Below are 144,179 nucleotides of genomic sequence, written 5' to 3'. Positions count from 1 at the left end.
CACAGACAGGGGGCAGTACTGAACATTTACTACAGATTGCAGCTCCTCCTGGCACAGACAGGGGGCAGTACAGAGCATTTAGTACAGATTGCAGCTCATCCTGGCACAGACAGGGGGCAGTACAGAACGTTTAGTACAGATTGCAGCTCATCCTGGCACAGACAGGGGGCAGTACTGAACATTTAGTACAGATTGCAGCTCCTCCTGGCACAGACAGGGGGCAGTACAGAGCATTTAGTACAGATTGCAGCTCCTCCTGGCACAGACAGGGGGCAGTACAGAACATTTAGTACAGATTGCAGCTCCTCCTGGCACAGACAGGGGGCAGTACAGAACATTTAGTACAGATTGCAGCTCATCCTGGCACAGACAGGGGGCAGTACAGAGCATTCACTACAGATTGCAGCTCCTCCTGGCACAGACAGGGGGCAGTACAGAACATTTAGTACAGATTGCAGCTCATCCTGGCACAGACAGGGAGCAGTACGGAACATTTAGTACAGATTGCAGCTCATCCTGGCACAGACAGGGGGCAGTACGGAACATTTAGTACAGATTGCAGCTCCTCTTGGCACAGACAGGGGGCAGTATAGAGCATTTAGTACAGATTGCAGCTCCTCCTGGCACAGACAGGGGGCAGTACAGAACATTTAGTACAGATTGCAGCTCATCCTGGCACAGACAGGGGGCAGTACAGAGCATTCACTACAGATTGCAGCTCCTCCTGGCACAGACAGGGGGCAGTACAGAACATTTAGTACAGATTGCAGCTCATCCTGGCACAGACAGGGAGCAGTACGGAACATTTAGTACAGATTGCAGCTCATCCTGGCACAGACAGGGGGCAGTACAGAGCATTTAGTACAGACTGCAGCTCCTCTTGGCACAGACAGGGGGCAGTATAGAGCATTTAGTACAGATTGCAGCTCCTCCTGGCACAGACAGGGGGCAGTACAGAACATTTAATACAGATTGCAGCTCCTTCTGGCACAGACAGGGAGCAGTACGGAACATTTAGTACAGATTGCAGCTCATCCTGACACAGACAGGGGGCAGTACAGAACATTTAGTACAGATTGCAGCTCATCCTGGCACAGACAGGGAGCAGTACGGAACATTTAGTACAGATTGCAGCTCATCCTGGCACAGACAGGGGGCAGTACGGAACATTTAGTACAGATTGCAGCTCATCCTGGCACAGACAGGGGGCAGTACAGAACATTTATTACAGATTGCAGCTCCTCCTGGCACAGACAGGGGGCAGTACGGAACATTTAGTACAGATTGCAGCTCATCCTGGCACAGACAGGGGGCAGTACAGAGCATTTAGTACAGATTGCAGCTCCTCCTGGCACAGACAGGGGGCAGTACGTTTAGTACAGATTGCAGCTCCTCCTGGCACAGACAGGGGGCAGTACTGAACATTTACTACAGATTGCAGCTCCTCCTGGCACAGACAGGGGGCAGTACAGAACATTTAGTACAGATTGCAGCTCCTCCTGGCACAGACAGGGGGCAGTACAGAGCATTTAGTACAGATTGCAGCTCATCCTGGCACAGACAGGGGGCAGTACGGAATATTTAGTACAGATTGCAGCTCATCCTGGCACAGACAGGGGGCAGTACAGAATGTTTAGTACAGATTGCAGCTCCTCCTGGCACAGACAGGGGGCAGAAGTGAACATTTAGTACAGATTGCAGCTCCTCCTGGCACAGACAGGGGGCAGTACAGAATATTTAGTACAGATTGCAGCTCCTCCTGGCACAGACAGGGGGCAGTAGTGAACATTTACTACAGATTGCAGCTCCTCCTGGCACAGACAGGGGGCAGTACAGAAAGTTTAGTACAGATTGCAGCTCCTCCTGACACAGACAGGGGGCAGTACAGAGCATTTAGTACAGATTGCAGCTCCTCCTGGCACAGACAGGGGGCAGTACAGAACATTTAGTACAGATTGCAGCTCCTCCTGACACAGACAGGGGGCAGTACAGAGCATTTAGTACAGATTGCAGCTCCTCCTGGCACAGACAGGGGGCAGTACAGAACATTTAGTACAGATTGCAGCTCATCCTGGCACAGACAAGGGGCAGTACAGAACGTTTAGTACAGATTGCAGCTCATCCTGGCACAGACAGGGGGCAGTACAGAGCATTTAGTACAGACTGCAGCTCCTCTTGGCACAGACAGGGGGCAGTATAGAGCATTTAGTACAGATTGCAGCTCCTCCTGGCACAGACAGGGGGCAGTACAGAACATTTAATACAGATTGCAGCTCCTTCTGGCACAGACAGGGGGCAGTACAGAACATTTAGTACAGATTGCAGCTCATCCTGGCACAGACAGGGGGCAGTACGGAACATTTAGTACAGATTGCAGCTCATCCTGGCACAGACAGGGGGCAGTACGGAACATTTAGTACAGATTGCAGCTCATCCTGGCACAGACAGGGGGCAGTACAGAACATTTATTACAGATTGCAGCTCCTCCTGGCACAGACAGGGGGCAGTACGGAACATTTAGTACAGATTGCAGCTCATCCTGGCACAGACAGGGGGCAGTACAGAGCATTTAGTACAGATTGCAGCTCCTCCTGGCACAGACAGGGGGCAGTACGTTTAGTACAGATTGCAGCTCCTCCTGGCACAGACAGGGGGCAGTACTGAACATTTACTACAGATTGCAGCTCCTCCTGGCACAGACAGGGGGCAGTACAGAACATTTAGTACAGATTGCAGCTCCTCCTGGCACAGACAGGGGGCAGTACAGAGCATTTAGTACAGATTGCAGCTCATCCTGGCACAGACAGGGGGCAGTACGGAATATTTAGTACAGATTGCAGCTCATCCTGGCACAGACAGGGGGCAGTACAGAATGTTTAGTACAGATTGCAGCTCCTCCTGGCACAGACAGGGGGCAGAAGTGAACATTTAGTACAGATTGCAGCTCCTCCTGGCACAGACAGGGGGCAGTACAGAACATTTAGTACAGATTGCAGCTCCTCCTGGCACAGACAGGGGGCAGTAGTGAACATTTACTACAGATTGCAGCTCCTCCTGGCACAGACAGGGGGCAGTACAGAAAGTTTAGTACAGATTGCAGCTCCTCCTGACACAGACAGGGGGCAGTACAGAGCATTTAGTACAGATTGCAGCTCCTCCTGGCACAGACAGGGGGCAGTACAGAACATTTAGTACAGATTGCAGCTCCTCCTGACACAGACAGGGGGCAGTACAGAGCATTTAGTACAGATTGCAGCTCCTCCTGGCACAGACAGGGGGCAGTACAGAACATTTAGTACAGATTGCAGCTCATCCTGGCACAGAGAAGGGGCAGTACAGAACGTTTAGTACAGATTGCAGCTCATCCTGGCACAGACAGGGGGCAGTACAGAGCATTTAGTACAGATTGCAGCTCCTCCTGACACAGACAGGGGGCAGTACAACGTTTAGTACAGATTGCAGCTCCTCCTGGCACAGACAAGGGGCAGTACAGAACGTTTAGTACAGATTGCAGTTCATCCTGACACAGACAGGGGGCAGTACTGAACATTTACTACAGATTGCAGCTCATCCTGGCACAGACAGGGAAAAGTACTGAACATTTAGTACAGATTGCAGTTCCTCCTGGCACAGACAGGGGGCAGTACAGAGCATTTAGTACAGATTGCAGCTCATCCTGGCACAGACAGGGGGCAGTACAGAGCATTTAATACAGATTGCAGCTCCTCCTGGCACAGACAGGGGGCAGTACAGAACATTTACTACAGATTGCAGCTCCTCCTGGCACAGATAGGGGGCAGTACAGAGCATTTAGTACAGATTGCAGCTCCTCCTGGCACAGATAGGGGGCAGTACGGAATATTTAGTACAGATTGCAGCTCCTCCTGGCACAGACAGGGGGCAGTACAGAACATTTAGTACAGATTGCAGCTCCTCCTGGCACAGATAGGGGGCAGTACGGAATATTTAGTACAGATTGCAGCTCCTCCTGGCACAGACAGGGGGCAGTACAGAACGTTTAGTACAGATTGCAGCTCATCCTGGCACAGACAGGGGGCAGTACAGAGCATTTAGTACAGATTGCAGCTCCTCCTGGCACAGACAGGGGGCAGTACAGAACATTTAGTACAGATTGCAGCTCCTCCTGGCACAGACAGGGGGCAGTACAGAGCATTTAGTACAGATTGCAGCTCATCCTGGCACAGACAGGGGGCAGTACAGAGCATTTAGTACAGATTGCAGCTCCTCCTGGCACAGACAGGGGGCAGTACGGAACATTTAGTCCAGATTGCAGCTCCTCCTGACACAGACAGGGGGCAGTACAGAACATTTAGTACAGATTGCAGCTCCTCCTGGCACAGACAGAGGGCAGTACAGAATATTTACTACAGATTGCAGCTACTCCTGGCACAGACAGGGGGCAGTACAGAACGTTTAGTACAGATTGCAGCTCCTCCTGGCACAGACAGGGGGCAGTACAGAGCATTTACTACAGATTGCAGCTCCTCCTGGCACAGACAGGGGGCAGTACAGAACATTTAGTACAGATTGCAGCTCATCCTGGCACAGACAGAGGGCAGTACAGAACATTTAGTACAGATTGCAGCTCCTCCTGGCACAGACAGGGGGCAGCACAGAGCATTTAGTACAGATTGCAGCTCATCCTGGAACAGACAGGGGGCAGTACAGAGCATTTACTACAGATTGCAGCTCATCCTGACACAGACAGGGGGCAGTACAGAACATTTAGTACAGATTGCAGCTCCTCCTGACACAGACAGGGGGCAGTACAGAACATTTAGTACAGATTGCAGCTCCTCCTGACACAGACAGGGGGCAGTACAGAACGTTTAGTACAGATTGCAGCTCATCCTGGCACAGACAGGGGGCAGTACAGAACATTTTGTACAGATTGCAGCTCATCCTGGCACAGACAGGGGGCAGTACGGAATATTTAGTACAGATTGCAGCTCATCCTGGCACAGACAGGGGGCAGTACAGAACGTTTAGTACAGATTGCAGCTCCTCCTGGCACAGACAGGGGGCAGTACAGAACATTTAGTACAGATTGCAGCTCCTCCTGGCACAGACAGGGGGCAGTACAGAGCATTTAGTACAGACTGCAGCTCATCCTGGCACAGACAGGGGGCAGTACAGAACGTTTAGTACAGATTGCAGCTCCTCCTGGCACAGATAGGGGGCAGTACGGAATATTTAGTACAGATTGCAGCTAGTCCTGGCACAGACAGGGGGCAGTACAGAACGTTTAGTACAGATTGCAGCTCATCCTGGCACAGACAGGGGGCAGTACAGAGCATTTAGTACAGATTGCAGCTCCTCCTGGCACAGACAGGGTGCAGTACTGAACATTTAGTACAGATTGCAGCTCATCCTGGCACAGACAGGGGGCAGTACTGAACATTTAGTACAGATTGCAGCTCCTCCTGACACAGACAGGGGCCAGTACTGAACATTTAGTACAGATTGCAGCTCATCCTGGCACAGACAGAGGGCAGTACAGAACATTTAGTACAGATTGCAGCTCCTCCTGGCACAGACAGGGGGCAGCACAGAGCATTTAGTACAGATTGCAGCTCATCCTGGAACAGACAGGGGGCAGTACAGAGCATTTACTACAGATTGCAGCTCATCCTGACACAGACAGGGGGCAGTACAGAACATTTAGTACAGATTGCAGCTCCTCCTGACACAGACAGGGGGCAGTACAGAACATTTAGTACAGATTGCAGCTCCTCCTGACACAGACAGGGGGCAGTACAGAACGTTTAGTACAGATTGCAGCTCATCCTGGCACAGACAGGGGGCAGTACAGAACATTTTGTACAGATTGCAGCTCATCCTGGCACAGACAGGGGGCAGTACGGAATATTTAGTACAGATTGCAGCTCATCCTGGCACAGACAGGGGGCAGTACAGAACGTTTAGTACAGATTGCAGCTCCTCCTGGCACAGACAGGGGGCAGTACAGAACATTTAGTACAGATTGCAGCTCCTCCTGGCACAGACAGGGGGCAGTACAGAGCATTTAGTACAGACTGCAGCTCATCCTGGCACAGACAGGGGGCAGTACAGAACGTTTAGTACAGATTGCAGCTCCTCCTGGCACAGATAGGGGGCAGTACGGAATATTTAGTACAGATTGCAGCTAGTCCTGGCACAGACAGGGGGCAGTACAGAACGTTTAGTACAGATTGCAGCTCATCCTGGCACAGACAGGGGGCAGTACAGAGCATTTAGTACAGATTGCAGCTCCTCCTGGCACAGACAGGGTGCAGTACTGAACATTTAGTACAGATTGCAGCTCATCCTGGCACAGACAGGGGGCAGTACTGAACATTTAGTACAGATTGCAGCTCCTCCTGACACAGACAGGGGCCAGTACTGAACATTTAGTACAGATTGCAGCTCATCCTGGCACAGACAGGGGGCAGTACAGAACATTTAGTACAGATTGCAGCTCCTCCTGGCACAGACAGGGGGCAGTACAGAACGTTTAGTACAGATTGCAGCTCATCCTGGCACAGACAGGGGGCAGTACAGAGCATTTAGTACAGATTACAGCTCCTCCTGACACAGACAGGGGGCAGTACAGAGCATTTAGTACAGATTGCAGCTCCTCCTGACACAGACAGGGGGCAGTACAGAACGTTTAGTACAGATTGCAGCTCCTCCTGGCACAGACAGGGGGCAGTACAGAGCATTTAGTACAGATTGCAGCTCCTTCTGACACAGACAGGGGGCAGTACTGAACATTTAGTACAGATTGCAGCTCATCCTGGCACAGACAGGGGGCAGTACATAATATTTAATACAGATTGCAGCTCATCCTGGAACAGACAGGGGGCAGTACAGAACGTTTACTACAGATTGCAGCTCCTCCTGGCACAGACAGGGGGCAGTACAGAGCATTTAGTACAGATTGCAGCTCCTCCTGGCACAGACAGGGGGCAGTACAGAACATTTAGTACAGATTGCAGCTCCTCCTGGCACAGACAGGGGGCAGTACAGAGTATTTAGTACAGATTGCAGCTCATCCTGACACAGACAGGGGGCAGTACTGAACATTTAGTACAGATTGCAGCTCATCCTGGCACAGACAGGGGGCAGTACATAATATTTAATACAGATTGCAGCTTATCCTGGAACAGACAGGGGGCAGTACAGAGCATTTACTACAGATTGCAGCTCCTCCTGGCACAGACAGGGGGCAGTACTGAACATTTAGTACAGATTGCAGCTCCTCCTGACACAGACAGGGGGCAGTACAGAGCATTTACTACAGATTGCAGCTCCTCCTGGCACAGACAGAGGGCAGTACAGAACATTTAGTACAGATTGCAGCTCCTCCTGGCACAGACAGGGGGCAGCACAGAACATTTAGTACAGATTGCAGCTCATCCTGGCACAGACAGGGGGCAGTACAGAACATTTAGTACAGACTGCAGCTCATCCTGGCACAGACAGGGGGCAGTACAGAACGTTTACTACAGATTGCAGTTCATCCTGGCACAGACAGGGGGCAGTACAGAGCATTTAGTACAGATTGCAGCTCCTCCTGGCACAGACAGGGAGCAGTACAGAACATTTAGTACAGACTGCAGCTCCTCCTGGCACAGACAGGGGGCAGTACAGAACATTTATTACAGATTGCAGTTCATCCTGGCACAGACAAGGGGCAGTATAGAGCATTTACTACAGATTGCAGCTCCTCCTGGCACAGACAGGGGGCAGTACAGAGCATTTACTACAGATTGCAGCTCCTCCTGGCACAGACAGGGGGCAGTACAGAACATTTATTACAGATTGCAGTTCATCCTGGCACAGACAGGGGGCAGTACAGAACGTTTAGTACAGATTGCAGCTCCTCCTGGCACAGACAGGGGGCAGTACAGAACGTTTAGTACAGATTGCAGCTCCTCCTGGCACAGACAGGGGGCAGTACAGAACGTTTAGTACAGATTGCAGCTCCTCCTGACACAGACAAGGGGCAGTACAGAACATTTACTACAGATTGCAGCTCCTCCTGGCACAGACAGGGGGCAGTACAGAACGTTTAGTACAGATTGCAGTTCATCCTGGCACAGTCAGGGGGCAGTACTGTCACGTCTGCAATTTTTTCAACAGTGGATCTCAACTGCGGGATAATAGGATCAATCAGATATGAATCTCAGGCGTCACTCACAACCTCAACGGTGAGTTTGAGATTCTACCATCACGTGATCAGGAGAAAATAATTCAGGTCGGCACAGTACTATTGCTTCATAGACTGCGGTTAGGTGTTTAGAATATTAGAATGCGGTAGCTGCCGCAGGTTAACAGGGGCCACTCAGTAAGAGTCCTACACAGTTATCTCAGCCTGCATGTAAGTAAAGGAGAGAAGCTCTCTCACATAAAGGGTACTTGCGATTGGCAGCGCTATGCGATGGTGGAAACTCCCAAGGAGACTGCAGTATCAGGCCAGAGTGGATCCGCCTTCCAGTTGGTAGTGAGGAAATGAGAAGGGTCCGGTTACTGAGCAGATCTGTCCTCCGGATGGCAGCGGGGTAACTGGAGCGGGTCCGGTTGCGGTGCGGATCCGTCTCCCAGATGACAGCAGGGGAGAGGTGAAAGGGTCGGTTTCTGGAGATCCCATACACAGGTGGTGAGGCAGCAGGCGTACCGACAACAATTACAGCACGCCATGCCGTCTCACCAGCCCCCTTAAATGGAACCAGGAAGTGCAGTAGGGACCTCTGATTGGTCCGAATGACTTCCGCGTTCCACCGTGGAACGCAGCCGGCGCGTCACAACCCGGAGTTCGCGCATCTTCCGCGTTCCACGGCGGAACGCAAGGACCGCGGCAGACGAACAAAAGGCCGTCGCGTCGGCGGCATTACAGTATCCCCCCCTCAAAGGAACGCCTCCGGAGTTCCCCCTGGGAGTAGGCCGATCAGGATACCTACGATGGAACAAACGGGTCAATCTAGGAGCATGTACGTCCCGCGAGTCTTCCCAAGAATCATCCGCAGGAGTATAACCCTTCCATCGTATGAGATACTGTATAGATGATCCCCTTTTACGGGAGTCGAGTATCTTGTCTACTTCGTACTCAACTTCACCCTGGACCTGAATTGGGGGACCAGGGGGGAAGGCTCTAAGGGGGAGTCGGTTAGGTTTGTACGGTTTAAGCAAGGAGACATGGAGGGATGGATCTTCCAGTCGGGAGGGAGAGTTAGGCGTACCGCATTTTGATTCAGGACTTTCTCGATGGGAAATGGTCCGATGTATTGGCGACCGAGTTTCCTAGCGGGCACGTTAAGGCGGAGATTTCTCGTAGACAACCATACCTTGTCTCCCACACAGTATGCGGGGGGATTAGAGTGTCGAGTGTCATAATGTCTTTTTTGTCGCTCTTTTGCGGTCTTCAGATTACCTTGTATTGCAAGGGAAGTCTCTCTTAGACATTCGAGATAGTCCTGAACTGCAGGAACGTTCCCGGGTAAGTAATCAGGGGGCAGGTTGGTGGGGTGGAAACCGTAGTTTGCATAGAAAGGAGAGTATTGAGTGGAGGAGTTCATTGAATTGTTGTATGCAAACTCGGCCAGAGGTAGTAGATCGAACCAGTCATCTTGGAGATGGCTGCAATAGCATCGAATGTATTGTTCTAGACACTGGTTTACTCGCTCTGTTTGGCCGTTAGTTTGTGGGTGGTATGCGGTCGACATCCTGTGATCAACTTGGAGGGCTGTGCATAGTGCCTTCCAAAATTTTGATACAAATTGACTGCCCCTGTCGGAAATAATCGCGGAGGGTAAACCGTGCAATCGAAGGACTTGGCTGAGGAAAGTTTGGACGGTTTCTTTTGATGATGGTAATTTTTTAAGTGGGGAAAAGTGAGCCATTTTGGTTAATAGATCGACAGTAACCATGATGGTGTTGCAACCCTCTGAGCGAGGGAGGTCGACTATAAAATCGACAGAGACAATCTCCCAAGGTCTGGTGGGTGTTTCCAGTGACATTAGTAACCCGTAGGGAGGCTTTCTGTCGGTTTTGGTAGAGGCACAGACATCACAGGTGGAGACATATTCGTGGATTGATTTGGTCATGTCTGGCCACCAGAATCTTCTGCGTACAAGCTCCAACGTTTTGGTAATGCCTGGGTGGCCCGCTAGGGGTGTGTCATGCATGAGTCGAATGACAGAAGGTTGCATTCTAGGAGGGATGTAAAGTTTGTCGTTTTTGAAAAGGAATCCATCGGTTGGTGTCAACCCAGGAGGAGCAGGAGGATCCCCTTCAGAGGGAGCATGTTTTAGGAGCTCCTTGAATCCCGTGGCGAGTCCCACAAACCGATTTGCCGGAAGTAGTAAGGCAGGAGGTTCTGCGTCAGTACTCTCTTCGTATAACCTGGAGAGGGAGTCAGCCTTTGTGTTTTTGGAACCTGGTCTGTAAGATATATGGAAGTCAAAACGATCAAAAAAAAGGCTCCACCGTACTTGTCTTGCCGACATGGTTTTACAAGTTTTAAGGAACTGTAAATTGCGGTGGTCAGTGTAGATCATGATGGGATGTTTGGCTCCTTCCAAAAGATGTCTCCAGTTGCCCAGGGCATCCTTAATAGCTAACAGCTCTTTTTCCCCAATGGGGTAATTTTTTTCAGCAGTATTTAGAGTTCGGGAGTAGTATGCAACTGGGTGCAAGGGTTCAGAAAGGGATGGTTGTTGCGATAGAACTGCTCCTATGGCGAGGTGGGAAGCATCAACCTCTAGAACAAAATGGAAATCGGTGTTGGGCAATTGGAGTATGGGAGCTGAGGTATACCTCTGTTTGAGTATTTCGAAAGCCTTTTGGGCGTCGGAGGACCATGTATAGGGTATTGTAGTACTGGTTAGTCTTGTCAAGGGTTTTACTATCTCTGAGAAATTTTTTATAAATTTCCGGTAGTAGTTGGAAAAGCCTAGAAATCGTTGGAGTGCTTTGCGTGTGTGGGGCACAGGCCAGGCCTGGATGCATTCCACTTTGGACTGATCCATTTGAATCCCCTGGGGGGAGATGTGATATCCCAGGAAGGAAATGGAAGGCTGTTCGAAGATACATTTCTCTATTTTAGCGAAAAGGGAATGGACTCGAAGACGGGACAGCACCCATCTTAGGTGCCTCCTGTGGTCGGTAGGACTGTCCGAGTACACCAGAATGTCATCCAAATAGATTACCACGCAGACGTCTAGCAGATCACGAAAAATATCGTTAACGAAATGCTGGAACGTCGCCGGGGCATTGCACAACCCGAAAGGCATTACCATGTACTCGAACAGTCCGTACCTGGTTCTGAATGCCGTCTTCCACTCATCCCCTTCCCGGATCCTGATCAAGTTATATGCGCTTCTGAGGTCAAGTTTGGTGAAAATACGGGATGATTGTAACCTCTCGATCAGTTCGGGGATGAGTGGAAGAGGGTAGCGTTTTTTTATGGTAATTTTGTTGAGTCCTCTGTAGTCAATTATTGGCCTTAATCCGCCATCCTTGTTTTTCACAAAGAACATCCCTGCGCTAGCAGGTGAGGTTGAGGGCCTTATGAACCCCTTTTTTATATTTTCATCTAAGTAGGCCTTCAGGTGGACTAATTCTGGTTGGGACAGCGGATAAATGCGGCCCGTAGGAAGAGGACTGCCTGGGATAAGGTCAATTGGGCAGTCATAGGGTCTATGTGGGGGAAGTGTGGCTGCACCAGATTGGCTGAAAACGTCTTCGAATTCAGCGAGATGGGGAGGTAGCCCCATGGGAGCGACCTGCATAAGTGCAGTGTATGGATAACAAGTGGTGGTACAGTAGTGGGAATCCAACTGTACCTCCCCTATAGGCCAGAGGAGAGAAGGTTGGTGAAGTCTGATCCAGGGAAGCCCCAGTACTACAGGAAACATGGGAGAGGAAATGACATCAAAGATAAGGTGTTCGATGTGACCCTCTCCACAGGCCACAAGCAGTGGTTGGGTGTGGTGAGAGATTGGTCCTGAAGGGGATGTGGACCCATCTAAAAAAGTAATTGAGACGGGTTTCTGCTTCAGGGTGTGGGGTATTTTATTGGACTTAACCAGATGTGAATCTATAAAGTTGCCACAGGCTCCGGTGTCTATCATGGCCTTGACGATAACCCTCTCGGTATCCCACTGTAAGCTGAGAGAAATGTATATGTAAGAATTGCGGGGGCAGAGACTATGTGTCAATTTGCAGATATGTATCTCCCTACCTTCTGTCTTCTTTTTAACCGCCGGGCAGTCGTCTACTACGTGGTCAGGGGAGGCACAGTAGAGACATAGGTTCAACGTGCGTCTCCTGGCCTTTTCAGCCGGCGTGAGGGGTCCCCGTAGGGTTCCTAGCTCCATTGGCTCCTCTTTAGGGGTAGATCTGGCTCCTCTTACGGTTGGTGTGGGGGTGAAGACTCTCTCTGCTCTCCGTTCACGGAGGCGGCGGTCTATCGTAACGGAGCGTTGGATTAAGTCGTCTAAGGTGGGAGGTAACTCATCACGGGCAATCTCATCTTTCAAGGCCTCCGAGAGGCCGAGGCGGAACTGGTTACGAAGACTGAGATTATTCCACTCCGTCTCCCTGGCCCACCGTTTAAACTCGGCTATATAATCTTCGACTGGTCGGCGGCCTTGTTTGAGTGCTCTGATGGCAGTCTCAGCGGTCAATTGTTTACTAGAGTCATCATAGAGGAGTGCCATGGCCTCCATGAATCTGGGGAAAGAATCTAGGACCTCATCCTCTTCATCAAAGTAGGTCTCGGCCCAGGCTCGGGGTTCCCCTTTAAGGTAGGAAATGAGTGTGAGTACCTTTATACGGTCATTGTAGTAAGTGCGTGGACGTAGATCAAACATGAGTCTACACGAACTTATGAACTGACGGAATATTTTCCTATCCCCGGAGAAGGGTTCGGGGGCACAGACCTTGGGTTCAGGTCCCTCTCTGGGAGGTGTAGCACCTGTGTTTTGGTTAACCAAAGTACGCAATCTCTGGTTCTCCAGCTGCAGGTCCTGCACAGAGGCAGACAGGGTCTCGACTCTCTGGGATAAAGAAACCATATGTCTAGCGAGTTCCGCTGGATCCATCTTACTGGTGCTGTAATACTGTCACGTCTGCAATTTTTTCAACAGTGGATCTCAACTGCGGGATAATAGGATCAATCAGATATGAATCTCAGGCGTCACTCACAACCTCAACGGTGAGTTTGAGATTCTACCATCACGTGATCAGGAGAAAATAATTCAGGTCGGCACAGTACTATTGCTTCATAGACTGCGGTTAGGTGTTTAGAATATTAGAATGCGGTAGCTGCCGCAGGTTAACAGGGGCCACTCAGTAAGAGTCCTACACAGTTATCTCAGCCTGCATGTAAGTAAAGGAGAGAAGCTCTCTCACATAAAGGGTACTTGCGATTGGCAGCGCTATGCGATGGTGGAAACTCCCAAGGAGACTGCAGTATCAGGCCAGAGTGGATCCGCCTTCCAGTTGGTAGTGAGGAAATGAGAAGGGTCCGGTTACTGAGCAGATCTGTCCTCCGGATGGCAGCGGGGTAACTGGAGCGGGTCCGGTTGCGGTGCGGATCCGTCTCCCAGATGACAGCAGGGGAGAGGTGAAAGGGTCGGTTTCTGGAGATCCCATACACAGGTGGTGAGGCAGCAGGCGTACCGACAACAATTACAGCACGCCATGCCGTCTCACCAGCCCCCTTAAATGGAACCAGGAAGTGCAGTAGGGACCTCTGATTGGTCCGAATGACTTCCGCGTTCCACCGTGGAACGCAGCCGGCGCGTCACAACCCGGAGTTCGCGCGTCTTCCGCGTTCCACGGCGGAACGCAAGGACCGCGGCAGACGAACAAAAGGCCGTCGCGTCGGCGGCATTACAAGTACAGAACATTTAGTACAGATTGCAGCTCCTCCTGGCACAAATAGGGGGCAGTACAGAGCATTTACTACAGATTGCAGCTCCTCCTGGCACAGACAGGGGGCAGTACAGAACGTTTAGTACAGATTGCAGTTCATCCTGGCACAGACAGGGGGCAGTACAGAACATTTAGTACAGATTGCAGCTCCTCCTGGCACAAATAGGGGGCAGTACAGAGCATTTACTACAGATTGCAGCTCCTCCTGGCACAGACAGGGGGCAGTACAGAACGTTTAGTACAGATTGCAGCTCCTCCTGGCACAGACAGGGGGCAGTACAGAACGTTTAGTACAGATTGCAGCTCCTCCTGGCACAGACAGGGGGCAGTACAGAGCATTTAGTACAGATTGCAGCTCCTCCTGGCACAGACAGGGGGCAGTACAGAACGTTTAGTACAGATTGCAGCTCATCCTGGCACAGACAGGGGGCAGTACAGAGCATTTAGTACAGATTGCAGCTCATCCTGGAACAGACAGGGGGCAGTACAGAGCATTTACTACAGATTGCAGCTCATCCTGACACAGACAGGGGGCAGTACAGAACATTTAGTACAGATTGCAGCTCCTCCTGACACAGACAGGGGGCAGTACAGAACATTTAGTACAGATTGCAGCTCCTCCTGACACAGACAGGGGGCAGTACTGAACATTTAGTACAGATTGCAGCTCATCCTGGCACAGACAGGGGGCAGTACAGAACATTTAGTACAGATTGCAGCTCATCCTGGCACAGACAGGGGGCAGTACGGAATATTTAGTACAGATTGCAGCTCATCCTGGCACAGACAGGGGGCAGTACAGAACGTTTAGTACAGATTGCAGCTCCTCCTGGCACAGACAGGGGGCAGTACAGAACATTTAGTACAGATTGCAGCTCCTCCTGGCACAGACAGGGGGCAGTACAGAGCATTTAGTACAGACTGCAGCTCATCCTGGCACAGACAGGGGGCAGTACTGAACATTTAGTACAGATTGCAGCTCATCCTGGCACAGACAGGGGGCAGTACTGAACATTTAGTACAGATTGCAGCTCATCCTGGCACAGACAGGGGGCAGTACAGAACATTTAGTACAGATTGCAGCTCCTCCTGGCACAGACAGGGGGCAGTACAGAACGTTTAGTACAGATTGCAGCTCATCCTGGCACAGACAGGGGGCAGTACAGAGCATTTAGTACAGATTACAGCTCCTCCTGACACAGACAGGGGGCAGTACTGAACATTTAGTACAGATTGCAGCTCATCCTGGCACAGACAGGGGGCAGTACAGAGCATTTAGTACAGATTGCAGCTCATCCTGGCACAGACAGGGGGCAGTACAGAGCATTTAGTACAGATTGCAGCTCCTCCTGACACAGACAGGGGGCAGTACAGAACATTTAGTCCAGATTGCAGCTCCTCCTGGAACAGACAGGGGGCAGTACAGAACATTTAGTACAGATTGCAGCTCCTCCTGGCACAGACAGGGGGCAGTACAGAACGTTTAGTACAGATTGCAGCTCATCCTGGCACAGACAGGGGGCAGTACAGAACATTTAGTACAGATTGCAGCTCCTCCTGGCACAGACAGGGGGCAGTACAGAACGTTTAGTACAGATTGCAGCTCATCCTGGCACAGACAGGGGGCAGTACAGAGCATTTAGTACAGATTGCAGCTCCTCCTGACACAGACAACCTAAAGATGCCCATTCACCTCCAGTAACTGCCCTTCAACCGATAGCTATCTCTCCCGAGCTGCCCCACCCCCACTCCATACACGTGCATGCGCAGTTCGGTCCCGAACACCTCTGACAGTGGTACCTGTCCCCTCATATATAAGCCAGATCGCCTTGACTGAGGAAGAGCAGAGGAAGTCTCTGTCAGACATCTCTGTCAGCAGCTTATCTTCCTATAAGAACAAAAAGATCGGGCATGTTGAAATCCAGCAGCCTGATCTCCTTCAAACATCTGTGATCGGGGGAAGTCGGGACACCACCGTGCACTGTAGATGGTTGCCTCTCCTGATTCCTACAGAGAACACGTGCTGGCTCAGCTGATCTGAGGAGACATGTATTAGGGGATCGGGAGTGACGGCTGACCGTTGCATGAATGTTCTGCTGGCAGATATCATGTGTATGGCTGACCTAAGCCAACCAACATATTAAGGGCAAAAGCATTGCTCCACCATTAAAATTGCAGCACCAAGACGGACAAGATGTAAGCTTCTGCAAATCGAGGAAGTAGCAAGATCTGCAGATGATGACATTTTCAAGCACCTAGCTCCAATCTGTGAAAAATGGGAGGGGCATAAAAGCCAGATTGAAATCAAAGTTTAACCTCATGAAACACCAAAAATTGGATCAAATTGTGTGGAATGATTGTGCGATGCCTCCTATTCGTCAATGGGCAAGTTATCTCTACTATCAACCTAAGAGGGACAGAATCCATGAACTGAGAGGCCTTGGTTTATCACTCCAGCAGATTGCGTCACACCTAGGCCGAGATGTCAGTGCTGTTCAATGCTGTATGTCCCAGTGGTTGGGAGAACGAAGAACTGGAAAGACAGCAAAGACAGATCGTCTGATTAGAAGAATGGGGTGAAGCGATCCATGCTGTATTGCAAGTGATACTGGACCTCACATCCCAAGCCTAGGGCGGCAAACAGTGTCTACATAAACCATCAGAGGGCGTCTGCACGACATTGGGCTACAAGCCAGACGCCCGGCTACAGGTGTTCCACTGACCTCAATCCACCGCTATCATAGTGCACAGCAGGACGGCATTGAAGGCTGGATTGGAGGTCTGTCCTCTACAGCGATGAGTCCCGCTTTTGTCTCAGATGCAAACATAGCCGGAGATTGGTCTGGAGACCACATGGGCAACAACATGAAGAGACCTTCATACCAGTCCTACTTCTGGGATTATGGTGTGAGGTGGCATAATGTATGATCACCGGACCCCTGTAGTCTTCATTTCAGGTACAATAACAGCTCGGCAGTACATGGATTTGGTCGTGGAACCAGCAGTATGGCCATTTCTCCAGTGTCCTTTTCTAAAGGACAAAGTCAGGCTGCATGTTCCTCATTCTACTGTGAGTGTAACACCCCAGAGTTGTGTTACGAAACCCTTTTACCCCGCTACAACCTGTTAAGAATATTTGCCTTGTTATCTGATGTAATTTCACAGTATATCCTCACAAATGTGCAATATAAGTCTTGCTAAATGTATATTGTTGTCATTCTTCATGTTCACCAGCAGGGGGCAGCAATGTTCTGGCAGGGACTTGAGCCGGTTTAGTGTTCCTGAACTGGAATAGTACAGTCGTGGCCAAAAGTTTTGAGAATGACACAAATATTAGGCTAGTTTAACACTTGCGGCAGGAAGGATCCGACATGCTGTTCACCATGTCGGATACGTCCTGCGGCTATTTCGCCGTGCCCCCGGGCCGCCGCTCCGTCCCCATTGACTATAATGGGGACGGGGGCGGAGCTCCGGCACAGCACGGCGGTGCACGGCGAGAGGCGCCGGACTAAAAAACCTGACATGCAGTAATTTTAGTCCGGCGGCTTTCGCCGTGCTGCGCCGGAGCTCCGCCCCCGTCCCCATTATAGTCAATGGGGACGGAGCGGCGGCCCGGGGGCACGGCGAAATAGCCGCAGGACGGATCCGACATGGTGAACAGCATGTCGGATCCGTCCTGCCGCAAGTGTGAAAGTACCCTTAGTTTTCACAAAGTTTTCTGCTAAACCTCTTTTAGATCTTTGTTTCAGTTGTTTCTGTGATGTAGTGAAATATAATTACACGCACTTCATACGTTTCAAAGGCTTTTATCCACAATTACATGACATTTATGCAAAGAGTCAGTATTTGCAGTGTTGGCCCTTCTTTTTCAGGACCTCTGCAATCCGACTGGGCATGCTCTCAATCAACTTCTGGGCCAATTCCTGACTGACAGCAACCCATTCTTTCATAATCACTTCTTGGAGTTTGTCAGAATTAGTGGGTTTTTGTTTGTCCACCCGCCTCTTGAGGATTGACCACAAGTTCTCAATGGGATTAAGATCTGGAGAGTTTCCAGGCCATGAACATAAACTAGTGTCCCTAGGACTGATTTACACCTGTTAATCCTGCACCTACCTCTATTCCTAAAACTTAACCTTTATTGTTATACTGTTTAGAATGCTAGTTCCTAGCCACGCTAGGAACTAGCATTCTAAACAGTATAACAATAAAGGTTAAGTTTTAGGAATAGAGGTAGGTGCAGGATTAACAGGTGTAAATCAGTCCTAGGGACACTAGTTTATGTTTATTGTTAAAACACCGCATCCTGACACTTAAAGGGAAAGTCCGGTATTTTGAATTTCCAGGCCATGGACCCAAAATGTCAACGTTTTGGTCCCCGAGCCACTTAGTTATCACTTTTGCCTTATGGCACGGTGCTCCATCGTGCTGGAAAATGCATTGTTCTTCACCAAACTGTTGTTGGATTGTTAGAAGAAGTTGCTGTTGGAGGGTGTTTTGGTACCATTCTTTATTCATGGCTGTGTTTTTGGGTAAAATTGTGAGTGAGCCCACTCCCTTGGATGAGAAGCAGCCCCACACATGAATGGTCTCAGGATGCTTTACTGTTGGCATGACACAGGACTGATGGTAGCGCTCACCTTTTCTTCTCCGGACAAGCCTTTTTCCAGATGCCCCAAACAATCGGAAAGAGGCTTCATCGGAGAATATGACTTTGCCCCAGTCCTCAGCAGTCCATTCACCATACTTTCTGCAGAAGATCAATCTGTCCCTGATGTTTTTTTTGGAGAGAAGTGGCTTCTTTGCTGCCCTTCTTGACACCAGGCCATCTTCCAAAAGTCTTCGCCTCACTGTGCGTGCAGATGCGCTCACACCTGCCTGCTGCCATTCCTGAGCAAGCTCTGCACTGGTGGCACTCCGATCCCGCAGCTGAATCCTCTTTAGGAGACGATCCTGGCGCTTGCTGGACTTTCTTGGACGCTCTGAAGCCTTCTTAACAAGAATTGAACCTCTTTCCTTGAAGTTCTTGATGATCCTATAAATTGTTGATTGAGGTGCAATCTTAGTAGCCACAATATCCTTGCCTGTGAAGCCATTTTTATGCAACGCAATGATGGCTGCACGCGTTTCTTTGCAGGTCACCATGGTTAACAATGGAAGAACAATGATTTCAAGCATCACCCTCCTTTTAACATGTGAAGTCTGCCATTTAAACCCAATCAGCCTGACATAATGATCTCCAGCCTTGTGCTCGTCAACATTCTCACCTGAGTTAACAAGACAATTACTGAAATGATCTCAGCAGGTCCTTTAATGACAGCAATGAAATGCAGTGGAAAGGTTTTTTTGGGATTAAGTTAATTTTCATGGCAAAGAAGGACTATGCAATTCATCTGATCACTCTTCATAACATTCTGGAGTATATGCAAATTGCTATTACAAAAACTTAAGCAGCAACTTTTCCAATTTCCAATATTTATGTAATTCTCAAAACTTTTGGCCACGACTGTACATTTCAGTTTAGCTCCTCCCTCTGTGAGCAGAAGTGGGCTGCACCCACATCCTGCCTCATGGGGAGAGAAGGAAGTTAAGTTAGTGTGCCAGCCACCCCGGCTAGGGGAAGGCTGTGCGTGTAAGAGCTCCCAGATATAGGGATCCAAAGCCAGGATTTTGTCTCGGCTGAGACATTGATCATCATCCCAAGCCTGAGCCCTGCAGTCTCAGCTGGTAGAAGCAAGCAGACCACTCCAGTTCCAGGAAGAAACCAAACCCTGTGAAGACAGCTGTGAGTACAGTCCAGAGACCCAGGAGAAGCCATATTCCTCCTCAGCTAGTCAGTCCCCATACAGCAGAAGATAGAAAGCGCAGAAGCCAAATTCCTGCCACAATATAGAGCTACTAAGCAGACGTCCTTTCCTGCAAGCTCTGGGTACATGATAGAGCAGAAGATATATTCCTGCCACACATTGCCAATACCTGCTGGGACCAAAGACTAATGCTGTATCTTGCTTGGATGAAAGCTACAACCAGTAAAGACAAGTTTGAACTTTACCCAAGGTCTGGATCTCAATTTATGCTGCAAATCCCTCTATTACTCCTACTAGCACCACACTCAATTTATTGCAAGTGAGCCAGGATCCAGGAGTCCAGCCGTATCCAGGTAGGAGATATCGTTGACACCATTACTACTACCATTACAGAGACATTACACCATTCTGGCATTCCTAACCTGGTACGTGAGTTACAACACCTTAAAGGGCCCTGTGTTAGTACCCTGCGCATGCTGCAATTGGCATCACGAACAAAACTATAGACTATTATACCCATATCTTGACCCACTGCATAATTTGGCGTGTTGTTGGCGTGTTGTGTTTGTAGCTTTACCCACAGTCCGGCTCATTGCATAAGTGGCGTCACAAACAGGATACGAACCGGATTGTATGCCTAGCCCTGCCAACCGATCCATCTGTGTGCCAACAGAACCGGATCCAATTATGTGCCAACAGGATCAAATTGCATGTTTTACAGTACTGCAAGATCTGAGAATTGTGCCAAAACCCTGAAAATTTACTTTATTGCTTTATTGCTGTGCCAGAAAGCGCTATGCGGTGCACACGAGCACTCAAAGGGTTAATTTGCTGTATTCGCAATATGGCGCCGCTTCTTCATGCCTTTCGGAAGCGGAAAAGTCAAGAACGACCTCTCCAGAGCGCAAAGATGCCGAATACGCCCCCCTAGAAGCAAGAACTCTAAAGCCTGCCCACCAAGAACTTTGCAATGTGAGCCAAGGGAGTGCAGACTCCGCCCTCTGGGCTCCACCCTCACTTCCTGTACGCACCCTGACAGAGGAGCCGAGGAAGATGGCGCTCCCTTCACCGAAATGGAACCAGATGGTTATCGGAGGAGAGCCTGTTTATGAGGACCACCTGGCAGAGATCCAAGTCTCCCAGCTGGTGAAGAAAAGTGGTCCCTCCTTCTTTGCCGCGATCCCTGAGGCAGTGGACCCCTCCGCGGCTACCGACCCCGCAACCCAGACCGCTGCCAGCGCCGAGGACAAGATGGCCATCACACTCCAGCCCGCTCCCGCGGAAGCAGATGTCACCCCTCTCAAGACACTGGAGGAGACGACTGCACCAACCATCTTACCGGCTGCCCCAGCGACTGACGTCCCGGCCCAGAAGCAAGTCGTAACTACAGCTTCGGAGACAGCCATGATGACGTCACCTATCACGGAGGCCCCCGCGCACCACCAGGAGGCATCGAAACCGGCCGCCCGGCCGCGACATCAGGTAGAAGCAGACGCGACGCGCTCCCTGAGGCCCAGGCCTGGTCCGAAGCTGCCCCTGCACCGCTCCCGGTGGGTTCCGATACCCCTGATAGGCCCAAGCCTGCTCCGCCAAGCACACCTACTGGTGCTGCGGAAGCGGCCGGAACTTCCACTCCGCCGCCCAGAGCCAATACCGCCAGAGCGAGACGTTTGAAGCCAGAGGTCCCCACAGAGATCACTACCCATGCCCAGAAGGCTTGGGAATATAAATCGGCTGTTGAGGAATGGGTGAAGCAGGTCATAGATGACCCCCGGCCAGGAGACCCTAAGCTGACCAGACGCACTGGGACAGTACTCTGGTTCTCAGTAGAGAGAGGCGTCGGATTTTTGCAGGACAATTATAGTGGGGAAGAAATATTTGTAGGCCGCCGCTCTGTTAAGCGACACTACTTGCCCCAGGCCTGTCACAACCTGTACGCAGGGGATCAAGTGGAGTATACCCCCATGCGTTCCATCCAAGGCCCATTTGCTGCCAGTGTGACCCTGCTGGCCAAACCTTTATCCCCTGCAGTTACCTCATAGACCTATCAGGAGGACCAAGGCTCTGCAGAGAAAGTTGGATGCCTGCAAGAAACTCAAGATAGCAGGTTTCAGTTTAAGGAACAGCATCAACCAGAACCTGAACCCCTTATCCCTGACCAGGCCGCACCACCAACACTACGGGTAGGCCAGATTAATAACTCTGTCCTCACATTTAACCACCTCAGCCCCCAGTGCTTAAACACCCTGAAAGACCAGGCCACTTTTTACACTTCTGACCTACACTACTTTCACCGTTTATTGCTCGGTCATGCAACTTACCACCCAAATGAATTTTACCTCCTTTTCTTCTCACTAATAGAGCTTTCATTTGGTGGTATTTCATTGCTGCTGACATTTTTACTTTTTTTGTTATTAATCGAAATTTAACGATTTTTTTGCAAAAAAATGACATTTTTCACTTTCAGTTGTAAAATTTTGCAAAAAAAACGACATCCATATATAAATTTTGCTCTAAATTTATTGTTCTACATGTCTTTGATTAAAAAAAAATGTTTGGGTAAAAAAAAAATGGTTTGGGTAAAAGTTATAGCGTTTACAAACTATGGTACAAAAATGTGAATTTCCGCTTTTTGAAGCAGCTCTGACTTTCTGAGCACCTGTCATGTTTCCTGAGGTTCTACAATGGCCAGACAGTACAAACACCCCACAAATGACCCCATTTCGGAAAATACACACCCTAAGGTATTCGCTGATGGGCATAGTGAGTTCATAGAACTTTTTATTTTTTGTCACAAGTTAGCGGAAAATGATGATTTTTTTTTTTTTTTTTTTTTTCTTACAAAGTCTCATATTCCACTAACTTGTGACAAAAAATAAAAACTTCCATGAACTCACTATGCCCATCACGAAATACCTTGGGGTCTCTTCTTTCCAAAATGGGGTCACTTGTGGGGTAGTTATACTGCCCTGGCATTCTAGAGGCCCAAATGTGTGGTAAGGAGTTTGAAATCAAATTCTGTAAAAAATGACGAGTGAAATCCGAAAGGTGCTCTTTGGAATGTGGGCCCCTTTGCCCACCTAGGCTGCAAAAAAGTGTCACACATCTGGTATCTCCGTATTCAGTAGAAGTTGGGGAATGTGTTTTGGGGTGTCTTTTTACATATACCCATGCTGGGTGAGATAAATATCTTGGTCAAATGCCAACTTTGTATAAAAAAATGGGAAAAGTTGTCTTTTGCCAAGATATTTCTCTCACCCAGCATGGGTATATGTAAAAAGACACCCCAAAACACATTCCCCACCTTCTCCTGAGTACGGAGATACCAGATGTGTGACACTTTTTTGCAGCCTAGGTGGGCAAAGGGGCCCATATTCCAAAGAGCACCTTTCGGATTTCACTCGTCATTTTTTACAGAATTTGATTTCAAACTCCTTACCACACATTTGGGCCCCTAGAATGCCAGGGCAGTATAACTACCCCACAAGTGACCCCATTTTGGAAAGAAGAGACCCCAGGGTATTCGCTGATGGGCATAGTGAGTTCATGGAAGTTTTTATTTTTTGTCACAAGTTAGTGGAATATGAGACTTTGAATGAAAAAAAAAAAAAAAAAAAAAATCATCATTTTCCACTAACTTGTGACAAAAAATAAAAAATTCTAGGAACTCGCCATGCCCCTCACGGAATACCTTGGGGTGTCTTCTTTCCAAAATGGGGTCACTTGTGGGGTAGTTATACTGCCCTGGCATTTTCCAGGGGCCCTAATGTGTGGTAAGTAGGTAAATGACCAGTGAAATCCGAAAGGTGCTCTTTGGAATGTGGGCCCCTTTGCCCACCTAGGCTGCAAAAAAGTGTCACACATCTGGTATCGCCGTATTCAGGAGACGTTGGGGAATGTGTTTTGGGGTGTCTTTTTACATATACCCATGCTGGGTGAGAGAAATATCTTGACAAAAGACAACTTTTTCCATTTTTTTATACAAAGTTGGCATTTGACCAAGATATTTATCTCACCCAGCATGGGTATATGTAAAATGACACCCCAAAACACATTCCCCAACTTCTCCTGAGTACGGCGATACCAGATGTGTGACACTTTTTTGCAGCCTAGATGCGCAAAGGGGCCCAAATTCCTTTTAGGAGGGCATTTTTAGACATTTGGATACCAGACTTCTTCTCACGCTTTGGGGCCCCTAGAATGCCAGGGCAGTATAAATACCCCACATGTGACCCCATTTTGGAAAGAAGACACCCCAAGGTATTCAATGAGGGGCATGGCGAGTTCATAGAAATTTTTTTTTTTTGGCACAAGTTAGCGGAAATTGATATTTTTTATTTTTTTCTCACAAAGTCTCCCGTTCCGCTAACTTGGGACAAAAATTTCAATCTTTCATGGACTCAATATGCCCCTCACGGAATACCTGGGGGTGTCTTCTTTCCGAAATGGGGTCACATGTGGGGTATTTATACTGCCCTGGCATTCTAGGGGCCCTAAAGCGTGAGAAGAAGTCTGGAATATAAATGTCTAAAAAATTTTACGCATTTGGATTCCGTGAGGGGTATGGTGAGTTCATGTGAGATTTTATTTTTTGTCACAAGTTAGTGGAATATGAGACTTTGTAAGAAAAAAAATAAAATTCCGCTAACTTGGGCCAAAAAAAAGACTGAATGCAGCCTTACAGAGGGGGGGGGGGGGGGGGGGGGGGGGGGATCAATGACAGGGGGGTGATCAATGACAGGGGGGGTGATCAATGACAGGGGGGTGATCAGGGAGTCTATATGGGGTGATCACCCAACTGTCATTGATCACCCCCCTGTAAGGCTGCATTCAGACGTCCGTATGATTTTTACGGATCCGATCAGTCTATCAGTGGATCCGTAAAAATCATGCGGACATCTGAATGGAGCTTTACAGGGGGGTGATCAATGACAGAGGGGTAATCAATGACAGGGGGGTGATCAGGGAGTCTATATGGGGTGATCACCACAGTCATTGATCACTCCCCTGTAAGGCTGCATTCAGACGTCCGTATGATTTTTACGGATCCGATCAGTCTATCAGTGGATCCGTAAAAATCATGCGGACATCTGAATGGAGCTTTACAGGGGGGTGATCAATGACAGAGGGGTAATCAATGACAGGGGGGTGATCAGGGAGTCTATATGGGGTGATCACCACAGTCATTGATCACTCCCCTGTAAGGCTGCATTCAGACGTCCGTATGATTTTTACGGATCCGATCAGTCTATCAGTGGATCCGTAAAAATCATGCGGACATCTGAATGGAGCTTTACAGGGGGGTGATCAATGACAGAGGGGTAATCAATGACAGGGGGGTGATCAGGGAGTCTATATGGGGTGATCACCACAGTCATTGATCACTCCCCTGTAAGGCTGCATTCAGACGTCCGTATGATTTTTACGGATCCGATCAGTCTTTCAGTGGATCCGTAAAAATCATGCGGACATCTGAATGGAGCTTTACAGGGGGGTGGGTGATCAATGACAGGGGGGTAATCAATGACAGGGGGGTGATCAGGGAGTCTATATGGGGTGATCACCACAGTCATTGATCACTCCCCTGTAAGGCTCCATTCAGACGTCCGTATGATTTTTACGGATCCGATCAGTCTATCAGTGGATCCGTAAAAATCATGCGGACATCTGAATGGAGCTTTACAGGGGGGTGATCAATGACAGAGGGGTAATCAATGACAGGGGGGTGATCAGGGAGTCTATATGGGGTGATCACCACAGTCATTGATCACTCCCCTGTAAGGCTGCATTCAGACGTCCGTATGATTTTTACGGATCCGATCAGTCTATCAGTGGATCCGTAAAAATCATGCGGACATCTGAATGGAGCTTTACAGGGGGGTGATCAATGACAGAGGGGTAATCAATGACAGGGGGGTGATCAGGGAGTCTATATGGGGTGATCACCACAGTCATTGATCACTCCCCTGTAAGGCTGCATTCAGACGTCCGTATGATTTTTACGGATCCGATCAGTCTATCAGTGGATCCGTAAAAATCATGCGGACATCTGAATGGAGCTTTACAGGGGGGTGATCAATGACAGGGGGGTGATCAGGGAGTCTATATGGGGTGATCACCTCCGTCATTTATCACTCCCCTGTAAGGCTGCATTCAGACGTCCGTATGATTTTTACGGATCCGATCAGTCTATCAGTGGATCCGTAAAAATCATGCGGACATCTGAATGGAGCTTTACAGGGGGGTGATCAATGACAGGGGGGTAATCAATGACAGGGGGGTGATCAGGGAGTCTATATGGGGTGATCAGGGGTGATCAAGGGCTAATAAGGGGTTAATAAGTGACGGGGGGGGGGGGGGTGTAGTGTAGTGGTGCTTGGTGCAACATATTACTGAGCTGCCTGTGTCCTCTGGTGGTCGATCCAAACAAAGGGGACCACCAGAGGACCAGGTAGCAGGTATATTAGACGCTGTTATCAAAACAGCGTCTAATATACCTGTTAGGGGTTAAAAAAATCACATCTCCAGCCTGCCAGCGAACGATCGCCGCTGGCAGGCTGGAGATCCACTCGCTTACCTTCCGATCCTGTGAACGCGCGCGCCTGTGTGCGCGCGTTCACAGGAAATCTCGCGTCTCGCGAGAGGACGCACCGGCGCGTCCACCCAGAACAACAGGACCGCCGCAAAGACGCAATCCTGCGTACGGCGGTCCTGAGGTGGTTAATCCCAGTGTGCAGCCATACGTTATACCTTGGAAGCAGCCCGAGGCACCCTCTGTTTGCCTACAAGAACCCCTTCAGCCGGAGGTATTAACCGCCTCTGCACCGGCTAGGGATCCCGGCTTGCAGCATGTCACAGCTGCATTCACCAGGCTGACTGCTCAGCCAACTCCAAAGGACACCACTAGAGGGCAGTGGCGCACCACTACTGCTGCAACCCTGAGCTACCAGAAGCAAGAGCGCCCCCTAATGCGCTTTAGTAGCTCAAGCAGCGAGGAGGACATGGACGTACTTCTCTAAATGCTATCCTTTTCAAAAATAAGGAACGATTTGGGAGCCACGTCATGGACTGTTCCTGACGGGTGAGGACCCGTTGGCATTGTTTTAATGTTTTCCTTTACAGGTTGCCCTATTTTGTGCTCACCCTGATGGTCATGTGCAGTAAGGACTCCCTCCATCTCCATCATCATTTAACCCCTTGCATCCAAGTTCACATTGTTTTATCCCCTTTCTCAGGTTACTTGATAACCTTATGGAACTAAGGTTCTAAATTATGCTGCTATTTCATGTGTTTTTTATGACATTTTATATCTCCCATTGGATTACAATTAACTTTTATTATTCCTGTGGAATACAATTGACTTTTTACCCGTTTCCAGAGGATTCTACATTAAGCACTTCAAGAAAAAGAAGGACTCAAGTTATATTTGAGCATACTCTTGCACTAATAAAATTTGCACTATTTTCTAAAAATGTTTACTGCAACGTAAAAAAGCTTGCACCCAAAGAAAAGACTCAAACGTATACCTGAGCTCTTTGTGATTTCCATTGTGATATTATTGCACTAATTCCATTACCAGTTTACATGTTATGTAACGTTCAAGTATTACATGCCCATTGTGTGTATTCTCTTCTAGGTGCCGCAATGTGACCTAATGCACTTATTGTGATAATTGCACTTAACTTTGCACTTAACCAGATATGTAGCACCTTACTCCAGTGTGTCTTGCTTTACAGCTGTTGTTCCCCCCCCCCCCCCCCCCTCATACCGACTGCCTATACGGATGCTTAATACTAATGGCCTACACCCGGTGTTATATACCCATAGGTACCCAGGGTAGGACCAAGTGGTAAGTCCCGGCAGGTCTATTAACTACATGGATAACCCCGCTGCTTCGGGAATGGTTAGAGGAGTTTTTTGACCCCTCCTTGCCGCTTGTTATATGTTCAGGACGGCTCCCATCCTGAGGTGTCTTCCAGGAGTTTCATGGGATTATCATACCCTCCTCCTGTGACATTGCCAGAAGTGCATGGAGACGCTAATACCTCCCCTTCTGAGCCTTTGCCTAAGGTATGGCGCATCAAACCTTAGAGCCATTTTAGCTACCCATAGTTACCATAGTGATCGTGCTATAAGCCATATATTTTGACTTTGGTGCAGGGAAGGGAATACAGGATAAAGCCACCCTTCCATTTGCGGGCATTGTATTACATAATGGCGCGACTACAGAGTAAAGACACCCCATGCTTTCTTTGGTGTTTAGCGGATCCAGAACACTTCAAAGTCAGTCAGTAGTGATTGCTTAGTGCAGACCTTTGGTTCACTGGTTATACCGAAAGGGAAACAGTTAATTAGGACACCCTACTCATGCGGGCAAGAACCTAGGGTAGCCATTTTGTATTAGTCTATGTATGTCTTTATGTGTAATTCATGCAGCACTTTGTACTTATTTGGGTACCTCAGAGCTGGTTCCTCTCCCTCCTAAGCATAAGCCGAGGGCGGCTTAACTCGAAGTAAGGGGGAATGTAACACCCCAGAGTTGTGTTACGAAACTCTTTTACCCCGCTACAACCTGTTAAGAGTATTTGCCTTGTCATCTGATGTAATTTCACAGTATATCCTGACAAATGTGCGATATAAGCCTTGCTAAATGTATATTGTTGTCTTTTTTTCATGTTCACCAGCAGGTGACAGCAATGTTCTAGCAGGGACTTAAGCCAGTTTAGTGTTCCTGAACTGGAATAGTACATTCCAGTTTAGCTCCCCACTCTGTAAGCAGAAGTGGGCTGCGCCCACATCCTGCCTCATGGGGAGAGAAGGAAGTTAAGTTAGTGTGCCAGCCACCCCAGCTAGGGGAAGGCTGTGCGTATAGGAGCTCCCAGATATAAGGATCCAAAGCCAGGATCTTGTCTCGGCTGAGACATTGATCATCATCCCCAGCCTGAGCCCTGCAGTCTCAGATGGTAGAAGCAAGCAGACCACTCCAGTTCCAGGAAGAAGCATACCCTGTGAAGGTAGCTGTGAGTAGAGTCCAGAGACCCAGGAGAAGCCATATTCCTCCTCAGCTAGTCAGTCCCTAGACAGCAGAAGATAGAAAGCGCAGAAGCCAAATTTCTGCCACAGTATAGAGCTAACAAGCAGACGTCCTTTCCTGCAAGCTCCAGGTACATGAGAGAGCAGAAGATATATTCCTGCCAACCATTGCCAATACCTGCTGGGACCAAAGACTAATGCTGTATCTTGCTTGGATGAAAGCTACAACCAGTAAAGACAAGTTTGAACTTTACCCAAGGTCTGGATCTCAATTACTGGCGCAAATTCCTCTATTACTCCTACTAGCACCACACTCAATTTATTGCAAGTGAGCCAGGATCCAGGAGTCCAGCGGTACCCAGGTAGGAGACACTGTTGACACCATTACTGCTACCATTACAGAGACATTACACCACTCTGGCATTCCTAACCTGGTACGTGAGTTACAACACCTTAAAGGGCCCTGTGTTAGTACCCTGCGCACGCTGCAATTGGCATCACGAACAAAACTATAGACCATTATACCCATATCCTGACCCACTGCATAATTTGGCGTCCGTGTAGCTTTACCCACGGTCCGGCTCATTGCATGAGCAGCCCGCGTGGCCTAAACGATCTGCCATAGGGTACAGCGTCTCTGGACTTGTCTCCCATTGAGCACGAGTAACATCATTGGTCAGCAATTGCAAAGGGAGCTGCCAGCAGCAGATCTTGATGATTTGCGTGCCCAAGTACGTTCAGTGTGGCAGAACATTTCTCAGACAACCAGAGAAAAACCTCACTGATAGCAAAGAAAGGTGTGTAAGTGTGTGTATTTCTGCACATTGGATTTATACTCGGTACTGAATAAATCGAGATGTTTTGAATTTTTTCTTTCCATTTTTTTTATGCAATTTCATAGTTGACTAGTGTATCTATTAAACTTTCAGAATATGGGCTGAAGGCCAGGGCCACCTCATCTATGAGGCGAGATGAGAATTTTGTCTCAGGCAGCGGCAAAGCTGCCTCTGAGGAGGGCGGCAGTTTATGGGGAAGCACAGGCGCCTATGGCCCCTTTCCTTGCCATTCAGCCTCATAGGCTGCATACCACTAGGCCTGAAGCCTTTGTGGCAGTAGAACTGTGCAGGAAGTCAACTGCTCCTTACTCAGGGGCTGATTTACATTTTGGTTACATTTGCTCTTTAATACTATAAATGCTATGAATTAATATAGTCTTACTATGACCCCCCGATACTCCGATAACAGCCGAGAACTATTGTCTAGTAACTAGTGACAGACCCTGCGCTCCTGGGGCCCGACGATCACCGGATGTGGATTTGGACGATGCTTTTTGTTTAATGGGAGTTTCCAGATTAGGACGAGTCTTTTCATCTTGGGTTTTTCACACTTATATTGAGCTGCGGAGGTTTCTGATATCACAAATCTTATCTTAGGGCCCTACAGCGGCAGAGTTCCGAGACCATTATCTAGTGATCGCATCTTTGATGAGGCGGCGAAAAACCGTTGTTTGTTGGTAGCAAGTTGACCTGCGTAAAATGCGAACGACACTATACAAAGTGATGGGGTACGAGTGATCGTGGTAAAAACCGTCCGTCTGAGAGACACTTAGACAGAAGGAGAATTTATATATCGCTGATTAGCACTTATTTACTGCTCACCAGGGCTGGGACAAGGTCCACCACCAACAGAGGCTGAGCTGCCCAAGTGCGACCCCCCCCCCCCCCCCCCCCCCCAACTTCTGGAGTTTTTACTAAATACTTACTGTTGTAATCACACATAAATATGCACAGTTTAATGTACCAATTAACTATAGCTGTAAACAAATGCACAACCTCTTTAGATCCATATAAAGATAGAAATAAAGTGCAAAAACAAGTCATATAAGACAATAACCACATAATCTTAATATAAATAAACATAATCCTGTCAAGACAGAAAAAAAACTAGCAAGTTTTGCATCAAAAACTGTATAGTTTTGTGGTAATTTATCTCCAAAGGAGTGAGAGCAAAATTCCAAGTGCAAAACATATACGGGTGTAAATTACAGTGCAATTTTTCTTGCCTTCATTCAATGGGGGGCTCTGTGAATGAGACACTTATGGGGGATCTGTGGATGAGACACTGTTATGGGGGGGGGTCTGTGAATGATACACTGTTATGGGGGGGATCTGTGGAGGACACTGTTATGGGGGGATCTGTGGAGGACACTGTTATGGGGGATATGTGGAGGACACTGTTATGGGGGACCTGTGGATGACACACTGTTATGGGGGGATCTGTGGATAACACTTATGGGGGGATCTGTGGATAACACTGTTATGGGGGGGGGATCTGTGGATAACACTGTTATGGGGGATCTGTGGATAACACTGTTATGGGGGATCTGTGGATAACACTGTTATGGGGGGATCTGTGGATAACACTGTTATGGGGGGGATCTGTGGATAACACTGTTATGGGGGGGGGGGTCTGTGGATAACACTGTTATGGGGGGATCTGTGGATGATACTGTTATGGGGGGGGGGGGGGATCTGTGGATGACACTGTTATGGATTGTGATTCACAATGGATATTGGGGGCCAGCAAATTACAAGGAAGGCAGCGGTGGGGTGTGGGGGATGATGATTGATAACATACATATCTAAATGGCTGGGGGGGGGGGGGTTGAGGGCTTGACTTGAGTCATCTACTGATCAGAGCATTAGAATTGCAGGAAAAAATAACATCTAAATGTCTGGTGGGGTAGATGGGGGTGGTATGGGTAGATGGGGTGGTAGGACAAGGGCTGATGGGGGAAGGGGGGCTGGGTTAGATCATCTAACCCCCACTCCCCCCACCAGCCCTCGACCCCCCCCCCCCCATCTACCCCACCAGACATTTAGATGTTATTTATTCCTGCAGCTCTAATGCTCTGATGATCAGTAGATGACTCAAGTCAAGCCCCCCCCCCCCCCCCCCCGCGCCATTTAGATATGTATGTTTGTTATTAATCAGACATCCACCCCAGACTCTCACACTCTATCCCTGCTGGGGCCTGGGCTGGGTCATAACACAGTGCTGTGCTGCTGCCCGCGCTGCTTCTGGTCTCCAGAGGGCGCACATGTGACCTGACTGCGTACAGCGCGTCAGGTCAAAGTGTGCGCTGTACGCAGCCATTCAGGCAAGCAACTGAGCAGAGACCAGAGCAGCGGAGCGGCCGAGCCAGGAGGCGGAGCGGGGAGGGAGCACGTAAGTCAGTGCCAAGTGCTCACTACTCCCTCCGTCCTCCAGCGGGGCGGGCAGCCCGGCAGGCGCGGCAGCAGCAGCGACGTGGTCAGTGGCCTGCCTGCCGCCCAGAGGCTGGGGAGCTGGCCTGCGCCCTGAGGCTGGAGCCTCCCCAGCCTCTGTGTCGGCCCGGAACCTGCTGCTCACCATTAGACCATAACAGTGTACCTTACCTAAACTGTTACATCCTGTATTATACTCCAGAGCTGCACTCACTATTCTGCTGGTGGAGTCACTGTGTACATACATTACATTACTTATCCTGTAATGATCCTGAATTACATCCTGTATTATACTCCAGAGCTGCACTCACTATTCTGCTGGTGGAGTCACTATGTACATACATACATTACTTATCCTGTACTGATCCTGAGTTACATCCTGTATTATACTCCAGAGCTGCACTCACTATTCTGCTGGTGGAGTCACTGTGTACATACATTACTTATCCTGTACTGATCCTGAGTTACATCCTGTATTATACTCCAGAGCTGCACTCACTATTCTGCTGGTGCAGTCACTGTGTGCATACATGACTTATCCTGTACTGATCCTGAGTTACAATCTGTATTATACTCCAGAGCTGCACTCACTATTCTGCTGGTGGAGTCACTGTGTACATACATTACTTATCCTGTACTGATCCTGAGTTACCTCCTGTATTATACTCCAGAGCTGCACTCACTATTCTGCTGGTGGAGTCACTGTGTACATACATTACTTATCCTGTACTGATTCTGAGTTACATCCTGTATTATACTCCAGAGCTGCACTCACTATTCTGCTGGTGCAGTCACTGTGTACATACATTACTTTTCCTGTACTGGTCCTGAGTTACATCCTGTATTATACTCCAGAGCTGCACTCACTATTCTGCTGGTGCAGTCACTGTGTACATACATTACTTATCCTGTACTGATCCTGAGTTACATCCTGTATTATACTCCAGAGCTGCACTCACTATTCTGCTTCTGGAGTCACCGTGTACATTACATTACTTATCCTGTACTGATCCTGAGTTACATCCTGTATTATACTCCAGAGCTGCACTCACTATTCTGCTGGTGCAGTCACTGTATACATACATTACTTATCCTGTACTGATCCTGAGCCATATCCTGTATTATACTCCAGAGCTGCACTCACTATTCTGCTGGTGGAGTCACTGTGTATATACATTACTTATCCTGTACTGATCCTGAGTTACATCCTGTATTATACTCCAGAGCTGCACTCACTATTCTGCCGGTGCAGTCACTGTGTACATACATTACATTACTTATCCTGTACTGATCCTGAGTTACATCCTGTATTATACTCCAGAGCTGCACTCACTATTCTGCCGGTGCAGTCACTGTGTACATACATTACATTACTTATCCTGTACTGATCCTGAGTTACCGTATATCCTGTATTATACTCCAGAGCTGCACTCACTATTCTGCTGGTGCAGTCACTGTGTACATACATTATATTACTTATCCTGTACTGATCCTGAGTTACCTCCTGTATTATACTCCAGAGCTGCACTCACTATTCTGCTGGTGGAGTCACTGTGTACATACATTACTTATCCTGTACTGATTCTGAGTTACATCCTGTATTATACTCCAGAGCTGCACTCACTATTCTGCTGGTGCAGTCACTGTGTACATACATTACTTTTCCTGTACTGGTCCTGAGTTACATCCTGTATTATACTCCAGAGCTGCACTCACTATTCTGCTGGTGCAGTCACTGTGTACATACATTACTTATCCTGTACTGATCCTGAGTTACATCCTGTATTATACTCCAGAGCTGCACTCACTATTCTGCTGGTGCAGTCACTGTATACATACATTACTTATCCTGTACTGATCCTGAGCCATATCCTGTATTATACTCCAGAGCTGCACTCACTATTCTGCTGGTGGAGTCACTGTGTATATACATTACTTATCCTGTACTGATCCTGAGTTACATCCTGTATTATACTCCAGAGCTGCACTCACTATTCTGCCGGTGCAGTCACTGTGTACATACATTGCATTACTTATCCTGTACTGATCCTGAGTTACATCCTGTATTATACTCCAGAGCTGCACTCACTATTCTGCCGGTGCAGTCACTGTGTACATACATTACATTACTTATCCTGTACTGATCCTGAGTTACCGTATATCCTGTATTATACTCCAGAGCTGCACTCACTATTCTGCTGGTGCAGTCACTGTGTACATACATTATATTACTTATCCTGTACTGATCCTGAGTTACCTCCTGTATTATACTCCAGAGCTGCACTCACTATTCTGCTGGTGGAGTCACTGTGTACATACATTACTTATCCTGTACTGATTCTGAGTTACATCCTGTATTATACTCCAGAGCTGCACTCACTATTCTGCTGGTGCAGTCACTGTGTACATACATTACTTTTCCTGTACTGGTCCTGAGTTACATCCTGTATTATACTCCAGAGCTGCACTCACTATTCTGCTGGTGCAGTCACTGTGTACATACATTACTTATCCTGTACTGATCCTGAGTTACATCCTGTATTATACTCCAGAGCTGCACTCACTATTCTGCTTCTGGAGTCACCGTGTACATTACATTACTTATCCTGTACTGATCCTGAGTTACATCCTGTATTATACTCCAGAGCTGCACTCACTATTCTGCTGGTGCAGTCACTGTATACATACATTACTTATCCTGTACTGATCCTGAGCCATATCCTGTATTATACTCCAGAGCTGCACTCACTATTCTGCTGGTGGAGTCACTGTGTATATACATTACTTATCCTGTACTGATCCTGAGTTACATCCTGTATTATACTCCAGAGCTGCACTCACTATTCTGCCGGTGCAGTCACTGTGTACATACATTACATTACTTATCCTGTACTGATCCTGAGTTACATCCTGTATTATACTCCAGAGCTGCACTCACTATTCTGCCGGTGCAGTCACTGTGTACATACATTACATTACTTATCCTGTACTGATCCTGAGTTACCGTATATCCTGTATTATACTCCAGAGCTGCACTCACTATTCTGCTGGTGCAGTCACTGTGTACATACATTATATTACTTATCCTGTACTGATCCTGAGTTACCTCCTGTATTATACTCCAGAGCTGCACTCACTATTCTGCTGGTGGAGTCACTGTGTACATACATTACTTATCCTGTACTGATTCTGAGTTACATCCTGTATTATACTCCAGAGCTGCACTCACTATTCTGCTGGTGCAGTCACTGTGTACATACATTACTTATCCTGTACTGGTCCTGAGTTACATCCAGTATTATACTCCAGAGCTGCACTCACTATTCTGCTGGTGCAGTCACTGTGTACATACATTATATTACTTATCCTGTACTGATCCTGAGTTACATCCTGTATTATACTCCAGAGCTGCACTCACTATTCTGCTGGTGCAGTCACTGTGTACATACATTACTTATCCTGTACTGATCCTGAGTTACATCCTGTATTATACTCCAGAGCTGTACTCACTATTCTGCTTCTGGAGTCACTGTGTACATTACATTACTTATCCTGTACTGATCCTGAGTTACATCCTGTATTATACTCCAGAGCTGCACTCACTATTCTGCTTCTGGAGTCACCGTGTACATTACATTACTTATCCTGTACTGATCCTGAGTTACATCCTGTATTATACTCCAGAGCTGCACTCACTATTCTGCTGGTGGAGTCACTGTGTACATACATTACATTACTTATCCTGTAATGATCCTGAATTACATCCTGTATTATACTCCAGAGCTGCACTCACTATTCTGCTGGTGGAGTCACTATGTACATACATACATTACTTATCCTGTACTGATCCTGAGTTACATCCTGTATTATACTCCAGAGCTGCACTCACTATTCTGCTGGTGGAGTCACTGTGTACATACATTACTTATCCTGTACTGATCCTGAGTTACATCCTGTATTATACTCCAGAGCTGCACTCACTATTCTGCTGGTGCAGTCACTGTGTGCATACATGACTTATCCTGTACTGATCCTGAGTTACAATCTGTATTATACTCCAGAGCTGCACTCACTATTCTGCTGGTGGAGTCACTGTGTACATACATTACTTATCCTGTACTGATCCTGAGTTACCTCCTGTATTATACTCCAGAGCTGCACTCACTATTCTGCTGGTGGAGTCACTGTGTACATACATTACTTATCCTGTACTGATTCTGAGTTACATCCTGTATTATACTCCAGAGCTGCACTCACTATTCTGCTGGTGCAGTCACTGTGTACATACATTACTTATCCTGTACTGATCCTGAGCTATATCCTGTATTATACTCCAGAGCTGCACTCACTATTCTGCTGGTGGAGTCACTGTGTATATACATTACTTATCCTGTACTGATCCTGAGTTACATCCTGTATTATACTCCAGAGCTGCACTCACTATTCTGCCGATGCAGTCACTGTGTACATCAAGCATGTCAAACTCAAAGGCTAACATGGGCCAAAAAAATAATAATTTAAGTTTATGTGGGCCGCATCAAAAAAAATAATTTTTTTTTACAATATAATGCAGACGGATCCGTTCTGAACGCAAGTGTGAAAGTAGCCTTAGGGGCGAGAACCTGGGATCTTTCATCCCTTGTCCTATTCAGCTCTATTAGGGTGAATAGGACTTCACACTGTCCCTGCTGCTCTGTGCCTTGTGCACACAGCATCAGGGATGTTACCATGGCAACCAGGGCTTCTGTAGCGTCCTGGCTGCCATGGTAACTGATCGGAGCCCCAGGCTTACACAGCTGGGGCTCCGATCAGAAGCTGCCACTGCACCACCAATGAGGGGGAGGGGAGAGGTCCCTGTGGCCACTGCCACCAATGATTTTAATACTGGGGGGGTTGAGAGGGGCTGGCGCACTGTGCCACCAATGATTTTAATGGGATGGGGGGTTGAGGGGGGCACACTGCACCACCAATGATAAATTTCCCCTTTATACAGGAGGCTGGTACTGGCAGATCAGCAGTTAACCCCTCAGGTGCGGCACCTAAGGGGTTAACTGCCTCTGATCGCAGCTCCCTGTCAGCGGCAGGGTGCCGGCAATGCGATTCTGCTGCCGGCACCCGCCTCCTGTATTGTGTTAAAGACTGACTCTTACTATCAGGCCACACAGAGCGGCGCCCAGCGATGTCTCAGCACTCACCATTAGTCCTGGGCGCCGCTCCGTTCGCCTGCAGTGCCCCATTACTGTCTCCTCTCCTGCTCCACATGCTGCTGATTACTATCGGAGCGATGGGAGGAGACATCAGCTTCACTAGTGGGCGTTCCTTCTTCCTGGCTGTAGCGCTGTCCAATCGCAGCGCAGGGAGAAGGAACGCCCACTAGTGAAGCTGATGTCTCCTCCCATCGCTCCGATAGTAATCAGCAGCATGTGGAGCAGGAGAGGAGACAGTAATGGGGCACTGCGGGCGAACGGAGCGGCGCCCAGGACTAATGGTGAGTGCTGAGACATCGCTGGGCGCCGCTCTGTGTGGGAAATGGGAATAGTCCTATCATTGGTGGCTCAGTGCGCCCGCCCCTCCTCCGCCCCTCTCTCCTCATTGGTGGCGCAGTGCGCCCGCCCCTCCTCCCCCCTCTCTTCTCATTGGTGGCAGCGGCAGCAGCACAGGGGGGAGGGAGGACAGCTTCCTTCTCCCCGTGCTGCTGAGAGAACATGAGCGCGCCGATAGCAGCGCGCTCATGTTCAGAGATACTAGACTGCCGGGCCGCAAAGATCTTCATTGCGGGCCGCATGTTTGACACCCATGGTGTACATACATTACATTACTTATCCTGTACTGATCCTGAGTTACATCCTGTATTATACTCCAGAGCTGCACTCACTATTCTGCTGGTGGAGTCACTATGTACATACATTACATTACTTATCCTGTACTGATCCTGAGTTACATCCTGTATTATACTCCAGAGCTGCACTCACTATTCTGCTGGTGCAGTCACTGTGTACATACATTACATTACTTATCCTGTACTGATCCTGAGTTACATCCTGTATTATACTCCAGAGCTGCACTCACTATTCTGCTGGTGGAGTCACTGTGTACATACATTACTTATGCTGTACTGATCCTGAGTTACATTCTGTATTATACTCCAGAGCTGCACTCACTATTCTGCTGGTGCAGTCACTGTGTACATACATTACCTATCCTGTACTGATCCTGAGTTACATCCTGTATTATACTCCAGAGCTGCACTCACTATTCTGCTGGTGCAGTCACTGTATACATACATTACTTATCCTGTACTGATCCTGAGCCATATCCTGTATTATACTCCAGAGCTGCACTCACTATTCTGCTGGTGGAGTCACTGTGTATATACATTACTTATCCTGTACTGATCCTGAGTTACATCCTGTATTATACTCCAGAGCTGCACTCACTATTCTGCCGGTGCAGTCACTGTGTACATACATTACATTACTTATCCTGTACTGATCCTGAGTTACATCCTGTATTATACTCCAGAGCTGCACTCACTATTCTGCCGGTGCAGTCACTGTGTACATACATTACATTACTTATCCTGTACTGATCCTGAGTTACCGTATATCCTGTATTATACTCCAGAGCTGCACTCACTATTCTGCTGGTGCAGTCACTGTGTACATACATTATATTACTTATCCTGTACTGATCCTGAGTTACCTCCTGTATTATACTCCAGAGCTGCACTCACTATTCTGCTGGTGGAGTCACTGTGTACATACATTACTTATCCTGTACTGATTCTGAGTTACATCCTGTATTATACTCCAGAGCTGCACTCACTATTCTGCTGGTGCAGTCACTGTGTACATACATTACTTATCCTGTACTGGTCCTGAGTTACATCCAGTATTATACTCCAGAGCTGCACTCACTATTCTGCTGGTGCAGTCACTGTGTACATACATTATATTACTTATCCTGTACTGATCCTGAGTTACATCCTGTATTATACTCCAGAGCTGCACTCACTATTCTGCTGGTGCAGTCACTGTGTACATACATTACTTATCCTGTACTGATCCTGAGTTACATCCTGTATTATACTCCAGAGCTGTACTCACTATTCTGCTTCTGGAGTCACTGTGTACATTACATTACTTATCCTGTACTGATCCTGAGTTACATCCTGTATTATACTCCAGAGCTGCACTCACTATTCTGCTTCTGGAGTCACCGTGTACATTACATTACTTATCCTGTACTGATCCTGAGTTACATCCTGTATTATACTCCAGAGCTGCACTCACTATTCTGCTGGTGGAGTCACTGTGTACATACATTACATTACTTATCCTGTAATGATCCTGAATTACATCCTGTATTATACTCCAGAGCTGCACTCACTATTCTGCTGGTGGAGTCACTATGTACATACATACATTACTTATCCTGTACTGATCCTGAGTTACATCCTGTATTATACTCCAGAGCTGCACTCACTATTCTGCTGGTGGAGTCACTGTGTACATACATTACTTATCCTGTACTGATCCTGAGTTACATCCTGTATTATACTCCAGAGCTGCACTCACTATTCTGCTGGTGCAGTCACTGTGTGCATACATGACTTATCCTGTACTGATCCTGAGTTACAATCTGTATTATACTCCAGAGCTGCACTCACTATTCTGCTGGTGGAGTCACTGTGTACATACATTACTTATCCTGTACTGATCCTGAGTTACCTCCTGTATTATACTCCAGAGCTGCACTCACTATTCTGCTGGTGGAGTCACTGTGTACATACATTACTTATCCTGTACTGATTCTGAGTTACATCCTGTATTATACTCCAGAGCTGCACTCACTATTCTGCTGGTGCAGTCACTGTGTACATACATTACTTATCCTGTACTGATCCTGAGCTATATCCTGTATTATACTCCAGAGCTGCACTCACTATTCTGCTGGTGGAGTCACTGTGTATATACATTACTTATCCTGTACTGATCCTGAGTTACATCCTGTATTATACTCCAGAGCTGCACTCACTATTCTGCCGATGCAGTCACTGTGTACATCAAGCATGTCAAACTCAAAGGCTAACATGGGCCAAAAAAATAATAATTTAAGTTTATGTGGGCCGCATCAAAAAAAATAATTTTTTTTTACAATATAATGCAGACGGATCCGTTCTGAACGCAAGTGTGAAAGTAGCCTTAGGGGCGAGAACCTGGGATCTTTCATCCCTTGTCCTATTCAGCTCTATTAGGGTGAATAGGACTTCACACTGTCCCTGCTGCTCTGTGCCTTGTGCACACAGCATCAGGGATGTTACCATGGCAACCAGGGCTTCTGTAGCGTCCTGGCTGCCATGGTAACTGATCGGAGCCCCAGGCTTACACAGCTGGGGCTCCGATCAGAAGCTGCCACTGCACCACCAATGAGGGGGAGGGGAGAGGTCCCTGTGGCCACTGCCACCAATGATTTTAATACTGGGGGGGTTGAGAGGGGCTGGCGCACTGTGCCACCAATGATTTTAATGGGATGGGGGGTTGAGGGGGGCACACTGCACCACCAATGATAAATTTCCCCTTTATACAGGAGGCTGGTACTGGCAGATCAGCAGTTAACCCCTCAGGTGCGGCACCTAAGGGGTTAACTGCCTCTGATCGCAGCTCCCTGTCAGCGGCAGGGTGCCGGCAATGCGATTCTGCTGCCGGCACCCGCCTCCTGTATTGTGTTAAAGACTGACTCTTACTATCAGGCCACACAGAGCGGCGCCCAGCGATGTCTCAGCACTCACCATTAGTCCTGGGCGCCGCTCCGTTCGCCTGCAGTGCCCCATTACTGTCTCCTCTCCTGCTCCACATGCTGCTGATTACTATCGGAGCGATGGGAGGAGACATCAGCTTCACTAGTGGGCGTTCCTTCTTCCTGGCTGTAGCGCTGTCCAATCGCAGCGCAGGGAGAAGGAACGCCCACTAGTGAAGCTGATGTCTCCTCCCATCGCTCCGATAGTAATCAGCAGCATGTGGAGCAGGAGAGGAGACAGTAATGGGGCACTGCGGGCGAACGGAGCGGCGCCCAGGACTAATGGTGAGTGCTGAGACATCGCTGGGCGCCGCTCTGTGTGGGAAATGGGAATAGTCCTATCATTGGTGGCTCAGTGCGCCCGCCCCTCCTCCGCCCCTCTCTCCTCATTGGTGGCGCAGTGCGCCCGCCCCTCCTCCCCCCTCTCTTCTCATTGGTGGCAGCGGCAGCAGCACAGGGGGGAGGGAGGACAGCTTCCTTCTCCCCGTGCTGCTGAGAGAACATGAGCGCGCCGATAGCAGCGCGCTCATGTTCAGAGATACTAGACTGCCGGGCCGCAAAGATCTTCATTGCGGGCCGCATGTTTGACACCCATGGTGTACATACATTACATTACTTATCCTGTACTGATCCTGAGTTACATCCTGTATTATACTCCAGAGCTGCACTCACTATTCTGCTGGTGGAGTCACTATGTACATACATTACATTACTTATCCTGTACTGATCCTGAGTTACATCCTGTATTATACTCCAGAGCTGCACTCACTATTCTGCTGGTGCAGTCACTGTGTACATACATTACATTACTTATCCTGTACTGATCCTGAGTTACATCCTGTATTATACTCCAGAGCTGCACTCACTATTCTGCTGGTGGAGTCACTGTGTACATACATTACTTATGCTGTACTGATCCTGAGTTACATTCTGTATTATACTCCAGAGCTGCACTCACTATTCTGCTGGTGCAGTCACTGTGTACATACATTACCTATCCTGTACTGATCCTGAGTTACATCCTGAATAAATAAATAAAATAAAAAATTACAGTTAATAATAATAAAAACTAGCAATGATTATAAGGCTACTGCTATGTAATTCTCCGGGTAAGCTGGCGGGGGCGCACTTCCCTTCCCTGACTATCCGACGAGACTGGGCTGCGCGGCCACGAAATTGTGTTTTGCGCATGCGCCCTGCTGGTAGCCAGCCCAGCGGAGGTGACGTGCGCGCCCCCGCGTCACTCTGAGAGTGGAGCCGGAAGTCGGGACGTGGCCGGCGCTGTGAGCGGGGGGAGGATGGCGGTGGTGAGCAGCGCAGAGAGGCTGGAGGTCTCCATTGACGGCTTAACGCTGACCCCGGATCCCGAGGAACCTGCGGTTGGGGAGAGGAGGGTTGACATGGAGGAGCCGAGCCGGGAGCCAGCGCCACAGGATGACACGGAGGCCCAGAGCCTGGAGCAGCGCTGGGGCTTCAGTCTGGAGGAGCTCTATGGTCTGGCCCTCAAGTTCTTCAAAGGTAACTGACACTTGTGTCACTGAGCAGCGCTGACCACTAGGTGGTGCTGCTGAATGCTGGTGCAGAGCTTGGATGGTGGTCCAGAGGGGTGTTTTTTTCTTTTATTTACCCCCTGTGTAGGTGAACCCCTCCTCCTGGGGCATGGAACCCCCCTGTGCGCTGCCTCCCGGGGCATGGGACCCCCCCTGTGCGCTGCCTCCCGGGGCATGAGACCCCCCTGTGCACTGCCTCCCGGGGCATGGGACCCCCCTGTGCGCTGCCTCCCGGGGCATGGGACCCCCCTGTGCGCTGCCTCCCGGGGCATGGGACCCCCCTGTGCGCTGCCTCCCGGGGCATGGGACCCCCCTGTGCGCTGCCTCCCGGGGCATGGGACCCCCCTGTGCGCTGCCTCCCGGGGCATGGGACCCCCCTGTGCGCTGCCTCCCGGGGCATGGGACCCCCCTGTGCGCTGCCTCCCGGGGCTTGGGACCCCCCTGTGCGCTGCCTCCCGGGGCTTGGGACCCCCCTGTGCGCTGCCTCCCGGGGCTTGGGACCCCCCTGTGCGCTGCCTCCCGGGGCTTGGGACCCCCCTGTGCGCTGCCTCCCGGGGCTTGGGACCCCCCTGTGCGCTGCCTCCCGGGGCATGGGACCCCCCTGTGCGCTGCCTCCCGGGGCTTGGGACCCCCCTGTGCGCTGCCTCCCGGGGCTTGGGACCCCCCTGTGCGCTGCCTCCCGGGGCTTGGGACCCCCCTGTGCGCTGCCTCCCGGGGCTTGGGACCCCCCTGTGCGCTGCCTCCCGGGGCTTGGGACCCCCCTGTGCGCTGCCTCCCGGGGCTTGGGACCCCCCTGTGCGCTGCCTCCCGGGGCTTGGGACCCCCCTGTGCGCTGCCTCCCGGGGCTTGGGACCATTGCACTAAATCAGTAGGCTTCAATCTAACGTTGTAATACTCTCATCCTATGGATCAGTGTACGCTAGGAGTTGTAGTTCTATTACAGATACTCCATGCTTTCCATTTGCTCCATTACCAGCAATGAAAATCTAGAATCCGCCACCTGGACCGGCGTCATAGACGTGTCCGCCACTCGGCTCTGCTATGTTGTGTTACTAGTGACAGTGTGTAGTGCCTGGCTCATTCATCCTGTCATTTCCTTCCTCATTCCTCCACACCTCGGCCACCTCATCAGTACACGCCACAGGATTCCCAGTATAAAGGAGTCACATTACAGCATTCCCAGTATGCAGGGGAACAGGATTCACACTCCCAGTACACATCATGGCATTCCCAGTATACATCACAGGATTCCCAGTACACAGGAGTCACATTACAGCATTCCCAGTATACAGGGGAACAGGATTCACACTCCCAGTACACCTCATGGCATTCCCAGTACACACCACAGGATTCCCAGTATACAGGGTTCACACTCCCAGTACACACCACAGGATTCCCAGTTCACCAGATTCGCACTCCAAGTACACAGCACAGGCTTCACACTCCCAGTACACACCACAAGATTCCCAGTACACACCACAGCATTCCCAGTATACAGTAGAAGAATACAAATATACCTTTTATTTATAAATATTTCTATTATAATGTGATAATATTTACATTTAGACATCCCATTGTGTAAAGAATAGTATTTTCTGGCAGACCATCCTCTGCAGTGCTGCGCAGACATGACTCTGCTATACATAGACTGGTACAGACTGGGGGGGATCCCGCTGCTCTTTCGGGTCCTCGTGTGTTTCGATCTTTGCAGATGCGATTCTCACAGAAACTGCAGCACCGACCGATGCAGCCCAATACTCCATGAAGAGAATGCTAGAAGTGCAGTTTGACTGACACAGGTGCAGAGATGGTGTCATGTAACTTCTTTGTGCAGTGGAGCTCCTATGGGCAGTGAAATCGTGGTTGCCCCCTCCCCCACTGAAATGATGGGACAAAATATTATTAGACTTGACCCCCCCAGAGCATGGATCTGGGCCGGGGGGGGGGCTCTTTATGGGGCACACTGCTGGAGCGGTGCAGCTCTGCTTCCCTTGTGGACCGGCTCTTAACCCCTCCATTGACTGCAATGTAGATTTTGTAACTATGGATTTCTCTCCAGATTTTGCCCTCGAGAACAATCCCTTCCTGTACGTCCCGTTACTGCATAGAGAGAACATAGAAGGAACCCCCCCCCCCCCCCCCCCCCCATTATAGGCAAGGAGCTGCTCTCTCTCCCGAGGGCTGCTGCATGATACAGACAGGAAGGTCAGATCGACGGGCTCTGTATAAGGGTTCACTATCCAGGCAGCACCCACAGCTGGGGTTAGAGAGCCCCTTTAATTCATAGTATTTACTGCAGAGCTGACAGCAGAGATAGAACAGTCGAGAAACGGACACATTACACCATATATAGAACGGCTTCTTTTCTCTGATAACGCAGTGACCCCACCAGCTGAATAGTGAGTGCAGCTCTGGAGTATAATACAGGAAGTAACTCAGGATCAGTACAGGATAAGTAATGTATGTACACAGTGACTGCACCAGCAGAATAGTGAGTGCAGCTCTGGAGTATAATACAAGATGTAACTCAGGATCAGTACAGGATAAGTAATGTAATGTATGTGCACAGTGACTGCACCAGCAGAATAGTGAGTGCAGCTCTGGAGTATAATACAGGATGTAACTCAGGATCAGTACAGGATAAGTAATGTATGTACACAGTGACTGCACCAGCAGAATAGTGAGTGCAGCTCTGGAGTATAATACAGGATGTAACTCAGGATCAGTACAGGATAAGTAATGTAATGTATGTACACAGTGACCCAACCAGCAGAATAGTGAGTACAGCTCTGGAGTATAATACAGGATGTAACTCAGGATCAGTGCAGGATAAGTAATGTATGTACACAGTGACTCCACCAGCAGAATAGTGAGTGCAGCTCTGGAGTATAATATGGGATGTAACTCAGGATCAGTACAGGATAAGTAATGTATGTACACAGTGACTGCACCAGCAGAATAGTGAGTGCAGCTCTGGAGTATATTACAGAATGCAACTCAGGATCAGTACAGGCTAAGTAATAGACGTACACAGTGACTCCACCAGCAGAGTAGTGAGTACAGCTCTGGAGTATAATACAGGATGTAACTCAGGATCAGTACAGGATAAGTAATGTAATGTATGTACACAGTGACTCCACCAGCAGAATAGTGAGTGCAGCTCTGGAGTATAATAAAGGATGTAACTCAGGATCAGTACAGGATAAATAATGTATGTACACAGTGACTGCACCAGCAGAATAGTGAGTGCAGCTCTGGAGTATAATACAGGATGTAACTCAGGAGACCAAAGACGAACGAACCAGGTGGGACGCTAAACACTGAGAACCACGTGAATAAATACCGTGAGTAAAAATCAAAAGGATTGAATATTGGGACTGCAGGATAATCGACATTCACCTGAGAGCAACAACTTGGTGTCCGATTGGATACTTTATTGAATATTTATATCGGACAATTCCGAATATTTGAAAAGGTGCCTTGCATGGATTTTGCATGTTATATTGCATACAAGAAAGGAATGCCAATACTATTATAAGGAATAGACTGACACTTTTGGCTTGCGATATTTTTGCACATTCAGGACGTATGGTCCCCTTCTTTTTGGACTTTTTTTGAGTTTTTATAGAAGTTTTAGATTTTAGGTATTTTTAGGGACTGATTTTGTCTCCGCTGCAGCGATTGTTTTTTTAATATTGTATTGTGATGTTGTATTTTAATATATTTTGCCAATTAAATATTGTGTAACAACACTATTACTATTGCTCTATTTCCATGCGAGGAAGTGCCAGTCTCATACTACATAATATATACTTTTTATTACGCCTTTGTTGATTTGAGTGAATCAATTTGAGACTAGAGCACCCAATCCAGAATAGTAAGGGGAGTGAGCGGTTTGTCTATACTACTTTTTCCATAATACAGGATGTAACTCAGAATCAGTACAGGATAAGTAATGTAATGTATGTACACAGTGACTGCACCAGCAGAATAGTGAGTGCAGCTCTGGAGTATAATACAAGATGTAACTCAGGATCAGTACAGGATAAGTAATGTATGTACACAGTGACTGCACCAGCAGAATAGTGAGTGCAGCTCTGGAGTATAATACAGGATGTAACTCAGGATCAGTACAGGATAAGTAATGTAATGTATGTACACAGTGACTGCACCAGCAGAATAGTGAGTGCAGCTCTGGAGTATAATACAGGATGTAACTCAGGATCAGTACAGTATAAGTAATGTAATGTATGTACACAGTGACTGCATCAGCAGAATAGTGAGTGCAGCTCTGGAATATAATACAGGATGTAACTCAGGATCAGTACAGGATAAGTAATGTAAGGTATGTACACAGTGATTGCACTAGCAGAATAGTGAGTGCAGCTCTGGAGTATAATGCAGGATGTAACTTAGGATCAGTAATGTATGTACACAGTGACTCCACCGGCAGAATAGTGAGTGCAGCTCTGGAGTATAATATAGGATGTAACTCCGGATCAGTACAGGATCAGTAATGTAATGTATGTAGACAGTGACTCCACCAGCAGAATAGTGAGTGCAGCTCTGGAGTATAACACGGGATCAGGAATGTATTCCCTTAGTGAGACCAGGTCCTGTAGTTGACAATCAGCGGACACTCTGGACTCTTCTAGGTGATTTATATGTTTTGCCGCCCTCCTGGCACTGATACTTTTCCCTTTTGTCTCCCATATTAATTTCCCCCCCCGTGTCACTTGTGGATGGATCCAGGATCCTTATGTGGCGGTATTTATTTTACATCTCCTTTTACATTAACCTAGATGCGGAGCGGCCTAGTCCAGCGTGTATAAGTGGCATTTTTCCCGACATAAGTGACTGCAGCAAGCTAGACAAGGACGGGGGGGGGGGGGGGGGCTGCTGCTGCACGCATCTGTCCGGGGGGATTTATCCTTTTCTCTTCTTTCATTCAGATATCTGACTGCAGCTGGAGCCATTGTGGTGGAAAGCAGGATGAGTGCTTTCCTCTGGGACGCGGCGGGGGGCTATTTCCCCCTTGCTTTTATTTTTTGCCCGGGATCGTCAGCACACCCATTAGCCCAGAAGACCCGTGCCCCAAAATGTATTCTCTGCTGCTTGGTACCACGTTTGCAGGCAGCAATTATTCATACATTGCAGTTGTGGTCCCAGCCACTAGGGGGCATACACAGTCACACTCCAGAGTAGGTTATATAGGAGGGATCACTACATACAGGGAGGGTATCTTTTCATTTTTATTTTATTTACTTATTTTTACAAAACTGTTTCTACCTCCCCTTTTCTAGCGGATTTTAATCCTGATCAGACATCAAAAATGATCCCGAGGTTACAAGATGTCGTCTCACGGGGGAGAGTTATTTATTTTTCAGTGTACCACGCAGGGAGTTGACGTGCTGCCGACCGCCACAGGTCATCACTGGCACGGGGGATAGGGTGACACAGGTGTCTTCAGAACGACTTGTCGCTGCTGGGGACTGCTTAAAGGGCAACTCCCTCTCAGGTCCAAGTAGCATCAGTGCTGCAGAAATAGAAACCAATTTAAAGGGAAACTGGTGAAACTGGTTTTCATTGTACCTCCTCAGCTGTAATCATTATACCCGTCCTGGTGGATACACAGGGGCCGTCAGTTACTATATGCGGTTGTACTATTGTGCTGCAGTCCCTGAGGTCGGGGGAGGGGGGGGCCTGATTGGACGTGATGAATATGTTACCTCCGTTTGAGAAACGTTGCCCCTCACTCTCTGGAAATTGGCTGCAGGTTAAGTCCCTCTAATGCAGGCATGCTCATCCTGCGGCCCTCCAGCTGTTGTAAAACTACAACTCCCAGCATGCCCTGCTATAGGCTGATAGCTGTAGGCTGTTCGGGCATGCTGGGAGTTGTAGTTTTGCAACAGCTGGAGGGCCGCAGGTTGAGCATGCCTGCTCTAATGGGTTAGAATTACTTTTAGCCCTTTTTTTGGTGTTTTCTTTTTCATTTTTTTTTATAGAGGTTTTCCCACAAAAAAAAAATCGCCATTTTGCAAGCCAACTCCCCCAAATGCTTCTGTAATGACATGCAATTAAAAATCTAATACAGCCACTGAGCAATTCAAAAAAATCTATTTGTATAGCGCCACCTGCTGTTTCTTCTTTTCCTTATTTTTGTGTGCCGTGCTGTAACATTGCATAAGGTGGTCGCACATGCTCAGTTCAGAATTTCAGCTGCCACCAGCCGGATCTACTGTTGCGACAGGTACAAGGAGGGAGAGCTGCAGCGGAAAGCACACGCCCACTGAGCTGACACAGGGAGAGAGCTGCAGCAGAAAGAACACGTCCACTGAGCTGACACAGGGAGAGAGCTGCAGCGGAAAGAACACGCCCACTGAGCTAACACAGGGAGAGAGCTGCAGCGGAAAGAACACGTCCACTGAGCTGACACAGGGAGAGAGCTGCAGCGGAAAGAACACGCCCACTGAGCTGACACAGGGAGAGAGCTGCAGCGGAAAGAACACGCCCACTGAGCTGACACAGGGAGAGAGCTGCAGCGGAAAGCACACGCCCACTGAGCTGACACAGGGAGAGAGCTGCAGCGGAAAGAACACGTCCACTGAGCTGACACAGGGAGAGAGCTGCAGCGGAAAGAACGCGCCCACTGAGCTGACACAGGGAGAGAGCCGCAGCGGAAAGAACGCGCCCACTGAGCTGACACAGGGAGAGAGCTGCAGCGGAAAGAACACGCCCACTGAGCTGACACAGGGAGAGAGCTGCAGCGGAAAGAACACGTCCACTGAGCTGACACAGGGAGAGAGCTGCAGCGGAATGAACACGCCCACTGAGCTGACACGGGGTGAGAGCTGCAGCGGAAAGAACATGGCCACTGAGCTGACACAGGGAGAGAGCTGCAGCGGAAAGAACGCGCCCACTGAGCTGACACAGGGAGAGAGCCGCAGCGGAAAGAACACGCCCACTGAGCTGACACAGGGAGAGAGCTGCAGCGGAAAGAACACGCCCACTGAGCTGACACAGGGAGAGAGCTGCAGCGGAAAGAACACGTCCACTGAGCTGACACAGGGAGAGAGCTGCAGCGGAATGAACACGCCCACTGAGCTGACACGGGGTGAGAGCTGCAGCGGAAAGAACATGGCCACTGAGCTGACACAGGGAGAGAGCTGCAGTGGAAAGAACGCGCCCACTGAGCTGACACAGGGAGAGAGAATTCAAAAAAAATCTATTTGTATAGCGCCACCTGCTGTTTCTTCTTTTCCTTATTTTTGTGTGCAGTGCTGTAACATTGCATAAGGTGGTCGCACATGCTCAGTTCAGAATTTCAGCTGCCACCAGCCGGATCTACTGTTGCGACAGGTACAAGGAGGGAGAGCTGCAGCGGAAAGAACACGCCCACTGAGCTGACACAGGGAGAGAGCTGCAGCGGAAAGAACACGTCCACTGAGCTGACACAGGGAGAGAGCTGCAGCGGAATGAACACGCCCACTGAGCTGACACGGGGTGAGAGCTGCAGCGGAAAGAACATGGCCACTGAGCTGACACAGGGAGAGAGCTGCAGCGGAAAGTACATGGCCCACGAGCTGTCATAGGGATAGCACTGTAGCTGAAAGGACATGCCGTCTGATTTGTGATTGGGAAAGTTGCAGCAGAAAGGAAATTACCTCTGAGCTGTCTTGGGGAGAGAGCTGCAGCTGAAAAGGGCACACCCCCGGGCTGTGATATGGAGAGAGAGCTTCATTATAAAGGACGTCCCATGAGCTGTTACAGGGAGAGAGCTGTAGAAGAAAAGTCATGCCCCCTGAGCTCTGATAGGGAGACAGCTGCACTAGAAAGAACGCATACCCCGACCTTGGATGTGGAGAGAGCTGCAGCAGAAATCCCCCCCCCCCTCATCTGTGATAGGGAGAGAGCTGTCCCAAAAGGACACACCCCCTGAGCTGTGATTGGAAGTGAGCTCCAGCAGAAAGTGCACACCCCCTGAAAAAGGACACGTCCCTGCAGAGGATAAAATTGGTGCAGACATTGTCCATCTCGCAGCAGGTTTTTCTACAAAGTATTCGATCCGGCATAAATCTCTCTCCCGATAATTTGTTACAAGTCACCTGCACTGATGCATTGTATTGACTGGTTCTCCCAAAAACTGGATACAGTTTCCCCAAGCTCTGTACAAGTCTTTATTTACTGCCAGCAAGCAGATTCTTACAGATGAGAAATATAAATGTGAAGTAAATTAGAAGGTTGTGTCTTTAAGATGTGACCCTGCGGTGGGGACGGGCGCAGCTGTTCCCCGTCCATGTGACATTGTGTTCCCGGCCGCTCTCTTCAGGGCAGTGAATCGTCACTAATTAAGACTTCTGGGATATGTTATGCAGTTGGCGAAGGCCCTTCATACTGGTCTGTTCACCCTGGGGGAAGCTGATGACTACTCTCGGGTCTCGCACCCGCCGTCCATCATAGAGTCATGTGACCTCGCTGCAGGACACGTCTCTGATTTCTGTTAGGTACAGACTGTGCAGAGCGGCAGCCTTATCTATGATCCCGCGGACGATATAGTGCGGATCTGAGTAAACTCGACTGTATTCGTCGATCTAGAGGCCACACTAGAGACAAAATGGCAGATGGCGAGTCGCGCATTGGATGAAAGTGCATCCGGTCTCCATGTTGTATCAGACAGTGTAAAAGTTAAAGGGGCATGAAAAATTCAGGAGCTGTTTATGTGTTTCTAGTGCAGATTGTGCTTTTATTCCTAGCAAGCCACAGGCCTAGTGACCGCATGCCTACATACATTTAGGACTCGTGCACACGAACGTATTTGGTTTCCGTGTCCGTTTAGTTTTTTTGTGGCCCGTATACGGAACCATTTACTTGAGTGGGACCGCAAAAAAAACTGAAATGCATTCTGTTTCCGTATGTCCGCATGTCCGTCCTGCAAAAAAATAGAACATGTCCCATTGTTGTCTGCATTACGGACAAGAATAGAACTGTTCAGTTCCGTAAAATACAGTACACATACAGACGTCATCTAGATCTTTTGCGGATCCGTGTTTTTCGGACCGCAAAATACATACACGGTCGTGTGCATGAGCCCTTATATACATATGCACACGTGCCCATACACTGCATGTACACAACCAGATGTAGCAGGAGCTAAACTCCCCACACCGTTACCGCAGCCCGCCTGTGACAACCGTCATATACTCTGCCAAGCTATGAAGGTGCCTGGAGCGCCATGGTAGGTAATTTAGCGCCTTCTACATCTGAACATACACATATATACATATATCACTGGTGTAGCCGCCATCTGCATCTTTAATAACGCTAGTTATTCCTGTTCCAGCATAAATCCCGGCTCTTGGCCAGAGAAAAACCGCTGCGTGCAGCATTTATGCCGGAAACCGCCCTGGTCACCGTCCCATCCTGTTATAGTCAGTGGGGATCTGGCGGTGTCTGGCAAAGCCAGAAATGGTGAACTCCGGCCAGTTGTTTCCTCCTGGATTTCATAACGCTACAGCTTACACACACGTATGTGTGCAAACACGTACATGCGTACACTAATATGTACATGCGTACACTAATATGTATATACACACATCAGTCTAAATACTTACTAGTGTATGCACACATGCCTGCACGCCTCTTATCACATACATAAGCACTACATACATGCCTGCACACAGTTACAGAGAAGTGCGTCCTGTATGATTTTTTATTTTTATTTTTTTCGTCCTCCCTCTGATCTGCGCAGCTCGTTGTTTGCAGGCCTGAGCAGGAGGAGATATCCTGTCGGGGATATAACGCAAATGCTTTATATAAAAGATAGGATCCAAGGGAATTGATCCTAGAGGTGGACATATAAAACACCTCAAAAAGAGATAGTCGTTAATTTAATTATTTTGTGCAATGGGTAAAATAAGGTACAAGTGTCTATGCAAAAATATGAATAATTTATTATACAATAACTCAGAATACAATCAAAGCTTAATCAATAGAAGAACTCAATAATATGCAATAACACACAGTGATATGCAGTACCCAAAATTCTAACAGAATACCAGCGTCCCACATCACCTCTCAAACATAAAATGTAATACAACAGTCTCAACGACCATTATGAGATATACTCAATAGTGGTGAGGACAGATACAAACCCTTGTTCTGCTCAAACTATGACCAATCTCTGATATCTGGTAGTATTGCTGCATAAGTTATAAATTATCAAGCCTGATATGACTATGGAATGAATATTCCAATCAGAGATTCTCTCTGATATTAATATTGGATCTTTTATTCAGTAATATGCATCTTTGCTGAACAGTGATAATATTGATGTAGTACATGTAACATTACACATCCGCAATAAAGCAGGGAGTTGCTAAATATCAGGCTAATTAATTTAATCAATACTACACATAATACACATAATAAAGTCCAGATGATATGCAGAGTCTAAGGGAAGTCAGCTCAAAGGTCCGTTCTGATCATTGGGATTTTCTCCTGGGTTGTGCTTCCTTTCTTTGTTTCTCTGTGTTTCTGTGTTTTCTGTTGCTCCCTGTTTGTCGTCTCCCCCCCCCTTCATGTGTGTAAGGTTTATGATCACCAACTTATCAGTTAGACACACCTTCCTAACTTTGAGTTTTCCAATCATTGTCTGTTAGGCGTGTACATATGATGATGACTGTGATGTCAAGTTATCACCCAGAATGCATTTCAGCTGTTGGTGCAATGTTACATATTCATACCTAGGTGGCACTATTGCATAAGCTACTAGCATCATCACTATTAAGGGTTAACTGTCCAGGTCTGATTTCTCTTACATTCTATACACATAATATATGGAATCCTAAATCGGATCTAAGGGATTATCTTTGACACATAAACCCATTAAGGCATAGACTTTGTGGCACCATTTAGACTTTTCCCATACTATGAAAATTTAGGTATTGATAAGAATATAATGGACCTTGTACCCTCAGACATGTGTGTTTCCTCTGTTACTCCAACGGTTGATTGTTAGTTAAAATAACACTCTTATTAACAAAATTTTACACTTAAATTCTTTTCATCATGCTTTAGGAGTGTATGCGTTCCTAGTGAGAAATATATAAGATAATAGATGCATCGAAGTCCTTCATAATATTCAACAATACAAAACAATATATGTCCTGTTGATTATCTTATACTTAAAACTTAATGTTCATTATACATATACATCAGATTTTCTGCTTCATCAATAGACATTAAACTGTTGGGGTAATTAGTACCAGATTCGTCTAGAAAATATCCTTATCTCAGTCATAAATGTATAAGGAGACGAGAATGACTCTTCTCAGACTGGTACATCTACAGAGAAGAAATTATATGAACTGTGTCCTCTCCATGAGCCTCTTTCGGCCTACTTTAAAATACATACACAATGGTGAATATAACACAACATGGCCTCTCATAGGTAATCAAATCCACTATAATAGGATATTTTGATATAAATGTTATACACTTATGAAAAGGCACAACAATCCGGAGGACGCGGCCGCTCTCCCTCTGCAGGGTAGAATATCGGGCAGGTTCTTCTGGTATTATGTGTTATGTTGGTGGCTTTATTGCATTTCCAAGTAACGATGTGACTCATTAATCCCAGTGATGTGGGTGATGAAGGCCATTTCATACCAGCGCCTGATGACTGCATTCTGGTGGTGGGGTCATTTGCTTTAGGCCGTGTTCACATGTTGCAGGCATCTGACTGGTCACATGGCAAATTTCACAATTCCTCTTGCTTTGGAGCATTATATGGCAGAACACAGCGTCTTGTCCCTGTATGAAATGCTTTCATCACAATATTTGGCTGAGTTTGCCCCTAGGTGGCAGAGATGCTAAGGTCATCAGTATTAGATCGGCAGGGGTCCGACTCCCGGGACCCCCGAAGATCAGTTATATGAGGAGGCCGTGGCGCAGCCTATTCCTAGGCCAGTGATGTCACGTTCATCGGTCACGTGGCCGAAGCGCAGCTCAGTCCCATTCAAGTGACTGTACCCGGGCTGCAATACCCCCGCCAATCTCATTGATGACCTATCCTGAGGATCTGACACAACACCTCAACCCACACACATGATGTAGGGGTATAAGGAGCTGCCATTTCCTTCCAGCGCTGCTTATCTCCTGGAGAATCGGGTTATCTGCTATCGCTCAGTGAACACATGATGCTTCTTCTAACTGCTGTCCCTTTGTGGTCTCTTGACAGAGAAGGACGGGAAGGCTTTCCACCCAACCTACGAAGAGAAGCTGAAGCTGGTGGCGCTGCACAAACAAGTTCTCCTGGGGCCCTACAACCCGGACACCTGCCCCGAGGTCGGCTTCTTCGATGTTCTGGGCAATGATCGGAGGTAAAGTGCAGTTTGTTTCATTCCTTCCATTCTATGTAACGCATTCACAGTTTCCTATGCGTCTCCATGGTAACCGACTACAAACAAAGCCCTGTGTAGTCTGATCCTGCAGTCAGGCATCATTCCGTCGCTCCACCCACACCCCCCCTCTTCTTCATAACCTACAGATGGAAGGCACAAATCTCTCCTGTACTGATAGTTTGCTGCAGTGTATCAGCACAGGAGTCCAGACTGTGTCCCTCGCAGAGCGCGGTGTAGACCGGATACAAGTATAACAAACTCAAAGTCTGTACAAGTTGACAGCAAGCAGAGTTCTTACAAGTATGGTGTGTTAAAAAGTCATGGTACATTGCTTAAAAAAAAGTGTGCTCCTGCCAAGCGCCGTTCACACTGCGTCTTTGTCCTCATAGGAAAGAATGGGCCACCCTGGGCAACATGAGCAAGCAAGAAGCCATGACGGAGTTTGTCACCCTGCTGAACACCTGCTGCCACCTCTTCTCCCCATACGTCACCTCCCACAAAATAGAGAAAGAAGAGCAAGAGCGAAAGAGGTAACGCCCTGAGTCCTGTAATCCCGCGTAATCCAGGGGACAGGATACCTGCTGGATTATCGGGCGGTTATAGAAACGTGTAGAACTGGTTCACGCCCTTACAGAAGACCAGAGATCTAGTAGAAGGGCTTCTTCACACGTCGCAATATGTTAAAAAAACCAGCGACATGTGAACAAGACTGAAAATATCAATGTCCTGCTGTCTGAGGAAATGTATAAGGTTATGTATGTAGCAGTGCTGTGCCGGATTATTGGTTACCAGACTAAAGGAATTTCACTGTAGCAGTGATTTTTACCGTCTCCCAACATCTGCTGCCCAGATACGGCGTCTGTGTTTTTTTTATTTTTATAGCAATGCCATAATGATCTTACATAATCAGAATCTCCTCCGGGACGGCGATGTCCCCTCGGGAAGGCGGAAAAATACAGCGACCAAAATAGTCCAATTCCCAGGACTCCTTTTGCTTGCCCTCCCCCCACCCTGCTTCAATGGCACCTACGTATGATTACGCTGTTAGTCCTTTAGTCTGGCATCCGGATAGTCCGAGCACTGCAGTGAGGGATTTAAAGGGGAAGCTCTGCAGCCTGTGAATCGCTGGGAACTATTGGAAACCCAGTTTACAGTTTTCACGTGGTTCCCTGAGCCGGGGTCTCCGGCCGTGCGCAGGTCACTGCCGTCCCAGTCTCTCGGGGGGGGGGGGGGGGGGGGGGGGGAACATCTGGTGCCGATGGTGACCCGTTTTAGGCCACCACTTCCAGCAGTCTCTGATCCGGCGGGTCGATCTGTCCTGGAGTCACTGCGTTGAGTCACCAGACGATTATTTTCCACTATTTCATACTTTCCCAGTCAGGATGGTGCAGGATTATAAAATAAAAAAAATGACAGCGTTCTTCAAGAAACAGGACCGCACCTTTCTACAGGGCGTTAGTGGTATTGCAGCTCAACCTCATTTCATTTAATGAAGCTGCAATACCAGATACAGCCCATGGATGGAGGTGGCGCTGGTCCAAAAAAGTCAAGTATAATTATTTTAGATAGCGCCAACAATGTTTGTCATCAAGAATTTACTAATCTTATGGATTCATGATAATACTGAGTGGTGATATACTTATGAGTATTGTTGTTCACTGAATCTGCATCGTGGATAATTTAAAGAAAGAAAAAGTCAACATATTGTATTATGTTATAATATGTATTTATTGTTTAATAAAAACGATTTGATTCAAAAAAAAAGAATTTACTAATCTAGTTTGATTAAATCCTCCCTCATATAATTTCTTAAATCCTATAAGTTCAGCATTACAGAATCCACACTGCAGGGTAAAGCATGGGGGACAGAAGAGCAGTCTGAGACTCTGACGGTATAAGAAGTGAGTTTCATACTCCAGCAGACAATGCAGCTTGGCTGGATTCGCTGATCGTAGCTGGCAGAGCTAAAAAAACTGCCCAGCGTGCATCACCCGGGGGTAGAGCAATGGTTTCCACAGGCTGCCGTCCATGTCTTGTAAAGCATCATCTGCCGATTCTTTTACAGGAGGGAGGAGGAGGAGCGGAGAAGGCGCGAAGAAGAGGAGCGTCAGCGCCTGCTACGGGAGGAGGAGAGGCGGAGGAAAGAGGAGGAGGAGAGACGGAGGAGGGAAGAGGAGGAGAGGATGCGTGCAGAAGATGAGAGGTTTCGAATGGAGCAGCAGAAGTAAGTACTCCCATCAGGAGTCAGCTGTTATATATACGCCTCCAGCACTTCAGCTGTTCTCAAACTACAACTCCCAGAATCCTCCTGCAAGAACAGCCAAGTAAGTTTGCATGCTGAGAGTTGTAGTTTCACAGCAGCTGGAGTGCTGCAGGTTGCTTATCCTCGTACTACGCCCTTCATATGGATATCTTGGGGGATTTTGGAAAGCCTGTAAGGAGCAGCGGCGCCCGCTCTGCTCGCATGACTGGCTGATATATCACGCCGTGTCTCCCTGCAGACGTCTCAGGGGCCAATGTACTCACATTAGTGGATTTGTCTTGTAGCCCTGGGTTGTGAATGAGCCGGGGGCCACCATCATTTTAGCACTGCAGTCACGCTTCAGCTCAAGCTCTGCACAGCAGGAGGCTTCTCAGCAGGAGCGTGCATGGTCTCGCATCTAAATCCCGTTTCCGTTTTCCTCCAGGCAGCAGATCATGGCTGCCCTGAACTCCCAGACCGCCGTGCAGTTTCAGCAGTATGCGGCCCAGCAATACCCGGGGAACTTCGAGCAACAACAGATCCTGATCCGACAACTGCAGGAGCAGCACTACCAGCAGTACATGCAGCAGCTCTACCAAGTGCAGCTCGCCCAGCAACAGGTAGAGGCGCCACCACATAGACCTCCAAAGAGATTCCTCACTGACCCCCCTCCCCAAATCAAGGCTTAGAGCATCTTGGGAGAAAGTGCTGCATTTCACATACAGGTTGTATGATGAATTGCACATGAATTAGATGCAGCGTGCATGAGGATTTGTAGATCAGTAAATCATTTGGAGGCTTTGCTGCACTGAAGTCTGAAATATGGCTGTTCCGGGAGTTGGACTCCTGTCAGTCAGATATCGATGTCCCTGAAAACCCCTTTGTGGCCCACGCAGGGCTGGTCGTCGTAGTGTTGCCCTCTCACACGTATCATCTGATCTCCACCCCTACAGGCAGCCTTACAGAAACAACAGGAGGCGCTGTCAGCAGGAAGCCGCTCTCCAGTAACTTCTCCAGCTAAGGTGAACACGGGAACTGCCACAGGGTCCGGAGAATCCCCCTCGGTCAACGGGCAAACTCATCCACACATAGACAGCTCTGAGACAGAACTGGAGGCCGACCCATTGGAGGACCTGCTGGAGAATGGACCTAAAGGTGCGTCCCCATAGACTACAGCGTCTGATTTTAGGTGTGGACGCAATGTACCTCTAAAGTTGTGTTTATTTGGGGGACAGTCTGTCCATGAGTTATCTGCCCAGCTCTCCTAGATATACAGATGTGGTACCCCGACATGAGGAACATAAGTCAGCCGCTGCGGCGCTTACTCCTCTCGGTACTAGAAATCCCTGCAGGGGGGTACAGGGCGACTTTTGGTTGTTAACGTCTGCTTTTGTCACAGCAGAGTCCACGCCGGTCATCGCTGCTCCTTCTATGTGGACAAGACCCCAAATTAAAGACTTCAAAGAGAAGATCCGGCAAGACGCGGACTCGGTCATCACCGTGGGAAGAGGAGAGGTGGTCACAGTCCGCGTCCCCACACACGAGGAGGGCTCCTATCTTTTCTGGGAGTTTGCCACGGATAACTTTGACATTGGTTTTGGGGTTTACTTTGAATGGACAGACTCCCCAAACACGACTGTGAGTGTGCACGTCAGCGAGTCCAGCGAGGACGAGGAGGAAGATGAAGGTTCGTTACTCTGTGATTATGTTATATGACCCCTTCCTGTTCCCCTGCTGCCTTACTGTAATATTCATAGCGCAGGCTGTCTGCATAGACCCCCAACCCCCTGGTCTTGTCGGGGGATGGGTCTCCACACGCACATCACATTGTCAGGGCCCCTGAGCTGTGCATAGAAATCAAAGGGGCGCTAATAGGACAGTGGTCTCCAGCCTGTCCAGGGTCTTACAAAACTACAACTCTCAGCATGCGCTTTATCCATGGCTGCATGGTTTTGACAGGTTAAACATTAAACCTTCAGAAACTTTTTATCCACCCAGGGAATGGCCTATAAGATCTAAACTGGCGGTCTAAAGAGACTCCCTCCAATCCAGACTATTAGGACGGTCTCAGTGGAAAGAGGGTCTCGCCTACAAAGCGCTTCTCTATTAGGTTATATTAAAGCGGTGGAATCCATGGCAGAAATCCAAGGCTGACCTTAGGATTGTTGCTGAGGACTTGCAGTTATACTTGCCGCAGATTTTGTCCGATTCAATTAGACTAATCCACGTGTGGCAACCCACCACAGATTATAGAAATGAGAAACGAAATATAACACACAGAAGAGGTCGTCTTCTGTGTGTCCCAGGAGATCAGCTGTGTCCCCCTCCTCACTGCCTTGTGCCTAGCTATAAGACAGGTGGCTGCAGCAGGAGCCTCTTCCCTCTGCAGTAGGGCACAAAGATTGAGCCTCAGCCCCTTGCTTAAGTTTCGCCCCCCCCAAGCCAAATATGGAATAGATCAGCAGATCTGTCCCTATGACACTGGCTGACCTGTTACATGTGCGCTTGGCAGCTGAAGACATCTTTGTTGGTCCCATGTTCCTATGTGCCTGCATTGCTGAGAAAAATGAAGTTTTAATATTTGCAAATGAGCCTCTAGGAGCAACAGGGGCGTTACCATTACACCTAGAGACTCTGCTCTCTCTGCAACTGCCGCGCACTCTGCACTTTGACAGGCCCAGGCAGTGAAAACGTCATAATGCCTAGCCCGGGCAAAGGGTGTGACAGTTGCAGAGAGAGCAGAGCCTCTAGGTGTAATGGCAACGCCCCCGTAGCTCCTAGAGACTCATTTCCATATATTAAAACATCATATTTTTTTTCCCCTTCAACCACGAAAGCACCACGAGAGAGAGAGAGGATCTGCCCCCATAGACAGGAAACCTGCAGAATAAAAGGGCGGACACTCTCCTCCCAATTCAGTGTGGTTTCCTGTCTCTGGGGAAGCCTGCAGTTTTCTTTTATGCTGACCCCAGTTTTTAGGCTGGAATTGGGCCTGGGGCAATTCCCAGAGGTAAGAAGCGGCATCGGTTGGTGCGCTGGTGGGGACGAGCAGAGGGAGCATCTTGGGTGCCGGAGCGCTGTGTGCCTGGCGGCGTCGATGATGTGCTAGAGGCACAGACTTCCTGGCCACAGGGGGAGGAGGAGGAGAAGCTTCCGGCAAGGAAATAGGCCGGGGAAAACACGCGGGTGACGTCATCACAGAGCGCCTATGAGAAGAGCGCTCTGTAAGCAGGAGGACTGCGTCCTAATCAGAGTTTCTGGCTTGGCGGTCCGGTGAGGAACATGGAGGAGGAGAAGCGCACTGAGGAGTCTGGAGTTCCTCCAGCCCTGCCACCTCTGAGGGGTATTGAGTCCTGCTTCTCTTCTGATACCCTTATACCTAAATGTGTTTACAGGCAAAGGTCGTTTCAAAAAAGAATAAAGAGTGTGGTCTTTGTAAATCTGTTTTACCGCCTGAGTGGGAGAAGAGGATGTGTCAGAGTTGTGTTGAAAGAACAGTGGCTGAGGAATCGCTGTCAGATCAGAAGTGAATTCCTCTCTATCCTCTAAGAAAGCAGCCGGTGCAAGATATCCAAAGTTGAGACGGAGAAATACCACACAGGAGTTTATTTCATCTCATTCTGAAGAAGATGAAATGCACTCCACCTTATATTGGCATTCTGAAAATCCGTCCCCAGCTTGTTTTGAGGAAGGCGAGATAAGTGGCAAACCATGTTCTCCAATAGAAGATACGGATAGGCTTTTAAAAGCCGTAAGATCCACAATGGGCGTTAAAGAGATAAAAGAACCAAAGTCCATTCAGGATGTTATGTTTTAAGGGTCTAGAATCCAGACACCACAGCGCCTTCCCAGTACGTAAGAATGTATCAGCCTTAATTAAAGGGCAGTGGAAGAAACCGAACAGAAAAGTTTGTTTCAAAAAAACCTTAAGTGAAAATATCCCTAATATAAAGAGGACTGTACTACTTGGGGTAAGGCGCCTAGAATAGATGTAGCTATATCTAAAGTCTCTAGGAAAACGGCCCTTCCCTTTGATGACATGGGAGTACTAAAGGACCCTTAGATGAAAAAGCTGAGTCTTTTTTAAAAGGAGCCTGGGAGGCGTCTCCGTCTTCATTCAGACCAAGTATAGCTTCCACATGTATGGCCCGTTCCCCTATGGTCTGGCTCTCTGAGCTGGAAAGTCAATTAAAAAATGAATATCCCAGAGAAGAAATACTAGCGTCCTTGCCCACTATGAAAAAGGCGGCAGATTTCTTGGCAGATGCTTCGGCCGATTCTGTTAGATTGGTGGCCAGATCTGCCGCTTTATCAAATTCTGCCCGTGGAGAGCTCTGGCTAAAAAAAAACTGGGTTGGTGACGTCCCATCAAAAAACTAGCTACGTGGTATTCCATGTGAAGGGGAATACCTTTTTGGGCCGGCGCTGGATGATCTATTAGACAAAGCTGCGGATAAAATGAAAAGATTTTCAGGGTTCCTTTTCCTTGAGGAATAAATTTAGCCCTCCTTTTCATCCCTTTAGGAATAGCCGAGAAGGAGATAAAAAAAAAAATCAAGGGAGGATAGATTTTTCAGCCAACCCTTTTGGAGACAAAAAGAAACAGGATCAGCAATGACGCCAATATTCCGGTAGGGGGCAGATTAAAGCCGGGTCCCAGCCGGGTCCCAGATTTCTTGCAACTCGTGGATTCTAGACACTATTCTCACCGGACTAAAACTAGAATTTCGTATGGTCCCTCCAGTAGAATTCTTAATAACAAAAATTCAGACTTCGGCTCAAGGAATTTCTGCTATGAAGAAAGTGGTACCAGAAAATCGGTTTTAGTTCCTGTGCCAAAGCGAGAAGAAGGCAAAGGATTTTACTCCCCTATTACTTGTAAAAAAAAACTGGATGGTTCTTTCAGAACAATAATAAACTTAAAGTTCCTACAGATAAAAAAAATTAGAAATGGATACTATAAGATCAGTAATGACCTTCCTCCTCACTGTTTCATGGCAGGACTCAATCTCAGGGATGCATACTATCACGTTCCAATCTTCCTCGGACATCAAAAATCAAAAAAACTCCAAGGGTCTTCACAAAAATAATAGCAGAGATGGCAGCTCATACAAGAGAAATATCTATTCTTTTTATACCATACCTGGATGATTTTTTAATAGTAGGAAAAACAGAGGAAGCCTGTGGAAGAGCGGTATCAGAAATTCTAGACCGGTTAGGCTTGGTCTTTAAACCTAGAAAAGTCAAAGCCTCTTCCTTCCAGAATTCAGACTTTTTTGGGATTGATCCTAGACTCATCTTCCCAGAAATGTATGTTGCCAGAAGAAAAGGTCAGTCATATTCAGGAGAGAATCAGAAATCTAACCAGAAACCCAGTGGTCTCTGTGAGGAAGGGAATGTCTATCTTGGGGTCCCTCACGTCATGTATCCCGGCGGTAAGATGGGCACAACTTCAGGGTTCTCCAGTGGGAAATCCTTTAGATTCAAAAATAAGAATCTCAGACCAAACTCTCCTGAGCTTAGCATGGTGGTTAAAGAGAAAAAACTTGATTCAGAGAGTTCCATGGAGGTTAGAAGACCTGGTATGTCTAACCATGGATACAAGCCCCTGGGGGTGGGGGGCTCATATTCAGGAGATCTCCCTTCAGGGTCTTTGGGGGGGGGGGGGGGGGGAAATGTCCAAAAAGGGGGATCCTCCAACCTAAAAGAACTGACTGCATTAGGTCTAGCAATGAGGAAGTTTTCAGGTATCCAGTTTAAAGAAATTCCCTCTTCTGCTCCCATTCATCTAGTTTTAGAATTTCTTCAAAAGGGATAAGAACTAGGTCTGGCAGGTAGTACCTAAAAAAGTTTCGGCTCTTTCTGCCTTGTTTGATCAAGATATTGCAGGATGCACGTGGGTTTCAAGAATCTTTAGAGCAGTAGCCAGATCCACCCCGATAACCTCCCATAGAACCCCTCCATGGGACCTAAACTTAGTTTTAAATGCCTTGACTCAGCCACCGTTTGAACAGTTGGATACCAGCTCCATTAAATGTCTTACCTTGAAATCATGTCCTCTAATAGCATTAACTTCAGCTCGTAGGGTTAATGAAATCCAAGCCATATCCATTAACCCTCCATACACCACTATTTTGGAAGATAAGGCGTTGATTCGTCCGGATCCCGCTTTTATTCCAAAAGTAGCTTCCAGTTTTCATAGGTCTCAGGAAATTGTCCTTCCTACTTCCGAGGTCAGAAGAAGAAAAGTCGCTTCATTGATTGGATGTAAGAAGAGCTTTGATTAATTATTTATCTGTCTCGCACTGAAACCTGGCGAAAATCTTCTTCACTCTTTTTGTCCTCTTCCAAGGATTAAATAAGGGAAAGGCGGCCACCAAAGGTTCCATCGCAACGTGGGTGTAGCATGTAAAAATAAAATTGTGTGTATTAAGTTGAAAATTGTCGGTTATCTAAACATTATGTGGGCGGACTTCCTCCGATGCTTGGATATCACACTGGATTGGGAGGAGAGTGTCCGCTCTTTTATTCTGCCGGTTTCCTGTCTATGGGGACGGATCGTCTCTCTCTCTCATGGTGCTGTCGTGGGTTCTGGAAAATCCAATTACCGGTGAGTAATCATAATTTTTTGCAGCAATGCGCGGGCACATATATGAACATGGGACCAACACAGACGCCTTCAGCTGCCAAGTGCACATGTAACAGGTCAGCCACAAACCTGCTGACAGATGCCCTTTAACCCTCTGTTCTCTGCAGAACTTGACTTGTCTGATCATAACTGACCATAAGACCCCTTTAACCATCTGTTTTAGCTCTTCTCAGTCGTCTTGTAGCCTGACCTCCTTCCTGACTCTTGTCTCCTCATTACAGAAAACCCCAACAACGAAGAGAAAGCCAAAAAGAACGCCAGCAAGCCTCAGCTGGATGAGATTGTGCCGGTCTACAGGCGGGATTGTCACGAAGAGGTGTACGCCGGCAGCCACCAGTACCCCGGACGGGGGGTCTACTTGCTCAAATTTGACAACTCTTACTCCTTGTGGCGTTCAAAATCTGTGTACTACAGAGTGTACTATACTAGATAAAGGAGGGTGGGGAGGGGCCACAGGTCAGGTGGGAGGGGCCAGGGCAGCGAGTCGATCACGTGTTGCTGGATCCTTTTCAATCAGTGTTGTCTCCCCATTTCTCCTCTTTCCGTCATGTGGCGGACGGCGGCTCTTGGCGCAAAACTAATTCAAGCGTGCTCTGATTTAACCCTTTCAGTGTCACAACACCCCGTGACAGCGAAAGGGGTTAAAAGAAAAAATTTGGCTGCGCCCGCACCTTTTTGGTTTTTGTCTTCACACCTGTATGGAGTTCTTAATTATTATTCTTATTTTAAGTGCGCCTCGCCGGCATCTCATGATCTGTTCATAAGACAAATGTGCATGGGAAGCGCCACCAGGGGGGGATGGGCGTCCCCTCTGTCATCTTGTTTGGTACCAGGGTAATGAGTGCCCCCCCCCCCCTTAGGACTGGTAAATGTCTATGCAGGCTCTGCATGGAGGAAGGTATGGAGTGTGCATAGGTCTATGCGTCATCACTAGCTCAATACTGATAGTTTCTTCTCCGCTGCAAAGTCAGAGACTCTCTGGTGTCCGCCGCCAGCAGGGGGCGTCGGAGGGTTGTGGTGGAAGTCTATCTGTTCTCTCATCAATCAGTCTATGATTTTGTCTCGATCTCGTACTATGTAAAATATGTAACAATATGAAAGATGGTTTATAATTATAATAATAATCGTATGGAATAATCTGTCCTGTGTCATGTAAAGTGTCTGGTGTAAGCACTACACCTCCCACAATGCCACGCAGCGGAGCATGTGCTGTCTTAGACGGTGTTGCAGCAGGGGGTGCGGAGGGTGGAGTCTGAGAAAGGAACAGAAAATCAGCAGAATTGTGAGTGCAGCTCTGGATGTGACATGTTTGCAGGTTTTTGCATTGTTTAGATAGATTTGACCTGTAAAATGCTGTACAGCAGAGCTGCTCCAGTATGTTGTGTTATCGTATAGGGGAGGAATCGGCAACCTCTGGCACTCCAGCTGCTGTGAAACTACAACTCCCAGCATGCACACTTGCGCGACGGTTCTTGTAACTCCTATAGAAGTGAAAGGAGGATTCTGGGAGTTGTAGTTTCAGAACAGCTGGAGTCCCGGAGGTTGCTGATCTCTTGTCTAGGGGAAGGCACGGTAGGGTAGATGTCAGCGCCACGGTCTCCTGCTGTTGCACAATTATAACTCCCAGCATGCCCTGACAACCTGTGGCATGCTAAGAGTTATAGTTTCACCATAGTTGGATAGTCCAAACTGCTTTTTAAATACTGACTTGCACTAATACTTTTTATTTAAATGCTGGTTTTCTATGAAGGGGTTAAATTGATGTCCGAAGTCAAGGACGACAATATGGCCACCAATACATGTACAGTAAGGTTGTCGCCTGGCTTTCTTAGATCCCTGAACATTAAAAGGGTTTTCTGAAATTTTAAAACTGATGAACTATCCTGTGGAAAGGTCATCAGTATCTGATCGTTGGGGTCCGACACCCAGGACCCCCGCCGATCAGCTGTTTTGATAAGGCAGCGGCGCTCCTGAGAGCACAGCGCCGTACATTGTCTAGTGGTCATGCTTGGTATCGCACTCAGGGCTGCGCTGCTCCTAGGCCTCGTGAACGACTAACGTGACATCACTGGCCTAGGAAAAGTAGTGAGAAGGGTGCGGCACTACTGCTGGTGCCTTCACAGCTGATCAGCGGGGGGCCGGACCCCCACCGATAGGATAGGTCATCAGTATTGAATTGTCAGAAAACCCCTTTAACGAGGCAGATCTAGAGCCTGGGAAAGCTGGGTGACGAGTCTGACGACCTACGTGGGAGCAGTCATGGTGCCTATATTGGTCATCACCCAGCTTTTCCCAGAAACAGATGTAAGAAAAGAACGGCTGAATAACATTTTGTAATACTTGACAGAACATTATATAATTTCTGTTGTATCTGCAGTAATTCCTGGAAGGAAGTGCAGTATTATACTGCTGGATGGTCAGGCAGTGCGAGTGCCAGCTGACGGACGCTGCAAACTGAATGAGGGAGGAATTCGGTTCTATTGATTATCGGCACAACATCCCTGATTACACAGGAAGACGTGCCGCCGACAAACGAGCTGCTTGATTACACGGGCCCATTATCAGGAAGGAGCGTCCCTATAAACCCTTGTTCCTGATAATTAGCCCAAAAATCGTGAACTCTAAAAGGGCCCCCTGCAATTTCTGGGGTGACCCTAGGAGCAGTAGGTTTCAGTGGAAGACATATTGTAGGGATTTCTAACAGAAGGGATTAGACAGCTGCTGCTCAGACCGGTAACAGCCTGGGTGGTCTGCGAGATTACTGTGGGATGGGTACAGCCTTGCCACGCTGTGGCCACCGGCAGACAAGTTTGTCTTGAGACAATCCCTTTATCCTTGTAGCAGTCACATCTCGGCGGACGATCACTGACCCGGTTTTTGCTATTGAGTTCAATGTATGTTGCATGCAGGGAGCTCCCCCTAGTGGTGGTATGTAGAAATATTACGAAAGGAATTCACATAGAATGAAGACGGCATGATGCGGAAATGTGGAGAATCTGTTGTAGGGATTGTGTAAGATACCCTTGGTGGGGATAGAAAGCAGATGACCCCCATGAATGAGCCCTCACTGATATCCCCTATTAGTCATTTCTGCAATAAGCATCTCTTGATTGTGTCCATGCTGTTCCCTGACGCTCCATCCGTTTCAAAGGGCACATATAATACTTCATTACCGAGTCTTTACAGAGGTCTGAAATCTTCACCGGATCCCAGCCGACTAGTCGAAGAGGCGTGAAAGGAGCTGCTGCATGTGGAACGCCTAATTTCTGCATCCCACTTTCAGGGGCTTCTGCATACTGACGGTTTCCCTTTAAGACTTGCATTCGGATCCATGTACAACGAGGGTTCCACAAACCGTATACTGTACATAAAATACGCTGCTCTACTACGGAGCCCCTGTTCAGAGCAGCCTGCCAGTGACGGGCGTTAACCCTTTACTCGTTCCGGTTTTATTTTGTGACCGTCTCGTCGCATTGCCTTTTGAGCTGTTCGGTGATAACAGGACAAGTGCAATTTAAAGGAGTGAAATCGCTCAAATCCTCTATTTTAAAATGGTCATACTGACACGACTCTCTGTATATTCCTATACTTTGTGTTTTGATATCGGTTTGTTGGAAGGACGTGTCATACACTGTAAATTTAGTTCTTATAAGGAATAATTAAGTTTATCTTCATTAAAGACTGAATTCTCTCCTTTTTGATTTCTTATGATGTAAAGTGTGTCCAAGAGTCTTCATTACGGTGTGCATCCATTTTCTGGCCGCGGATCCGTTTTGCATCAGTTTTTAATGTCAACCCCTTTTTATTATCAATAATTTAAACTAACAAACCAATGAAACTGTTGTAAAAGTTGTTTATTAATATATATTTTACACATGAATGAAAATAACTATAACTTTTTAAAATGTATCAACAACCAATAAAAATTATTGTTGAAAAAAAAAAAAAAATGGATTTAGTTCCGGGATGTTGTTTTTACATCCCAACCCCTGGAAGTGCCCATAGTATATTGTGCGCCCCCCCCCCCCCCCCCCCCCAAAAAAAAGTGAATAATTGCCCACATAGTGCCGCCTCAGTATATATAATGCCCTCCCACTGTTGACAGAGCCATTAAAAAAAAAATCTATATATGTCATTAACGAACAGATATACTCCACTTTTTGGCGTATATCTGTCGCAGATTGTGGTACAAAGGTTATTTGTGCCGTACAACTTTTTCGCCTTTTCTGCTGCTCACGCCAAGTCTAAAAAAAAAAAGGAAGTGGGTATGGGCAGGGAAAAGGGTAGGCCCGCAGCGCCGTTTCATATTTTCTATGCCTGTTTTAGGCGTAGAACATGATCTAAATGTATGCCCACATAGGAGCTGACATAGATTTAGACAAGTCTAAAGTCCGCCAGCGGATGAACCGCCAGCGCAGGAGGGATGAAGACGGCACACTCGCTCCTCACTGGAGGCAGCAGGACCTGCGCATGTGATGTCACTGTGCTTGGAACGTCGGGTCCTAAAGCCTGGAGCGAGTGTCCACACACAAGTGGATGTTTTTTTTTTTCCATTTTAACCCTTGAATGGCATTTGTCTGCGCTCGTCTAAATGGCCGTTAAAAATGGTCCCATTGATTTCAGTGGGGGTCCGACTGGCCATGAAAACTGGCAAAAATAGGACAAGCTTTTTTTTTTTTTTTTTAAATGTGAATAGCCTCTTTGACTTCAATTGTCAACACGGGTGTTTTTCACTGTTGTGTGAATTTAGCCTAACTGTACCTATGCTTTATTAGGGGATATGGCACTTCTGTGCTATTCCATACTGCAAGGAAAAAGAAAGGAAAAAAATATATATACAGTTGCAAGAAAAAGTATGTGAACCCTTTGGAATGATATGGATTTCTGCACAAATTAGTCATAAAATGTGATCTGATCTTCATCTAAGTCACAACAATAGACAATCACAGTCTGCTTAAACTAATAACACACAAAGAATTAAATGTTACCATGTTTTTATTGAACACACCATGTAAACATTCACAGAGCAGGTGGAAAAAGTATGTGAACCCTTGGATTTAATAACAGGTTGAACCTCCTTTGGCAGCAATAACTTTAACCAAACGTTTCCTGTAGTTGCAGATCAGACGTGCACAACGGTCAGGAGTAATTCTTGGCCATTCCTCTTTACAGAACTGTTTCAGTTCAGCAATATTCTTGGGATGTCTGGTGTGAATCGCTTTCTTGAGGTCATGCCACAGCATCTCAATCGGGTTGAGGTCAGGACTCTGACTGGGCCACTCCAGAAGGCGGATTTTCTTCTGTTTAAGCCATTCTGTTGTTGATTTACTTCTATGCTTTGGGTCGTTATCCTGTTGCAACACCCATCTTCTGTTGAGCTTCAGCTGGTGGACAGATGGCCTTAAGTTCTCCTGCAAAATGTCTTGAAAAACTTTGGAATTCATTTTTCCTTCGATGATAACAAGCCGTCCAGGCCCTGACGCACTTTCTCCATTTATAGACAATTTGTCTTACCGTGGACTGATGAACAGCAAGGCTTTTGGAGATACTTTTATAACCTTTTCCAGCTTTATGCAAGTCAACAATTCTTAATCGTAGGTCTTCTGAGAGCTCTTTTGTGCGAGGCATCATTCACATCCGGCAATGCTTCTTGTGAACTGGTGTGTGTTTTTTTATAGGGCAGCTGTAACCAACACCTCCAATCTCATCTCATTGATTGGACTCCAGTTGGCGGACACCTCACTCCAATTAGCTCTTGGAGATGTCATTAGTCTAGGGGTTCAGATACTTTTTCCACCTGCACTGTGAATGTTTACATCAGGCATCCTCAAACTGCGGCCCTCCAGCTGTTGTAAAACTACATGGTGTGTTTGTGTGTTATTAGTTTAAGCAGACTGTGATTGTCTATTGTTGTGACTTAGATGAAGATCAGATCACATTTTATGACCAATTTGTGCAGAAATCCATATCATTCCAAAGGGTTCACATACTTTTTCTTGCAACTGTATATATATATATATATATATATATATATACACACATACACACACCTAAAGAATTATTAGGAACACCATACTAATACGGTGTTGGACCCCCTTTTGCCTTCAGAACTGCCTTAATTCTACGTGGCATTGATTCCACAAGGTGCTGATAGCATTCTTTAGAAATGTTGGCCCATATTGATAGGATAGCATCTTGCAGTTGATGGAGATTTGAGGGATGCACATCCAGGGCACGAAGCTCCCGTTCCACCACATCCCAAAGATGCTCTATTGGGTTGAGATCTGGTGACTGTGGGGCCATTTTAGTACAGTGAACTCATTGTCATGTTCAAGAAACCAATTTGAAATGATTCGAGCTTTGTGACATGGTGCATTATCCTGCTGGAAGTAGCCATCAGAGGATGGATACATGTTCTCATTCTGTTTACGCCAAATTCGGACTCTACCATTTGAATGTCTCAACAGAAATCGAGACTGATCAGACCAGGTAACATTTTTCCAGTCTTCAACAGTCTAATTTTGGTGAGCTTGTGCAAATTGTAGCCTCTTTTTCCTATTTGTAGTGGAGATGAGTGGTCCCCGGTGGGGTCTTCTGCTGTTGTAGCCCATCCGCCTCAAGGTTGTGCGTGTTGTGGCTTCACAAATGCTTTGCTGCATACCTCGGTTGTAACGAGTGGTTATTTCAGTCAACGTTGCTCTTCTATCAGCTTGAATCAGTCGGCCCATTCTCCTCTGACCTCTAGCATCCACAAGGCATTTTCGCCCACAGGACTGCCGCATACTGGATGTTTTTCCCTTTTCACACCATTCTTTGTAAACCCTAGAAATGGTTGTGCGTGAAAATCCCAGTAACTGAGCAGATTGTGAAATACTCAGACCGGCCCGTCTGGCACCAACAACCATGCCACGCTCAAAATTGCTTAAATCGCCTTTCTTTCCCATTCTGACATTCAGTTTGGAGTTCAGGAGATTGTCTTGACCAGGACCACCCCCCTAAATGCATTGACGCAACTGCCATGTGATTGGTTGACTAGATAATTGCATTCATGAGAAATAGAACAGGTGTTCCTAATAATTCTTTAGGTGAGTGTTTGTATATAAATAGAAAAATAGAGCAGCACTCCAATGTGGTGAACAGTGGTGACACGTTACCACTGGGTGAATAAACAGCTTTCTTTTTTCACCACATTGGAGTGCTGCTCTATTTTTTTATTCATATCATCCTGGGACGCTATTCCCACTGGAGCTTGCACCCAACTTCCCCATTTCAAGGTTGGTGCTGCCATTCATTACATTATATATATCTATCCTGGCCTAAAGGACACTCTTTACCTTTGGATATATTTGACGTACGTATCAAGAACTTTCTAGGTGCATACACCAAACGGGCATTGGTAGCCCGACATTACGGACAGCTCTGGTTCCCATGACAGACTCATTAAGGGAGCGAAGGGGTCTTCACTGCCAGCGACGTTGGCTCTATGACTGCTAATATGGCTGACCATGGTAAACAGAAGGTGGAGAAAATCTGGAAGACAACAGCTGCTCAGACAAGAAAAAGATGTGGCAACCCAGGCTGTCTTACCCATTGATCACAGTTGAAAGGGGCTTATCCCATGAAAAGTATTACTATGCAATGAAGTATTAGTGTGAGGTTTTTATGTATGTTACATTTGCCTCTCTGGTAGCGCCCTCTGTTTTTTATCCTGTGGTCAAAATTCAGGTCCACCTTCTTTTGTAGTCAGGAGTGGACCTGACATGCCCAGTAGCTTCCCTGCTCCCATCAGTTCCAGCATATTGTTCTCATATTAAAGCACCCCGGACGCCTTCCATTCGTTCATCCCTACGTCTACAGTCATAGAAATATATACGGCAGCGCTATCTCTCTACACAGTGGAAGGAAGGGGTTAACAAGAGCTGCCTGCAGTGCACTCCTGGGAGGCGCAGGTCCTTGATTGTCACATGGGATGAGCTGATGCCCTCCCACAGAAAGAGAAGAGATCCCAGCTGCAGATGGGTGAGTTAGGCTACATCTGATCGATAGTGAAAAATGGGTATTTTCAGAATTATTGCCGTCTGTGGAGCCATTCACATGTACTATTTTTTGGGCCTTTTTGAGGGCCAAATGGACCCCATTTAAAATATAACTTTTAATATGTCTGTTCTCCCAAGAGGGAGTAAAAGACCCCTTACAAACAAAAAAAACACAAAAGACAGACAAGGCCCCTGGAGAGAAGTGCCACGTGTGTATAGCTACGGACACATCCAGGTGCCGTCCTCCCTAGGCCTGTGGTAGGTGACACGAGGGCCTAAGATGGAGGACGCATATGATTCCTAGTGTCTAAAAAGGATAAGACGGTAGGAAGTCAGGTATGTGTCCGTAGCTATACACACGTGGCACTTCTCTCCAAGGGCCTTGTCTGTCTTTTGTGCTTTTTTGTTTGTAAGGGGTCTTTTACTCCCTCTTGGGAGAACAGACATATTAAAAGTTATATTTTAAATTGTTACTGCTCCCCTTCGTTACATATACTTTACTCTTTGAGCGGTACCCAGGTGAACTGCCCCTGCAGCCACATATCCTGGGAAGACACCAATTATATTACCAAATGGACCCCATTAATATCAGTGGGCCCATCTGATGACCGTTAAAGAAAATCTGTACATCCATCTAACATTTCATCTGTACTTTCGCACTCTATTTGCTATGTAAATGAGGTCCAAAGTGCCCAGCAGGGCGTCACCAACTATTTAACCTCTAGCATTACCCCCCCTTGCGCTTTCCACTCTGCTCCTCTTAGACATCACTATTTCCCTTCACCTTTCCCGCCGCATCAGCCGGCGCCTCACTGAAAACTTGCACAGGCGTAGAGCGTAAATGTGCCTGCGCAGTGCCTTCCCTGCACTGGGCATTGGACTCGCTGTAGGTAGGTACAGTGCATGCGGGCACATATGAACATGGGACCGACACAGATGTCTTCAGCTGCCAAGCGCACATGTAACAGGTCAGCCAGTGTCATAGGGACAAAACTGCTGACAGATGCCCTTTAAAGAGGAGCTATCAGCATGATCAACCTATTAAACGTGCTTTTGTCTGTATGTTCAAGAGTTGCAGAGATAACAGCATTTTATCCATATGCAAATGCGCCAGGAGGCGGGGCTGAACCCTTGGAGCACTAGTTTTGTAACACCCCCTGGGCTCTGCACACTCCCCCTCCCCTTGATTGACAGGGCTTCACATGCTGAGGGCAAAGCGGTGTCCTACAATCTACATATCATACACTCACTATGTACTACAGCTTCACCACACCCAGATCTGTTCAGAAAGCGAATCTACATATCACTGCTTTATTCACAAGCACAACATATGATTATAAAGACACCAGAAATACGTGTTACCTGATAGCATAGGAAAACTATCCCTCTCTGTGTGTTATTCCTATAGCTTAGTACCTGGTTTTGTATATAGAAATCCAACCTAGAAGTCCCATTCTGTCATTTCTTTTTTCCTCTCTCATTCAACCTGTAAGAAAAGGCTAAATAATATATAATCATACAATAGGCCAATAAAAGGCCTCACTATATTGAAAATTAAGTTTGTTTTATTTCCTTAGAATTTGATCATTTGCATATGAATAAAATGCTGATATCTCTGCAGCTCTTTACCATACAGATAAAAGAAAGGTATTGTTTTAATCATCATGATCAACCCTACCAGCCAGTATGCCTGGTTTAATAGGGTTGATCCTGGTGCCTCTTTTGAAACAGACGGTCAGAAAATGGATGCAAAATGGCCATGAAAATATGACGACAGTGTATCTAGTTTTTAATGGCATTTTTTTTTTTTCTTCACTGTCATGTGAATGTAGCCTAAGCAAGCGAAAAAGTGGTGAAAAGGGCACTGAAGAGCAGCATTTCTGCATGGATTGATTTACATTTAGGGCTCATGCACATGGCCATTGCAGTTTTTGCACTCTGTAAAACACAGTCCATGTGCGTTATGCATTTTCCAGAACGGAAGTCGGCCCCAATGTCCGTAATGTGGACAAGAATAGGACATGTTCTATATTTTTGCAGCCCATTGAAGTAAATGGGTCTGATCCAATCCACATTTTTTTTCCAATAAAGGAATTCAAGAGGGGCCTGGATGTGTTTCTGGAGTGTAATAATATTACAGGCTATAGCTACTAGAGAGGGGTCGTTGATCCAGGGAGTTATTCTGATTGGAGTCGGGAAGGAATTTTTTATTCCCCTAACGTGGGGAAAATTGGCTTCTACCTCTCCGTTTTTTTTTTGCCTTCCTCTGGATCAACTTGCAGGATGACCGGCCGAACTGGATGGACAAATGTCTTTTTTCGGCCTTATGTACTATGTTACTTGTGTGTGCATGAGCTCTAATGGTGAGCATTAATCCAGATACTTTAAGGATAATCGGTTCTCAAGCGGAGGACTGCATCGGGCACGCTTTCAACAGTGAAGGTAGGTAAAAAATATTTACTGGGGTCACTGGTTGTCAATATGACGACACCAGTATGGGAAAACCACCACTGCTGGGTCTTGTGTGCTGTATGCCCCCTGCAGGTATTTTCTTTTCTTTTTCGGCGGGTAGATCTGAGTAGAAACTCGCAGACCCATTCACATAAATGGGTCCGCGATCCCTCCGTTCCGCAAAAAGATAGAGCATGTTCTATCTTTTTGCGGAGGAACGGAACGCCAGAAAGCGCTTCCGTTCTGCATCTGCGGATTTGCAGACCCATTGAAATGAATGAGTCTGCATCCATGATGCGGAATGCACACAGACCGGTGCCCGTGTATTGTGGATCCGCAAATGCAACGAGCCCTAAAGTAGTAAAAAATAAAAAAGTTTTCCAAGAAGTATTCCATTATAAGTCGCTCTTTAGCCTCTTGCGGGGAGCAGTCAGGCCGGCGCGCGCACTCTCCACCCCATGCTCAAATCTCCTCTCCTGATTGGGCAGGCTAGCACGCTCTCCACTATGTCGTGATGCGCACAGTGTCAGAATGTAGTACGTGGAGGCGCGCACTATTCCTAAGACTGTGCGCATCAGGTCACAGTGGAGAGCAGCAACGGTGCCCAATTAAGAGAGGTAGGCGATTTTACTTTACATTTTAGAACTGAGCATTGGGGGTCTGACCTGAGCATGGGGCGTCTAAGTACTGAGGGACTGACATTGGGAGTCCGATTTGTGCTGTCTGATCTGAGCATTGGGGGTCTGATGACGATTGGGGGTCTGCTAAAAACATTTTTTTTCTTAGTTTTCTCCGCTAAAACCTAGGTGCGTCTTATAGGGCAACAATATGGTGACTCCTGTGTAAATTTATAGCTTGGTGCTCCTGGTAGTCATACGTTTTTTATTTTTCCCCCGGCTCTTTGTGTCAGTAAGGCCTCATGCACACGACCGTGCCGTTTTTTTTTGCGGTCCGCAAAAAACAGAAGCTTCCCGTGTGCCTTCCGCAATTTGCAGAACGGGCGGCCCATTGTAGACATGCCTATTCTTGTCCGCAAAACGGACAAGGATAGGACATGCTATATTTTTTTTTGCGGGGCCTCGGAACAGAGCAACGGATGCGGACAGCACACGGAGTGCTGTCCGCATCTTTTGCGGCCCCATTGAAGTGAATGGGTCCGCATCCGAGCCGCAAAAACTGTGGCTCGGATGCGGATCAGAACTACGGTAGTGTACATGAGGCCTTAGATTGGCCACCCATGCCTTAAAGGAACACTCCAGTCAAACCTTCTTACCTGTATTATGCCCAGTGCAGAGCCTGAGGGGGTGGAGCATGACAAGGGGAGACGCCATAGAAAGAATCCCTGCTATGTTCCTTCCCGCCCCGGTGGCAGACCCTCTTTAGGCGCACAAGTCATGTGACCGCCTCCAATACACAACAGCATCCCAGGAATCCAGTAACAGAACATTTCCTTTAATGGCTGTTTTATAATAATAATAATTATAATAATAATACAAAAGTGAACGTTCACACTGAAGCCTTAAAACCCTATTGCACATTAAACAGTATTTTCTCCATACAAAACAATTTCCTTCTCACATATGAACTCAACAGAACGGTGCAGATTCTCTGCAGAACCTTAGGCGCCATTCAGACGGTCAAAATGGGGCTGCATTTTGTATTCCGTCCGGCTGAAGTGACCCGATCACCGCAGAACCACATGGTGATCTAAGTTTGGTACAACTGAACCTCGGGGGTGGAGTTTAGTCTTGCAGCCATACAGATGCTAAATTGCAGCCCTATTGTGGTCGTCTGACTGGCCTCTTAACAAGACACAACAAGAGACAAACAAATGGACATGAACACTGAAGTCTCTGCTCCAGGAACAGAGGAATATATTAAATCTCCTCCATATAATCAGAGCCCTGCTCCGTGGGGGAGTTGCACTTCTAGAAAGTTATGCAAGCACGTCAGCCGCCATCTCCTCCACCTCAAAGGCCTCCTGCGGTATAGCGCCTTGGTTCTTTAAATGAAAAAAAAAAATAATATAATAATTACAGTTAGAAAAACAAGCTATACATTCGCTTACAAAAAAGAACACGCCTGTAAAAACTGGACCCACATGATGGACCGGGTGTTGCATACCAAAACGTGTTAAGCTACTTTCACACCAGCGTTTTTGCTGGATCCGTCAAGGATCAGCAAAAACACTTCCGTCATGATAATACAACCGTCTGCATCTGTTCTGAACAGATCCGGTTGTATTATCTTTTAAATCCCCATTGACTTACATTGTGAGCCATGACATATCAGTCTTGCTCTGCACCACATTGCTTGCAGCGTTATTCTGTCCGCAATGGGGACGCAACCAAACGCATTCTGGTGCATTCCGTTTCGTTCAGTTCCCATTGACAATTAATGGGGACAAAACGGAAGCGTTTTCCCCTGCTATTGAGATCCTGTGACGGATCTCAATAACGGAAAGGGAAAGCGCAAGTGTGAAAGCAGGCTTATATACTGGTGACAAATACTCATAAAGGAGTTTTTCGGGTGTTTAATATTGAGGACCTATCCTCAGGACCTGAAAAGGCCCGTGAGCGCCACAGGCTCCTTGCAGCTCACCAAGCACAGCGCCGTACATTGTATAGTGGCTGTTCTTGGTACTGCAGCTCAGGCCCATTCACTTGAATGCGACTGAGCTGCACCTAGGCCAGTGATGGCTAACCTCCGGCACTCCAGCTGTGGTGAAACTACGACTCCCAGCATGCTCCGTTCATTTCTAAGGACTCCGGAGAACAGCCAAGCAAGTGTGCATCTTGGGAGTTGTAGTTTTACCACACCTGGAGTGCCGGAGGTGAGCCATCACAGCTGATCGGTGGGGGGTGACCGGTGTCGGACCCCCGCCGATCAGATATTGATGGTAGTTTTATGGAATTGAAACTTAAATGGCTGGAGAATATGGATGTGATGAAGGAGGTGGTGGTTTTACTCTGCCCAGGACCCCCCTCTACGAGCCAGAACAGAGAGCTAATCTAGGTGATCAGGGCTGTATGTTACATTGTGCACAACGATCTTCAATTAGTTCTTCTACAACAATTTAATAGACATTGGGGGAATTTATCATATGGGTTCTCTTAGTTTTCTGCTCTACAAAAGTTGCAAATTTTTACGCAAGCCATATCTGAACCCAAATTTGTGACCTTATTAAGATTATGGCCGTCAGGGCACATTCACACATCCATGCGGATCCCAAGCTTTCGACGGACAATATACGGATACTCCACGAGGCGGTCCTTGATTATGCCGTGCTGACGCAGGCGCATGACCCGCTACAAACTGATACACTGTAACAAGCCCCACAGCTGCGTCAGTGAACAGACTGTGAGCTCCAATGGGCACAGGTAACGTATATACAGCGAGACGTGTGGGGCTATCAGAATTAGTCAATTAAAATACATAAAAAGGAGCAGGACCGGGTTTTCTTTGTATATAAAGCATGCATGCTTCAGGTTGCTTTCAGCAAGCAGAGATCTTGAAAATGGCGAGTAACCAGAACAAAGTCTATTAGTAAGCTGGAGAACGTTCCCCTATACCCAGTCTATAGAGAATATTCATACCCAGAACTGCCGAACACACATTATAGGCTTATGGGGTAGTGGCCGCAAAGCCGCCACACTGAAAAATATGGAAAAGGGGGTCTGCAGAAATTCCCCCCCGCTGGCACTAATTTAGGTGACACTAGAGGAGCTGTACCCTCTGGACCAAGCCTTTTTATGGTGCAGGTTCCCAGGAGATACATGTATGATCCAGTGGTTCTTCAGGGTGAGGACTGATATTTACAGCAGCGATCTGCTCTGGCCAGTAGAGGGCAGCACTGATCTGAGGAACCCCCTCCCTCTCCGTTTCTAACCCTTGATAGGACACATAGCAGAGAACCGTCCTTTATCGTTAGACTTCACAGACTCTGCAGGTTGAAGCTTTTCCTCTCTGTTCAGTGGAGACAGTCAGCAAGTAGACAGGTTAGTAAAGTCATATACCTTCAGGAGATTAAATGTTTCCTTTGCTTTCTGAATATCCCAGTTGTTGTCCTCAAGACATCTGTACAGAAAAGAGCAAAACACCTCACACATGGCTTGTCGGAGACATGGGACACAAGGTCGCTTCCTGCCATGTTCTCCCAGGTGCAGTGGTGTCGTGCAGACCTTGTGCATATCAGTACATGTAAAGACAATATTTCCAGGTATGATATATATATATGCAGGTCTTTTTGGAGATCTAGGGTACAATGGGGGGACACAGGACCCTATTCTTCTTACGGATATGTCAAAATTGTCAGGCTACCCCACTAAATACACTTCTATTTACCTGCAGCCTCCACTAGGGGGAGCTCCCTGTGCACAAATTGATACCCACATGCAGTGAGCTCCCCCTAGTGGTGGTATGCCCGTTTTATCATTTACCTCTGTGGCTGGGCTCATTCTTTTATTAGGGGGTCTGCAGCCTTAATGGAGCAAACAGAGCTGAGCACAGGCAAACCCTCAACTGTGAGAAGTATCAGGGTTGCACAGGTTTTCAATCTTATATATAAGGCAGGATGTTCCAATTTACTGACAGCAAGCAGATATCTTGAGAAAAGGCTATGGACACCTTTGGGGGCATTTTATATTGCATTTTACTGATTTTGGGCTAAAAATAATTTCTTCAATTGGTCTTTGTTAAAAATGTTCAGCCGTTTCTGCGTTACAGGGTTAAAAATCAGTCTGTGTGGCTCTGATCTCTGATCACCTGACCTCAAACACTCATTATAACTAAACGCCTATCAATCGGATAAGAAGGCTTAAATAAGTGTTTATGAGGGCAAGAGATAAGAGCTACACATGAGCCGTCAGATGACAGGATTCAAAGAAAACGGAAACTGACAGCCTGCAAACAGATACAAATATAATGGCTCCACCTGTTAAGGCACTGGATTCGGTGCACCGCTAGTGGACTACCCCTATGTCCATAAATGTCGTAATAGATTTATAATTGGTAAACCAACCGGCACTCGATCACCGGGAACTGTATAAAAAAAAACGAGATTTTTGTGAACTCACCTGTAAAATCTCTTTCTCGCGTAGTTCATTGGGGGACACAGGACCGTGGGTATAGCTGCTTGCTGCCACTAGGAGGCGATACTAGGCTGAAAAGTGATAACTCCTCCCCTGCCGGCTATACCCCCTCCAGCCTGGAGAGAGCATTTCAGTTTGTGCCCAAGGAATAAGAGTAGGAGAAAAAAACCATACAGTAAACAACCAATAACTGACCAACGCCAGTCGTATTGAACCAGAACTGAGGACCATACTGGTCCACCAACCGCCAATATTTGCGGCAAACAGAACACTGGGTGGGAGCTGTGTCCCCCAATGAACTACGCGAGAAAGAGATTTTACAGGTGAGATCACAAAAATCTCGTTTTCTCGCTCGTATCATTGGGGGACACAGGACCGTGGGACGTCCTATAGCAGTCCACGGGGAGGGAAACAAATCACACGCCCATGGAGAAAAAACGCCCTTGAGGATGCGTAATCCGCTGCCGCCTGCAAGACCTTGCTGCTTGGAGCAGCAACAGTCGATGTCTAGGAAAGCCCCCAGTAAAACTCAGTGAACTTGCCGGAAGACCAAGACACTGCCTTCTAGAAGCAATGCCTGGAGTAGATGAACCTGGTCGGGCAGGCCATAACTCCGCTAGGAAGTAACTGTCAGGCAGACATGCCTGGAAAAACATCCCATTGGAAGTCGTCAACTATGACAAGGACCTCCAAGAGAACCAGGTAATAGTCCGTACAGCAGAACGCGCTAGATACGGACCAGCAAATCTCAGAGGCCAAATTAGATGGCTGATGGAGAGCCCGCCCTTAAAAATACGAGAGAGAACGAAGAGCAAACTATGTCTGAGATGACCTGGAAAGCGGCGACTACCTTCTGCAAGAAAGAAGATACTGGGTGGAGCACTGTCTGATGCAAATGACAAAGGACAAATGGACGTACAAGAAGACGCTATCAACTCGGAAAGCCGCCGGATGGAGGATCCCGCCACCCGGAATGCCGCCTTCCTAGAAATAAAAAGGAGAAGAAGAAGTCCCAGAGGGAGGGCTTGTTTGTCCCTGAAACGCCTCCAGCGATCTACAGATCGTTGGGACGAAGCCGGTTGCAGGCCACAACTGTGGAAGCGGAACCAAAATCCAGGTTCGCAGGATCCTCCTCTGGGTAAAAGAACACCCCTTAGGAAGTGGTAAATTGGTAGACTAATGCCCCTAGAGCCATCGGGCTTGTGGGGAGACTTCTAGCAAGAGAAGCTGCTTGAGAAACTACTGAGAATTTTTTTTTTCCTGAGCCAGGCGTGCCCAACTGCAGGTCAAAGAACCAATACCTCGGATAAAGGTAGAAGCAAAATAAACGATGTGAGCATCACCGGTGATGGAAAGCCCCATAAGTGACATATATTGACTATACGTAGACACTGCCCGGAAGGGCAGATGACCAAGATAAGACAATACTCTCCGTGGAAAAAAATAGATTCTGGATTCCGTAGCTATACAACCCATTGCTACTGGTCGAGTAGACCGAAGGGAAAGATGGTCAGCAATCCAGCTAGAGGAAGGAGCGGAAAGAAAAGGGTGTTCCATTCCAGGAACGAAACCCCTACCAGTGGTGGCAAGGTGTGACAGACACCCGCTCAGCCCGGCGTGGGGGGACCCACATAAAAATATACAGATGACAAAAAAAACTGTCTGAACATCTGAATATTTAAATATTTTTTAACAATTATGAACATTGATTTACAATAATAATCACGGACACTGATTCTTTTCATACTAATCATCCCTATTGATTTATGAACGCTCGGACTCCAATATTTTTATAATCATGATTATTGAATAGGAATACAAAAGGATTCAATTATTGACATAATTTGGGACATTTTCTTGGGAGGGATATTGTATGTGCGTTTTATTGATATATATACTTCTGGAAGTTCAAATGAAATAAGAGTGGTATTAATGACATATTTTTCTTTTGGATTCCACAGTACATAGGTGTTGGATGGTATGGATTCCTGCACTTCTCAGCTACACCAGCCATACTGAGTGGGACAGGAAAACCACCATATCCAACCACTCATGTGTGATTTTGTGATATAGGAGATATATGGTATACAAAGGATAAAGAATCAGTGCTGCATCCTCGTAATTGTATAACTACTGCTGAAGCAGATGAGAAAGTAGCAATTTATATGTTGGTTTTATTTGTATTTCATTTGAGTGTAATAAATATTTTTTGAGACAGTTCCCGGTGATCGAGTGCCTGTTGGTTTTTAACCCTGTAACTAAGGCTACTTTCACACTTGCGTTCGGGGTTCCGCTTGTGAGCTCCGTCTGAGGGCTCTCACAAGCGGCCCCGAACGGATGCGGATCCGCTCAGAATGCCTCGGTCTGGCACCGTTTGACCTCCGTTCTGCTCAGCTTGCAGCGTTCGGGTGTCCGCCTGGCCGTGCGGAGCCAAACGGATCCGTCCAGACTTACAATGTAGACACCAGACGGATCCGCTCCGAACGCAAGTGTGAAAGTAGCCTTAGAAACGGCTGAACACTCTTAACAAAGACCAAATAAAAAAAATGATTTTAGCCCAAAAAAAGTAAAATGCAATCATTAAAAAAAATGTCCCCGAAGGTGTCCACAGCCTTTAAACTATGCTCTATGTACAGGATAGGGGATAAGTGCCTGATCGGTTTGTGGGGGGCTGGAGGTCTGACTGCTGGAACAGCGACCGATTGAGGACAGGAGTCCGGTATCCTCCCATGTGCACTACCGCTCCATTCACTTTCTATGGGACTGTCTTAGATAGCTAGCGCTCAGATATAATCTGGAGACAAGTTAAATCACAAAAATGTGAAAATAAAAAGTAAAGCTACCTGCCTTGAAAAAAAGATGCAAAAAAAACTGCATAAAAAAAATATAAAGTTCTACCCGACCAATCAGCACGAGCAGAAGATCCTCCACACTCACTTGAGAGCCCAGTCACGTTTCATCCCCGTGTATTTAGAGAAGGCACTGACGGCGTCAGCAGAGGCCGGGGGCAGGGTTTGATCACAGACCGCCAGGACGGACTTGGAGGCTACACACGAAGACGTTTCTTGCGGATCGACGTATGAATCGAGTATAACCATCTGATCGTTTAATATCTGAGCTCTGAAAAAAAAAGACAAAAAGAGGGAATCAAATGACTGAAACCACCAGGATTCTACATGTACACCGGATTTCAGGAAGCTCTTTCAAGATCTCTGCTTGCTGTCATGCAATTGTGCTGCTTTATTTTAACGTCATTTTTATTTTACTATTTTCTTATTTTTATTTATAACCAGAAAAATGCAAAAAAAGGAAGAATGTTTTTCATGTTTTTTTTGTTAAACAGCAAAAACTTGACACTAAAATTTTGTTTTCTTATGTCCCCTTTCCATAATGATTTTGATATATGGGACGCCTGACTCATGGTTTCTGGGGGCGGGGCTATTGATTTTTTATACTTTGTACATTTGGGGGACATTCAACTTTACATTTATTTCTGATTTCCCCTGTAACTGGGGCTACAGGGGAAATACAGCCCCCAGAGCATATGTACAGGGCTGTACTACATCTCCCCAGAGCTTATCAGGGTCTGATAACACCCAGCAGCTCTCGCAGACTCCCGACCCCTGGTGATCACATGACCACTGGGATCGGAGCAGGAAGTGGCACTGCTGCTTCCTGATATCTATACACAGCGCTCGTTGTGGCGTATAGCATGGCGTATAGAGCGATGGAGAAGGCAGGGATGGTCTTCTCTATGGGGAGCCCTGCTGTCACTGACAGCCGATCCCCCATTCCAGCAGCAATGAAGAACTACCGCCCGGACATTTATAGCCTACGTGCGGTCGGGATCTGGTTAAGGGCTCATGCACGCCAACGTATTTTCTCTCCGTGTCCAGAAGTTACTCCGTGTGCATTCTGTTTCCATATGTCCGTTCTGCAATAAAAATAGAACATGTCCTATTAGGGACAAGGATAGGACCGTTCTATCAGGGGACAGCTGTTCCGTTCCGCATAATACGGAATGCACGCGGATGTCATCTGTATTTTTTGCGGACCACAAAATATATACGGTCTTGTGCAAGAGCCTTAAAGCTTTTTTTTTTTTTTTATGTCCTCCTCCCACAGCCAGACCTGTGAAGAGATCTATACTTACCTACTCTCTGCCACTACATTTAGGCTCTGAATCCCGGGCTGTCTTCACTAGCCTTCTGGTCCTCGCATGTAAACATCACGCACTGACAGAGTCAGGTGCGCTGCTGCAGCCCATGACTGGCCTCAGTGGTGATGTGTCCCTAAGGGCAGTGACTTGTGCAAAACCTGGACAACCCCTTTAAGTTTCAGTGTGTAACACATTAAACAACTCCATAATCAGTTTTGATGGAAAATGTCCAGTTTTGTGTATGCAGCTCCTATGCACACTTGTGTCTCCATGGTTACAGACTACAAACAAACCCTGTGCATTATACCCTGCGGTTAAACTCCGCTATTGTACACCCTACTTCTACTTACACACATCTGGTTACGCTAACAAGAAGTAGAGGGAAAACAGAAGTGAGAAGAGCATGACTGCAGGGTCAGACTACACAGGGATTGTATGTAGTCTGTTACCATGGAGACACAGGTCTGCAAAGAAAATCTTTTACAAATTTTTTATTTTTTTTTACAATGTTACTTCACTTTAGATGCGTTGTAGTAAATGGTCGCACCGGTGGACGTATCCTCCGAGTACAACCTGCAGTTTGTAAACGAGAATGACCAAGGAACGGAATGTAACAGCAGATGTATATGACATTCAGGTTATGCGGAAAGTTGGGTGACAAGTCCCATGGAGGAACAGTGGCTCCTATGGGTTGTTGTACCTCAGCAGAAGATAAATGTCTGACTGGAATAGCACAAGACGCCACATGAACAGGGGTCTTTTCTCATACCTGTCTTCTGAGGCTGGGACGATGATGAAGGTTCTTCTGAAGAGGATGAAGAGGGTCTTCTGGGAGCTCACGTCTACTGTCAGGAGAAAGTCAGTCCATAGACACGTATTATTTTTTTAAGTTAAAAGCTCTATTTATAATATAGAGATTATAGGCTATAGACAGATTTGCGGGCATTGGTTATTACTTAAATCCATGTATTTTTTGTCTGAAAAGCACCTCTGCAATAAGTTTTGTTAACAATTTTGCACCGTTTGGCTTCTGCAGCTTCTGCGTTTCACAGTACATGGCAGCTGCAGAAAGCGTTCACCGTAAAATCCATCAGACTAGCTTATCTGACACTTGGTCTCCAGAGTCTCCCTCTACTAAATTATCTTCTAAACTAATTTATTCCCACATCAGACTTTAACCCCTTCCCGACCGCCCACTGGGTATATACATCTTATCTGCACATGCCCCGTGAAGATAGACACAATGGGGACCCTGAGGAGAAGACAGGAGAGGTTTATTACCGCTTCTGCCATCTCCTGTGCTGGGAGGACTGCTCTGCACGAGCACAGGGGGGAGAGCAGGAAGCAGCAGAGCCGCTTCCTCTGTTAGTCCCGGCAGTCACGTCTGGGGCAGGAGCTGAGCTCCAGGGTCTAAGGAGACCCCGATCAGCTTTGCCTGTGTGTCATGTCATGTGTGGGCTGTTTTCCCTTAAAACTGGGGCTCCTGTAGATGCCCCAGTTACAGTGGAAAAAGTTTTAAAAAAAAGTTTAAAAAAGTCTGTCCTTCAGAGGTCTTTTAAATGGAGGGGACAGTTGCTAATAGAAACCGTCACCATAGTCGCTCCGTTCGCTCAAACCTATACATGTTAGATATGAAAACGCAAAAATTATTTTGCTAGTCAAGCAAATAAAAAAGCTAGGGTCACTAAACCACCACGTACACAAAATCACAAAAAGTTCCGTGGACATTCAGGCCTTTTTTGGGCCCGGTCATGAAAGGGTTAACCAGGGCTATGGAGTCGGTAAGCCAAATGTCACCTCTGCTTTTCCATGAATCTTTCATAAATGGCTTGTGTATAATAATTAGTACTAACACGTGTTCTGTAGTAAAATCGTGGCTTTTATAATGTGTTTTTGAACATTATGTCATATTCTATTTTGAAGTCAGATTTGGAGTCACCTGATTTCACTATGAATGGCTTTTTGCAACTGCAACGTGTGGGGAGGTATCAGATGAGGTCAGAGATGTATGGAGAGGACAGGTTCTGGACTGGAGATTACATGTGGGGGTATCAGGAGATGAGGTCAGAAATGTATGGAAGAGGACAGGTTGTGGACTGGAGATTACATGTGGGGAGGTATCAGGAGATGAGGTCAGAGATGTATGGAGAGGACAGGTTGTGGACTGGAGATTACATGTGGGGAGGTATCAGGAGATGAGGTCAGAGATGTATGGAGAGGACAGGTTGTGCACTGGAGATTACATGTAGGGAGGTATCAGGAGAGGAGGTCAGAGATGTATGGAGGGGACAGGTTGTGGACTGGAGATTACATGTGGGGGGCATCAGGAGATGAGGTCAGAGATGTATGGAGGGGACAGGTTGTGGACTGGATATTACATGTGGGGGGTATCAGGAGATGAGGTCAGAGATGTATGGAGGGGACAGGTTGTGGACTGGAGATTACATGTGAGGGGTATCAGGAGATGAGGTCAGAGATGTATGGAGAGGACAGGTTGCGGACTGGAGATTACATGTGGGGAGGTATCAGGAGATGAGGTCAGAGATGTATGGAGAGGACAGGTTGTGGACTGGAGATTACATGTAGGGAGGTATCAGGAGAGGAGGTCAGAGATGTATGGAGGGGACAGGTTGTGGACTGGAGATTACATGTGGGGAGGTATCAGGAGATGAGGTCAGAGATGTATGGAGAGGACAGGTTGTGGACTGGAGATTACATGTGGGGAGGTATCAGGAGATGAGGTCTGAGATGTATGGAGAGGACAGGTTGTGGACTGGAGATTACATGTGAGGGTATCAGGAGATGAGGTCAGAGATGTATGGAGGGGACAGGTTGTGGACTGGAGATTACATGTAGGGAGGTATCAGGAGATGAGGTCAGACATTTATGGAGAGGACAGGTTGTGGACTGGAGATTACATGTGGGGGTATCAGGAGATGAGGTCAGAGATGTATGGAGAGGACAGGTTGTAGACTGGAGATTACATGTGGGGGGTATCAGGAGATGAGGTCAGAGATGTATGGAGAGGACAGGTTGTGGACTGGAGATTACATGTGGGGAGGTATCAGGAGATGAGGTCAGAGATGTATGGAGGGGACAGGTTGTGGACTGGAGATTACATGTGGGGAGGTATCAGGAGATGAGGTCAGAGATGTATGGAGAGGACAGGTTGTGGACTGGAGATTACATGTGGGGGTATCAGGAGATGAGGTCAGAGATGTATGGAGAGGACAGGTTGTGGACTGGAGATTACATGTGGGGAGGTATCAGGAGATGAGGTCAGAGATGTATGGAGGGGACAGGTTGTGGACTGGAGATTACATGTGGGGAGGTATCAGGAGAGGAGGTCAGAGATGTATGGAGGGGACAGGTTGTGGACTGGAGATTACATGTGGGGGGTATCAGGAGATGAGGTCAGAGATGTATGGAGAGGACAGGTTGTGGACTGGAGATTACATGTGGGGGTATCAGGAGATGAGGTCAGAGATGTACGGAGGGGACAAGTTGTGGACTGGAGATTCTGCACAGCAGGGAGGTACTATCTGGGTCAGAGGTAAATAGGAGTGTCATAAGCAAGCACCTGGCAGTTTCAATTCCTTGACATTTCTGCTTGTTGTCAGTGAATCAGAACATTCTTGAAAAAGACAACCTCATCACGTCCAACAAACACAGCAGCACAGCTGTTAACAATAGGCAGCTGATAAACTGTAACAGACTCTCAGCTGTGTGAGCAGGCCACGCCTGGGATATGTTTTCAGCCCGATTCCATTTGCCGATGCTTTTGTAGCCTGCCCGATCCGGCTGATGTACTGAGAGAAGAGGCATCCGAGGTCTTCTGCAGCCACTTACACATTGTTAGTTACTGAACATTTGCGGACAAAAACTCACCTTCCTTAAATTTTCCTTCAACGGTGAAACACATGAGAGACGTCTGAGGAGAGAACCAGTGGATAATATACATGAAACGTGTCAGCAGTGAAGGGCAAGAGTCTAAAGACAGCCTACATTCATACACAGAGCCCGGAACCTCCTCCGTACACCTCACACCTTTCATGTCATGTTCACACACAGGAGATGCACATTCTGCAGAACATTTCAATCTTTGTTCCCACCCTTTGACCCCTTAAATGCCACAATCACTAACAACTGCAGCATCTAAGGGGATTGAAAGAGGAAGGAGGTCCCTGTGGACACCCCATCAGCTCCCCATGACTCAATGGCACTTATGGGTTAGCTGGAAAGTGTAATACTGACAGGCATTAATGCTTTTACGATTCCCAACAACACTCCCCTCCCCCCCCCTCCCCCATCAGCTGTTTGAAGAGGCCTCTTCCTAGGTCAAGGACATAACGGTCATTGGTCTCATGGCCTATGTGCACAGCCACTATACAATAGCTTTGGCCATCGAAAAATGTAAAAAATAAAAATAAAAATTATATATATTTATATATATATATATATATATATATATATATATATTTATATATGATTAGTCTTTGTATGCAGCAATGCAAAAAATTTTTTTTTTTGGTGCAATAAAATGTGCAAGAGCACAAAAAAAATACAAGAAAACTATACATAAAAATGCTTAAAAAAATAATGGGAAAATAAATTGAAAAAAAGGTTGGTCTTCAAGGAGTTAAATGGGATATAATGTAAGGTTACAATGACAGCGGGGTTCCTCCAATGATGAGAGCTGGTCACAGGGCTTCCATGTCGAATCACTGTTCTAGTTACATTACGCTTACGCATTCATTTGACTGATGCCTCCGGCGATGCCTCAGACGTGCAGCTGTATGCCATGATGTGCCAACATTTTTAAAAAGAGAAAGTATAGCGACATGTATCAGCCCGGCAGATGCCAGATTTATTATCGTTTGCCTTTGTTATCCCAAACACAATGTGAATGTGAAGTACTCCGATTCCGCAGATGCCAGGCTATCCTTCTCCCCGGATTACAACACTCTCTAACATGTTCTCTGGAATTCAGACGCGTCTCAGTAGAGGACTTTGCAGTCAGGGGTGAGAACAGTAATCTCACCCGAGGAAATTCCAAAAAAAAAACTCCTGCGCTGAGATGAGAATTGGACATCGTCCCAGCGGAGAGAACGTGAGACTTACAGTCTGGAAACTGACATCCAGCGTCATGGACGGCAGGTCGTGCTCGGTTTTCGGGAGATTGCAGAGAAAGCCGACCACCTGCAACCCGTTATACTTTATCAGCCGGCGCCTCAGGTCTAGACAATAAAATGAAAGGTTAATAAAGTGGTAAATAATAATACATTCATAATAAATACATAACATAAATAGATAATATATAAATTGATACATAATATACAGATGAGAGATGAATAATTGTCTCTAATAACAGTATCCCTCTAATAAATGACAGTAACTATAACAAATTATAAATTTAAACTGCAAAAAACAATATCAATATCAGATTTGGGGGTCTGACCCTAGAACACCCCAATAATCAGCTGCAGTGACCCACAGAGAGGGCTCAGAGTGCCGCCACTGGCACACGTGCCATAGGTTCGCCCCCACTGTTCTAGAGTGTGCAGGGCTGGGAGCAGACAGCGCCGTACACTGTGTAGTGGTTGTGCCCGGTACTGGAGCTCAGCAACTATTCATGTGAATCAGAGCTGAGCTGCAGTATGCTGGTGCCAGAAACCATGCAGTTTACAGAGCCTTTTGCCTCCGCTTTGTACACTGTATAGTTTTCAGCCCCCTCCTGAAATAGCTCAGGATAGGTCATCAATATCGGATCAGTGGGGGTCTGACACCTGAATATCTGTAGCCCTTTAAATAAAAAAATAAAATCAAATATGATCCTGGATGGGGGAGAAAGGAGGTCACCCACAGGGTGCAGCAACAAGCACTAAGCAAGGCTCACTTAACTTTCCTGAATTGCACATCAATCTATAGGAATTTTTCCCAGCAGGACGCATGAGCATGGCCTATATACATGTCCATACCTGGTCTCTTCACTCGGAGGAGGTTCCGGTTCTCTTTCCAGTACTCTTTCATCTGACTAAAGCTGAACACAGACAGACGGAGCTCAGTTACAGCGCTGATCCAGTTACAACTACACCCCCCCCAACACACTATATTCTGCTGACTGGGGGGTATCAGATCAGAACCCCCACCAATCACACCTGATCATATGTGTAAATTCCTTGAAAACCCTTTAAAGCAGCGGTCCCCAACCGCCGGGCCGCGGCCCAGGACCGGGCCGTGGAGGATTGTTAGCCGGGCCGCGGCGATCAGGGCCGTCTTTAACTCTGTACTAATGAAGCGCTTCCATTATGTAAGCGCTTCATTAGTACAGAAGGACCAGGGAGCGGTGAAGGATCTGTACTCACCGCTTCCTGGTCCACGGCTCGGCTATCGGCTGTGCAGGGCTGCGCACAGTGTGAGGTCTCTCTGTGACCTCACGCTGTGCGCCGCTATACACAGCCAGAGCCGACAGCAGAATGAAGAGGATCGCGATGGTGACCAGGAGCAGGAGAGGTAAGTGTTTTTTTTATTTTATTTTATTTGCACTGGGGGCTCAAGGCTGACCTGGGGGACATGGGGCTGGCATGAGGGGCTAATGGGGGGCTTATGACTGACATGAGGGGCTAATGGGGGGCTTATGGCTGACATGAGGGGCTAATGGGGACCTATGGCTGACATGAGGGGCTAATGGGGGCTTATGGCTGACATGAAGGGCTAATGGGGGGCTTATGGCTGACATGAGGGGCTAATGGGGGGCTTATGGCTGACATGAGGGGCTAATGGCTGACATGAGGGGCTAATGGGGGGCTTATGGCTGACATGAGGGGCCAATGGGGGGCTTATGGCTGACATGAGGGGCCAATGGGGGGCTTATGGCTGGCATGAGGGGCCAATGGGGGGCTTATGGCTGGCATGAGGGGCTAATGGGGGGGGCTTATGGCTGGCATGAGGGGCTAATGGGGGGGGCTTATGGCTGACATGAGGGGCTAATGGGGGGGGGCTTATGGCTGACATGAGGGGCTAATGGCTGACATGAGGGGCTAATGGGGGGCTTATGGCTGACATGAGGGGCTAATGGGGGCTTATGGCTGACATGAGGGGCTAATGGGGGCTTATGGCTGGCATGAGGGGCCAATGGGGGGCTTATGGCTGGCATGAGGGGCCAATGGGGGGCTTATGGCTGGCATGAGGGGCCAATGGGGGGCTTATGGCTGGCATGAGGGGCCAATGGGGGGCTTATGGCTGGCATGAGGGGCTAATGGGGGGGCTTATGGCTGACATGAGGGGCTAATGGGGGCTTATGGCTGACATGAGGGGCCAATGGGGGGCTTATGGCTGGCATGAGGGGCCAATGGGGGGCTTATGGCTGGCATGAGGGGACAATGGGGGGCTTATGGCTGGCATGAGGGGCCAATGGGGGGCTTATGGCTGGCATGAGGGGCCAATGGGGGGCTTATGGCTGGCATGAGGGGCCAATGGCGGGGTTTATGGCTGGCATGAGGGGCTAATGGGGGGGGCTTATGGCTGACATGAGGGGCTAATGGGGGGGCTTATGGCTGACATGAGGGGCTTATGGCTGACATTGGGGCTAATGGGGGCTTATGGCTGACATGAGGGGCTAATGGGGGTTTATGGCTGAGATTGGGGGGTTTATGGCTGAGATTGGGGGGTTTATGGCTGACATTGGGGGGGTTTATGGCTGACATTGGGGGGGTTTATGGCTGACATTGGGGGGGTTTATGGCTGACATTGGGGGCTGATAGATGGCTAAAGGTTTGGGGGTTGATCTGAGCCATTGGGGGTCTGATCTGAGGTCTGATTGCTGGTCTGACCTGAGGTGTAATGAAAAATATTTTTTTCTTATTGTTCTCCTCTAAAACTAGGTGCATCTTATAGGGCGAAAAATACGGACCAGTGCAGCAGAGACCAGTGCAGCAGAGACCAGTGCAGCAGAGACCAGTGCAGCAGAGACCATAGTCAGTTTATATAGTCATTATATAGTGTTATATATTTTAATATGCACCTTGTGTTTTGTTATGCGCGTGAATCAGTCAGCCCCGCCCACCCCAGAACCCCCCCCCCCCCCCCGACCCGGTCCCTGGGAAATTTGTCCTGCATGAAACCGGTCCTTTGTGCAAAAAAGGTTGGGGACCACTGCTTTAAAGAGTTCTGCAACTTTTTAATGTACTATGTGTTTCCATTTTCTAGAACTCTGCAGCTTGTCAGCGAATAGGAACATTTTTGTTTACATCCAGGGGCTGATACAAATGCACAGTATGTTACAATGTGCAAGTTTTTTTTTCAGCCTCTGGAGGTAAACAGGAAAGTTTTCGCTCACCAACAGCAAGCAGGGATCTTAAAGGGGTTGTCTGGGTTCAGAGCTGAACCCGGACATACCTCCATTTTCACCCATCAGACCCCCTGACTTGAGCATCGGAGCAGTTCATGCTCCGATGCTCTCCTTTGCCCTGCGTTAAATCGCGCAGGGCAAAGGCATTTTTAGGAGTGTTGTGCATTCTCATCAGTATACAATTTTGTCTAATGATTTTATAGCCAAAATGATTGCTCATTGCCTTTAAGAATAAAATCAGCTTGAACCAAAGTTCTGTTATGTGGCTGAAGAAGCCAAGATGAGTTCATGGCAAGTTCAGTTTATATAAGAATAATTGTGAACATGAACGGACATTGTATTTTAAAAATTATTGCTAAAGATATGGGTTTATCTATGGGGAGTACACCAGCTTCCTCAGACATGTTTGTCTGAAGGGAACAATGTTGTTTCATGGATAAGCCATGACGAAATAAGAACTCATATCCTTAAGGCACACCTGCTGTATGAGGTTCAATTCACATATTCATAATTATATTATATATATATATTTCTGTATGGTATATTTAGTTTTACAACATATTTTAACCAATAATTCGTATAATGTGTCATTTATGTGTAACAATGTATCGATTTATATATATATATATTATACCATGTATGTGTCTATTAGAATGTATCCTGTAGAAGATACAGAAACACTGAAGTAATATTCTGGTAATTGGATTTCTGAGAAGAGTTAAATGTTATTTCATCCATGTAGATAAGTAAAGTATACAAGTCCCGATGCCGAGTATCAAGGCCGTTATAAATCGTTATCAATTAACATATATTCAAAAAGATAGGAGAAGACAATGACTCCAACAAGTCTAGGTTATAGGTAATTAAAAGTGTCAGGAAAAGACCTTCCTTAAAGTATAACTGTCGTATTTTTTTTTTTTTGGAGTATTGGATTGTGGGGATTAATATCACCTTGGTGGCCCTATTTCAATTTTTCATTGTGTATTCAATTACCCCTTAATTCCATAGTTTTGTCCCCTGTACTGCCTACTTTTACCTGTGCTTAAAATAGAGTTGCTAGGCATGGTCCTTCATAGAAGGACGGAGGACGCTGCGTGCAAGGTCCGATTACTGACAGCCAGGGACTGTAAGTAAATAAAGCCAGGTCCTCCCCAGCAGCTGATATCAGTGCCTGGGCTGTGTGCACTTCTCCCTGTCCCTGCGCTTGGCAGACGCTCCCTCACTCAGCAGAGCTGGAGAAGTAGAGTCGAAGCAGCGCAGAGCAGGGAAGGGAGATCTGCCTTCTGCTCAGTGTATAAATGAAAGCAACATGTGGTAAGAGGACCCCTTTGTGCTGCAGGAGATTAACCCTTTAGGGGGGAGGGCTCTAGTTACTGACACTTTTGGGGGGCTATTGTTACTGGCTAGTGAGGGCAGGCGGGATTAGCCTCAGGGTGAGGGCAGTGGCGGCCATCTTAACTGAATAGTGAGATTGCAGTTTTATGCAGACTGGTTGCTAAGGGCTGAATCTTATTAAATACGGGGTAAGTCAGTCTAATAGTAACTGATTCTGGAATATCATGTTATTAGTAACTACATATATGAAAATTGAAATTAGGGTCTAAGTGTGACAGTTATCCTTTAATGATGTATATTGAAGAGGTTAAGAAGGTCATGTGAACATATTATTAGGTATTTAGAATTAATGTTTAAGGTTGTGATATTCATCTGCAGTACCACAGTGCCATCTGGAGGCAGATGGACAAGATTATATTATTTTATCATTTGTTTTATACCATGTCAAGGGTTAATATGACATCATTGTGCTATTAGCATGCAAATACACCCACCTTACCTGATTGGAAATCCCTAATCTAAAGGGGAGGATTCTTAGATAAGGTGGGGAATAATTACTCATGTGCAGGGTATCAAGAGATGATCCGTCCATTCAATCAAGAAAAAAAAGAAAACTCAGAAAGAAGACTATACCAGAAGAAACTTGGATAATTTTTTTGGACTACTAGGAAAGTTCTTGAGAACTGGTCCCATCTGAACTCTGTCTATCTTTGACCCGGTAACGTATATTGTGTTTACTGCTAGTGGTATTAATAAGATATTTCTCTCGGTATATAGCCAAGAGTCCCCATACTGTGGGAATATATAGTGTTAGGTGCCTCCATAATGCTGATTATTCTCTTAGCAAAGATGCATATTGTTAATGGAAGATCTGACATTATTTGAAAAGAGGACTAAACCCTTGGAAAGTTATTTTCCATAGTCTGATTGCTGAGCTGAATATTTTATCATATTAATATCATATATTTTTGATTGGTCATAGGAAAACAGAGTCAAGGGATAACATTTATTTTCCTGTATAATCCGTGTTTTATTGTTATAGCCTGTTTGATGAACAGAAGATCCTAAGTTTCTCTTGGTATATAAATTATTGGTCTGTTTGTTAAATGTATGACACTGGTTGTCATAAATAACTAAGTCAGTGTTTCCCAACCAGTGTGCCTCCAGCTGTTGCAAAACTACAACTCCCAGAATGCCTGGACAGCCTTTGGCTGTGCGGGCATGCTGGGAGTTGTAGTTTTGCAACAGCTGGAGGCACACTGGTTGGGAAACACTGAACTAAGTTATACTGTGCTGGTGAGATAGGGGTGTGTTAGCACCACCACTCGATAAAAGAACTTAGAGGCGTTTATGTCCGCCTGAAGGATCATATATATTTTTATTTTATATATATATATATATATATATATATATAGAAGAAAAGTCCAGCGGGAGCACCACCAGGAGTCGGGTGCAAAATCCACAGAGGCAGCGGCAATACCCCAACAATATGGCTTGAAAAAGATAGGACTGCACTCCAGATAAAGTGAAAAATCAGTGGAGTTTTATTCACCCATAACTTTGGCAACTTAGCGACGTTTCGGCTCACAAGAGCCTTCTTCCAGCCTAGCTGGAAGAAGGCTCTTGTGAGCCGAAACGTCGCTAAGTTGCCAAAGTTATGGGTGAATAAAACTCCACTGATTTTTCACTTTATCTGGAGTGCAGTCCTATCTTTTTCAAGCTATATATATATATATATATATATATATATATATATATCCATTTACAGTACAGACCAAAAGTTTGGACACACCTTCTCATTCAAAGAGTTTTCTTTATTTTCATGACTATGAAAATTGTAGATTCACACTGAAGGCATAAAAACTATGAATTAACACATGTGGAATTTTATACATAACAAACAAGTGTGAAACAACTGAAAATATGTCATATTCTAGGTTCTTCAAAGTAGCCACCTTTTGCTTTGATTACTGCTTTGCACACTCTTGGCATTCTCTTGATGAGCTTCAAGAGGTAGTCCCCTGAAATGGTCTTCACAGGTGTGCCCTGTCAGGTTTAATAAGTGGGATTTCTTGCCTTATAAATGGGGTTGGGACCATCAGTGGCGTTGAGGAGAAGTCAGGTGGATACACAGCTGATAGTCCTACTGAATAGACTGTTAGAATTTGTATTATGGCAAGAAAAAAGCAGCTAAGTAAAGAAAAACGAGTGGCCATCATTACTTTAAGAAATGAAGGTCAGTCAGTCAGCCGAAAAATTGGGAAAACTTTGAAAGTAAGGGCTATTTGACCATGAAGGAGAGTGATGGGGTGCTGCGCCAGATGACCTGGCCTCCACAGTCAGCGGACCTGAACCCAATCGAGATGGTTTGGGGTGAGCTGGACCGCAGAGTGAAGGCAAAAGGGCCAACAAGTGCTAAGCATCTCTGGGAACTCCTTCAAGACTGTTGGAAGGCCATTTCAGGTGACTACCTCTTGAAGCTCATCAAGAGAATGCCAAGAGTGTGCAAAGCAGTAATCAAAGCAAAAGGTGGCTACTTTGAAGAACCTAGAATATGACATATTTTCAGTTGTTTCACACTTGTTTGTTATGTATATAATTCCACATGTGTTAATTCATAGTTTTGATGCCTTCATAGTCGTGAAAATAAAGAAAACTCTTTGAATGAGAAGGTGTGTCCAAACTTTTGGTCTGTACTGTATATGTGTGTATATATATATATATATATATATATATTTTCATCTTCTCTTTTATATGAAGATTCTTTTTATATAGAAGATATACGACAGGAGTTCCAGTGATGTATCTAGGCTCTCCATGGGGCTGCCAGGAAGCCCGGTGACTTCACCAGCACTGATGGGCGGGATTTAGCGCTGCCCTAGCCAGTAAACCGGCGTTGACGTCACCGAACACACTGCCAGGCGGAAGCTTCTGCCCGGCAGTGTGTTATGATAAACAAAAAGAGCCCGTGCCCTGCGCGATCTAACGCAGGGCAAGGGAGCGCATCGGAGCACGAGATGCTCCAATGCTAGCCTCAGGGGGGCTGCCTAGGTGAAAATAAGGGTATGTCCGTGTTCAGCTCTGAACCCGGACAAACCCTTTAAGAACGGGGAGGAAATGTAAAACAATGTAAATTGGACGGATGAAGAACTTAAGGACCCTTTACACGGGCCGACAATTGAACAGACCATCGCTTACCAACGTTACTAGTAACGCTGGTTAGCGATGATCTGGCGGTGTAAATGCACCGCTGATTAACCGATCGGGTAATTGTATCTTTTGTGCCGCACAAATGATCATCGTTTCCCAGTGGCAGATCGTGCTGTGTAAATATGATCTGCTGCTGGGAATCAACAAGACGTTATGGGGAAGAGCGATGGCAAAAGCAATCGCTCCTCCCCATACTGTGGAGGAGATCGCTGTATGTAAATGCATCGGTCTCCTTCGCTAGTGAATGTTTCCTTCCGGACAATCTGCTAGGTAGTTATCCCGTGTAATGGAACCATTAGAATTAGAGCAGCATGGGGCCCCCAAAGTGAACGCTATGGGACTTGTAAAAATAGGTGGCTGTGTTCAAAAGTCCCATAGTGGTGAATGGAAGGTGGCCGTGCATGCGCAGCTTGCTCTCTGTTCACTTCGTGGCCCCACTCCAGAGATAGAATAGGGTCCCAGAGGTAGGACCAACGCCTTCCTTACATTTACTGCATGTCTTATTGATATGCCATAAATGTCCCAGATGGGAATACCCTTTTAAGCAACGGGCCCTATTGTAAACAGACGTCATGCCTTTACCACAGAGGTCACCCACACCCAAGTTACCCACAACACCCACCAGGCTTTTGGATAGACGACGTGGGGTAAACTAAAAGAGCAGCAGGCGTTCTCGTGATACAGGGGAAGGAGGGTCTTGCGCTCCCCAGAATCGTACAGTGTGAAGAACCTGGAAAGAGGAGGAATAACAAGAAATAACGTCAGTAAGCTGCAGTATAAGGACTTGGAAATACGTACAGACTACTGAAATAAATACAAAGCAATCAGAACTATGGATGACATCACCAAATTGAGTGATGAGAAATAAAATAGCTGGAAAGTGAGCAAAACAAGTAATCTATGAGGTCGCCAAAAAAGGCTAGGCTCTGGTCACATCTGCATTATGGCTTCTGTTCACGATGGGAGCCACAGTGCTTCGCTGGATTCATGGAAAGACCATACAAACTACCCGGCTGACTTATTATAAAGGCTCACTCAGAAGACCATAGGATTTTGCGTTTCGCAAATTGGGGATCTGCAAAACACAGATACCATCCAGTGTGTGTGCACATGGCCGCCACTACCATAGAAAATGCCTATTCTCGCCCGCAATTGCATGCTCTCCAATTGCTGTCCACCTCTTTTGCGGCCCCATTGAAATGAATGGGTCCGCACCCGTTCCGCAGAATTCTGGAACGGATGCGGACTCATTCATACTGTCGTGTGAATGAGCCCTAAGGGTTAGTCAGGGTCTGACCTATAATAAGCAGTGAAATTAAGAAGCTATTTATCTTGTGCGTGCTGCACATTGTCGTAGTGCCTGTCAGTAAAAAGGGTTCTTAAAGAATATAAAAATAAATAAAAATAAATGATATTTCCAGATGCTGCCAGCCTATGGCAAAAAGTTTTTCCTGAAGCAGGACTTATGATTGAGTTCAATGGGCTCTGTATATATTCGGGTGCAGTGAGCTCCCTCTAGTGGTGGCTTTTTAACTCCATGGCTGAAAAAAAAAGCAAGGGATTTGGATCTCTGTGTCAGAATCAGCACCGACCCCCTATGACATAGCGAAAATCTTCGTTCTTACACATCCTGCCCATGAATCGATATCATGCAACACCCCGGTGATCAATTCATATCAGGATGCATGTGACTTACTGGTGCAGAAACTTTGCCAAGTAAGATTTGATCTCGTCGCTAACAAAAAAGCTTCCCTAGAAGATAAAATATATCGCATTAAAAGAAAAATCACAAAGGCATCACGGAAATACTGTAATGGTAGCTCCTATATCTGTAATCCATACTGAGTCCATTATAGTCTGTACTCTAATCACATCGGCTGGTTCCCCGACCTCCCTGCTGGTTCCCCGACCTCCCTGCTGGTTCAGCATCTCTACAAATCATTCTCGGACATTCATGGTGCCCTGGTTTGATATACAGTGTTCACACCAGGCCGCAAATCTTTAAACCATGCTATAACAATATTAACGAGACTGGCTCACCTCGCTAGGATATGCCATCAATGTCATCTATGTGCGGGACCCTCACCTCTCTCTAGAACAGGACCTCCAAAGTGAATAGAGAACAGCAGTGCCCTCCATTCATTTCTATTGGCTATTTCCCGCAGTCCCAGAGAGACGAACCGTGCGGCGGCCGCGCTTGCACTCTTCATTCATTTCTATGGGGCTTCCGAAAATAGCCAAAGTGCGCTCTCTCGCCTATTTTCAGGACTACTGTAGAAGTGAATGAGGAGCACGCTGCGCATATGCGGTGCGCTCTCGTTCACTTTGGGGGGCCTCGTTCTCGAGACAGGGGCGGGTCCCACCTCTCTTACATTGGTGCCGTATCCTAGCGATATGCGCCACCAATGTCTGGGGTGACACTACCCGTTTAAGAGAGTGCTAAATTACAGAATTTCCAGGACAGCCAGCATAATTCTGAACGCAGCTCAGGGTGTGACTAGAGTAGAAGATTTGGAGTGCTAAAACATTTGGACAAAACATGTATGACTGGTTTAAAGGGGTTGATCCTGCTGACCTTTGTCTCTGGGAGAGGTTTGGGTTCTTCTTGCTCAAAAAATAGATTTTCTTTAAAAATCAGCCCGTCCTGCAACACAGAAGACAAGAGTGACGCTCCACGACATGAGAGGTAACCGGTACGATCAAAAACGGCAGAAATCCTGGGAATTTAATTCTGCCAACTTCTTGGGCAGATGTAGTTAAATAGGTCTATTGGCTTAGTGCATGCATGGACCCGGCGTGCTGCGAGAATGGCGGACTCTGCTACACCTAACCGTCCAGGTTGTGGGGGGGGGTTGAAAACCCATTAGGCGTTAATCGTTTTCGTTTGGGAGGAGAGGAGGGAAGATCATTGCCCTCTAGATGCCTGCAGTACAAGAAGATAACAACTGGGCTGTAGACCCTACCTACCAGGTGGGACAACCACTTTAGGCTACATTCACACAACGGCCGTTTGCAGACTCTATGGGGCTAGTCACAAGGCCAGTAAATAGTGGACATCTCCTATAATTTGGCTTTTTTTGCACGGAATCAATGGGGCCAAGACAGACGTGACACGGCCGTTTAGCCAGAAGTGCACCCGCCATTAAAAATGGGTACACTTGGTCTTTCAGGGGTTAAATAAAAAAATTGATGATAATAATAATACCCACCTCATCCGCTTGCACGCACAGGGACACTCACTCTTTACTGGATGCAGCAGGACCTGACTTTTGAAACATGATGATGACGTCACCACTCTGGGAGCACAGGTCCTTTTCTGCTGCATCCAGTAAAGAGCGAGTGTCCCTGCGAGTCCAAGCGGATCAGGTGGGTATTATTAGGCCCCATTCACACGACCGTGTCCGTTTTGCGGACCGCAAAACACAAGACACTGGCCACGTATGACATGGCGGTAACTTCAATGGGTCCGTGATCTACAAGATGCAGCCAAAGATAGGAATTGTCCTATCTTTTGCGGCCTGGCCACAAAGACCCGGAAGCACTCCTTCATAATACTGGGGGCCACCAGGGGGGCAATAATAATACTAGGGCTGACAAGAGGGTCATTTGTAATACCACAAAGCGCTAATGGGGACATTAATAATAATGGGGGGCACTAGGGAGGGCATTATGTAAACAGAGGGCACTGCAGGGGTTGGGATAAAAAAAAAAGACAATTGAGGCTACTTTCACACCTGTGTTCGGTGCGGATCCGACTGGTGTCTGCACAGACGGATCCGCACCTATAATGCAAACGATTGTATCCGTTCAGAACGGATCCGTCTGCATTATAATGAACAAAGTCAAAACGGATCCGTCCTGACTTACATTGAAAGTCAATGGAGGACGGATCCGTTTTCAATTGTACCATATTGTGTCAGTGAAAACGGATCCGCCCCCATTGACTTACACTGTAAGTCAGGACGGATCCGTTTGGCTCCGCATCGCCAGGCGGACACCAAAACGCTGCAAGCAGCCTCCAGAGCGGAACGGAGCCAAACTGATGCATTCTGAACGGATCCTTATCCATTCAGAATGCATTGGGGCTGAACTGATCCGTTTTGAACCGTTTGTGAGATCCCTGAAACAGATCTCACAAATGGAATTTAAAACACCAGTGTGAAAGCCTGAATCATTTTTTTTAGGGCTGTTAAAACAGACAGACGGCCAGGAAATGGCTGCGAAAATGGCCATGAAAAACTGACAGTGTGTTGGCTTTTCATGGCCCTAAACCTCTGACTACATCCTGCTGACAATACTAAAGTCTATGAGGTTCTACGCAGCAGAGCTGAACCTCAAGTTTAGTGAAAAACTCACCAGCTTTTCAATAGCAGGGAAGTGATAGGTTATCAGTCTGTGAAAGAAAAGACAGGAGTCAGTCAATTGTATTTGTGAAACCCCTCAATGACTGCCCATTGCTGCTGCCTTTATCGGACCACCCCCCCTCCCACAGCAGGGCTGAGCTGCTGGGTCTTAGCGGACGGAGATCAGCTCTGCCGGTGACTATGTGAACCCCAGGTACAGGTAAAATAACCTCCTGTGGAGACAGTATAGTGGAAAAGTGCAAAAAAAAAAAAAAAAGAGAAAAGGGTGAAAGTCTCTGAGATGCAGCATTAGGCCTCGTGCACACAACTGCGAGTGTTTTGCGGCCAGATACCAGCCGTGTGCATGCCACCATTTGCGTTTAATGTCCTATCCTTGCCCACAAAAAAACCGACAAGTATAGGACACGTTTTATTTATTTATATTTGTGGACATGCGGATGCGGAGAGCACACCGTGTGCTGTCCGCATTTTTTGAGCCCCCATGGTAATGAATGGGGTCTGTATCTGATATGCAAAAAACGCGCATTGGATGCAGAACAAAATTACGGTTGTGTGCACGAGGCCTAAGCAAAAACAATATATAAAAAAAAATACAAAAAATGTTTTTAAAAAAACAGCCACACCAACCCAAGCTGCTGTAATGGTACCTGTAGTAGGCGGAGTGGCTTTCAGCGGCCCCGCGCAGAGGATTTCCTTCCAGCCACAGCTCTCTCAGCTCCAGGTTGTGGATGAGATCCAGGTCTTGAACTTTGCAGAGCTGGAACAGAACGCGTAGAGGTAAGGTGTTACTACCGCACCAAAAACGCTGGCTCTAGCGTAGACAATCAATTCCGAAAAGCAAGGTGTATGGCATGGATGGGCGCGGAGATGAACATCCTATGCATGGACATGGTCTATAGGCTACTGTATATAGGAATCCCGGGCAAGGAAGCAACGTACCTTATTATAGGAGAGGTCCAGGCTCTGCAGATGAGGGGTCAGGTAAAACAGATGTGCAAACCCAGTCAGCTTGGAGAGATTGTTGTAGCTCAGATTCAAAGAGAGAAGCTACAAAACAGAAACCAAATCTCGTTATCACGGAGGATGCTGAAGGGTTGATCTTGCTGAAGAGCAAAAAGTGGGGGTCTGCACCAGTCACGTTGACGTCAGCTGGACAGAGATTAGGTGTAAGATGTAGGCTGGCCACAAACCTCATGCAGGTGATGCCCCCAGTGCACTGAAGCCCTCATCGACAAAGAATAAAAGCCTTTTTTTTTTCCTGAAGAACTCCGGAACCGATATTCAAAAGACAGGTATCGTCAAAATCAGCAGGATCAACCGTACCAGAAGGCCCAATTTAATAGGGTTGACCCCGCTGACATGCACCCTTTTTAAGCGAATGATGCGGAGATGCAATGCCACACACAACCCAGCGCTGGCAGGTTGTGGTTACACCTTGCTACTTCACCTTTCGGAGTCAGTTGACTGTGCTGGGGGCGACCACCCCGGGTTTATTATTACCTGGGGGTAACACTCCGATATGACTTGCAGAAGAATTCCTGTTACAGAAGTATTGTTCACAGAAAAGTGAATGTTGGCGGAAAGTAAATCTGTGAAGAGAAAGGCAGATTCATGAGACGCTGTATTCTTCCATCAGTCCTGGCCCAGCTGTCGGCCATATTCAAGGACCACAGAGTGTGGACTGCAACACGTGTCAGTCCGGATGCAGACCACTGTGTGCGGCAGGGTTAGGATGCAGGACTCACGCTCTCTCTACAGGGGGAAATTTATTAATAGTGCACCAGCATTATGAGCTGCACTCACTATTCTGCTGGTGCAGTCACTGTGTACATACATTGCTTATCCTGTACTGATCCTGAGTTACATCCTGTATTATACTCCAGAGCTGCACTCACTATTCTGCTGGTGCAGTCACTGTGTACATACATTACTTATCCTGTACTGATCCTCAGTTACATCCTGTATTATACTCCAGAGCTGCGCTCACTATTCTGCTGGTGCAGTCACTGTGTACATACATTACTTATCCTGTACTGATCCTCAGTTACATCCTGTATTATACTCCAGAGCTGCACTCACTATTCTGCTGGTGCAGTCACTGTGTACATATATTACATTACTTATCCTGTACTGATCCTGAGTTACATCCTGTATTATACTCCAGAGCTGCACTCACTATTCTGCTGGTGCAGTCACTGTGTACATACATTACTTATCCTGTACTGATCCTCAGTTACATCCTGTATTATACTCCAGAGCTGCACTCACTATTCTGCTGGTGCAGTCACTGTGTACATACATTACTTATCCTGTACTGATCCTCAGTTACATCCTGTATTATACTCCAGAGCTGCACTCACTATTCTGCTGGTGCAGTCACTGTGTACATACATTACTTATCCTGTACTGATCCTCAGTTACATCCTGTATTATACTCCAGAGCTGCACTCACTATTCTGCTGGTGCAGTCACTGTGTACATACATTACTTATCCTGTACTGATCCTGAGTTACATCCTGTATTATACTCCAGAGCTGCACTCACTATTCTGCTGGTGGAGTCACTGTGTACATACATTACATTACTTATCCTGTACTGATCCTGAGTTACATCCTGTATTATACTCCAGAGCTGCACTCACTATTCTGCTGGTGGAGTCACTGTGTACATACATTACTTATCCTGTACTGATCCTCAGTTACATCCTGTATTATACTCCAGAGCAGCACTCACTATTCTGCTGGTGCAGTCACTGTGTACATACATTACATTACTTATCCTGTACTGATCCTCAGTTACATCCTGTATTATACTCCAGAGCTGCACTCCCTATTCTGCTGGTGCATACACTGTGTACATACATTACTTATCCTGTACTGATCCTGAGTTACATCCTGTATTATACTCCAGAGCTGCACTCACTATTCTGCTGGTGCAGTCACTGTGTACATACATTACTTATCCTGTACTGATCCTGAGTTACATCCTGTATTATACTCCAGAGCTGCACTCACTATTCTGCTGGTGCAGTCACTGTGTACATACATTACTTATCCTGTACTGATCCTGAGTTACATCCTGTATTATACTCAAGAGCTGCACTCACTATTCTGCTGGTGCAGTCACTGTGTACATACATTACTTATCCTGTACTGATCCTGAGTTACATCCTGTATTATACTCCAGAGCTGCACTCACTATTCTGCTGGTGCAGTCACTGTGTACATACATTACTTATCCTGTACTGATCCTCAGTTACATCCTGTATTATACTCCAGAGCTGCACTCACTATTCTGCTGGTGCAGTCACTGTGTACATACATTACTTATCCTGTACTGATCCTGAGTTACATCCTGTATTATACTCCAGAGCTGCACTCACTATTCTGCTGGTGGAGTCACTGTGTACATACATTACATTACTTATCCTGTACTGATCCTGAGTTACATCCTGTATTATACTCCAGAGCTGCACTCACTATTCTGCTGGTGGAGTCACTGTGTACATACATTACTTATCCTGTACTGATCCTCAGTTACATCCTGTATTATACTCCAGAGCAGCACTCACTATTCTGCTGGTGCAGTCACTGTGTACATACATTACTTATCCTGTACTGATCCTGAGTTACATCCTGTATTATACTCCAGAGCTGCACTCACTATTCTGCTGGTGCAGTCACTGTGTACATACAGTGAGGAACAGAAGTATTTGAACACTCAGCAATTTTGCAAGTTCTCCCACTTAGAGATCATGGAGGAGTCTAAAATTCACATTGTAGGTGCATTCCCACTCTGAGAGACAGAATAAAAATAAATAAATCAGGAAATCACATTGTATGATTTTTAAAGAATTTATTTGTCTTGCACTGCTGAACATAAGTATTTGAACACCTGAGAAACAGCAAGAATTCTGGCTCTCAAAGACCTGTTACTGTGCCTTTAAAAATTCCACCTCTACTCCACTCATTAATCTAACTTAGTAGCACCTGTCTGAGCTCTTTAAAGACACCTGTCCACCCCACAGTCAGTCAGACGCCAACTACTACCATGGGCAAGACCAAAAAGCTGTCAAAAGACACCAGAGACAAAATTGTGGACCTCCACAAGGCTGGAAAGGGCTACGGGGCAATTGCCAAGAAGCTTGACGAAAATAGATCAACTGTTGGAGCAATTGTTAGAAAATGGAAGAGGCTAAAGACGACTGTCAGTCTCCCTCGGACTGGGGCTCCATGCAAGATCTCACCTCGTGGGGTATCACTGATGATAAGAAAGGTGAAGAATCAGCCCAGAACTACAAGGGAGGAGCTGGTCAATGACATGAAGAGAGCTGGGACCACAGTTTCAAAGGTCACTGTCGGTAGAACACTACGCCGTCATGGTTTCAAATCATGCATTGCACGGAAGGTTCCCCTGCTCAAGTCATCACATGTCCAGGCCTGTCTGAAGTTTGCCAATGACCATCTGGCTGATCCAGAGGAGGCATGGGAGAAAGTCATGTGGTAGGATGAGACCAAAGTAGAACTTTTTGGTCTAAACTTCACTCGTCGTGTTTGGAGGAAAAAGAAGGATGAGTTGCATCCCAAGAGCACCATCCCTACTGTGAAGCATGGGGGTGGTAACATCATGCTTTGGGGGCGCTTTTCTGCGAAGGGGACAGGACGACTGCACTGTATTAAGGAGAGGATGAATGAGGCCATTTATTGTGAGATTTTGAGCAACAGTCAGAGCATTGAAGATGGGTCGTGGCTGGGTCTTCCAACATGACAACGACCCAAAGCACACAGCCAGGATAAACAAGTAGTGGCTCTGTAAGAAGCATATCAAGGTTCTGGAGTGGCCTAGCCAGTCTTCAGACCTAAATACAATAGAACATCTTTGGAGGCAGTTTTTCTCAGCGACAGCCCCGAAACCTGACAGATCTAGAGGAGATCTGTGTGGAGGAGTGGGCCAAAATCTCTGTTGCATTGTGTGCAAACCTGGTCAAGAACTACAGGAAACGTTTGACCTCTGTAATTGCAAACAAAGGCTTCTGTACCAAATATTAACACTGATTTTCTCAGGTGTTCAAATATTTATGTTCAGCAGTGCAAGACAAATTAATTCTTTAAAAACCATACAATGTGATTTCCTTTCCTTTTTTTTTATTTTTATTGTGTCTCTCAGAGTGGGAATGCACCTACAATGTGAATTTCAGACCCCTCCATGATTTCTAAGTGGGAGAACTTGCAAAATCGCAGGGTGTTCAAATACTTATGTTCCTCACTGTACATTACTTATCCTGTACTGACCCTGAGTTACATCCTGTATTATACTCAAGAGCTGCACTCACTATTCTGCTGGTGCAGTCACTGTGTACATACATTACTTATCCTGTACTGATCCTGAGTTACATCCTGTATTATACTCCAGAGCTGCACTCACTATTCTGCTGGTGCAGTCACTGTCTCCATACATTACTTATCCTGTACTGATCCTGAGTTACATCCTGTATTATACTCCAGAGCTGCACTCACTATTCTGCTGGTGGAGTCACTGTGTACACACATTACTTATCCTGTACTGATCCTGAGTTACATCCTGTATTATACCCCAGAGCTGCACTCACTATTCTGCTGGTGCAGTCATTGTGTACATACATTACTTATCCTGTACTGATCCTGAGTTACATCCTGTATTATACCCCAGAGCTGCACTCACTATTCTGCTGGTGCAGTCACTGTGTACATACATTACTTATCCTGTACCGATCCTGAGTTACATCTTGTATTATACCCCAGAGCTGCACTCACTATTCTGCTGGTGGAGTCACTGTGTGCATACATTACATTACTTATCCTGTACTGATCCTGAGTTACATCCTGTATTATACTCCAGAGCTGCACTCACTATTCTGCTGGTGGAGTCACTGTGTACATACATTACTTATCCTGTACTGATCCTCAGTTACATCCTGTATTATACTCCAGAGCAGCACTCACTATTCTGCTGGTGCAGTCACTGTGTACATACATTACATTACTTATCCTGTACTGATCCTCAGTTACATCCTGTATTATACTCCAGAGCTGCACTCACTATTCTGCTGGTGCATACACTGTGTACATACATTACTTATCCTGTACTGATCCTGAGTTACATCCTGTATTATACTCCAGAGCTGCACTCACTATTCTGCTGGTGCAGTCACTGTGTACATACATTACTTATCCTGTACTGATCCTGAGTTACATCCTGTATTATACTCCAGAGCTGCACTCACTATTCTGATGGTGCAGTCACTGTGTACATACATTACTTATCCTGTACTGATCCTGAGTTACATCCTGTATTATACTCAAGAGCTGCACTCACTATTCTGCTGGTGCAGTCACTGTGTACATACATTACTTATCCTGTACTGATCCTGAGTTACATCCTGTATTATACTCCAGAGCTGCACTCACTATTCTGCTGGTGCAGTCACTGTGTACATACATTACTTATCCTGTACTGATCCTCAGTTACATCCTGTATTATACTCCAGAGCTGCACTCACTATTCTGCTGGTGCAGTCACTGTGTACATACATTACTTATCCTGTACTGATCCTGAGTTACATCCTGTATTATACTCCAGAGCTGCACTCACTATTCTGCTGGTGGAGTCACTGTGTACATACATTACATTACTTATCCTGTACTGATCCTGAGTTACATCCTGTATTATACTCCAGAGCTGCACTCACTATTCTGCTGGTGGAGTCACTGTGTACATACATTACTTATCCTGTACTGATCCTCAGTTACATCCTGTATTATACTCCAGAGCAGCACTCACTATTCTGCTGGTGCAGTCACTGTGTACATACATTACTTATCCTGTACTGATCCTGAGTTACATCCTGTATTATACTCCAGAGCTGCACTCACTATTCTGCTGGTGCAGTCACTGTGTACATACATTACTTATCCTGTACTGACCCTGAGTTACATCCTGTATTATACTCAAGAGCTGCACTCACTATTCTGCTGGTGCAGTCACTGTGTACATACATTACTTATCCTGTACTGATCCTGAGTTACATCCTGTATTATACTCCAGAGCTGCACTCACTATTCTGCTGGTGGAGTCACTGTGTACACACATTACTTATCCTGTACTGATCCTGAGTTACATCCTGTATTATACCCCAGAGCTGCACTCACTATTCTGCTGGTGCAGTCATTGTGTACATACATTACTTATCCTGTACTGATCCTGAGTTACATCCTGTATTATACCCCAGAGCTGCACTCACTATTCTGCTGGTGCAGTCACTGTGTACATACATTACTTATCCTGTACCGATCCTGAGTTACATCTTGTATTATACCCCAGAGCTGCACTCACTATTCTGCTGGTGCAGTCATTGTGTACATACATTACTTATCCTGTACTGATCCTGAGTTACATCCTGTATTATACTCCAGAGCTGCACTCACTATTCTGCTGGTGCAGTCACTGTGTACATACATTACTTATCCTGTACTGATCCTCAGTTACATCCTGTATTATACTCCAGAGCTGCACTCACTATTCTGCTGGTGCAGTCACTGTGTACATACATTACTTATCCTGTACTGATCCTGAGTTACATCCTGTATTATACTCCAGAGCTGCACTCACTATTCTGCTGGTGGAGTCACTGTGTACATACATTACATTACTTATCCTGTACTGATCCTGAGTTACATCCTGTATTATACTCCAGAGCTGCACTCACTATTCTGCTGGTGGAGTCACTGTGTACATACATTACTTATCCTGTACTGATCCTCAGTTACATCCTGTATTATACTCCAGAGCAGCACTCACTATTCTGCTGGTGCAGTCACTGTGTACATACATTACTTATCCTGTACTGATCCTGAGTTACATCCTGTATTATACTCCAGAGCTGCACTCACTATTCTGATGGTGCAGTCACTGTGTACATACATTACTTATCCTGTACTGATCCTGAGTTACATCCTGTATTATACTCAAGAGCTGCACTCACTATTCTGCTGGTGCAGTCACTGTGTACATACATTACTTATCCTGTACTGATCCTGAGTTACATCCTGTATTATACTCCAGAGCTGCACTCACTATTCTGCTGGTGCAGTCACTGTGTACATACATTACTTATCCTGTACTGATCCTCAGTTACATCCTGTATTATACTCCAGAGCTGCACTCACTATTCTGCTGGTGCAGTCACTGTGTACATACATTACTTATCCTGTACTGATCCTGAGTTACATCCTGTATTATACTCCAGAGCTGCACTCACTATTCTGCTGGTGGAGTCACTGTGTACATACATTACATTACTTATCCTGTACTGATCCTGAGTTACATCCTGTATTATACTCCAGAGCTGCACTCACTATTCTGCTGGTGGAGTCACTGTGTACATACATTACTTATCCTGTACTGACCCTGAGTTACATCCTGTATTATACTCAAGAGCTGCACTCACTATTCTGCTGGTGCAGTCACTGTGTACATACATTACTTATCCTGTACTGATCCTGAGTTACATCCTGTATTATACTCCAGAGCTGCACTCACTATTCTGCTGGTGGAGTCACTGTGTACACACATTACTTATCCTGTACTGATCCTGAGTTACATCCTGTATTATACCCCAGAGCTGCACTCACTATTCTGCTGGTGGAGTCACTGAGTACATACATTACATTACTTATCCTGTACTGATCCTGAGTTACATCCTGTATTATACCCCAGAGCTGCACTCACTATTCTGCTGGTGCAGTCACTGTGTACATACATTACTTATCCTGTACCGATCCTGAGTTACATCTTGTATTATACCCCAGAGCTGCACTCACTATTCTGCTGGTGCAGTCATTGTGTACATACATTACTTATCCTGTACTGATCCTGAGTTACATCCTGTATTATACTCCAGAGCTGCACTCACTATTCTGCTGGTGGAGTCACTGTGTACATACATTACTTATCCTGTACTGATCCTGAGTTACATCCTGTATTATACTCCAGAGCTGCACTCACTATTCTGCTGGTGGAGTCACTGTGTACATACATTACTTATCCTGTACTGATCCTGAGTTACATCCTGTATTATACTCCAGAGCTGCACTCACTATTCTGCTGGTGGAGTCACTGTGTACATACATTACATTACTTATCCTGTACTGATCCTGAGTTACATCCTGTATTATACTCCAGAGCTGTGCTCACTATTCTGCTGGTGGAGTCACTGTGTACATTCATTACTTATCCTGTACTGATCATGAGTTACATCCTGTATTATACTCCAGAGCTGCACTCACTATTCTGCTGGTGCAGTCACTGTGTACAGTTATGGGCCCACTTTCTCAAGTCCATCTCCGGCAGCGTTTGATATGTCATAGAGACATATTAAAGGTTTTGATTGTGGGGGTCTGAGTGCTGAGACCCCAACGATCCCTAGAATGAGGAAAGAGAAGTGCTCACATGACGAGCTCTCCTCGCTGCCGGAGATGGACTTGAGAAAGTGGGCACATAAATGTACACAGTGACTGCACCAGCAGAATAGTGAGTGCAGCTCTGGAGTATAATACAGGATGTAACTCAGGATCTGTACAGGATAAGTAATGTATATACACAGTGAATCTACATCTGGATTAGATATATGGTATATTTTAAAGGTTGTCAGTTCCCTTTGCCATATAGCAACCACGTAAGAGAAACTGGACTGTACTACAGCATGATTCACCTGTTATAATCTCCCCTTTCCACAAGAGGGCGACAGCATCCACCCTTCTGCAGTGACGTCTGTACACAGATAACCTGATTTCATGTCAGACGATCACAGAACTGTAAGTGCATTCTATTTTCCATCATTCCATGCACAGTGACAAATCCTGGAAGCAGGGGGCATTTGTCCACAGATATACGCGCTGCACTTGTACAACGTGGATGTGGTGAAGTCACACATGGCACAGACTCCCCCCTGCTAAAAGCAATTACTGGCAGGGAGCGCTGCCAGAACACAATGTAGCACACATCACATCACAATGAGCACCTTGGTGTGCGCGGAGCCGCCGGAGGGTCTGGGGGGGGGGGGGGGGGGTAACTGCATTACCCTCGCTGCACCCACATCTATTACCAGGAACTCTGCCTTTAACCCCTTCCTGCTCACAGCAACGATACTGCCAGGCTTACCGGGCTTATAGAGGGCACATCCAGGAGGGCTGCAGGCCGACTATTACTGCTACCACAGCAGGATTGCATTTGCTTGTAACTGATCCCCCCCCCAGGACAGGAGCTCCCCCTACAGGCACATTATGCATTTATTATTTTTATTTCCCATAATGCCCCATACCTTTCTCTAATTCTTCCTCAATCACACAAAGATTTTAAAGGAGCGCTTCTTACCCGGATCATTTGCGAGACTGCTCAGGTCGAGGCTTTCAAGGGACCGGTCGTACCTTCTCCACAGACACGACTACAAGAATGTGACAGGTGAAAAGGATTAGAACGCAGGACATTTACCCAATTCTAATAGTGAAAACTGATTGGATGAAAGCTCAGACGAGTATAGCCGACACCGCCTCGGGGCTGATGACATACAACCTACCTGCTGGCAGCTCTCTCTCCTGACCTCCCCATACACAAAAGGCGGTCACCCAGGTTTCGATGAGGAAAGCTAAGGGTGTCCATAGGGGATCCCCTGGCCTTCTGCATGCGGAGTCCATTAGTATGTGAAAGACATGGTCTGAACAGCTGCTCTTTACAGCAGATCTATCTTTACAGGTGGCGATTTAAAGGCTACGGACACGTTTGGGGCAATATTTTTTTTATTTATTATTATTGCATTTAACTCATTTTGAGCTAAAATAATTTTTTCATTTATTAAAAATAATAAATATATAAATAAAAGCATCCCTTCTCAGTCCCGTCAGCAGACGACTCACGTAAAGCCTTACCTCTGATCTCCTGACCTCAAACAGTCACCTAAGCCATATTATCAGCTTGATAAGAGTTTAGTTATAATGAGTGTTTAGGAGGTCAGGAGATGAGAGATAAGGCGTCACATGAGCTGTCAGCTGACAGGACCGAGAAGTGATAAAGACTGATTTTTAGCCCCTGTATTCCAAAAACCAAATTTAGTAAAAGGCGAACATAAACATAAAAAATCCCCAGAAGGAGTCCATAGCCTTTAAAGCAGGAGACTCCTCCTCTATGTCCATATGGCCCAAAATCCAGATAAGCTCACGAGTTGCCTTTGGCACCATAGTCTACAGGGGCGGACTGGGAACTTAAAGTGGACCTGGAAAAAAACAAAACAAAGTGGCCCCATGTTGCAGGCGGGGTCAAATTTATTGAAGGAGGGTCAACACAAGTAGGCAGGGACAATGAAAGACAATACATAGTGCAGCACAAGATACCGCCCCTGCAGAACCGAATACCACAATGCAGCACAAAATGCTGCCTCAGCAGAATCAAACATCACAGTGCAGAACATAATACTGCCGCCCTCACTGCAGTATTCAAATGTATCACCATCTTGAGGATGCAGTTGAATTCAGGAGGCCACCTGCAGCATGCATAAGTACCTGATGCTCCTAGCATGTTATGTACCCAGCCGGTGGCTCCCTGGGCATCGGCCCACCGGGAAATTTCCCCGTAGGGTCTATGGCCAGTCCACCACTGACGGTCTAGTGATATAATATTAGTTGTGTTGGACGACAGTAACAACTTTGCACTGACTTGGTCTGGTGCTGTGCCACCAGTATCATGTAACTGTGTATAAAAAGCTGAACTACAGGGAATCAAGAAAACAAAAAAAGAGATGGACCTGCCAGCTACGGGCCTGGTCACCGCCTACATCCAAGTAAGCAGCGCATGTAGTTGGCAGCGCACGCTCCCGGGCACAGTGGTCACCGTCGCCGGCTGATCCGCTGCTCATGGGAAACAGATGGCACCGCAAAGTGCAGGCAGATGCCATCATTTCTACCATAAAGTTCATCTGTTTCCCGCAGTCTTTTAAACCATGCTACGTACTGAAGGGTTCATACATTTCAGGTGTATTGTATCAGAATATTCGTATCCTGCAAGGTAGGATTTTCCTTTTTTTAATATCTGCTACACAGCAAAAATCGTATATAAAAAGGGAAAGATATAAGACCAAGATTAAAACTGATCGACGACTCATTTATCACCGCCGGGGCCTCCAGCGAGCACAGAAAACAAGATTTTTGTAAAACTTACCAGTAAAATCTCTTTCTCGCTCTTCATTGGGGGACACAGAGACCGTGGGTATAGCTATGTCCTCTAGGAGGCGTTGACACTAGTAAAAGCGGTTAGCTCTCCCCCCCCCGGGAGCTATACCCCCTCCAGCCTGGAGAGAGCGCTTCAGTTTGTGTACAAGCCGTAGGAGAAGCAAGTAAACCAACGAAAAAACGTGGAACAGCAACAATGCCAAGGAACCACAACGGGGTTTTAACCAGCAACAGCCACAACTGTGGCCGAACAACAACGGTGGGTGGGTGCTGTGTCCTCCAATGAAGAGCGAGAAAGATTTTACTGGTAAGTTTTACAAAAATCTCGTTTTCTCGCCCATATTCATTGGGGGACACAGGAACAGTGGGACGTCCAAAAGCAATCCACAGGGAGGGAAAAACCACAGACCCATGGAAGCAAGCGTCCCTGCAGGAATCTAGGAAACTGCCGCCTGCAAGACCATGCGGCCCAAGGCAGCGTCCGCCGATGCATAAGTATGCACCTGGTAAAATTTTGTGAATGTGTGTAAGGAGGACCAAGTAGCTGCCCTGTACCACTGTGCGGCCGAAGCGAGATTCCTCCGAGCCTAAGAAGCGCCCAGCGCTCTGGAGGAGTGAGCTGTGACACCTAAGGGCGGATCCCTGCTCCGGGTGCAGTATGCTTCAGCAATTGTAAACCGAGTCCAACGTGCGATTGCCACCTTGGAGGCCGGCAATCCCTTGCGAGGACTCTCCAGAATGACAAAAAAGAGAGTCTGTACGCCAGAAGGGAGCGGAGGTTGCTAATAAATCATCAGAGCCTTGACAATGCCCAAATGATGCAACTCCCTTTCCCTAGGGTGTGAAGGAGAGGGACCGTGAAGGAAGGACAATTTCTTCATTGATATGGAAGTCAGAGACCACCTTCGGGAGTAAAAGAAGGAACGGGCTGGAGAACCGCCTTATCCTTGTGAAGAACCAGGAAGGGTTCTCTGCAAGAGAGCGCCGCCAACTCGGACACCCGTCTGATAGATGTGGAGAAGACTGGAGCGCTGAGAGGACTATATTCAGATCCCAGGCGGTAGAGGAGGACGGTACGGAAGAACCGTATGTGCCACTCCCTGAAGGAAGGTTTTCATGGGCCCCCGGGGGAGCCGGAAGACGCTGGAAAGGCGGTGTCTAAAAGGATAGAAAGTGCCGACACCTGACCCTTCAAGGAACTAAGGGCTAACCAAGGTCCAACCCTGAGTGAGGGGATGTCCTGGTTTTCACAGAAGCCCAACAAGGACCTCCAGGTCCTATAATAGATCCTGGGCGATGCAGGCTTCCTGGCCTGAATCATAGTGCGGATGACGTCTGCCAAAAACCCACTTCGCGTCGGAATGGCGGTTTCAATAGCCACGGCGTCAAACGAAGAGACCTTAATGCTGATGGAAGACAGGACCCTGCGAAGAAGGTCGTCTCTGAATGGCAGTGACCAAGGGGCCAATCCGGAGCGACTAGGATTGTCAGAATGCCCTCCATCTTGATCTTCAGTAGAACCTTTTGTAGGAGGGGAAGGGAGGAAAACACGTAAGGAGGGAGAACTCCTTCCAAGGAGATATCAGGGCGTCCACGCCGCATGCTTCCGGATCTCTTGCTCGGGAGAGAAAGGTGGGAATCTGTCGTGTAGATACCGTTAGCACACCCGGGACAAATGGAAAGAGGGATGTGGTGGGCACCACAGCCCACCAGTCGGGACCGGAGCGTGTCTGGAATGGAAAGCCACAAAACGAATACCCCGTGCTACCAAGGCATGCGGGGTGGCTATGAACCATGAGCCAGAGGAGAAAAGACAGAAGGAGAAGAATAGGCTAGATCTAAAGCCCATTCCCCATCTCAGACCGGCGCTATACAGAAGTAGCCTAAGGATTTTGTGGCTGTGCAAAAACTCCGCCTGAGGAGTAGGCCAGGCAAGGGGAGTCACACTGTATTGCTAGCCCTATACCCCAGCAGAGGAGGGGGCCACCCGCAGAGGCCACCGAATTCAGTGGTAGAAGAATCCACCACCTGGAGCTGTGCAGTAAGAAACCTAGTATGTAGTGGTAACGTAAATACCGCTCTCACAGTAGTAGCCAGCGCTTGCCCCGTCAGCGCCAACTGAGGGGGAGGCCTGAGACTATCCGTAGAAGCCATGTACCATACTGTCCCAGTTAAGTAGAGCTAACCTTATAAAAACTCTACCTGGAAGGGCGCTGAACAGGAGCAACTGCCCAAAGCTAGCGCAAGGGTAGGACCCCTACCTGAGGGGGATGTCCCACTGCCTCGACCACGAACTCGAGCATTAGCGTAAAAGCTGCACCTGTGGAGGAGAACACGTTGTAGTAGCAAAACCAGAGTGCCAGCATAACCACTTCCCAGAGAAGGAGGAGGAGTGGTGGATAGAGAATATGGAGTCAGTGAAAACACCCGACTCGCTGGAACGTACTCACCATATATGTGCAATGGAGTACGCACTACGTATTGATGCGGACAATATCATGACCGACTGGAACAACGGAGGCCCATGGAGGTGGGGGGTCTCTAGGACACTTAAGTGATGCTAGGAAACCCCCTGAGAAGACAGGTGATGTTATAATCATGCCCAAAACCAGCACCAACAAGAAAAGAAGGATACAATGAGGAATAGCCACCGTATCCACTGGCGGCACCCATGTACCACTAGAGTAAGAGTACCGGGCACCCGCGAGTACCAACTGTTGCCACGCCCCACTTGTGAAATAAGCTAAGGCACAGAGAGCCGTGGCGTTGTTGAATTTGCGGTATCCCAAGATGTTCAGTTATTCCCCTGCTAGTGGATCACTAGTGGAAGAGGGTAATGCAACGGGAAGCACGGTGATGTGCAACACTCCGCCTATGGAAGGATAGCGCGACAGTCGGGACCGTAACCAATGGTAGTGCAATTACCCTACCTATGGAAGGTGGAATGCGCACGCAGTGGTAGGGAAAATACTCCACCTATGAAGGGGGGTTAATGCCCACGGCGGGAACTAGTGCATATGGAGAGTCCTGTACCCCATAGGAGTGCAATTATTGCACCTAAGTAAGGGGGTAATGCATACAGCACACACTGTAACCAGTGATAATGTCATCGCGCCACCTATGGAAGGGGCTAATGCATACGGCACATACTGAACCCAGTGGGGATGCAATTCCACCACCTACAAAAGGGGGAATGTGTACGTCCGGCACTGAAAGTGTTATTGTACTTCGTCCACCTATGGCAGCGGACAATGTATAAGGCAAGTACTGTATGTATCCCAAAGTAGTGCAATTACTCCGCCTATTGAAGGGGGTAATGCATACGACAAGTACTGCCGGCCACCGTAGACGCAATCATGGCAGATTGCTTCGGATTCATGTCAGGGTCTGAATCAGTGATTCCCCCCCCCCCACCCCCCCTCGGACTGACCCACTCTTGTGAGGGAGGGTGTGTCTGAGCGTGACCCAGGGAGGAAGGGTGGGGGTGCGGAGATATTCGAGGAGAAAAGATGTCCTGCGGTCCGCTTGCGCGTAGGTCTACCCCTCAGAATCTCGCCCCTGGCAGTTGCGAACTGCGCAGGTGGGGATTTATCAACTGAACTACCCAGAGGGTGGAATGGGAACTTCTAAAGGTCCGTCCACCGGATTGCGCAGGCGGTGCGTTATCAACCAAACGACCACGGAGGGTGGATTGGAAATGACGGAGGTCCTCTATTGAATTGAGCACATGGAGAATTATCAACCAAACGACCCAGGAGAGTGCATTGGAAATGACAGAGATCCTTCATTTGATTGCGCAGGTGGAGGATTGACAGCCAAGCAGCCCCGGAGGGCGTATGGGAATCCTTCAGGGGTCCTTCACTGTATTGCGCAGGTGCATGCAGAATTATCAACCAAGCGGCCGTGTAGGGCGGATTGGGAACTATGAGAGGTCCTCCTGTGACCGGAACAGGGCACGGGCCCAGTCTGGAACCGCACGGTCAGTGATCCTGCGGTGATGTGTGCTGAGGAAGCCGGGGCCTGTATCAAATGCTCTCTGGGACTGGGATGCCTAGCCTCAAATGGATAAGCGGTAGGAAGGGTTAATTCTTGCAATTGCACTGCCTAACCTTTGATAACCCATGCCGGCCTAAAAGAAGTGGCTGGCCAGGAAGGGTTAAAGTGACTTGAAGACCAGGGGCGGTGCTCAGCTGGCTTCTGGGGGAGGGGAACAGCTAGGCGGGAAGAATTCGCGCCAGCCCGCCACCCTCCCTCCACCCCCTCATACCAGGGGATGAAGTTGCAGCCTAGTATGCCGCAAAGCCGGGGCCTAATTTTAATACATGGCCGACCGGGAACATCGCCGGACGCCCGGGGGACAGAAGGACCCGGAGAGGCGCGCAATCCGCACCCATCAGCCGGGGGTGCCCGTGCAGTGGGCCGGGAAGGAAAGAGACACCGCCGCCCACCGCTGGAACCTGGAGTCGGACAGAGGCAGCCACCCCCGCAGCCGGAGTCCCCCATGCTCTACAGTGCTCCGCGGCGCGCGAGGCGTCTGCGATATTGTCGGTGCCGGCATTAACCCTTTTGGAGCGGCGACTGAATATGCCGCTGGATATCGGGGCCAAGGAGAGGAGCGCCCGCTCGGCCGCCCACTGAGAATCAGAGGGCATGGTCTATTAACCCCCACTGTGCCCAAGTAACCGTCGGCACAGAGGGAGAGAGAGAGGGCCTGCCATAAGATGTCCTGGGGTAGCCTGGTGCCCATTAACCCTATAGACCCCTTAAAACAATTGCCGCCAAAGGGGGAGAGAGGGGGGAGAGGGTTAAACAGACTTACCTAGTCCCGTGTACTCACCTCATCTTCATCCTCTTCTCTTCACCCTCCCTAAGTGGACCGCAAGGTCCCCTTTTCCAGCAGGGTCACCTCCTCAGCAGCTGGCACCGGAGTGGCAGGAGTCTGGTATGGCAGGAGGGTCTTTTTCTTTGGCGGACCTAGGTGACCCTTTGGCTGGCGGGAAGAAGGGGAGCTGGGCTGCCCTGGATCCTCCTTTTGCTTCTGTGGGGAGGTTGAGCGGTGAGGGACTCCGACACCGGCCTTGCTCCCCGGGATAACAGAGAGGCTGGGCGACTCCGTTTCCCAAACCTAAAAGGGAAAAAGGAAAAAGAAAAAAGAAAGAATCAGTAAGCCGCCCTGCATAAGACAGGGAGGTCTTGCCTCCTGCAGACACCATGCTAAAACTGAAGCTCTCTCTCCAGGCTGGAGGGGGTATAGTTGCCAGGGGAGGCGCTAACAGCTTTATCTAGTGTCAGCGCCTCCTAGAGGACATAGCTATACCCACGGTCTCTGTGTCCCCCGATGAATATGGGCACGAAACAGCAGTGCCATTTTTTGTTCCCTGCCTTCCCAGACCCATAACTTTTTTTATTTTTCCTTTTTACATAGCATGTGAGAGCTTGTTTTTTCGGGAACAAGTTGTACTTTTTAATTTCAACATTTAATATTGCATACGATATCATGGAGTATGCTAAAAATATTTTAAAAAATCCAAATGGGGTGGAATTGGGAAAAAAATGCAATTGCACCACAGTTTTACGGGTTTTGTTTTTACAGCATTCCCTATGTGGTACAGCGATACCAGATTTATATGGGTTTTTCTTGTGTTTTGATATTGAAGAAAAAAAATCTTAAACTTAAAAAAACTGAAATAAATAAAATTATTTTTCTCATTGCATCGTCATATTCTGGTCCCCATAATTTAAATATATTTATTTTGGGACATAACGATGCCTGTGATATATTTTCTGTTTTTATTTATTTTAATTATGGGGAAGGGGGTGCGATTTGAATTTCAATATATTTAAAAAGAATATATATATATTTTTTTTAAACCAACCAAGATCCGAAGTCGCATCGTTCAAAAATTCGTTTGAATGCTGTATGGAGATGGGTCTCCGTACGGCATTCAAACGAATTTTTGAACGAAGCGACTTTGGATCTTGGATCTGAAGCACGCTTCATTCAACACTAACTGTGATGCACGGCAGATTCAGACCCCAATAGGTTCTATAGGATCTGTTTGGCTCTGTTCAGGTCAGTTATGTGCCACATCCGGCAATTCCGTCATTTCCATTTTCTCCTATAACAGAGCAGGACAATGGAAATTAAGAGCGCTGGTGTGGAAAAGGCCTAACAGAAAACATTGCACTGCTTATGTTGTGTATTTTACACTAAAATTCAGCCTATTAGGCCAGATAGACTTCTGTACATGGCAGATCCGGAGGCCATTGTCAGGCCTCAACAGCAACCAGATTCACTGAAAAACTAATCGTGGTTTACGTTCCGCCAAGGAGTACCAATCACTGACCAAAGGAACGTTGTATGGAATTAACTAAAATCAATCTTTATTAGATCTATCTAAAAAATAAACGGGAAGGATACACTCTACCCTAAATTAAAGCCCTCATAGTGGATAAACATCTGTCCACAACATCTCAAGCGACAAACTACCAAACAACCAGCCGGTCTGCCTGGAGCACACGTCACACCGCGTGCGTGGTCGCAAGGGTGTGGACACGAATCAACTAAGAAAACCACAGACTACTCAGAAGGGAGTGCGGTAGCCAGCAAATGCACCCAACCTACTGTAGTCCCTAGCAGTGTATGACTGCTCCTGTGCTACCTCCACAGCAGGTGTGTGCGACAATACTGCCATTAACCCCTTCAGGACCCTGGGATTTTCCATTTTTGCGTTTTCGTTTTTCACTCCCCACCTTCCCATAGTCCCAACTAGCTTATTTTTTGCGGGACAAGTTGTACTTTCTAATGACACAATTTACGGTTGCATACCATGTAGTAGGGAGCGGGAAAAAAAAAGTTCCAAATGGGATAGAATTGGGGGGAAAAAAAAAAACACAATTCTGATAAAGGTTTTTTTTTTGTTTTTGTTTTTTACATTGTACACTATGCGGCAAAATTGACCTGTTATCTTCATTCTCCAGGTCAGTACGGTTCCAACGATACCACACCTTTGAGGAATTTTTTTTTTTTTCATAACCATATTTTGACCCCCATAACTTTTTGTAGCTAGGTGTACGGGGCTGTGTGAGGGCTCATTTTTTGCGGGACAAACTGTTCTTTTCAGTGATATCAATTTTAAGTGAGTGCGGCTTTTTGATCACTTTTTCTTAACCGCCTCACGTCCGCCCATAGGATATAAACGTCCTATGGGTGGACGTCTATTTCTGACAGCACGTTTTAAAACGTCCTGTCAGAAATAGCAGCTGCACGCTAATCGTGCAGCTGCTGATCGGGTTGCCCGCTGTCAGTGACAGCAGGGCAACCCTAAGACAAGGCAGGGACAGTGCCCAGGTGTCCCTGCCTTCACGATCGCTGCAGACACAGCGCTCACCGAGCGCTGTGTCTGCAGAGCAGGAAGCGCTGTGCGCTTCCTGTTCCGGCCCGGCGGTCATGTGACCGCCGTGACCGGAGAGTGCAGGGGCTGTGTGAGGTCTCTCAGAGACCTCGATCAGCCCTGCTGTGAGGCTGTACAGCGCAGGATTGCTGCTGTACAGCCTCTATAGGGGTGCATTTGTCCTGTAACTGGGGCTACTATGTCAGCCCCAGTTACAGGAGAAATCAACAGTGAAAAAAAAAAGAAAAAGTGAAGCAAATGTCCCCCAGAGGTCTTGTATGACCTTATGGGGGACGAAAAGTGTAAAAAAAAATAAAAAAAATAAAGGGTTGAAAAAATAAAATAAAATAAAGTTTCACATGTAAAAAAAAAAAAGTTCCCAAGTTAGGAATAAAAAAAAAAAAATTAAAATAGAAAAAATAAAGTAAAATAGACATATTTAGTATTGCCGCGTCCGTAAAAACCAGCTCTATAAAAATATCACATGACCTAACCCCTCAGATGAACACCGTAAAAAATAAATTAAAAAAACTGTGTCAAAACAAGCAATTTTTGTCACCTTGCATCACAAAAGGTGCAACACCAAGTGATCAAAAACGCGTATGTCCCACAAAATGGTGCCAATAAAACCGTCACCTCATCCCGCAAAAAATGAGCCCCTACATAAGAAAATCTCTCAAAAAATAAAAAAACTATAGCTCTTAGAACATGGAGACACTAAAACATAATTTTTTTGGTTTCAAAAATGCTATTATTGTGTTAAAGTGAAACAAATAAAAAAAAGTATACATATTAGGTATTGCCGCGTCCGTAAAAACCAGCTCTATAAAAATATCACATGACCTAACCCCTCGGGTGAACACCGTAAAAAAAAAAAAAAAAAAAACTGTGTCAAAACAAGCAATTTTTGTCACCTTGCATCACAAAAGGTGCAACACCAAGTGATCAAAAACGCGTATGTCCCACAAAATGGTACCAATAAAACCGTCACCTCATCCCGCAAAAAATGAGCCCCTACATAAGAAAATCTCTCAAAAAATAAAAAAACTATAGCTCTCAGAACATGGACACATTAAAACATAATTTTGTGGTTTCAAAAATGCTATTATTGTGTAAAACTTTAATAAATGAGAAAAAGTATACATATTAGGTATCGCCACGTCCGTAACAATCTGCTCTATAAAAATGTCACTTGACTGAACCCCTAAGGTGAACGCTGTAAAAATAAATAAATAGAAACTGTGCTAAAACAACCAATTTTTTGGTCACCTTGCCCCATAAAGTGTTATATTGAATGATCAAAAAATCATATGTACCCAAAAAAAATACTAATAAAACTGGCACCTTATCCCCTAGTTTCCAAAATGGGGTCACTTCTTGGGAGTTTCTACTGTAAGGGTGCATCAGGGGGCTTCAAATGGGACATGGCATCTAAAAACCATGTGGAGTTCCTTTCCTTCTGCGCCCTGCCGTGTGCCCATACAGCAGTTTACGACCACATGTGGGGTGTTTCTGTAAACCGCAGAATCTGGGTAATAAATATTGAGTTTTGTTTGGCTGTTAACCATCGATGTGTTAGAGAAAAAAATTGATTAAAATGGAAAATCGGCCAAAAAAGTGAAATTTAAAAATTTGATCTCCATTTTCCTTTAATTCTTGTGGAACGCCTAAAGGGTTAACAAAGTTTGTAAAATCGGTTTTGAATACCTTGAGGGGTGTAGTTTCTACAATGGGGTCATTTATGGGGGTATCCACTATGTAGGCCCCACAAAGTGACTTCAGACCTGAACTGGTCCTTATAAAGTGGGTTTTGGCAATTTTCTTAAAAATTTGAAGAATTGCTTCTAAACTTCTAAGCCTTCTAACGTCCTAAAAAAATAAAATGACATTTCCAAAATGATGCCAACATAAAGTAGACATATGGGGAATGTTAAATAATAAATATTTTATGAGGTATCACTTTCTGTTTTAAAAGCAGAGAAATTGAAATTTAGAAAATTGCGATTTTTTTTAAATTTTTGGGTAAATTTGGGATTTTTTCATAAATAAAGGTGAAATATTTTGACTCAAATTTATGACTATCATGAAGTACAATGTGTCACGAGAAAACAATCTCTGAATGACTTGGATAAATAAAGGCGTTCCAAAGTTATTACCACATAAAGTGAGATATGTCAGTTTTGCTAAATTTGGCCTGGTCAGGAAGGGGGCAAAGGGCCCAGATGGGAAGTGGTTAAAACATTTTTGGGTAGTTGAAGTGAAAAAAAAATGGCAAAATGGCAAATTGGCAGTCCCCCCCCCCCCCTCGCTACGCCATTTGTCGTGTGCCATTAATATTGTTATATTTTAATAGTGTGGGCGATGCCCATGATGTTTATTTATTTATTGGTTAAGTATTTAAATTTTAAGGAAAGGGGGGAGATTAGAACTTTTACGTTTTTATAATTTTTTATATTTTTAAAAACTTTTGAATGCCCATAGTATTCAGTGATGGCTAAATAGCCATCATTGAAGACTTCAATTGCACTATATCAATACAAGGCTGCCACCTAGTGGCTTGTATTGATATATACATCTAATTGACTCTAAAGTCTGCTTGAGGCTTCGGTCAATTAGATCAAGGTAACAAGGTCCCCCGATCTCAGCCGGGGAACGCTGTTACCGGATCGGAAGCACGCGGCTTCCGGTTCCGGTCTGACCACGGCATCTGAAAAGGTAAGATGTATGCGATCAGCCTCGCGTCCTGAGGCTGCGGCAACAGCTCTAGAATGGCCATACGCGGTCGCAAGAGCGCGCAGGTTATAAGGAGGAGGTCCCTCCCCTCCACAGGATCGAGCCCCTGGGACGGCCAATGGAACGGCTGAGCCGCAGTTCATCCCCGCCCCTCCCACCGGCCCACTTACTGGAGCTTTCACATGGGGAGTGTCAAAACACTCTTGTGGCAGCACGACATCTGAGTGAAAAGGTTTTGTTTGATGAATATATTGAATATGGTGTGTATGCAAATAACACCAAATGTATGTTCCTGTACAACCTAGCCGCTCAACTAGATGTCCTGAGTATATGTGCTGAATTGTCGTATGAGACAATAGTATCCACTCCATCAAGGGAAATATATCATGGACCTCTGTATATAGGGACCCCCAGATGAACCAGGAGGTGCCCCACAGACTGTCATATATCTTCTATATAAAAAGAATCTTCATATAAAAGAAAGGATAAAAAAAAAAAAAAAAAAATGTATATAAAAAAAAAATTATATGATCCTTCAGGAGGACATAAACACCTCTAAGTTCTTTTATCGAGTATCTTAATTTGATTTGTGGAAGCAGTGAAACAAAGGGACAATTGTATATGCAAAATATCTATATCGTTTATTATAAAACAAAGAATATAAAATCAATACAATTGCAAAACAAATGATGAAGTTACAAAATAATACCCAAAATTTACCACACGGTGGTGCTAACACACCCCTATCTGATCAGTACAGTGTGACTTAGTGATTTATGACAACCAGTGTCATACTTTTAACAAACAGACTCATACCAAGAGAAACTTAGGATCTTCTGTTTATTAAACAGGCTATAACAATAAAACACGGATTATACAGGAAAATAACTGGTATCCCTTGACTCTGTTTTCCTATGACCAATCAAAAATATATATGATATGATATTAATATGATAAAATATTCAGCTCGGCAATCAGACTATGGAAAATAACTTTCCAAGGGTTTTAGTCCTCTTTTCAAATAATGTCAGATCTTCCATTAACAATATGCATCTTTGCTAAGAGAATAATCAGCATTATGGAGGCACCTAACACTATATATTCCCACAGTATGGGGACTCTTGGCTATATACCGAGAGAAATATCTTAATATCACGAGCAGTAAACACAAATATACGTTACCGGGGCAAAGGTAGCCAGAGTTTAGATGGGACCAGTTCTCAAGAACTTTCCTAGTAACCCAAAAAATAATCCAAGTTTCTTCTGGTAAAGTTTTCTTTTTGAGTTTCTTTTGGTCTTGAATGAATGGATGGATCAATGGATCTCCCTTGCTGCTCCGCACACGAGTAATTAATCCCCCCCCCCTTATCTAAGAATCATCCCCTTTAGATTAGGGATTTCCAATCAGGTAAGGTGGGTGTATTCGCATGCTAATAACACAACAACGTCATATTAACTCTTGATATGGCATAAAACAAATGATAAAATAATATAATATTGTCTATCTGCCTCCAGATGGCACTGTGGTACTGCAGATGAACATCACAACTTTAAACATTAAAACGAAATATCTAATGATACGTTCACATGACCTTCTTAACCTTTTTAATATACATCATTGAGGAAGGTCTTTTCCTGACACTTTTAATTACCTATATCCTGGACTTGTTGGAGTCACTGTCTTCTCCTATCTTTTTGAAATATATGTTAACTTGATAAAAAATTTATTTGACGGCCTTAAAACTTGTCATCGGAACTTGTATATTTCACTTATCTACATCCCTGAATAACTTTTGTTTTGAAATAACTTAACTCTTCTCAGAAATCCAATTACCAGAAACTTACTTCAGTGTCTCTGTATCCTCCACAATACATTCTAAATGATAAATACATAGTACAATATATATATATAAATCGATACATTGTTACACATAGACAACACATTATATGAACTATAGGTTAAAATATGTTCTAAACTAAATATACCATACAGAGATATATATAATATAATTATGAATATATAAATTGAACCTCATACAGCAGGTGTGCCTCAAGGATATGAATTCTTATCACGTTATGGCTTATCCATGAAACAACCTTGTTCCCTTCAGACAGACATGTCTGAGGAAGCTGGTGTACTCCCCATAGATAAACCCATATCCTTAGCAATAACTTTTAAATACCATGTCCGTTCATGTTCACAATTATTTTTATATAAACTGAACTTGCCATGAACTCATCTTGGCTTCCTCAGCCACATAAGGCCTCTTTCACACGGGCGTTGCGGGAAAATGTGCGGGTGCGTTGCGGGAATTTTCCGCATGAGTGCAAAACATTGTAATGCGTTTTGCACTTGCGTGAGAAAAATCGCGCATGTTTGGTACCCAAACCCGAACTTCTTCACAGAAGTTCGGGCTTGGGATCGGTGTTCTGTAGATTGTATTATTTTCCCTTATAACATGGTTATAAGGGAAAATAATAGCATTCTGAATACAGATGCATAGTGCATAGTAAAACATCGCTGGAGGGGTTAAAAAAAAAATATATAATTTAACTCACCTTAGTCCACTTGATCGCGATGCCCGACATCTCCTTCTGTCTTCATCTGATCTCTGTGCAGCAACAGGACCTTTGGTGACGTCATTCCGGTCATCACATGATCCATCACCATGGTAAAAGATCATGTGATGGATCATGTGATGATCGGAGTGACGTCAGCAAAGGTCCTTTACCTGTAAAATGCTCACCACAGGTCCTGTTCAGCAAAGGAGACAGAAGGAGATGCCGGGCCGCGATCAAGTGGACTAAGGTGAGTTAAATAATATATTATTTTTTTTTTAACCCCTCCAGCGATGTTTTACTATGCATTCTGTATTCAGAATGCTATTATTTTCCCTTATAACGATGTTATAAGGGAAAATAATAATGATCGGGTCTCCATCCCGATCGTCTCCTAGCAACCGTGCGTGAAAATCGCACCGAATCCGCACTTGCTTGCGGATGCTTGCGATTTTCACGCAACCCCATTCATTTCTATGGGGCCTGCGTTACGTGAAAAACGCACAAAGAGGAGCATGCTGCGATTTTCACGCAACACACAAGTGATGCGTGAAAATCACCGCTCATGTGAACAGCCCCATAGAAATGAATTGGTCGGTATTCAGTGCGAGTGCAATGCGTTCAACTCACGCATCGCATCCGCGCGGAATACTTGCTCGTGTGAAAGGGGCCTAACAGAACTTTGGTTCAGGCTGATTTCCTCTTAAAGGCAATGAGCATTCATTTTGGCTATAATATCATTAGATAATATTGTATACTTATGAAAATGCACAACAAGACCCTTCCAGTAAAGAAGGGAACACAGAAGTCCCTGTGATACATAACGCCGGGATGTGGCCACACTAGAGGAAGCAGACAAAGGAGTTGCATTCATTGAGGCCCTGTGGTTGGACCGTGCGCAGTCTAAATATCCACTGTGCCTCCTTTTGCAGTAGCCTCTTGTCAAAGTCCCCTCCTTTAGGAGACCTTCTCACCACTTCCACCCCTTGAAATTTGACCACATCCGCGTCATTGTTATATAAAGTGGAGACGTGCCTCGCAATCGGGGTACCCGCACCTTTACCAATATTGCTAAGATGTTCCCCAATCCTTCTGCGAAATTCAAGGAACATTTTTTCCCCACATACTGTTTACCACATCTGCATGTGGCCAAGTACACAACACCCTTCGTTCTGCAATTAACCCCTTCCCGCATTATCACGTGCATGTACGTGATGGGAACGGGCGGGTGCAGGAGCTGCACCCGCTCGATCCGCAGCACAGGCCCGGCTGTTACTGATAGACGGGCCCCTGCTGCATCCGCCGGCATCGCTGTGTGTGGTGATGCCGGCAGATTAACCCTTTCACATGCGGTAGTCAGCGCTGACCGCGGCACGTGCGGGGTATACAGAGGGAGGGGGCTCCCACTGACTCCATCGCCCCCCCACCTGCGCTGGCAGGGGGTCGATGGTTGCCATGGCAGCGCCGATGCCTTACACAGGCATTGGAGCTGCCAGCCTACGGAAGCCCAGGAGATCCAGCCTGAGCGCTGGGTCTCCTAGGCAACTGTCAGCGTCTTACTGTGTGAGAGGCTGACAGTTCAATTCAGTACAATACAGAATGTATTGTACCGAATTGAAACAGGGATCAAACCCTGAAAAAGTCACAAAGTAGGGCAAATATAAAAAGTAAAATAAAGTGAAAAAAATGAGTTTTTTTATTATAATAAAATTTTTAGTTCCAAGTTAAAAAAAAGCGTCCTTTTTCCAAAATAAAGTAAAAAAAAAAAAAATAAATAAAAATAGGGAAAAAAAGAAAAGTAGACATTACGTATTGCTGCGCTCGTATCGGCTCTATAAAAATATCACATGACCTAACCCCTCAGATGAACACTGTCAAAAAAGTAAAATAAAAACTGTGCTAAAAAATGTCATTTTTTGGTCACCTTACATCACTAAAAGTGCAACACCAAGCGATCAAAAAGGCATTTTCCCACCAAAATAGTATCAATCTAACCATCACCCAATCCCGCAAAAAATTAGCCCCTACCTAAAACAATCGCCCAAAAAATAAAAATAAACTATAGATCTCAGACAATGAAGACACTAAAACATGATTTTTTTTGTTTGTTTCAAAAATATAAGCGTATAAAACTTTAATAAATAAAAAAAAGGAGACATATTAGGTATTGCCACGTCCATAACGACCTGCTCTATAACAATATCACATGAGCTAACCCCTCAGGTGAACACCGAAAAAAAAAAAACGGTGTCAAAAAAGCCATTTTTTGTCACCTTACTTCACAAAAAGTGTAATATCAAGCGATCAAAAAGTCATACACATTCCAAAATTGTACCAATAAAATCGTCATCTCATCCCACAAAAAATAAGACCCTACATAAGACAGTCGGCCAAAAATAAAAAAGAAACTATGGCTTTCAGAGTATGGAGACACAAAAAAAAAAAAAAAAAAAATTCAAAAATGCTTTATTATGTAAAACTGAAACAAACCAAAAAAATTGTCATATTTGGTATTGTCGCATTCGTAACAACCTGCTCTATAAAAAAAGCTCATGATCTGACCTATTAGATGAACATTGTAAATAACAAAAAATAAAAATGGTGCCAAAACAGCTATTTTTTGTTACCTTGCCTCACAAAAAGTGTAATAGAGAGCAACCAAAAATCATATGTACCCTAAAAAAGTACCAACAAAACTGCCACCTTATCCCGTAGTTTCCAAAATGGGGTAATTTTTTGGAGTTTCTACTCTAGGGGTGCATCAGGGGGTCTTCAAATGTGACATGGCCCTCCAAAAACCGTATGGCATTCCTTTCCTTCTGCACCCTGCCGTGTGCCCGTACAGCAGTTTACAATCACAAATGGGGTGTTTCTGTAATCTACAGAATCAGGGTAAAAAATATTGAGTTTTGTTTGGCTGTTTACATATGCTTTGTTACTAGAAAAAATGGATTAAAATGGAAAATTTGCCAAAAAAGTAAAATTCTGAAATTTAATCTCCATTTAACTTTAATTCTTGTGGAACACCTAAAGGGGTAACAAAGTTTGTAAAATCAGTTTCGAATACCTTGAGGGGTATAGTTTCTAAAATGGGGTCATTTTTGGGTGGTTTCTATTATGTAAGCCTCACAAGGTGACTTCAGACATGAACTGGTCCTTAAAAACAAGATTTTTGTGAACTCACCTGTAAAATCTCTTTCTTGCTCGTATCATTGGGGGACACAGGACCGTGGGAATAGCTGCTGCTGCCAGTAGGAGGCGACACTAGGCTGAAAAGTGTTAGCTCCTCCTCTGCCGGCTATACCCCCTCCAGCCTGGAGAGAGCATGTCAGTTTGTGCCCAAGCAGTAGGAGTAGGAGAAAAACCATACATAAAAGCACCCAAAACACAACTAATGCCAGTAGGACCGAACATAACTGAGGATCCTACCAGCAAACCAACCGCTACCACCTGCGGCAATAACATAAAACAATGGTTGGGAGCTGTGTCCCCCAATGAACTAAGCAAGAAAGAGATTTTACAGGTGAGTTCACAAAAATCTCGTTTTCTCGCTCGTATAATTGGGGGACACAGGACCGTGGGACATTCCAAAGCAGTCCACGGAGAGGGAAGAACCACACGCCCATTGAAAACGTCCTCGCAGAAGCTTAAGACACTGCTGCCTGCAAGACCTTGCGGCCTAGAGCAGCGTCCGCTGATGCAAAAGTATGCACCTGGTAAAACTTGGTAAACGTGTGCAAGGAATACCAAGTCACTGCCTTACACCGCTGTGAAGCGGAAACCTGGTGGAAACGAGCCCAAGAAGCGCCCACCGCCCTGGTCGAGTGGGCCGTGATACCGAGGGGCAGTGCCTTGCCCCGGGAGCGGTATGCCTCAGCGATTTCCGAGCGAATCCACCTGGCCATCGTCATCTTAGAGGCTGGCAAGCCTTGCGGGGACCATCAGGAACAACAAATAGGGAGTCTATACGGCGAAGCAGAGAACAATGTCTCCGTTGACGTGAAAGGCAGACACTACCTTCGGCTGAAAAGAAGGTACCGGGCGGATCACTGCCTTATCTTGGAGGAAAACAAGAAAAGGCTCCTTACAAGAAAGCGCTGCCAATTCCGAAATGCGCCAGTTGGATTTGACTGCCCCCGGGAATGCAACCTTCCAGGAAAGAATACGGAGGGAAACAGCGTCTAGAGGCTCCAAAGGAGCAGATTGATGGGAACCAAGGACAAGGTTCAAGTCCCAAGAGGGCAAAGGGGGGGCTATACGGAGGGAAAGTAAGAGCCACCCCTTGTAGAAGGTCTTAACCGGGGCCTGTCCTGCTAACGGACGCTGGGAAAAAATTTGACAGCGCCGACACGTGTCCCTTTAAAGAACTAAGAGCCAGACCCCAAATCCAGACCCAATTGCAGAAAGGAAAGGATGGTGAGAAGCGCAGTGGAGAGAGGCTACGTTCCCCACAGAAGCGCAGAAAAAAACGGAAGGAAAAACAGGGCCCAGGAAGAGAGTGAGCCCTGCCAGGGATGTTACCCAGTGCCCCCCTGTGAAAATTAAGGGATGGAAGGCTTCCATCCTAACTCGGTGGCCGAAATAGAGAGGGAAAGGGAGGGAAGGGGAGGGAAGGGGAGGGAGAAGGAGGGAATGGAAGGGGGCGCAGATAATACTCGCCCCATCTTCATCCTCTTCTCTTCACCCCTTCTCAGAGTCCAGCAGGGTCACCTCTTCAGCAGCTGGCACCCAAAGTGGCAGGAAACTGGAATGGCGGGGGGGGGGGGGGGGGGGGGTGTCTCGTTGGATCCAGGTGACCCTTAGGCTGGAGGGATGCAGGGGAGCTGGGCTGCCCTGGTCCACCTTTTCTTCTTGGGGGAGGTCGGGCGGTAAAGGTATCCGACACTGGCCTTGCTCCCGGGGTAGACAGAGGGGCTAGGCGCCTCTGTTTCCCCTACCTAAAAAGGGAAAAAGATAAAACAAAAAAAAATAACAAAAAGGAAGCCGCCAGAAATGACAAGGTAAGAATCCGCACGGCGGAAAGAGCTAGTTATGGACAAGCAAACCTCCGAGCTCAACAAATTCATTCTGATGGAGAGCTCACTCTCTCGAGTACGAGGGAGAAGGAAAAAGAAGGGAAAACAATGTCCTGTCGACGTGGAAGGCGGCGACTACCTTCAGCAAAAAAGAAGGTAATGGGCGGAGCACTGCCTTATGTGAGTACCTGTCAAGAAAAACGTACGTACAAGAAAGGCGCCCCCCAACTCCCAAATTCGTTGGGTGGAAAAACCCGCCTCAACTAAGAAAGCCGCCCTGCATAAAGCAGGGAGGTCTGCCTCCTACGACACTAAGCTAAAAACTGACATGCTGGAGGGGGTATAGCCTGCAAGGGAGGAGCCAAGTCTTTTTTCAGCCTAGTGTCGCCTCCTAGTGGCAGCAGCAAGCTATACCCACGGTCCTGTGTCCCCCCAATGATACCAGCGAGAAATTTATTTTTAAGCACATTAGCGGTTGATGGGATTTTTTACATGATATATTTCCCCTGATGGAGTGGATACTATTGTCTCATGTAACACTACAACACATATACTCAGGACATCTAGTTGTGCGGCTAGGTTGTACAGGAACATACAGTCGTGGCCAAAAGTTTTGAGAATTACATAAATATTGGAAATTGGAAAAGTTGCTGCTTAAGTTTTTATAATAGCAATTTGCATATACTCCAGAATGTTATGAAGAGTGATCAGATGAATTGCATAGTCCTTCTTTGCCATGAAAATTAACTTAATCCCAAAAAAAACTTTCCACTGCATTTCATTGCTGTCATTAAAGGACCTGCTGAGATCATTTCAGTAATCGTCTTGTTAACTCAGGTGAGAATGTTGACGAGCACAAGGCTGGAGATCATTATGTCAGGCTGATTGGGTTAAAATGGCAGACTTGACATGTTTAAAGGAGGGTGATGCTTGAAATCATTGTTCTTCCATTGTTAACCATGGTGACCTGCAAAGAAACGCGTGCAGCCATCATTGCGTTGCATAAAAATGGCTTCACTGGCAAGGATATTGTGGCTACTAAGATTGCACCTCAATCAACAATTTATAGGATCATCAAGAACTTCAAGGAAAGAGGTTCAATTCTTGTTAAGAAGGCTTCAGGGCGTCCAAGAAAGTCCAGCAAGCGCCAGGATCGTCTCCTAAAGAGGATTCAGCTGCGGGATCGGAGTGCCACTGGTGCAGAGCTTGCTCAGGAATGGCAGCAGGCAGGTGTGAGCGCATCTGCACGCACAGTGAGGCGAAGACTTTTGGAAGATGGCCTGGTGTCAAGAAGGGCAGCAAAGAAGCCACTTCTCTCCAAAAAAAAAAACATCAGGGACAGATTGATCTTCTGCAGAAAGTATGGTGAATGGACTGCTGAGGACTGGGGCAAAGTCATATTCTCCGATGAAGCCTCTTTCCGATTGTTTGGGGCATCTGGAAAAAGGCTTGTCCAGAGAAGAAAAGGTGAGCGCTACCATCAGTCCTGTGTCATGCCAACAGTAAAGCATCCTGAGACCATTCATGTGTGGGGTTGCTTCTCATCCAAGGGAGTGGGCTCACTCACAATTTTGCCCAAAAACACAGCCATGAATAAAGAATGGCACCAAAACACCCTCCAACAGCAACTTCTTCCAACAATCCAACAACAGTTTGGTGAAGAACAATGCATTTTCCAGCCCGATGGAGCACCGTGCCATAAGGCAAAAGTGATAACTAAGTGGCTCGGGGACCAAAACGTTGACATTTTGGGTCCATGGCCTGGAAACTCCCCAGATCTTAATCCCATTGAGAACTTGTGATCAATCCTCAAGAGGCGGGTGGACAAACAAAAACCCAATAATTCTGACAAACTTCAAGAAGTGATTATGAAAGAATGGGTTGCTATCAGTCAGGAATTGGCCCAGAAGTTGATTGAGAGCATGCCCAGTCGGATTGCAGAGGTCCTGAAAAAGAAGGGTCAACACTGCAAATACTGACTCTTTGCATAAATGTCATGTAATTGTCGATAAATGCCTTTGAAACGTATGAAGTGCGTGTAATTATATTTCACTACATCACAGAAACAACTGAAACAGAGATCTAAAAGCAGTTTAGCAGCAAACTTTGTGAAAACTAATATTTGTGTCATTCTCAAAACTTTTGGCCACGACTGTACATTTGGTGTTATTTGCATACACACCATATTCAATATATTCATCAAACAGAACCCTTTCACTCAGATGTCGTGCTGCCACAAGAGAGCGTCTTGTCATATAAAAGTAATACCGCCGTTTGGTCCCTTGTATTCAGTAGGAGTGTTTTGATGCTCCCCGCACCTCCGGCCCTTCCATTGGCCGTCCCAGAGGCTCGATCCTGTGGAGGGGAGGGACCTCCTCCTTATAACCTGTGCGCTCTTGCGGCCACGTCCGGCCATTCTAGAGCTGTTGCCGCAGCCTCAGGACGTGAGGCTGGCGGCTTCTATGTCGTTTGTCCACCATTATATATACTTTGCTCCTGACGAGCCAAAGATGGCGAAACGCGTCGAGCAGCCAGTGGGGGCAAACTAAGGAATTTAGACAGCCAAGTCATTCCCCGTTGATTCGTGCTCACACCGCAGTGGCTGTGTGTACGTGCCCAGCAACGTTATAGTGGGCACGTGCGTTTGTTTTCAATCAGTTAACTGCTAAGTGTGGGCAGAGGTTTACCAACGGGTGTGTTACACCCAGGGCAATAGGTTTATTAGGTTGGTTTACCAAGTTGCCGGGTAATGGATTAATGGCAGTATTGCCGCACATGCCGCTGTGAGACACCTGTTGTGGAGGTAGCACAGGAGCAGTCGTACACTGCTCGGGACTACTGTAGGTTGGGTCCATTTGCTGGCTACCGCACTCCCTTCTGAGTAGTCACACTCACGTGGTTTTCTTAGTTGATTCGTGTCCACACCCTTGCGACTACGCACGTGGTGTGACGTGTGCTCCAGGCAGACCAGCTGGTTGTTTGGTAGTTTGTCGCTTGAGATGTTGTGGACAGATGTTTATCCACTATGAGGGCTTTAATTTAGGGTAGAGTGTATCCTTCCCGTTTATTTTTTAGATAGCTCTATGATGAAGGAGGGAAGCTTTCTCCAATACCAGCTGTCATCATCAGACATCCGCTCCACCCGTGCCAGCCTAAACCTGCAGTGCCATCCACCCGTGCCAGCCTAAACCTGCAGTGCCCTAAAAAGGAGTATGTGCAAGTTGAAGGCCCCTTAGGGAGCACTGTAAAAAGATGTATTCACAGTCACAAAGGGGTTAAGGACAAGGCAGGCAATTAACCATTGAAATTCCTGAAAGTTTTACCTGAATGTGCTCAGCCCTGTGATCCAGGTAGTTCACTGTGTGTAAAGGGCTGACAATACTCATGTCCATCTGCTCGTCCGCTGTGTAGAATGGCTCTGCTCTAATAATTATCTGTAAAATACATGGTATTGTTGGTCTCAATATCATCTCTGGGGCCCAGTACAAACATCTGGAGGGGCACCCAGAACTCCATCATCTATGGGCTAGGCAATTTCTATTAAAAGGGGTTCTCCAGCATTTACATATTGATGACCTATTCTCAGGATAGGTCATCAATATGAGACTGGTCAAGGTCCGAATCCTGGCGACCCCTCCAATCACCTGTATGAGGAGGCCACCAAGTACAGCGCCGTACATTGTATAGTGGCCGTGCTTGGTATTGCAGCTCAGCCCCTATTCACTTCAATGGGACTGAGCTGTGCCTAGACCAGGGATCAGCAACCTTCAGCACTCCAGCTGCTGTGAAACTACAATTCCCAGCATGCTCCATTTATTTCTAGGAGAGTTCGGTGAAGAGCAGATTAAGTATGCATGATGGGAGTTGTAGCTTCACAAGAGCTGGAGGTAGCCTACCCCTGGCCTAGACCAGTGCTGGGCAAACTGCGGCTCTCCAGCTGTTGTAAAACTACAAATCCCATCATGCCCTGCTGTAGGCAGACTGGGCATACAAGGAGTTGCAGTTTTACAACAGCTGGAGAGCCGCAGTTTGCCCATTCCTGGCCTAGACCAGGTGACCGATGAAGGTGACATCACTGGCCTAGGAGGAGGCAGATCAGCGGGGGCCCCAGGAGTCGGGTCCTCGCCGATCTCATACTGATTACCTATTCTGAGGATAGGCCATCAATATGTATATTCAGGAGAACCCCTTTAACACCAAATAGAACAATGCAGCAAAATCTTTTAAAAATGAAGTCGTCAGATACCTTGTGGTAGTGAGCACCTTGTATCTTCTTTGACGCGCGAACCAGACATCTGGCGGTGGAGAAATTGTCCACGAAGAAGGCAGCCATATTTTTAACATAGTGGAACTGGGGGAAAATAATTCATGGTCACTGTTCGCCTGCCTAGAGTTCCAACCATAAAATCCTTGTTTATCGGTGATGGATGGGAATTGGGTGTGCTTTTCGTTCCCTCTTTTTTCAAAACCTCAAACAACCCTGGAAGCCTAAAATCGAATTGGGCTTTACGGGGTTAAAGGGGCTGTCCAACTTTCTTTCAGAGTGACCGGACCGGCAATGGCGATCATCCTTATCTGTTCCCCGCCACTGGGCTCCTGTTCCATCTCTCCACCACTTGCTCTGCAGCTCCCGGTTGACTGTAAAACCGCTGCAGCCAATCACTGTCCACAGTGGTGAAGGGTCACCTGTCTGTCACTGAGTCATGTGTCGCACGGGTGACATGCTGCCCCCCCTAACTGTATGTGGACGCGGGCGCACCTAGGAGATGCAGAGCCGGCGGAGGAGCCGGGAACCCAGTGGCAGGGATCTGGCAAGCATGATCACCACCGCGGGTCCAGTCACTCCGTGGGGTCTAAATGAAAGTTGGACAACCCCTTTAACCCCAAGTCAATCTTAGGCTTCAAGGGGTTTGCCCAAGAAAGATGCGCTAATATGACAGAAGAAATAATAGGAATATTGGAAATACCTGAATAGCTTGCAAGTGGAAGCCGCATTCGTTTTCAATGGAATTCAATAACCACATCTTATCGTATTTCCGTCCATAAGGGATCTACCGACATAAAGAGGGGAGACAGGCAATGGTCAAGAAAGTGTGCAATTTCTGAAGGCATTTGTAACTTAGGAGAGCTGCTATAATACATGGGAGTCAGTGACAGCGGTTGTCCAGTCAATGCTCCTCCCGCCCGACCAGACACGCGACATGAGAGATGTAATTGCTGGGCAGTACAGTTAATGCTGGGCAGTAGGGGTGGGCGATATGGCCTAAAATCTATATTGCGATATAATTTGAAGCATGTGCGATATATTGCGATATATTATTTTCTTCTGTATGTATACAAAAAATACAAATTACAAAACTCCCCCAGGGCCAGTGCCATCAGCCCCAAGCCCCATGGCATTTGCCATTATCTGCCATCAGACATGTCCTTGTCCCCCAGAGCCAGTGCCATCAGCCCCAAGCCCCATGGCATTTGCCATATGTCCCCCAGAGCCATTGCCATCAGCCCCATGGCACTTGCCAGACATGTCCCCCAGAGCCAGTGCCATCAGCCCCAAGCCCCATGGCATTTGCCATCATCTGCCATCAGACATGTCCTTGTCCCCCAGAGCCAGTGCCATCAACCCCAAGCCCCATGGCATTTGCCATCAGCCCCATGGCACTTGCCATCATCTGCCATCAGACATGTCCCCCAGAGCCAGTGCCATCAGCCCCAAGCCCATCCTTTGCAAATAGATCGAGGACACCACGCATGTGCCACCGCACTTAGCTATTTTTGATACCCCTCTAGAAGTGAATGGAGAGCACACTGCATAACTGCGGCCACTGCTCCATTCACTTTTACAGGACTGACAGAAATAGCCGAACCAGCGCTTGGCTATTTTCAGAACTCCCATAGAAATGACTGGAGGGAGGCTGCGCATGCAGCGCGTGCTCTCGTTCACTTTGGGGGCACCGTTCTACAGACGAGTCTGACGTGTCGTGTAAAAATAATTTTGGGCAGCCCAAGTAATAAAATAATAATGAGGCCATGAACTGCCAAGCATGCAAAAATTACAGGACCTAAAACCTCTGACTGTTAAAGGGCTACCGACCATCTCACTGCAGGATGTAGTCTACACAACTGGTTCTAACTGAGGAGATGAGATGTCCCCAAACATGCTCCACTCCATTACAAAACTAGATTTTTGTACTTACCGTAAAATCTGTTTCTCTTCCGTTCATTGGGGGACACAGGCCTTGACCATGGGTATAGCTGCTGCCGCTAGAAGGCGACACTAAGTACAAAGGTGCGAGCTCCTCCCTTCAGCTATACCTGTCCTACAGGGACCAAGCTAATCAGTTTAGTGCAAAAGCAGTAGGAGAAGCCAGACACAAGAAAATCACATTATGTGCAATCCCAGAACCACACAGGCCCGAAAAGGCCCATAAACAAAATAATAGGTGGGAGCTGTGTCCCCCAATGAACGGAAGGGAAACAGATTTTACGGTAAGTACAAAAATCTAGTTTTCTCATCCATCTCATTGGGGGACACAGGCTTTGACCAAGGGACATCACAGAGCGGTCCCAAGGGTGGGCAAAACCAGAAACTCTCCTGTCAGAGAACTGCCGTCTGCAAAACTCTGCACACCTTTGAGTCTCTGGGGCGTACTCTATAAAACTTGGAAAAAATATGCAAAGACGACCAGGTCGCCGCCTTGCACACCTGGAGGGCCGAAGCCCCGTGAGGCCTCACTGCCCGAGCCGAATGAGCAGTCACCCGGATAGGCGGGGCCCGGTCCTTAACGCGGTACGAGTTACGAATCCATCGGGAAATGGAAGTCTTTGACGCTGCCAGCCCTCGTCTCAGTCCCTCTGGAATCACGAACAGGAAATCCGTTCGCCGGAAAGATGCCGTCTGGGACAGATACATTCGAACGGCTCATACCAGGGTATGGAGCAACTGCTCCCGATGATTAGACGGGTCCGGACAAAATGAAGGGAGAATAATCTCCTCATTTAGATGGAATGCCGACACCACCTTCGGCAAGAAGGACTGCACAGGGCGAAAGACCACCTTATCCTGATGGAGGATCAGCAAGGGCAACCGACATGACAGAGCCACGAGTTCCGACACTCTACGGATAGAAGTGATTGCAACCAAAAAAGCCACCTTATAAAGACAGGAAGCGCAGCGACACCTGCTGCAAAGGCTCAAACAGAGAAGATAGTAGAGCGTTTAGCACTAGATTAAGATCCCAAGGATCCAATGGAGGACGGAAAGGGGGCACAGCATGCGCCACCCTCTGCAGAAAAGTCTGAACTGCCGAAAGCGAAGCTAAATTCCGCTGAAAAAGAATGGAGAGAGCCGACACTTGCCCTTTGGGGGAGCTGAGTCAGCCCCAAGTCCATGCCCGACAGCTGTCGCCGCTCGCACCAACTAAAGTAGAACTTCCAGTTCCGGTGGTAGATTCTGGAAGACGAAGGCTTCCTGGACCACCGCATCTGAAAACCCCCGAGCCTTCAGTACGGCGGCTTCAACAGCCATGCCGTTAAATGTAGCGACCCTAAATTCATTTGGAAGATCGGCCCCTGTGACAGCAGGTCCTCCCGGAGAGGAAGACACCAAGGTTCGTCGGCGAGAAGGGCGACTAGAGACGCGTGCCACACCCTGCACGGCCAATCTGGGGCCACGAGAATGACCGGCAGTCCCTCGGACCTGATCTTCCGGAGAAGACGCGGAATGAGAGGAAGAGGCGGGAACACGTAAGGAAACGTGAACCGACTCCACGGCATTACCAGCGTGTCGCATGCCAGGGCCATGGGGTCCCTGGACCACGCGACGAAGTCCTCGACCTTGTTGTTGAACCGTGAGGCCATGAGATCCACATCCGCAGATGGCCCGAAAGACCTGTGGGTGAAGAGCCCACTCGCCGGGATCGAGACGCTCCCGGCTGAGGAAGTCTGCGATCCAGTTGTCGACACCGGATATGTGAACTGCGACAGTGCCGAAACATGTTTCTCCGACCAGCTGAGAATCAGTGCCGTCTCCGCCATGACTGTCGGGCTCCAGGTGCCGTCCTGGTGATTGATGTACACTACCACCGTGGAGTTGTTGGACTGAACCCGCACCGGACAACCCCTGAGACGGTTGGCCCAATGTCGCAGAGCGAGCCGAATCGCCCTCAACTCCAGAACACTGATTGGAAGGGAGCGCTCCTCGCGTGACCATACTCCTTGAACAAAAAGATTTATGGCTCGCTGAAGCGTTCTGGTATGGAACTAAGCATAGGGAACTGCTTCAAAGGCAAGGACCATGTGCCCCAGAGCCAGCATGCAGCGACGAATGGGAACTGGAGCTGGCCGCAACAAGGGGAGAATCTGAAGACGGAGAGTTTTTCCGGAGGCAAGAACACCTTGGCCCGACAAGTGTCCAGTACCATGCCCAGATAAGTCAACCGCTGCGATGGATAAAGACAAGACTTCTGCCTGTTCAGGATCCATCCGAAGCGCTCCAGGGTGTCTAGAACAATGTTCAAGCTGTCCGCCGTCCCCTGGAACGACGGACCCTTCACCAGGATGTCGTCTAAGTGTCATAACTATCCATTGATCTTATGTCTGTTTTATATTCGATTTTTACTCATTTAAATAAATGATTACATATATTTTGCATAATTGATTGCCCCTTTGTTTTCATTAATTGCATAAATTAAATTTAGAGTCTCAAGATAAAAGAAAAGGCATTTTATGTCCGCCTAGTGGATTTCCTGACTGATTTCAATATATTTTTTTTTTTATATATATAAAATATTTATATTTTATATAAAAAAGATATACCTTGACAAAGTAAGGGATCGCCACGATCCCCCTGGCATGGAGCAGGGCCATGACTGCTGCCAGAACCTTCGTAAAGACCCTGGGAGCCATGGCCAGGCCGAACAGGAGGGCTACAAACTAGTAGTGAAATGGACCCACTGTGAACCGGAGAAACCTCTGATGACTGACGCATATAGGCACGTGAAGATAAGCGTCCTTAATCCGGCGTCTTCTGCCCCCCTGGCTCCAGCCGGATCACCACTTCGGTGTGGGGCCCCTTGGTGAGGGACGCTACACCGGAAACAGACAGGACTTGCGGTGGGCAGTTGTGGTGATGCGAATGCTGGCGGGAGACAGAGGTTTTTACAGGAACCTCTGGTTCTCCTTTTCTTCCGGAGCACGGGGTTTGGGTGACCCCCTGGTCTCCCGTCTCCTGGGTGGGAGTGGAGGCAGTTTTACAGACTGCCTGAAGCTTCCCGCTAAAGAAGGAAAGAAGAAAATAAATAAATAAATAAATAAATAAATAAATCAGCAGACCTGCAACGCAGGGAGGTCTGCCTCCTACAGACACTAAGCTAATACTGATTAGCTTGGTCCCTATAGGAAGGGTATAGCTGAAGAGGGAAGAGCTTACACTTTGTGTGCTTAGTGTCGCCTCCTAGCGGCAACAGCTATACCCATGGTCAAGGCCTGTGTCCCCCAATGAAACGGATGAGAAAACAAGATTTTCTGTGAAACTCACCTGTAAAATCTTTCTCGCTTAGTTCATTGGGGGACACAGGACCGTGGGTATAGCTGCTGCTGCCAGTAGGAGGCGACACTAGGCTGAAAAGTGATAACTCCTCCCCTGCCAGCTATACCCCCTCCAGCCTGGAGAAAGCATATCAGTTTGTGCCCAAGCAATAGGAGAAAAAAAAAAAAAAACATACGGTAAACAACCAATAACTGACCAACGCCAGTCGGATCGAACCAGAACTGAGGGCCATACTGGCTCCACAACTGCCAACATTTACGGCAAACAGAAATTACTGGGTCGGCGCTGTGTCCCCCAATGAACTAAGCGAGAAGGAGATTTTACAGGTGAGTTTCACAAAAATGTCATTTTCTCGCTCGTATCATTGGGGGACACAGGACTGTGGGACGTCCTAAAGCAGTCCACGGGGAGGGAACAAATCACATGCCCATGGAGAAAAACGCCCTCGAGGATGCGTAACTCACTGCCACCTGCAAGACTTTGCTGCCTAGAGCAGTACCCGCCAGTGCTTAAGAAGGCACCAGGTAAAACTTGATGAACGTGTGCCCGGAAGACCAAGATACTGCCTTCCACACTGGAAAGCTACTGCATGACGGAGAGCTTTGACAAGGACAGCTTTGACAAGGACCCCAGGATAAAATTGGTAAAAGTCTGTACGGCGGAAAGCGCTAGTCATGGACAAGCAAACCTCAGAGGCCAAATCACATGGTTGATGGAGAGCTCGGTCTGTATAATGCGAGGGAGAAAGAAGAGAAATCCATGTCTGTGATGACGTGGAAGGGTGACCACATTCTGCAAAGAAAGAGGATACTGGGCGGAGCACTGCCTTATGTTCATGATAAAAGAAAAAAAGTACGTACAAGAAGGCGTATCAACTCCGAAAAAACGCCACTAAACAGCTGGCTCCTGGCCGCAACTGTGGAAGTAGAACTAAAAAACCAAGACCGCAGGATCCTCCTCTGGCCAAAAGAACGCCCCTAGGGAGCGGAATATTGGTAGACCAATGCCCTTATAGCCGTAGAGGCTTGTGGTGAGATTTCTAGTGAGAGAAGCTGCCTGAAAAACCACAGAGAAAAAAATGCCTGAGCCAGGCGTGCCCCACTGCAGGTCAAAGAATCAATACCTCGAGAGAAAGGTAAAGTAAAGCCGTCAGTGACCATATATTAACAATGTGGCAACCCTGCCTGGAAGGGCAGATGAGTGGAACAAAGATGAGAGAAATACTCTTGCCGGGTGGAGTGCGATTACGACGTCCAACGCCTACACCGTACCCGAGGAACCCTGGGCCCATGGAAAAAATAGAGATGGGCTTCCAGAGTCGTACAACTCATGGCTACTGGTCAGCTAGACAGAAGGAGAAGGTGATCAGTTATCCAGCTCGAGGAGAGACAGGTAAGGAAAAGTGTGTTCCGTTCCAGGGACGAAACCCCTACCAGCGGTGGCAAGTCGTGACAGACACCCGCTCTACCCGTCTTGGGAAGGATCTCAGCCCACCCCTGGAATGAGCAGTGAAAGAATGACCATCATTGGCTTGAGGTGACGTAGACATTACTGATATCTGAAGAGAGGTAGCACCCATGGCGTCACGGCATCACTAGTAGAACCCAAGTCCCGCTTAGAACGGCAATCTAGTGGTTGAGGAGTGCCGTAGGGACTAAGCTACCCAGTAGAACGCACTCAAAGGTAGGTGCTGATCAGCAATGGCATTACGCCATCGCCACGTCCGAGTTGACGACAGAAGGACAACAGTTGTCAGAGAAACGGACCCTTATCGGTAGTGTAAACCAGAAAGAGGCCAGAACTAAAGCCCATTCCCATCTGAGACTGGCGCTCTACAGAATCTAGTGGTGATGCGATACTCCGCTTGAAGATGAGGCCATACAAGGGAAATGCTCACACCATACTCCTGACGCAAACACCCCTTGTGCAGTAGGAGCTACCGCATGCTCCGCCAGCGTAAAAATGAGGGGAAGGCCTGAGGACATCCAGTAGAAGTTATGGTATTATGCTGTCTCAGTTGGTAGAGCTAACCTTAAACCCTCCACCTGAAAAGGGCGCTGAACAGGAGCAACCGCCGAAGTAGTGCCAGGGTAGAACCTCTACCTAAGAGGGGCTGTCCCACTACAGCGATTACGACCATCTAGCCCTAGCGTGAAGACTTCCCTGCTAAGGAGAACCCGTTGTAGTAGTCACTGCAGAGTGCCAGCATAACACCCTCACCTAGATAAGGAAGAGTGGTGGACGAAGCATCCAGAGTCAGTGGAATATTCTGCTTGCTGGATCGTGATCTAGGACACATAAGTGTTGCTGGGTGACCCCCCTGAGAGCACAAAGGTCGACATTTGTGTGTCCCCAACCAGTGCCGGAAGAAAAGAGGGATACAATATGGGAGTATCCATAGTATCCAGTGGCTGTATCCATATGCCACTAGATGGAGAGTACCAGGCACCAGCGGGTACCGACTGTTGCCACGGACCACCTGTGAAGGAAGCCAAGGCATCTAGTGTCGTGGCGTAGTTGAATTATAGCATGCAAAGATGCTTAGTGATTCCCCCGTTAATGGATCATTTGTAGAGGGTAATGCCACAGGAAGTATGTGATGGCAAATGAGAGATGGAATAGCAACCAATAGTAGAGCAATCCCCCGGTTAGGGAAGGGGGTAGCGCGATAGTCAGAACGGCAATCTACGGAAGTGTAATTACCCACCCTATGGAGGGGGTTAATGCCTACGGTAAGCACTGCACTCAGTGGCAGTGCAATCACTCCACCTATGATAGGGAGTAACATATCCAGTAAGTACTGTAACCCGAGGTAGTGTCAATACATCACCTATCGAAGGGGGTAACGCAGCCAGCAGGAACCTGCATATGACGAGTTCTGTACCCGGTGGGAAGTGCAATTATTCCACCCCAGTAAGGGGGTAATGCATACGTAAACACGGCAACGGCAGTGAGAATGCCATAATGCCCCCTATACAAGAGGTTAATGCATACTGACAATACTGTGCCCAGTGGAACTGCAATTCCGCCACTTACGGAACGGGGGACGCCAATGGCTGGCATTGAGACCAGTGCTAGTGTGGTCAGTCCACATAAGGAAGGAGGTAATACATAAGGTAAGTACTGTATCCAGTAGAAGTGCAAATACAGCCTAAGGAAGGGGGTAATGCATACACCAGAACCGCCGGCTAGCACGGACGTAATCTTGGAAGATTGAACCGGATTCATGTCAGAGTCCGAATAACTGTCCTGCTTCGGTCCGCTCGTGCGCAGTTCCACCTCTCAGCCTCTAGCCCATGGCTGTTGCAGGCTGTGCCGGTGTTGATATAAGAACCAAACTACCCGGAGGTGGAATGGAACTAAAGGTCCGCTTACCGGATTGCGCAGACAGTGTTCTATTAGCCAAACGACCCAGGAGAGTGGATTGGGAACTTCCAGAGGTCCTCCACTGTATTGCGCAGGAGGAAAAATATCAATCAGACGACCCAGGAGGGTGGATTGGGAAGTTTCAGTTGTCCTTCACTGGCTTTGCGCAGGTGGAGCATCATCAACCAAACTGCCCGGAGGGCGGATTTGGAATTCTCCAGATGTACTCCACTGGATTTACGCAGTTGGAGCATTATCACCAAACGGCCTCAGAGGGCGGATTGGGAAGCCTTCAGATGTCCTCCACTGAATTTACGCAGGTGGAGCATTATCAACCAACGGCCCCGGAGTGCGATTGGGAGAACTGTGAGAAATCCTCCACTGTCCGGGATGGGGTACAGGCCCAGTTGGTACACCAGACAGGGTGATCCTGCGGTGATGTGGGCTGAGGAGGGCAGGATCTGTATGGCGCATTTTTTTATTTTTATTTTTTGGTGAGGACCTAGCCTCACATGGAGAAGAGGCAGGAAGGGCTGAATACTGCCATATTAAGGCACATTGTGCCTGCAGATAGAAACCTAAGGTAAACAGGTGCCGGCCTTAAAGAGGTGGCTGTGCAGGA

General features: G+C 46.9%; 2 protein-coding genes across 3 annotated transcripts; one reads left to right on the top strand and one right to left on the bottom strand.

Annotated features, from left to right (window-relative positions):
• The first annotated feature begins 42,085 nt into the window (after positions 1 to 42,085).
• On the top strand, positions 42,086 to 67,396 carry ACBD3 (acyl-CoA binding domain containing 3). Of its 2 annotated transcripts, none has more exons than XM_040430585.1 (8): positions 42,086 to 42,364; positions 54,635 to 54,776; positions 55,187 to 55,327; positions 56,863 to 57,021; positions 57,485 to 57,659; positions 57,993 to 58,194; positions 58,439 to 58,726; positions 63,910 to 67,396. In XM_040430585.1, the coding sequence occupies exons 1-8, from the start codon at positions 42,145 to 42,147 to the stop codon at positions 64,119 to 64,121; spliced, it is 1,539 nt and encodes a 512-aa protein (XP_040286519.1). In that variant the 5' UTR covers positions 42,086 to 42,144; the 3' UTR covers positions 64,122 to 67,396. The 2 variants fall into 2 exon arrangements, with proteins under 2 accessions (XP_040286519.1, XP_040286520.1); XM_040430586.1 differs by having other exon boundaries at positions 42,145 to 42,364; positions 58,442 to 58,726; positions 63,910 to 64,121.
• Positions 67,397 to 74,191: 6,795 nt separating this feature from the next.
• LOC120999352 (nuclear RNA export factor 1-like) lies at positions 74,192 to 137,554 on the bottom strand. Its single transcript, XM_040430220.1, has 21 exons — positions 137,378 to 137,554; positions 135,609 to 135,692; positions 134,888 to 134,992; positions 133,965 to 134,075; positions 111,094 to 111,163; positions 102,184 to 102,272; positions 101,623 to 101,730; positions 101,331 to 101,440; positions 100,676 to 100,712; positions 98,895 to 98,963; positions 98,016 to 98,071; positions 96,942 to 97,049; positions 89,403 to 89,464; positions 88,546 to 88,661; positions 87,313 to 87,355; positions 84,194 to 84,269; positions 82,203 to 82,385; positions 78,192 to 78,252; positions 75,577 to 76,177; positions 75,012 to 75,013; positions 74,192 to 74,280 (listed from the first exon to the last, which is right to left on the bottom strand). Exons 1-19 carry the CDS (start codon positions 137,552 to 137,554, stop codon positions 76,112 to 76,114), a joined length of 1,731 nt encoding a protein of 576 aa, XP_040286154.1. The 3' UTR covers positions 74,192 to 74,280; positions 75,012 to 75,013; positions 75,577 to 76,111.
• Between the last annotated feature and the right edge of the window lie 6,625 nt (positions 137,555 to 144,179).

The sequence above is a fragment of the Bufo bufo genome, chromosome 4, assembly GCF_905171765.1.
Source record: "Bufo bufo chromosome 4, aBufBuf1.1, whole genome shotgun sequence".
NCBI lineage: Eukaryota > Metazoa > Chordata > Amphibia > Anura > Bufonidae > Bufo > Bufo bufo.
Note: the sequence above shows the minus strand (reverse complement) of the source record. Positions and strands in the feature narration are given on the sequence as shown.

What these genes read in the sequence shown, in the direction of transcription:
- ACBD3 (XM_040430585.1), top strand. Translation starts at nt 42,145, where the DNA reads ATGGCGGTGGTGAGCAGCGCAGAGAGGCTGGAGGTCTCCATTGACGGC. An exon ending in GGCCCTCAAGTTCTTCAAAG is followed by an intron (nt 42,365 to 54,634) that starts GTAACTGACACT and finishes GTCTCTTGACAG; the next exon opens with AGAAGGACGGGAAGGCTTTC. An exon ending in TGCAGCTCGCCCAGCAACAG is followed by an intron (nt 57,660 to 57,992) that starts GTAGAGGCGCCA and finishes CCACCCCTACAG; the next exon opens with GCAGCCTTACAGAAACAACA.
- LOC120999352 (XM_040430220.1), bottom strand. Translation starts at nt 137,554, where the DNA reads ATGTATCTGTCCCAGACGGCATCTTTCCGGCGAACGGATTTCCTGTTC. An exon ending in ACAGGGCTGAGCACATTCAG is followed by an intron (nt 111,164 to 133,964) that starts GTAAAACTTTCA and finishes ACATTCTTGTAG; the next exon opens with TCGTGTCTGTGGAGAAGGTA. An exon ending in TTGGCAAAGTTTCTGCACCA is followed by an intron (nt 97,050 to 98,015) that starts GTAAGTCACATG and finishes TCCTCTTTCCAG; the next exon opens with GTTCTTCACACTGTACGATT.